The sequence below is a fragment of the Ochotona curzoniae genome, unplaced genomic scaffold (genome assembly GCF_017591425.1).
Source record: "Ochotona curzoniae isolate NIBS_2020 unplaced genomic scaffold, NIBS_Ocur_1.0 scaffold_1852, whole genome shotgun sequence".
Lineage (NCBI taxonomy): Eukaryota > Metazoa > Chordata > Mammalia > Lagomorpha > Ochotonidae > Ochotona > Ochotona curzoniae.
Window position 1 is genome coordinate 49,135,848 of NW_024467087.1, and position 144,179 is coordinate 49,280,026.

At 35.1% G+C, this 144,179-nt stretch overlaps 2 protein-coding genes and 1 non-coding gene across 4 annotated transcripts; 2 read left to right on the forward strand and 1 right to left on the reverse strand.

Annotated features, from left to right (window-relative positions):
- Positions 1-5,949: 5,949 nt before the first annotated feature.
- POF1B (POF1B actin binding protein) lies at positions 5,950-84,965 on the forward strand. The gene is made up of 16 exons (XM_040999733.1): positions 5,950-6,047; positions 6,162-6,485; positions 22,456-22,530; positions 24,617-24,697; positions 33,575-33,676; positions 38,678-38,860; positions 57,242-57,372; positions 62,083-62,110; positions 63,233-63,307; positions 68,577-68,669; positions 69,515-69,628; positions 70,420-70,572; positions 70,886-71,005; positions 73,128-73,256; positions 74,370-74,452; positions 84,774-84,965. Exons 2-16 carry the CDS (start codon positions 6,201-6,203, stop codon positions 84,910-84,912), a joined length of 1,791 nt encoding a protein of 596 aa, XP_040855667.1. The 5' UTR covers positions 5,950-6,047; positions 6,162-6,200; the 3' UTR covers positions 84,913-84,965.
- On the forward strand, positions 72,430-72,593 carry LOC121169597. Its single transcript, XR_005885893.1, has one exon. It is a non-coding gene; the product is annotated as a U1 spliceosomal RNA (small nuclear RNA).
- Positions 84,966-93,013: 8,048 nt separating the features above from the next.
- ZNF711 (zinc finger protein 711) lies at positions 93,014-116,079 on the reverse strand. Of its 2 annotated transcripts, XM_040999700.1 has the most exons (10): positions 115,929-116,079; positions 114,026-114,146; positions 112,854-113,107; positions 112,377-112,481; positions 106,761-107,303; positions 100,342-100,497; positions 99,616-99,753; positions 97,603-97,650; positions 96,140-96,283; positions 93,014-95,675 (listed from the first exon to the last, which is right to left on the reverse strand). In XM_040999700.1, the coding sequence occupies exons 4-10, from the start codon at positions 112,453-112,455 to the stop codon at positions 94,495-94,497; spliced, it is 2,289 nt and encodes a 762-aa protein (XP_040855634.1). In that variant the 5' UTR covers positions 112,456-112,481; positions 112,854-113,107; positions 114,026-114,146; positions 115,929-116,079; the 3' UTR covers positions 93,014-94,494. The 2 variants fall into 2 exon arrangements, with proteins under 2 accessions (XP_040855634.1, XP_040855635.1); XM_040999701.1 differs by lacking the exons at positions 114,026-114,146; positions 115,929-116,079 and having other exon boundaries at positions 97,603-97,647; positions 112,377-113,969.
- Between the last annotated feature and the right edge of the window lie 28,100 nt (positions 116,080-144,179).

Sequence of the window (144,179 nt, forward strand, 5' to 3'; positions counted from 1 at the left end):
CTCATAATACTGAGCCTTTCAAATGCTTACTTGCCAACCAATTGTTTTTACCTGTCTCTTGAAGTCATTTGTCCATATTTTAAAAAATACTGGGTTATCTGTTTTTGTATCATTCACATTTGACAGTATTGTTAATACATCTCTTGGTTCATGTTTGCACTTCATTAACATGTTTTGGGAAAGACCAGAAGATTTTAAATTTGATGTCTGACTAATATATGAATGCAGGAGAATGTTCAGCTTTTCAGCATTAAATATGACACATAGGTTTTTTTTTTTCTTAATAGACGTAATCTAGCCTACATGGATGTAGCCTTTTCTCAATTTTTTTTTTTATTTTGCATCTATTGAGATGACAGTATGGCTTTTTTGTCCTTTTTTTGACTCTTTAACATGGTCAATTACATTTATATGCTTTCTTCGTTAACCAAGGTTTATTTGTATATTTTTATACATTTTGTGTCTGTTTCTATACTTTTTAAAAAAAGTTTGCGAGGCAGAGTGATAAAGAAAGGGAGAAACTGAGACAGAGATCTTCCATCTGCTGACTCACTTCCCAAATAATTATAATGACTGGGACTGTACCAGGTTGAAACCAGGGACCTGGACTCCATCCTAATCTCTTACATGGGTGGCAGGGGTCTGGGTAATCAGGTAATCTCCTGCTTCTTTCTCAAACACATTCGCAGGGAGCTAATGGAAGCAGAGTACCTGGGACTAGAACCAGTGCTCTGGTATGGGTGTTGGCTTTGTAGGTGGCAGTACAACTCACTGTATCACAACTTGGTCCCTTGATTTTCAAACATTGAACCCCTATTATGCTTTGGAGATAATCTCCACTTGCCATAATGTATGATAGATTTTAATATACTGTTATATTTATTTAATATTTTGTTGAAAATTATTGTATTTATGTTCAGAAAGTTTATTGTTTTGTAGCTTTCTTGTATTGTCTTCATCTGGTTTTAGTATTAGAATACTGTTCATCTCATGAAATTCATCAGAAGGTATTTCCTTCTGTTTTCTGCAAGAGGTCATATAGAAAATCTATTTAATCTGAGGAAGGTGTGTCTGTATTTTATTATGCCAAGCCTATAGATGCCAGTGCACAATTCATAGAATAAGCTTGCTCACCCTGTAAGAACTGTTTAAGATATGTTTTATGTCCTGATCTCTGAGACTATGATTGTTGGTGTTATTTGCCTCAGAATAACCCACTCTCAACTCATGTAACCTGAAAAAAATACCCTTTATGTATTTTACTGCTGCAGATGAAAAACCGAACTACTCCACCAAAAGATGATAAAATTGATCAACAAATCTAGTGGAATTGCAGGACATTAAATCATTAAATAAAAGTAATAGCATTTATACACTGACAATGTTTGATTTTTTTATGGAGAGTCATAGCTCACTTATACTTCTTTGCTGGCTTCTTTTCTAATATTTATTTATCTATTCGATAGTATTGAGAGAGAAAAAAATATGAGGGAGAGAATGAGAGAAAGATAGAGAAAGAATCTTCATTTGCTGGTTCCCTCACCCATCAAATCACAACAGGCAGGGCTGGGCCAGACCAAAATCAGGAGACTAGAGCTTCTTCTGGACCTCTCACATAAGTGCAGGGGACCAAGCATTTACGCCATCATCTGCTGTTTTACATTAACAGGGAGATTAACAGGCACAGTAACAGAGAGATGGATCAGAAGAGGGGCAGCAGGTCTCAAACCAGTCTCAGGTGGCAGTTTCACATGCTACCACTGTACAACAGTGTCACTCTCCACCTCCACTTGCTGACTTCTAATCATCTATTTTCAGACTGCTAATAACTTTTTATCCACTGGGCAATCTAATCTCTCTACCAGTACTGCCCTTTTTTTCGTAGCTGTTCAAGCCTGTCCCAATATGTTGGTTTGGCTTTTAGATTTTTTTCAAACCTTAGTGACATCAAAATCATCAGGTAGACTTGTTGAAATAGGCTGTTGAGCAGCACCGCCAGAATTTTAATGACTGAGTTTGTACTTTTGTAATTTCGCAAGCAAGATTGATGCTGATGGTTCAGGGACCTCACTCTGAGTATCACTAGTATTCTTGTATAGTTGATCAAGGGGTCTTTCATATAGCTTCATAGATTTGATGGGTTACAAATTTGATATAACTGATTATAAATTTTACAGAAGAAAAATCTGACTATTCCACAAAAATCAATTTTTATTTTCAATAACACTTGAGAAACATTACATCAATTCATTTGGAGGATTCAAACATATTTTACAGGAAATGTTACAGGAATTATGACAATAAAAATACTTACCAAATTATATTTAATCATGAAATTCTAACTCATTTGGTCATAAAATATTTTTCCAGGCACAACACTTTGTAAAACACTATTCCTGGAGAAGGGAGAGTGGCTGAAGGTGAAGTTGATCACCAAAGGTCGATGATTTGATCAATTATGCATATGTAATGAAGCCTCTATAAAACCACAAAAGGACAGAATTTGAAGAGCTTCTGGATAGCCAAATGTTATTGATGTACAGAAGGGCGGGCATCAAGAAAGGGAAAAGAAACATCCACATTTCTTTCTCCATGCCTTTTCCAAGGCATCGCTATCATCCTGTGTTCTGTGTCCTCTGAATATCTTTTATCATAAAACCAATAAATGTAAATTGTGTCTTTCTGAGTTGAAGACAGGTCCTGGTAACTTGATGTATAGCTGATAGAAGCACAGGTAAAATAGACTGGGGCTTGCAATTGGCAGCTGATGTAGTACAGTCATATGCAATGAACCCTCCACTTGCTGTCGCTGACTCTCTCTGCGTAGATAGTATCATCATTGAATTGTATTATTGGATAGTAATGTGGCATCTATTACAAAATTACTTGCTTAATGTGTGTGTCTATTTCTACAAAAGAAAGAAGAACTCCCCACATGTGAGGTCACAGAAATGTTCTGTGTCAAGAAAGTCTAAGAGAAACTGAGTCAATTTTTCCACTGTGCACAGTCAGCTTAGTCAAAATGTAAATTATTGATTTATTACCATTAATTTACTCATTGCACATTCTTTATTCTTCTCCTTATTCTGATAATTAATGTAGAAGAGCTTCATTTTCTACTTACTGTGTTTACTTCTTTAAATTTTTAATGAATTTGCTCGTAATCAGAAACAAGAAAGATTTCCTTGATTCTGTTAGAACCGAATTGGCTTCAAAAGGGATGATAATCCTAATGAATTTTCTTCAGTATTTAATAGGAAATATCTATCACCAAGTGAAACATAGTAACAGAAAAGTAATTAGCTTCACTCAACATGTCTGGAGCTAACAATAAGAAATAAACGCTTTTTTATATTTTGTTTTTTTGTTGGAAAGGCAGAATCACAAAGAGAAGGAGATACAGATAAAAAGATCTTCCATCTGTTAGTTTATTTTCCAAGTGGCTGCAATGACTGGAGCTAAGCCAATTGAAGCCAGAAGTCGAAAGTCAGGCGTTTCCTCAGGGTCTCCCATATGGATACATGGTCCCAAGGTTTTGGGCCATCCTCCACTGTTTTCCCAGTCACAAGCAGAGAGCCAGATGTAAGGTGGCGCATCCGGGATATGAACTGGCACCCATACTAGATCTTAGCCCATGCAAGGCAAGGCTTTAACCACTGAGTCATTGTGCAAGGCCCAAGAATAAAGTCTTATTAATCCTGCAGTGTGAGAAGGATAGCGTGTTCATGAAGCTTGCAAAATATAGATTGTCAATTCCTTGGAATTTCGAGTATAAGAGTAACTTATACTCCTTTATTTATTTTTTGAAAGATTTGTTTTATTTTTATTGGAAAGTCAGATATACAGAGAGAAGGAGATACAAAGAGAAATATCTTCCCTCCACAGATTCACTCTCCAAGTAGCTGCAATGCACTCACTTGGGGAGTGATTCATCGGATGGAAGATCTTCCTCTCTGTCTCTCCTCCTCTCTGTATATCTCACTTTCCAATAAATAAATAAATCTTTAAAAAAAATGGAGATGCGGGGTATGGAATGCTCAAAAGAATTTATAGAGGAGAAACTTTCATGAGATTGATTAACCTCTCCAAAGTGAACAAGTGCAGTTAACATTTGATTCATAGTTCAATTTAATCTCATTTCTTATATACTGTCTTTGAGTTTCAAGCCATCTCCTCCTCATATTCAGTAATGAGGAACAGTGATGAATGAAGCTAAGGACTTGAATAAATATCTAAATGTCACATCTTATCAAGACAGCTTCCCCAAAGCACTGTATAAGATTTGGGGAGAAAAGAAAGATATGGCTACCATTTTATGGACCAAGGAATGTTTATTCTTCATCTCAGTTTTTTTTTTTAATTTATATACTTGATCACCTCTTGGCTTGTACAAATATAAACAGCACTGGATGTGTGCATTGTGTGTGTATGTGTGTGTATGTGTGTGTGTGTGTGTAGAAGGCCTCTGTTTAATTTAGATCAGAGCAAAGAAAACTGCCTCCGTGGCCCCTTTTAACATCAATTCTCTACTTACACGTAAAGTATATTCTAAATAATACTGGTAATGATATTAGTAAGTTATTGATCTGATGCTTTAAAAGGTTGTTTGGCAGATCATGTGCTTCTAATTAAATTTTCGTCGATTGTTTTAGGAACAGTGTTAAAATGAACATGGATTGGATTTGAAAGCTCTGCACACAGCACACAAATATAAATGTAAAAGTAAATGTACAGCAAGCTATTTTAAAGTTTTAACACAGATTTTGTGTGCCCTTTCCCCCATAAAAATGTCAAGATTCATTTTAAAATCTAGGATTTGTTGCCTAGAATATTTATTAGCTAAACCACATTCCTAATAGGTTAAAATGTAGCTTACCATTCATCTTCGCGTTTCAACTGTTATGCCCACCATTTATTATTTATTTTTGGAAACTTAGTCCGTATTTCCATGCCTCTGCCTCAGTGTCTTACTAAGAACCCTCACCAAATTGTGAAGATAAGTGATCAGTAAGTCACTGCCTTTGGTTCACTGAACACACACACAAAAAGCTGATTAGTCATCGGGATGACTTTCTCTTCCACTGAATTATAGTCATATGCCAGGGGCTGTGGTATAATGTGCATTAGGCACATGCTTTTTCTGAAGAGATTCTTAGAGAATATTCTGAAATTCGGCGGTGCTGAAGAATTTTGCAAGGCAAAATCTGATGGTAACTTCCCATTATAATTGGAATTTCAGGTAATAATAAGCACATGTGCTGCACACATTTAAATTTCATTATGCGGGTAAGACATTCCTTAGGACTTGGATCCCCCTTAAAATTAGATTTTTAAAGGCAATCAGTCTCAGTGTTTCTTGGGGCACAAAGTCAGAGTAAATTCTTTTGCAAAACGGCACAACAATAAATATAAATATCAAAAATGCAAAGCATTTGTGTAATGGTTAGGTTTTTCTGAAACATTTCTAGACACCAATTCAATCACTTAGACAAATCTACTTCAGTGTATGTTAGAAAAACACCCTAGGTCTGGAGCAAGATAAACAGGTTCCATAAATGAGAGTCGCTAGAAGGAGACCCCATAGCAACCTCAACTGCAATTATAAACTGGGTTTTACAAAGAGTGTAAATTGCTTTGTGAAAATTAATGCGTTCCTTATTTTGGTTCCAGATTGTGGACTGATAATACTTCTGTTTGTAACTAGTTTTCCTTTGTAACTAACAGGACTACTTTGATTTGGTATTTGTGACTTTCCCAAGCAAGTTTTAACATGGGCACATCTCTCTGAAACTTGCCAGTCCCATCGACTTTAAATCTCTGGCTTCTCTCTTCACAAGCTCCTTTACCCACTGCACAGCCTTGTAGCTATCTCTGTGGCAAGGCAGGGCCTCTCCTGGCACGAAAACTTGCCAGGTGAATCCGCCCCTCAGGGGCGTGTCAGTGCCATTTCCTGGAGCAATCTCACAGGGTGGCTCCACTTTTCGTTTGAGCTCAAATACTTTGCTGCATTCTCGGCAGCTGCCAGACCTGCTCCTGCTCCTGCTCGGGTAACTCATCTCTCCCTGGCACAACTTTAGGTAAAGGAGGTTGATAAATGGCTTGTATACATGTTCCTGCCTGCTTACATTTAATTTCATTGTCTGTCTCTGTTTGTTCCTCAGGGAGATCATCTGGGGAATCCCTTGCTGACCACTGAGAGTATGATGAGCTCAAGCTATTGGAGTGAGACCAGCAGCAGCAGCTGTGGGACTCAGCAACCCCTAGAGGTGCTACAGTACCAGCCGCAGCATTATCACTGCCTCCACCAGTCAAGTTTGCCTCAGCAGCCTCCAGAAAAAAATGTAGTATATGAGCGAGTGAGGACATACAGCGGGCCCATGAACAAGGTGGTGCAGGCCTTGGACCCCATCGGCTCACGGGAAGTGCTCTCCCCTCTCAAAACGGCTTCCTCCTACCAAAACTTGGTTTGGAGCGACCATTCCCAGGTACCACACCGATGGCTATGCTAAGTTAATGCGCAAGATAGATCTTGAATCTCATTTTTTTTTTTGGCTTCTTTTTCTCTGTTCTATGGGATATGTTTCACTGGCTTGCATTTGTCGAGAGCAACCTAAATTCAGTTTCTTTCATTTACTAGCACCTGTACTCATTTCTTTATAAGTTCATAAGATTTTCATGATTTAATCAGAGCACAAGCAGGTCTATGTTCCATTGGATTTGATGGAACTATCTCATCTGAAGTAGTTTTTTTCCCTCCTGTAAAACATTCTTCAATTTCAATACAGTAGGTTGCTGCTTTTTCCTTAAGAACAGGTTCTCACGGATTCATTTCATATCAGAAGCAAACAGATACCTTGTACCAAATATGGTAGTACAGGGACAAATTGCATGTATGGAGTGACGAGCAGTTGTGTTTAGCAAATAGCATGTTGCTCTGGGATAAGTGACAGGTGCAAATAGCTGTTTCATTTGCCATATATGTTTTATCTTCTGAAAATGATTGATTATTGTATATAGTCCGTGAATATTTTATGAAATATTGGGGGAAGTTATACTTTAAAAGTAGATATAGCTCTGAAGAAGGCAAAGTAGAAGCAATAGTTATTTGAAAGCTACAAAGGACAAACTTTTTGAAACATAATTTATACTGAAAGAAAATGTTAAATAATTTTTTTAGCACCCAATATCTGTGGTAACACTTTCCAATAAATGAAAAGTAACATTGCAAGAATGTATACAATGAATAGTTTTAGGGTCTGTTTTCATGCTATGTCTCTCCATTAAATTTTCATGTCAAGGAAGAAAAGAAAATTTTGTCTTTTTAAAATTTAATTTTGTATTTTTTTGTTTTGTTCAGACTAGAAACTCTCTATATTACTATATCTACATCACTTACATTGCCATTGCAATAATTTCTTGATTGTTATCATACATAACTTGTAAAATCCTAGATTCTGTTTGGTTTTCAAATACAAATAATACATGATCAAAATATCATGTCTCTTAGTTTTCTGGAAACTTTTATCCAAACTTTAATTATATTTTCAAGATTTACCTTGTAATGTAAGGAGCTCAAAATACATTTTTTGAGACACCATCCAATGTTCTTTTTATTAAACCAATTGGGAATAATATGACTTGTTTCCAAAAGCCAAAAATGTAAGTAACATATGAAGTGACATTCTAATATGCATAATGAAAATATTTGAAGGCTATTTTCAAAGATGCATATAACCCTAAAATCCAAATGCTGCACAGTCTTTCTTTTATTTCACTGCTCACATAATTTCAGGAGAAAACATGAAAAAACAATCTAAAATTTGCTATCAGAAATTTACTGATTGAGAAAAACTCTACCTGCATTAATGGCATCAGAAAAAAAGAATGTATTGGTCAAAACTACTGGCTTGTATAAGTGATAATAATAATGCAAATGTACATTCCAACATTCAGTATTGGGACGATAGTATCTAACCATGTGGGTGTCACATTTGGTTCCTAGTAGCCCCAAAGGAATGTGAAGATGTAAAACAACAATTACTGCTATCATAGGAAGGCTAAAATCATTGTATACTTCATTGTTATTCTAACACTTAACCTCTTTTTGTCAACTTATTAATAAAAAGAAGATAAAAAAGCATTTAAAACCGAAATGTATTAAATCAAAAATATTGACTATGGAACAACTTTTCAGGATCATGTTTTATTATTTGCTCCATAGTTCAACTTTCCCTTTTAGTAATTGCAAGACCAAGCTGGGTAGAGCTTCTTACAGGACTTACCCTCTTTTACCCAAAATTTGAAAAAGGGATCCTTTCAGGACCATCTCCATCCTACAGTGAAATTCTCTATAGAGGGGTTTGTATAGCCTCATAGAGACCAAAAGTATGACCACAGAAACTAGGATAAGAGATTGGAATGGAGGATCTTCTGGAATCTAAAATTATTTTTATCATAGGAAAGAAAGAAATGTAAGAACTTGGTGTAAATGAGGAATGTGAAATTCAAGCTGTGAGGGAAAAAAAAAACCTATTCCCATGGAGAAGTAAGAAGAGAAAATTTAATTATAAGATTTCAAACTGAGTTGGATATTAAAGGGTATTCACAAATCAACTGAAAGAATGTGTGTAGCAAGACAGCTAAGACAGCTTTCAGATAGCTGCCACAAAGCATTTGAACTAGAAAACATCTGTTTTATTTTTCCTTCACACTGATTATTGGTAAGATTATGGCACTGTGTATAGTAACCAAATGTGATCTGAAATGCCTGTATACTGACAAAATGGGGATGCGATGGCAGCTTTATCTTGTACAATTGCCAAGCACAAACAAGTAGCACATATTACCAGAAAAAAAAAAAACCTTTTATTCATCTGATGTTTTTATTCATCTGATGTTTTGTAAAGTATCTCCCTAATATCCCATGATTCTGATAGATTGTATGTAGCGATTATTCTGATACCAAGGTTTGCAACTGTGGTATAAGGGAAAATGGGTATTGCAATGAATTGATGGTTACCATGAATTCATTTAAACTTTTATTTTGCTTTTAGCATTTTGTTGTTCCAATGACATTCAAAAAATTCATGAGCATTTCAAATAAAAATTGCCAGTGGTTAAATACGTTCTTTGCAAGAAACCAAAATTGATGTCACTCTACTTTGCTTGCTGAATCTTAATTTTAGGTCATGTAGTAGACATTTTAGATTTAACCAAAAGCTTTTTGCAGCACTTTAGCAATTTCTATTTCTGGATTTTTAGCACATATTTTATTCTACTTCCCTCTTGTGCACTGAAAGGCTGTTTATGGATACAAACATTTTAAATTTGTACAGCTCTATGAAGTTGCTTGGTTTCTTGTGTATACTTTGTCAGATATTTTCGTTGTTTTCTTGGTAATTATTTTGTTTGAATCATTGGGTGTTTCTTATAAAAACTTAACTATAGAAACCTTACTAGTGAAGTTGTCTAAACTGATGATAGAATTAAAATCACTGGGTTTGACTATATAAGCAAGTAAAACCAAACACGGGTATAATTAAAGTTACAGATGACATTTTAAGAACTATATGCAGACTTGAAAATAAATGGAGTTCCAGAAACTGCCAGAAATAGAAGAAAACAAAACAAAATCTTACAGCTCAGGCTTTAATAAGGCTTAAACATTAACTTACTATCACTAAATGAAATACTGACGTAAAGGAACAAACTTCTGTGAATTACTCATTAGATTTCTACTTTTTCCCTTTAATTCGTTTTGATTTTCTTGAAGTTTTGCAGGTATACAGAAGTGCTCTGTTGTGAAAGGAAAGAGCATATTTGTGTGTGTGTAAAAGAGAGAGAGAGAGAGAAAGAGTGAGAGAGAGGGATGGGTTAAATAAAATATTTTTAATACTAGTCATCTGTTGAGCTGTTTATCAAGTTTCTATTTTGTAGGAATCTATTTTGCAGGTTTCCAGATAAATACTGTTTGGTTCTCTGCTCTAGGACAAACAGAACCTAGCCTGTAGGTGTCCCATATGTCTGTCTGTACTTCATTTTTTAAAGAATATTTTTGTTGTGATATTCAGCATTTTAAGAATAAACAAGATTTGTGCAAGAGGGCATCTCTTAATTTGCATCTTACAAGGGTTTTTATTCTTTTGAATTTGAAAATTTCAACCAAATCTAACACTAAATTATGGTGTCTGCTCTCAATAATTATTCAGTTGGCGCTTATCTTTGTTGACACTATTTTTTTTCCTTTTTCTTTGCTTGAAAAGATTGTGGATAGATCCCCTACTGTGCCAACATTTCTTTCCCCTCCAGAAAATCTTCCTCTTCTATAGGGAGGGGTATTTTACTATGAAAAGTTGTTGTTCAAGGGCGTAGTCACTTGGGTGAACATTCAGGGAAGTGGTTTGCCTTGAAAAAAGAATGAGGTCATAGGATAAGGGGGCCTTCATTTTCAGCTTCCGTCATCCTTTTTGTGCTTACAACCAAATGAAACTATAGAAATTGTGAATGCATGTAATTGCTGGATGAAAATGCTCACAGCAATCATATAAGGAAGGTATAATAAATTGCTGGACCTATTTTCAGTCAATGGAATGCACAAGCTGTCATTGTGTGTCTGTGTGTGTATGACTAAATATGCAGGCACACATGAATCTCTGCACGTGTTCCAGAGAGAGATGAGAGGACAATGGGAAGAGAGGATAACTTTCAACTGAACAGGTCTAAATCTCTCTCTCTCTCTTTTTTTTTTTTTTTTTGACAATTTCTGGTAAAAACAGCTGGGTGAAATTCCATGCTCTTAAACTCCATTTGAAAGGTCAAACCTTTCTAAATAAATATTTTAGGCCATTTATTTTCATACCAAGAGCTAACACAATAGAGATCCTTTTTTACTTCAATGGAATAATATGAGAACTTCAAGAAGCTTATGGGAAGACGGAATTTCAGAAGTAATTTTATCTTGGTGAAAAAACTGAGATCCATGTATAGTTTGAAGCAATCTTATGTGCCTGGATTTCGATTGTTTTGCACCAAAACAATTTTTCTTTTAATTTTGTTTCCCAACAACTTTTTAAAGTGTCTTATATGCAAATTTGGTTTCTTTATTTAAAGGGATGGGTCGTTCACATGGGGCCCTAAACAAATTTATCATTTTCATTTTATTTGAAAGAAAGGGAGAGATGGGAATCTTACATCTGTTGGTTCAATCTCCAAATGCTCACATTAGCATAGACGGCAACAGGTGGAAGCCTAGAGCCTGAAATTCAAATCAGGTTAGAATCAAAAACAAAGCCAGGACTGGAACCCAGAAACCTGGATATGGGTTCTTATGTCCCAGGTGGTGGCTTAATTGCTGTACCAATAGCTTGCACCTGTTTATAGATTTAAAACCAGAGAAAAATATACCGTTAAGGGGCTGCATGTTTTATTTCCTCTCTGTCTCATAGTTCCCTTCAAAAATGAAAATAAAAAACACTGAGCCTCTGAAATGAGGGATCAAGGCTAAGGAGGAGAGAAGTGCTCTGTTGCTAGTGCATTCTATTACTTTTTTTACATAGCAACTGAATAAATGAATCACTGGTTTTTCTCCTAAATAAAGGAAGTGTTTCTTTCATCTAAAGAAGAACTAAAGATGGATCAATACAATTTGCATGTTACTTGCTGTATAAAGTTCAGAATAACATGTCAATGCTAACCTAAGGCAAGTGTTTAACTATGTAACCAGAGCAGTTTCCATACTACTCAGGGATTTTATTCAAATAGTACTTTGTCTTAGCAAATTCTTTCAGAATAAATGTCAAATGGTTTTTCAAAAGACTCCCTTCTTAACCAAACTTTCCAACTGTTCCCAATATATTGCTTTCAATGATTCTTATAGGCATTGGTACTTGTAGGAGCATCTACAAGACTCCTCCTGTTTTCCTTAAAACATCATACTATGTATTAGTTTTTACGTGAAGTTTTACAATTCAAAATTAAACAACATGAAAGAGTTCCATGCTCATTTCAACAAATTTTCAACTGTTTAGCCAACACATTCCTATACTCATGGATGCAATTTCTTTGTTGCTTAATTCTCATTCCTATCAGTCTTTCTTGTATCTATTGCACATGTTCTTGAGCTCTTTGATCAGAGTATCGACAGGAAAATGAAAATCACTTGAAATTGATGGAAAGGGTTTAGATTTGGCAGTCTAAATAGCACTCAGAGAACACGGTGTGGTGAAAATGTTCATGCAAATGGGTCTATGCAGAATGTCTTAGAGAGAGCCACAAATAATTAATGTGCAGTGATGAGGTGCACTTTGGCAGAACAGAATAATGAAGCTACATAGTTTTGGTGCCTAGGAATGTAAGCCTCTGTTTTAATCATCTTGGGTTTTAATTCCTAGCTCAGAGACTGTTAGTTGTATGTAGTTCCAGTTCAGGGACTCTCCAATTGCCTCGTGTGTAAAGTAGGACAACAATAACACCTAATTTGTTTATGATAATATGTGGTGGAAAACACATAGTATATTGCCTCTCACATTAAATTTCAAAGGCTGCCTTACTCAAACAAATCACTTGCTTTCTCAGGACCTCAGTTTCTTCACTTTCACATAAAGGAAAATAATATCTCCCTTCAGGAAGAAGTGGTAACTTGTGAAGGTGTCCAGCAAAATGTCAGACAGAGAGTTAGCATTCAATAATTTTCCTTCCTTTATTTGTATTATTGATTTCTGAAAATTCAATCCATGACAGCCCTTTGCTGCAGAGACAAGATACTAAACTAAATTAACAGACTATACAGTGAGAGTTCCTTTGACATGGAAAGATTAGGCAAGCAACCATGCTTGAAAGATTTATTAGGACTCTACTTAGCTATGAAAGACTAAAGAAGAAATTCATAAGGCGATTTTCTAAAACGTATGGCATATGGTCAGAACATGGGAACAGAAGGAATATATTTCTAATTTTAACTGGCATAAATAACCTTTAGAAGGATGAATTTGGAAGTTCTCATGTTCTTAGCTTTTCAAGTTGAACCTCATTATTTCAAATGCTGTCCTTCAGTTGCTGTTGTCTTTTAAAAAAAAAACTATAAAGTGACACAATGCATTAAATCACACTTGAGGTTTATCCATCTACCTCCTACCTAATATTTCTTCCAGAATGCATTTCTACAAGGTTATCACTAGCCCCATGTGTGGCTACTTATATTTGGATTTAGATCAATTAAAATGAAATTTATTCAAATTTTCTGTCACATTAACTTTATTCTAAGGGGGTACAGTTAGCGATTACTATATTGAACAGTACAAATATAGAATATGTCCACTATAGTGCAGAGTTCTACCGGACAATGAGGTTCTTATACACTTAAGACCCTCATCTGTATAGACATGACTCTGGAGTCAACACCTTCAAAGAGATTTACAATGGTAAAATGTACTGCCAGTTGACATGATCCAGTATGATCAGCAAACAGGACTGGAAAGAAATGAAGTCACAGTTGCTCAGGGTTTAGGTACATAGTGGCAATTTCATTAGGAGAACTGAATCCATAAATCTTTAAGAGAACAGTTGAATGTTGGACTTATGTGTGTGTGTGCCTCTATCTATTCTTCTTCCTATGTATATTTCCCCAAATCCCACTTTCTCAGAGAGCATTTATTTGATTAGAAGGAAAAAGCATGAAACATAACCTTCCCATTCAAAATGCTTTGTCCTTTCTTATTATCACATAGTATATGGATTTCTTATCTTTTCTGGAACAGCCTCCTTATTTCCTTTACCCAATGAATTGACTTTGAATATTACTAAATAAATTCAGTATAATTATCATTCATAAAAATAAGATAACTGAGGCACAGAGATGTTATGTAAGTTACTCAAGTTCATATAAGTGACATATGGTAGAACTAGGTTTTAAATTCAGAAACCTGATTGTACATATATGTCCATAACCAATATGCTATATTATACTCATACACTTGTGGTCTAAACATAGCAGTCTTCTTACATTACAGTTTCTGAAAACTTACTGATTATATTTCAGGATCATTTTATTTCATGTGCTCCCATTATGAATTACCTAAAATCCCTTGAGACATAGGCTAGGATATAAACAAATGAAGTAAATGAACATTTCATGCTTTTAACACATTGTCACTTACAAAGAAAGCATAATTTTCATTGTTCAAAATCCTCTTTTTGCGCTTTCCTCAGAAATATTACTGTTTTCAATCAAAATATATAATGCTCCAGTGTTGGATAATAAGTTTCCTACCAGTCATTTGTTTGTTTTAAAACAAGTCATTTATTATAATAGCATACATGTATATGAATCTGCTAGAGCTCAATTCAACTCAGCTGAACTCACATATATGTCTTTCCCTTCTATGACCAACAGAGTGGGTTAAGCATATACTTCGTATGATAGTGGTAGAATCAGCAGAGAGCAAGTGAAATCAAATACTTTGTTAACCAAGTCATAAAGTCAAATACAAATTCAGTGAGAGAGAAGTATATTCTGGCTCATGACAGAGTGATTGTTGCTCAAGATGAATAGTAAAGTTTGGAGGTCACTAAGACAATCTACCACATCATTGATAAGATACGATAAATGAGATTAATATGAAATCTACAAAGAAAGCTAGCAAACATTGGAATATCAGAAATTAAGCAAGTTTTTGTTGTATTATTAGCAACTGTATTAAGCCTTAGTCAAATATGCATAGCCCCTGATTAGAAATGATCTAAACTGATTTGGTAGAGGTCATTTCTCTTCCACAATCTACCAGTTGATATGTTACAGTAAAAGTAATGCCTCAGAACTAATTCTGCTACATATATAAAGGAACTCCTTAGCCATTATGTCTCAAAAATAGTCATATAAGATTATTTTAAAAGGTTGATTAAGTTTACACTGCCATGCCATGTAATACATGCAATGCATAATCCAATCATAATCCAAAGTAGATATAACAATATTCCAAAGTCAGAACTATTGTATATAAGGGCGTTTTCCCCAGTGTTAGTAATTACACTTTGTTTTTGTAAGGGAGGTAGTGAATACTCAATTCTTACAGGTAACATTTGTTGAACATCCTCTTCATCACAGTACAATTACTTCTTGTGTACCTTATGCTAAGTAGTTAATATTTTGGTGCCAATTTAGATAGTGATAGTTGAAATTTGATCATAGTAACCTCTAGATGGATTTATTTTGTGAAAAAATGTTTAGATTCCATTCTTATAAATTCTCTATTAAACTATTTCAGAGAATAAACAATTCAGAATCTGAAATTTGACTAAGACTCCCCTGATGTTAATTATTAACCCCTTAGCTGCAAATGCTACAAAACAAACCTAACTTAAGTGCATTATCTGGACTGAAATATTTTAAAGTAGTTTATAAATAAGATAATATCCATAAAATGCAAGATTTAGGGTGAATATTCAATGTATGATCTGGAAGCATAATAAGGCAGTATTTCACACACCCTTCTTATTACTGCCCTTTCTCTCAAGAGTGGAAGTTGTAGGTCACATGGTAGATACATTCTTAATTTTTCAAGACATCATTACACTCATTTTTGTTAACGGTTTTATTAACTTACATTCTCACTAACAATATGCAAAAGTTCCCAAGTGCTGACAAAAACGTGAAGATCCACTTTTAATTCTTGATTTTCAAAAGTAAAATACCTCCATAGCTGTTGATATTTTTGACCACTATTTCTTTCCTAACACTGTCTCCTATTAAATTTCAGTTCCCTCAGTGGTTTCTAAACTAACTCATTTACATCCTGTCCTCTACCCATGTACCTAAACACTTTACTTCCTGCTCCACATTTATATAAATCTATGTAACTGCACTTCTTTGAGAGAGAATTTGTCACCAAACTCATATTTATGGCATGTTTGTTCCATTAACATGGCTTCCATCGTCACAATATTGGAAACCACTAAATTTGCTTCTCCTATACTGACTGCAACTAATATTCAAGCTCATGCCTTTGAAACATTTCTTGTCTTGACCCACTAAATCAGCTGACATCTATTTTTTGTTGTCCTTTCAAAGTGTTTAAATTCTCATTGTATTTTGCTGTTTAGTAATTAATATCCTTCTCTATCAAATTCATTTGAAACATATTGGCTCATATTTATGTTCCAGGCTTTTCTCAAGCAGGTAGTGATACAACACTCAACTAAGCTCCTTGTGCAAATTTATCAGTTACTTATTTCTTTTAAAGTGTTTTCCCATGATCCAAAATTCATCTCATTTGGATTTTACATCCCATGGCTTCTTTTCTCTAAAATCACTCCAATTTTCCTTTGTATCTGAATTTTACCTTATGATATGCTCCTTGACTTTCAACATTTTAGAAAGAGTTGTCTTCCAACTGCTGGTTCACTCCTTGAATAGTTAAAACAGCCAGATCCTGACTAGGCTATTAGTTTAAACAGTCATGTGTAATTTAAGAGAAAATGACTGGAAATATTATGAAAAATAAAAGCAACTAAAATTTATGATAGCAATGAAAAATGACATTTAATTTGCAGTTTATAATGAGGTCCAAACTTAGGTTTAAACTCCTCAGTTTGAGTGTGTTAAAGCATGTCCCTAGAATTCTATCATACTTTTACACTCAATCTCCCGCCCAATTCCTTCTCTACTTGTTTTTCTGACACATTGTTCTGCTCTCTCTTTCTTGAATAAACTGAACATTTTTTCTCCCTCCACACCAAGGCTTTGTTCATTCCATTACTTGCTCTGGCAATATCCATTCTTTTCTCATACCTCTTAAAATCCTACTCATCCCTGAAAATCTACGTGCAAATGATCAGAATTGTCTCAACCTTGAGTCTTCTTAACTTCTAATGTCATTCTCCACTCCCACTTCTGTACTTAACAAGCCTCTTTTTATAGCTAGTATCAATTTACATTAACTTTAACATGGCACAGGTGCTTACAAGTCTAAATATTATTTCAGTGGCACTAAATTCACACCACAACAATCTCTGCACTATTTGGAGTTATTCTTTTAAACAAAATTCACAGATCAATCCAAATAAATGTTTTGAGAATGAATAAAATTAAAAATTATGTGTAAGCTTCTCTCCCCCCCTTCTTTCTCATCCTCCTTCCTTGCCTACTGCCTTCCTTTCTGTTTCTCCTCAGTTTATGTGATTATTAATACCCAAAAATGCCTCAATATCGCTAACAAGGACTCTAATAAAGATACATGAATTAACTTGGATTGTTTGTGATTTCCATTTTTCTATGCCTGTTCAAAATGGTGAACAGGAAAATAAAAGAGTGGACAAGAACAACACATGCAATAAACCTTAGCAAGCTATTTAGTAATTCAATTTCTATCATAGTTCTTAGGTCTCATTAAGCATCTGACTTTAATTTGGTTATATTTGGATTATATACTTTTCCCATGGACAAATATTTATCATTATTTATCAGAACAAATGTGATCAAAAGGATAGCTATCCTGTCATCATATAATTTCTCTGGGCTCTTGTGTTAATTTCATAAATCAAGCTATCTCAAAATAACTCAGTAGTCTGTTTATACATCTAGTCCCTCCACATTCCCTATTGTTGAAATTCTGTCTAGATAAAGAGCTCTTATGTATTGAATTCCATTCATTGACCCTATAAATTGACTTAGTAAATCACGTATGTTCCAAAAATTCTCTCAATAAAAAATACTACCGCTGTCCAGAAGACATCCACACACCAAAAGATACAATTAGAACCCTAGAGGGGAAAAGTTCAGCATTTGCTGATTTCTCTTCTAGCACTGTTTTCATCTCAGTTGTACGAGTTGCTACAAAAAAATTGTTTTAAAATCTTCAGAAACCTAGTTAAACATATAAAATATGTTCTGTAGAATAGTGACTTAAATTTCCTACAGCCATCTCTTATATACACCTCTGCCTCACCGCCTCCCCCCAACCCTCACACACAAACGCCTTTAATGACAGGGCTGAAAAGTCTTAGTACAACTTTCAAAGTCCCCCTTCCTCTTGTGATCTGGACTTCATAGAACTTCCCTTCCAGTGTCCCATGTTGGGCCCGGCGTGGTGGCGCAAGTGGTTAAGGTCCAGTGTGCCATATTATAGTTGAAGTGTAAACTATTGTTTTTCTAAATATAGCCCACAATTTTTCTCAGCTATGTCTTTCACTTATGTTGCTCTAACACTTAAATTTCTTCTTTCACCAAGACTTACAAATCGAGATATGCTGAAATGAGAGCAGTTTTTCGAGATATTTTTTCTCAAATGTGAGTCTGTGTTCAAATTTCTGATTATCCTTAGTTATTTCTTAACATCTATAATTCCCGAAGTAAATTCTTTACAGCTCGTGGGTAGTCTACTTTATTCTTATTTTAATCACGTGTTTTACCCATTGCATGCTCATAATAATGGTGAGAAGACTTTATGTTCTATGCATCCTTTCTATATCTCTCAATACCATTAAAGAATGAGTAGTGGACAACATAACCTATATAATTAATGCAGTGAAAATAATATCTCATATTTATGGATAGCATCATTTTTCAAAACTCTTGCTCATTTATTACCCAGATAGAGTTCCTAGCTCCTAGCTTCATTCAGCCTGACCCAGTCATAACCCTTCTAGCCATCTGAGAAGTGATTCAGCAGATAGAAGATTTCTGTCTGCCTCTTTCTGCCTATCTCTTTCTCATTCTGACACCTTGCCTTTCAAATAAGTGAATCTTTAAACAACAATATAATCAAAAACCAGCTCCTAATATTTTCACCACATTAGCTTCCTCCTTCAAGTAAACTTTTATGCTAAAGTGTTTTCATGTTAAACAGGTTATCTTTCTTTTTTTTTTTTTATTGTTGCTTACATTATATTATGTAGTACAGTTTTATAGGCGCTGGGGATCCCCCCCACCCCTCCCATACCCCTCCCCCCATGGTGGATTCCTCCACCTTGTTGCATAACCATAGTTCAAGTTCAGTTGAGATTCATTGCTTGCAAACACCTGCCTAGCATAAAGTTCAGCGTCTTATTGTCCAGATAAGTTCAGTGGCCTCTATTTCAGCAAATATTGCCTGATTACCTTTGCTATATTTTTTCCATTATAAGATTTCATAATCAGAATGGTATAGATCAAAGTTGTTTCCATTCCTATTTTCAGTCTTTCCTTGAAATAGTCCTAGAATTCAGAGTACATCCAGATTTTCCTTATAATTAAAACTTGTTCCAGTTTCTACTTTCCCTTTTTAAAAAAAAAACTATTTTATCTTTTTATTTTATTTATTTGAAAGGACAAGAGTTAGAGAGTTAACAAGGAAACAAAGACAGTTCATTTGGTGGCTCATTTCTCCAAACGGTCCATTTCCCTCATTCCTGAATGGGCAGAGGCTATGTCAGGATGAAGCCAGGATACCTGTGTGGGTAGCAGGAAACCAGATACTTGAGACATCATTTGCTGCCTCCTTGGATTACATTATGAGCAAACTGGAAGGGAGAAGAAAATAAGACTCCAATCCAGGAACCCTGGATTGGATGCAAGGGTGCTTGGGATGCAAGGGTCCGAAGCATCATCTTAACTACTACACCAAAGACCAGCACTTATGCTCCCTTCTTTTCACAGATACACTGAGCTACACAAAACCATTTCCACTAAAGTTAATAACTGAGAAATTTGGAACATTTGCACTTCATTTGACTTATCTGTGAAACACATAGTTATTTTAGCAGACAGTTGGAAGATACATTTTGTGAATAGTGAATTCCCTAGGAAACCAGTTTCCCAGCTCTGATTTAGCGTGTGCTAAGTAAAATATGGACAATTATCTCAAATGATGTAGTGAAATTATCTCAAAAAGCAGACTGATTTTAATCCACTCTGATCTTAAAAATTGGTAATGCCATATGTACTTCATAAAAAGAAGGGGAAAAAAAAGAAAAAGAAAGAAGAGAGCTGTTACTAGTTTCTTAAACCTGAAAAATTATGGCTTCAGGAAGCATTGAGGGAAAAAGTCCTGAATTTGATACCAGACTTGAGTCCACATAATCACAAACAAAATTCATTTTTTACCAGGCCTGTAGTACCTAAAAGAAGTTGCAGACAAGGTAATGTTTATGTATTTAGTATCTCTGAGCTATATGAATAAATGACTCAATAATGTGATGAATATTTTATCAGATAAAGGAGCTTCTTTTTGAAAAAGTGAAGGGTTTGGATAATATAAGTATTAAGCAAAAATGTCAGTGCATTATTGAGTTCAGAGGCTTCTGACTATACTCTCTAAATATATCATGTACTGTGCAAACCACTGTTGAATTTGTAGCTTAAATTGTTTAAGCAGGACCGTTTTCTCACAAGAGCACTTTTGGGTGGGACTCCCATTTTCAGGCCTTCCCAAATGGCTTTTCATAATAAATAATAAAAAGACAAGTATCTAGTTTCCTATCATAAGGGTTAGTAGAAATTAACCATATAATTCGGTTCCACAGCAAATGCAATGAGGCAATATGATGTGACAGAATACAGTGAGTAAGAAGAAGAGCATGAGTCCTTAAGTGATGATACCAAGTTTAAATTACAACACCTGTGGTTTTCATCTACTTACTTGACACATCTTGGTATAGCATTACTTATTTGTATAAGAGGAGTTGTAATAGTAATTTCCTTATGGGAATATTTGGGGTGTTAAGTAAGATGATTTGTGTAACATATATTTGGCATAGGAAATTCTTAGTATACTGTTTTATGTTTTGAAACTTAGTGCAGTTAGCTAGAAAGGTTCATTATGTTTCGTTTGCTAATGCCATTATATTTTAATTGGATAAAGAATGAAGGCAAGCACTGTCATCTACCAGGTGCCAGCATTGTGTACAAACTGTATTCTCAGGATGATATTAGCATTAAACAGACCAAACATTTGTAGAAAAGCAACCTCCAGTCACTCTTACTTTGAAATATTGCTGTTGGATGTATAATTGTCATAATCATTTGGAAAATCAATTGAGCAGAACCTATTAAATGAATTGTGCACATCCTAAGCAATCCCAAATCTTTGTGGGATGTTAGAGAATCATTCACATTGCACAAGGATTTTTTTTTTTTTGGTAACACAATGAAAATCTGAAATAATTTAAGCAAACTTTATGTTATATTATTAATTAAAATAGTTAATTCAGGCATATCTAGTTTCTAAATATTATTTATACCTTAAGTATTCCTATAAAAATATAGCTAACAATAGTGATTACTTATTTGCAAGTCATATGAATGGAGGAAGATAGCTAAGAGAACATCTTCATATATGTTTTCAATTAAGAATGTATTTCTGTATTTTTGTACAGTTTTAATGTACTTCTCTCTTTGTCTTTCTAACCTTGTCTTAGTTCTGGATGCTAAATATAGTAGCACATGGTTGTGCTCATAATCATTTCCCTGAACTGAAAAACACATACCTATTTGATCTTCAATTCTTAATTCCCTATAACTGTCTGGGCAAGTCACCTTTGCTGCCAGAAAGAAAACCAGGAACATATTCAAAGGGGGCCTGGAAAAGGGGTAGTAGTGTTGCAATTCTTGTAAGGGGGTGAAGGAAAACGGAAATGCTACAAGTTGTACAGAAGCAATAAAGCAATGAGCTATGGTTCTGTTTTAAGAACACATACTGTGTTTCATACAGCTATAATTCTATAATAATCAGTGTTTCTCTTATAAATTTATGTTTCCGCTTTTTAACAGTCCTCATGTGCTAAAGCAAAAAAAAATACATTTTTATTTTTCTTGAAAAACATCCAAGAGTTTTCAATTAATTGTAACTTACACTAAGATATAAAGAGGAACTCAGCACACTAGTAAAGCTATACAATTTGCTGATTTAGGAAAAAAGCAAACCATACAAATGCAGACAATATGGTGATCATCTAATCAAGCTATTATTAAAAATAATATTTTTCAGTTTTATGATTCAGTGTTTTTACTGCAGAACCTGATCTTTGAAATTAAACCAGAAGCAGATAAGACAAGGCACAATTAAGAATTAGTTTGATGTGATCTAGTGGCAGTAGTTGAATTTTCAGAAGTATTTTCATATACTGGTATAAAAGAATATGTAAGCAAAATGCTTTTGTTTGATGAAATTTTGCAGTCTATGAAATAGCAATGATGTGCATATACGATGTTTTAAAAGGAATAAAAAGGAATAAAAACATTACAAGAAGAACATGTTGATATGAAATCTCTCAGGAATTCTTTTGTTATTAGGTTACTTGCAAAAGTGACAAAGCAATTGAATAATATACTCTTTGGAAAGACGTACATCATTTAAGAAAGCACTATATCACTTCCTTCTAGCAAGTAAACTTATTATAAAAACAAAATAAATAAAACCTCAAGAACTAAGACTTACAAATGGTATTGCTCAATAACAACTTCTGAATCCTCTGTTCTCCCAACAGGAACTCCATTCTCCAACTCTGAAAATATCTACTTGTGCCCCAAGCACACTACATATAACACAAAATAGTGAACAGGTAAAAGTAGTTATGAATTATTCAGTATGTATTTAGCTTTACATAAGCCTTACTTATTTGTGTAAGCCATCTTTAGGCTCTCGTAAAACTCTACACATTCACAAAATGTCAAGAAACTAAAACAAACAAAAAAGAGATTTCCATATATGGAAATGAGCTCAGTCTAATAAAGGAATATGAAACGAGGGTTATGAATCACACCTTTGAGTTTCATTACCTATTCAGTCTAATTGCTTTTAGTTGGTGTGAAGTTTAATTTTAGCCAAGTTTCTGCAAGTAAGTATGGTTATTTTAAGAGACCGCAAATTGAGCACAAATAAAGTACCTATATGTTGGATTGATTGAGAACTTTGTTTTGTGAGAGACTCAAAGGTTACGTTCAGAATGAATAACTTACATGGTCAGAACTAGTCATTCCCATTGATTTATGATTTGAAACAAGCTAAAATCTGGCTTTTAGACTTTTTGAACTAACAATTTTATACTTATAATTATTCTTTTAACAAATTTATATTTATTATATATCTTAATCTTATTTGAAAGAGATGGAGAAAGATGAACAGGGAAAAAGAGGTGCTAGCATTGAGGCATAACTTGCAAATACACCACCTGTGATACTGCCCGCTTTCCATATGGGTGTCAGTTTATGTCCTGGCTGCTTCATTTCTGATCCAGCTCCCTTTTACTCCAGCATGGGAAAAGCAGCAGAATATGAACCAACTGTTTGGGCCCCTGCACCTTTGTGGGAGATCTAGGTGAAGCTGCCCATCCTAGTTTGTCAGTCTCAGCCATGTTCTATGCAGCCAGTTGGGAAGTGAACCAGCTGATGAAATACCTCTCTTTTTTTTCTCCTTTTCGTTCTGTAACTTTGAGTCTCAAATAAATCTTTAAAAAATAGAGAAAAATCTTCCATGTGCTAATAATTCACCCCAAAATGCCCTCAAAGTGCCAGGCCTGCACCTTGCTGAAACCAAGAATGAAGAATTAAATCTGAGTTTCCCACATGGGTGTCAGGAACACAGATACTAAAGCCATCACTTTCTGTACCCTCACTCCAGCAAGGTTACAGACTAACAGGGTGCTAAAAATGGGGCATAGAGCCTAGACTTAAACCTAGTTACTACAAGAAGTAATATAAGAGTCACAAGGCATCAAATGCCTACTTCAGTGATTATTCTTGATACTAGACATTTTTTGCTCCAAAAGATGTTTGTAATGATAATTATGTGCTATATTTTAAAAGTTTAATTAAGTAGTTATCAAATATCAGAAAGAAAACTATAAGCAAAAACATATTAAAAAGTTAATGGCTACAAGAGAAAAGAATACAGAAACTGAAATTTAGAGACTAAGGGAAAAAAAAGTTGCTGTTTTAAGAAAACAGCTCCACCCAGATGAGGTGCTAACCTATGAACTTAGACAATGAGGAAACAACTGAATGAGAATTCTGGTCTTTAGACCTTTAATACTAGAGAGAATTAGAGCTGGGACAATCAGAATAAAATATACTTAACATTGGCTCAGATATTGCACAGAGCTCAATTAGACCCAATCACTATTCTCAAGGAGTTCACAGACCAGCATGGATCAGATACATGACACACCATAGGACAGTGGCATGAAGGATATGCTTGACTTAGACATTGAACCCCATTTCTATAGGACCAGTAACAAACTAAATGTTTAAGTACACATAAACGTATTTTTCTTTGTGTCTCATCTCTTCTAAAATATAAAATGTACTTTCCAACCAAAGTTTAATTAATAAATATTAAATGATAATTTCTTCTATTGTTGCAGTGACATTTATAGTAAAATGAATATTTTAAAACTCTTATCAAACATGTTTTAGAAATTGTGATAAAATTAGTAGAATACCAATACCAAGCAAAGAGCCGAGGAGATAGCATATGCTTTCAGATTCAGTATGTCTAAGGCTGAGATTAACTAAGTCGTAAAATTGTACATAGCTATTCATGCAAATGACTCTAAAATTTCACTCTTAAAATTGTGCCCTACTATTAATTATGACTCTAAAGTTACTAAATAACTATAATTATATGCAGCTTTTATCATTTCTTCACAGGAACTCCATTCTCCAACAATGAAAGTCACTACATATCCACAGACCACTATTAGAAGATACATAGTACAAAATCCTGAGCAGGTAATGTGTCACACACGCTTCTTTCTCAACATAGAATTCATTAGAAGCTTAAGAAGAGTGAATCAGTTATCATAGCCTTAAAATTCAATTGTTAAACATTCTTGAAGTTCTTAAGTGAATATCTAATCATCAGTATCAGACATGTCATCTTTAATTCCAGATGGACTTGCACACATACATTTTAAATCAGAGATACAACAGTGCCAAACAGCTTGGCAATTCTTGGATTAAAAAGGCTTTCTATTTCTTTAGCCCCACCCTTGGGCTACAAAGGATTCTTATGCACTTTGTACCAAAGAAAGGAGGGACAAAGTTCTTTCGCAGACTTCAAATGAAAAGTGTATCAACTTATTACATCATGGGTTGGAGTCTTTGGTCTATTTAGATTTTCCTTTGAGATAGGAGGTAGGATGAAGAAAATTAAAACTCAAAAGTTCAAAAGTGTCTCCATGATGGTGTTGCCTAATGAATGTGTGAACTCTGGTGCCCAGAAATGAGCTCTTTAGAAAATTGCACTATTATATTTCTTACTAAGTTATATAACTGTATGTTTCACAAATTAGGATATAATTCTCTGTCTCACTTTGAAGAGAAAACTAAGAAAACTTATTCTCACAATGATAAGCATTCCTTGACACACACATACACACCCATATGACTCCTTTAGCTGTAAACAGGAGATGCCATGAAATTACCACAACATTAGTTTTACAATTGGGAAAACATGATCCACATTAGAAAATACATTTTTTTTTCACTGTGCTCTGTACTTACTTTAAAGTACAAGGAACAATTCTCCCCCTGCCATAATAAAATAAATTATTGCATCAGCTGTGGAGAGCAAAGGGTTAAATTAGGACGCCATTCTTACTACTGATCTAGGTGGGTTGGGAGGATATATTAGATTTCTGACATCATCTCTCCCCTTCTTTATTCTGCATTTATTGAGTTTAAAATTATGTTCTCACATTTCCTTAGCTAGCGAATCTGCCAGCTGTGCATGTATGTTGATGTGAACCCATTTATACAGTTTCTGAGCTTGGATTATGGAGGTGGGGGTGTGGAGGTAGAGACTGCATTTGCTGGAGTTTTCATATATCCGTGTAAATATTGAAAAAGAATATGATTGCAAATAAAGCAGCTGCCTGCTGCATCTTTAGCAGAAACAAATTTTAAGGAACAAATCTGAAAAGTATGTGAGGAGAAAAGATGAAGTAGGAACAGGAGAGGAGAGTATACCTCCTTCTATCACTTGGCCAATCACTTTACATTTTTCTTTTCTTCATCTCTCTTTCTTTCTTGCACACAAAAACTTGGGAAATATGCATACTGGGATGTGTATTATAGTTCAGATCCCTGACTTTCAAAAAGTTAATCCTAGATAGCACATTATTTTCTGTAATGTGAGAACTAGTATGTTTTGACCTAGGATATATGCAGAGATTTTTTTTAAATATGAAATCATTTAGATTCCAATTCTCTTTGGCAGCAATTGTATATTATCTTAGGTGAATCATTATACTTTCATTAATGGGAAAATGAATTAATATTAATTAAATGTACATTTCATGCTAGAAACTGTACATTTTAGCCAATTCAATCCTCCAGATTATGAGGAAACAGCCCTCAGCAGTTCAGTCAAATATTCCATGAATCTTCATCAATTGTCTTCTATGTTTCAGAAATTTCCCTAAAAACTATAGGTAGAATAATGAATGAACTTAGGTCCCAAACTTCTTAAAACTCGAGTTCTTAACTGGTACAAAACCATTGTTACAAATTGACAGAGGGTGGAACTAAAACTGGACAGTGCAGAGTTGAGAACAAAACATTTGTAAACAAAGATCAAGTAATGGTGAGGTGATTTAATTATCAGACACATAACTCTTATGACCCATATAGCTGCAAAAGAAAAGAAATTAAGAACTTGTGTGTAAGTATGCAACATAGTAGAAAAACCAGAATTGCTCCTTTAAAAGCTTATTGTTATGGCTATGTTCAAATTCAAATAAGTAAATAATTCCTCAGGGAGATGATCCAACAGGAGATTCGAGAAAAATAGTAATTCCATTTTTTTTTAACTTTTTCGCTTTTTAAGAACTAAGACAGATCTCAGATCCTATGCTTTGTAAACAAAAATTATCTAGTCAGTTTGTAAAACAGCTTGAAATCCTGTGTAGATATATTCCCTGTTTTATTTATGTAAGTATATTTCTTTTTTGTTTGTGCTTTTAAATTCCTCCAGGAAAAAATTCTAGTTTAATTACAATATTTATAATAAGCTGAGCCTCCTAAATGGCAATTTTATCCTCTTTCACCTCCCTGCTTGTCTAATCTTTATTTCTCTTCCCTGTAATTAAACTGATTTCAATCCTCTTCTCTCATTATGATTTCCTTCTTTTTCTGTTCAGCCTTTTTATTTTTGCCTGCTCCTCATCTTTACTATTCTCCATTTTCAACATTTTACTCATAGGAATTACCCATTCTGACTTATAACTTGATTCAGATATGAATGAAATACTTATGTTAGTGGATAGAAAACAATTAATATTTATTAGTTTCATTAATTTTCCAGTTGTGCAGCTCTTGCAATGAGAGGTAAGCTGTACAGCCTTCATATAGAAACAAAGACGTATAAAAATGTTTCATAAACCAAAGACAGTTTCCTTCAGGAAGAGAAATAAAATAGTCAGATGTATTATAGATACCATGAGATAAGTACATTTAAAGTGTTATTGGGGTTTAGAGGTTGAAGATAACATATTTGCTTGAGAGGAAACAGGAAATGATTGATTGTGGAATTTAAGATACAGATACGATTACAGTATTATTAGCATTTCAAGGGATATCTTTGACAAGATCTGTTAACTTCTCAGATATGGAGGCTAAAAGACGAAAAGCCAAATATGATTGTATGCATTGCATCTTGAGACACTGAGAGAATCATAAACCAAATAAAAGGATTGAGAAGTGAGGGGAGAAGCAGCTGGTTTGAGAAAGGGAAAATTATGAGATCTGTTTGAAATTAGTGATATTTGAGATGCACGGAGGGAAAGATGTCCAGAAGACAGTTAAAACTGGTTGAGAGAAAGGTCACACTTGAGAAGCAGACATGGAAATTATTATTGTTAAATTTATCATTGAAGCTGTGAGAATACTCACTGCTAGGTAACTTCAAGGGGAGAGGGCAGAACATTGAGGTATAGTTGTTGCCAGAGAGGAACATGAATACCAAGTAACTGAAGCAACTGGAGAGAGTAGCCAAGCATCTCATGCAATGAAAACATTAATGAAGATTAGGTTTGAGAATAGCTTGACTTAAGCAAATGAGCATGATATTCAGGAGAGCAATTTCAATATTCGATGGAGGGGAAATCCAGAAGCAGAAAGCTAATGGATGGACATATCAAGATGAAATGGAAGAAATGAGTGAGAATTAGTCTTCTTGAAAGGATATTGGTCAAAAAAGAGAAGACATGGGACAGCAGCTAAAGGAGGAAACGGAACTTGTGGAGAATTTAGAGAATTGTAAATAAAATGAAATAACCAATAATGTGTAAGGCTAAAGATAGAATAGAGAAAGGATACAAATGGGGTAAGATTCTGGCAATGAAGAGAGGCATCTGATTTCAGAGACCGATAAACAAGTGACTTCAGGGAAAGAAGCAGCCATATATCCTTCTCCTTAACGGTGTGGAAAAAGAAAGTGAGGAAAAATTTTAGGTGTACAGGTTAAGAAAGAGATCTTCATGAATAGATTATGTTGGTTGTATCCATATTTGGGAGCATGAGTGCATGTAGTTGAGAAAATTTTTTTTAAAAAATTTGAATAATAAAATAATATTATAAGGAATCCCCTTTGAAGCTGGGTAGCTTGAACTTGCAAAGAGCAAAGGTTTTACTGAACGTATTTTCAAGCAATGTTTTGTGGCCTGGGAACAGTAAAGTAGATGTTGAAGACTATATACTTTGCTAGATGTGAGAACTACAGCCAGAGTTTCTAAAAGTAACAATTAAAGTTATAAGATCAACCATTCTGAAAACACCTACTAATTTTTAGGGTGGATCTGGTACCGATCCAGATGTACAGATTGAAAAAAAAAAAGAAGAAGATCCCAAAATAGTAAAACTGTCTAGCAGTTCATTGAGAAATCAAAAATTTTAGGATCACTTATATTTTGCTGATTTTTTGGTTTACAATTGTTAGCTCATATAAATATTTGGTTTTACTTTCTTAGAGATTTGAGTAAAAGTAACTCCTTAAATTTGGAGAATTTTTTCACTAAGTCATATCAAATAATAAGATAGTAATACATTATGGAACAAATGAATACTGTTAGTGCCTAAATTACCCTTTAAAAAAATTAAGATGTTTCAGCACTTACATTAAAATTTAGCTCACAGACAAGAATTGATGATATTTGCTGAATTTGTACCCCCATTGTTACTTACTGATTTATTTATTTGAAAGACAGAGTTACATAAAAAGAAGGAGAGATAGAAAGCTGTTACTCTCTCCAGATGGCCTCTAAGGTCAGAACTAGGCCAAGTAGAAGCAAGAACTTGGAGCTCATCTGAGTCTCCCATCTGGGTACTTTGGCTATCTATTAGAGGAAGGGGAGCAGTTGAGATTCCATTCAGTGTCATATGGGCTGTGGATGGGAGAGGTGGCAAAATAACCCGTTCATCCACAATTCCTGCCCATTTTTCCCCCTTAGAAGGTGGTAGTTATATCATTAAGTTTGAGGTGCGTATCAGCCCTTCTCACACATCTGATATTCACTAGGATGATTTCAAAATCAGTAAATTTCATTTCCTCATTAATGCAACTTTTATATATTTTAACTTGACATCCAAGACAGATTCTAAGATTCTAAATATTATGCAATTACATATTAATTTTTACATTTATTACTTTATTATTAAAAACCAATGCCGTTTGTGAACTAAATTTGTGATAAGGAAAGTGAACCTCAGAGAGAGTTAGTGACAGACAAGTTTCCACAGCACAAATAGTGTTTTTTACAAAAAAACTCATATGTAAATTTTATGAATTTATTTCTTCCCAGTGGACTTATTTACATAGATTTTAATAATCAATAGATTTATTATAATCCAAATATGATTCTTTTTTAGTTCTCACCTATTGAGTTTTCTGAAACATTCATACCTTTGACTTCCTATGCTTTCTAAGCACTTCTTTTCTCTCATCATCAGTAGTTTGTTCTTTTGATTCTTAGGTTTCCTAGTACTTGGTCTTCAGTTTTCTTTTATTCAGCAACTGTATGATGTTACTCAACTCTATTAAGTAGGTGGATCTGAAATCTGGATCAGCAACATTGAACTTTGAACCAAGTTTCAGACTTTCGCTTTTAGTTGTGTACTTGATGTCTATGTCTGAGTACTCACCTGCACAATTTTTGTAACAGCGAGTTTTTGATAGTTATTTGGGATCATTTACTACACTGTATACTTTAAGTGCTATGAGGAATTAAAGCACTCGTCAGATTTAGATTCTTATGAGGAAACCATGTAAAATTCGAAATGTTTGTATGTTTTGATTTTTAAGATTTATTTATGCATTTATATAATTGAAAGGCAGAGTGATAGGGAGAGATAGAGACAAAATGAGAAGGTGATCTCCCATTTGCCAGCTTACTCTCCAAATGGCTGCAATGACTGGAGCTGTGCAACACAAAATCCAGGAACCAGAAGCTATCCTGATCTTCTACTTGTGTAGCAGTGATCCAAGTACTTGAACTGTCATTTTTTTTTTTTTTAAGATTTATTTTTATTATTTTTTTATTGGAAAGGCGGATATACAGAGAGGAGATACAGAGAGGAAGATCTTCCATCCGATGATTCACTCCCCAAGTGAGCCGCAACGGGTCGATACTATGCCGATCCGAAGCCAGGAGCCTCTTCCGGGTCTCCCACGCGGGTGCAGGTTCCCAAAGCTTTGGGCCGTCCTCAACTGCTTTCCCAGGCCACAGGCAGGGAGCTGGAAGGGAAGTGGGGCTGCCGGGATTAGAACCGGCGCCCATATGGGATCCCGGGCGTGCAAGGCGAGGACTTAACCACTTGCGCCACCGCGCCGGGCCCATGAACTGTCATTTTTAACATTTGCTGTTTTCCAAGGATATTAGCACAAAGCTGAATTGGAAGTGGAGCAGCTGGGCTCAAACTGGTACTCTGTTATAGCATGCCAGTGACTGAATTGGCTGCTTAATTTGCTGTACTAGAGTGTCCACCCCAATTTTTGTTTTTGATACCATTGTCCATACCACAGACACCTCAGATTCAAGGTTTCAGAGTGACCTTTGACAAATACTGTCCTGGGGGCTGGTGTTTGGTCCAACAGTTAAGATACCAGTGGGTAATGTTGAAACTATTGGAGTTGAGTCATAGCTGTGTCTCATGACTCCATATTTGTGCTAATGTTGAACCTGGGAGATAACAGGTAATGGTTCAAGTAGTTGGGGCCCTGTCACCTGTATGGAAGAACTAAATTGAATTCATGATTACAGGCTTTGACCTGACCCAACTTAAGCCATTGTGTCTGGAGAGTGAACCTTTTCTCAAGTTAATAATAATAATAGTAATAATAATAACATAAATATCTCAGTTTAAACAAAAATACCATTCTTGATCATAAGGATAATGTCCTAACTTTTTTCATCGCCCGTGTACTCTTTTTGTTCTCTAATTATTCTAAAGTCAGTTTGTGTTGATCTTACACTCCTGTTTAAGAGTGATTAATGGTTTCAGATTCTGCCAAGTGTATCCATTAAATATAGCTTACTCTTTTCCAAACTTAGTGACTTATATTATTTTGTTTCCTTCACTTGTAAAAATCATTTTCTTCCATCTCCAATCCAAGGACCACATCAACCTTTGAAACATCACCTGATCAAAGTACCTCCTATGAACACTGCCACATGAAACTCAGTTTTCCTGCATTAGATCTCCATCTTACATATGTCCTTTATCTTTAGACTTATGAACACTTCTTACATTCTGTCTTGTACTATAGATATTTGTGTTCATATATTACCTAGTCTATGGATTGATGAAATGATCTAATAAAGACCCACATAGCAAATATTTTAGGATTTGCAAACCAGATAGGCCGTAGATCTTCTTTTTTTTAAAAAAAGTCCCATCTGTTTTGGTTTTGCTTTGCTTTGTTATTTGCTTGTCACAGAGAGAGAGAGATCCCACCTATGGTTGACGTTTTAAATAACACCCACTGAAAAGGCAGGACTAAGGCTGATACAGAGTCAGGAACTCAATCAAGGTCTCTTGTATAGGGGACAGAGAGACAACTACTTGGGATACCATCATCATAAGAGGTGCATTAATAGGAAACTAGAACCAGGAGTTGTAGCCGGTAATGGACCCTGTGTATTCCAATGTGGGACACAGGTGTCTTGAGCAGTCTTAATTGACAGATTAAACAACCTCTCCCATTTTTTCCCCTAGTTCTTAAAAATCTAACTACCATTCTGCATTTGAGAACAGTGAACTAAAAAAGGTTTGTGACAATTTTATGAACACTGATCAATATTAAATTCTCAATCTCATTCATGTTTATACGCCTCATAGCACTTAACAAAGTACATCATGCGTAGCAAGCACTTAAATCTTAGATGATTGCAAATAGAAACAAAGAGATCCTTTTAGTAAACAAACACAAAGTATCTTCTGAAAGAATTTTTCCAAGTATGTGCATCTTGAGATGTAATCATTCACCAATGAGTGAAATTTACTCACATATTTTACCAAAATGTCCCAAAATGTCGATTTAGCTAAACACCTTTTAGTCAAACTTCAATACAAGAAGCATATTGCTTTCAGTTCAAGGTATAGTACTTTCTCAACAACCAGCGTTTTGGTCCTGTTGTTTGGAAAACACTTATTATAGCAGACTACAAAAATGTTAGCATCTTTTTTTTTTAATTTGAAGTGATTCTATGCACAATAACTATTCATTATTTTGATATTTCCCCCTATTCCTTTCCCTTGTTTCATAAAATAGATTAGTGAAATCTTTGTATCAAAACAACAAATAAAACATCCCCAGCTCTCCCAATGTAAGCAAGACTCAATGAAAAATAAAAGAGAAGAATAATGCAGTGCATCATACATTTATTTTAGACTTCTTACCTGATTCTTATAGTCCTTTCTTGGTTTCATTCAGATCTTGGACATGTCACCAGCCTTTATTTCATTGGCTGACATCTTCTAACCACTTGAGTAATCCTACACTAATTTAGCTGACTACACAGAGATACAGTGGCTCTTGAAGCCTTTACTCTGCTTTAATATTCAAAGAATATGTTGCACTGAAAGTTTAGCCTTGATTATAATCACAAGTAAGAATTGTACACTTCAAGGACATCCAAATTGAGTACCAGGAAAAAATATTATTTAATATAGTTCTATGTACTTTATAGGTTTGTAATTACATATTCTGTTTATTTTGCAAGTGTTCAAATGTGCTTTTACTTAGGAAAAAGAAAAAAACCTGCCTGGGAAGCCACTTTAAATGAGGTTGAACTCATGCTTGTCTACCTAAGAGGAAATTTATTAAAACTTGCCTTAGGAATAATAAAAAAATTACTTTTCTACCCTACTTCAATCTCACCCAAAGATTTTTAACCTAATAAAATGTAGCATGAAAAATTTCAGATTGTTCCTTTTGATAAAATGGACTATATCACTATTTCCTTCCGTTTGTCTGAACGTCACTGAGATGCCATTCCACTCTCTTCCTCAAGACTGCCAGACTCTGTTAGAGACTGCATATTTGCTTCAGTGAAGAGACACAGAAAAAATTCCTTTAAAAGCAAAACACAATCTTTCTTGTCTCTATAGGAACCACTGTCGCCATTCCTAAGAGGGGGCCAATTCTTCCCAGGAAACAATGTAATTTATGAAAAAACAATAAGAAAAGTCGAGAAGCTAAATACAGAACAGGTAAGTAATATTTATTTTTTTAAGTTTTTATGTACATTTATAAGTGAAAGTATTTTCATGAAGTTAAAATTACTTTTCATAACCCTTTTCTCATATGAAGTGTTATTGTCTCCATTTTACTGGAAAGGAAGACAAAAATATGTAAAGTCAGATAGCAAATTGGGTCAGATAGTGATTGTGTGATGGTGTGTGGCACATCAGATTAAGCTACCACCTGCAATGCAAGCATCCCACATGAACACAAGTTTGAGTACCACCTGGTCCACTGCTGATCCAGCTCCTTAGTAATGTGCCTAGGAAAGCAGGAGAGATGGCCCAAGTTTGGAGGTGCTTGCACCCATATGAGAAACTCAGAATTCCAGGCTCCTATCTTCAGCCTGACCCAGCTGAAGTCACAAAATTGGATGACTTGAAAACAAGTGAAATTTTGTTGACAGTTTTGGATCCCAGAAGTCTGAAATCACTTTATGGCTATGGCCATGATCCCTCTGAGGATATCCAAGATGTGGTTTCCATTACACATCTCTCAGCTTCTGGTAACTTCAGGCATTCCTTGGAGTGTGGTACATTGCCCTAACCCTCTGTCTTCACCTGGTACTTCCCTCTGTGTTCTGACATCATCTTATCTCTGCACAAATCTATTTCTCTGATAAATTTTCCATTTTTATAAGGAGCCCATCTTGATGACATCATTTAAACTTGGTTACCTATAGATGACACTATTTCCAAATAAGATCACATTTTAAGTTACTTGGGGTTAGGATTTCAGCCAGTCTTTGAGAGGACAGTAAAGTTCAACCCATAATAACTGTTACTGAATTAGTTTTAAAAAGAATTCACTTTTCTCATATGTAAATGAAACTAATATATACTAGGTATGTCTTTTAAACTCCTTAGCATGGGAATGTATTTTATGATCACAATGGGTAGTTGTTAGCAGAGTCACAGAAACTATCACATCGTTTATTTGATTCCCGGTAAAATTGAAATGGAAAAAAAACAATCTCTTAGTCATGTACATCCAATAATTTTGTGTGCTTCGAAATCTGGATATATTCTGAAAGATTTGATACAGTATGTGTATAATACAAATATTCCAGAGAAGCACAGAATATTTCTGGATACTTTGAGATTGATCAAATACATTTCATCAAATATATCTGTTCTTCAAGGAACAATTTGCTTGATCTATCAAATTATATGGATTATTTATAGCCAAGCAGACTGCCAAAAAAAATTAAACCTGACACATTGTGAGGCACATCATTTCATTTTGCTTCTAGCTTGTTGTTTCAGAGAAGCTACATGACTTTTATAATTATTGGTCTCTAGAGTAAAAAAAAATGACTATCCTGTATATTTTAGTTAGCTCAAACAGCTGAAGAAAAGCTGTATGAATAGAACATTGCTGCTGCTTATTGCTTTTTAAACTTTCCATTTCAGAATAGTTTAAATTTACAAAACAAAACCTGTGAAGCAGTAAAAAGAGTTTCTATATACCCGACTCCCAGCTTCCTCTACTGTTAACATCTTACATTAGTATGTCTGTCACTAACTATAAGCCATACCTAGCTTCCTTACTGTTAAATATACTATTTACTTGCTTATGTCCAATTTTTCTTTTTAATGACTTGAAACTATGTGGGAGTTTTGAAGTTTCCATAGAAGCTGTTCAAGGAACTGTGCAGTTAGAACAAACTTGAACTGCTTTCTATTACTTGAGTCTCCTCAGTAAAGGCGATTATGAGGATAAACTGGATAAAGCCAAAGTGTGGATGGGCATATTTACAATTGCATATATGAGTAAGATAATACTAGCTCTTAGAAAAAGTCTCTTTTTAGTGAAAGGATAGTAAAGTAGTACCAATTGCATGATAACTGTCCAGCTCATTAGATTTTCACTGTGTATAATTCTTTTTTTCTCTATCAAAACCAAAGAGTACGCTAAATCAATAGTGTTTGTTCTTTCATACTGTAAAATTTTAAAGCATGTGTGTGCTTCAAAATATAGTTAATATGTAAGTATATTCCTGTAGAGCAGTATCTTTAGTTGGAAATTGGTTAATACAAAGATATCAGTGAATGGTTCAAACACTAAAAGGGCTTAAGGAAACTGTGAGGTATCACAAAGGTGCAAGTGGCAATGTCCTAGTCAAGAGTCAACTGATACTTTGGAAACAAATACAATTAAGAAATGGGCTTGCGAGGGTAGTATTATAGTATAGAGTGTGAATCCACTATCTGTGATTCTGGCATCCCATTAGGCTGTCAGTTCTAGTCCCAGCTACCGCGTTTCCATTCCTGCTCCCTGCTAATGGTCTGAAAAAAAAAAAAAAAAAAACCAGCAGAAGACAGCCAAACTGTTTGAGCCCCTCACGTGGGAGACCTAAGACAAACACCCACCTCCTAGTTTTGGCCTGGCCCAACTGTGTCTGTCACAATCTTTTGGGGAGTGAAACAATGGAAATCAGAGAAGAAAAACACAGGCAGGCAGCTTTTTTTCCCCCTTGATTATCTTCTGTCAATATGCCCTTTCTGAATATTTTCTTGTTTATTTAAAAAATATTAATTTTCTTAATACAGTTTCATTGGCTCAGGGATTTTTTGAATTTTTTTTTTTTCAGAAACAAACTTCGGTTTCCTTTTTTTTTTTTTTTTTCCTTTTCTTTATTTTTCCCCCAGGAAGGATGCTATTTCAGTAGTGTATAAATTTCCCACTGAGCAATGGTCTGCTCAGGTTGTCAGTGTGATTTTATGCTATTCCAGTAAATGGAGGTATTTTGTAACATAAAAGAACACATTCATTCTCACCATGTGCAAGAAAGTTGTAAGTCACATACAGTTAGTTTCCTAAACATAAAGATCTTAGTGTACTTGTAACTCTTGAAGTATGAGAAAAGCCTTAATTAAATTTTTCTATGACCTTTACTAACCTTCCAAGATAGCATCTATTTAAAAATGTGCTTTCTTAGATATTTTTCTTCCTTTCAAAATATTTTTTTATATACATGAAATTATAATTTGTGTACTTGGTGAAAATTCACAGAGCATGAAACAAATATAAACAGATAATGCTATAAAATATTAAATGCTATACAATGAAAAATAAGTTTCCTTATCTGGACTGTCTTTTCATCTCTGAGATGATCATTCCTACAGAATCTCTTGTTCTATGTATATCAAAGCAGTTGTATATATTTGAAAATGCATACTCATACATACATTTAAAAGTTACGCTTTAAGAGCCCGGCCTAGCAGCTAAAGTCCTCACCGTGAACGCGCCCGGGATCCCAAATGGGCGCCGGTTCTAGTCCCGGCAGCTCCACTTCCCATCCAGCTCCCTGCTTGTGGCCTGGGAAAGCAGTGGAAGACAGCCCAAAGCTTTGGGACCCTGCACCCGTGTGGGAGACCTGGAAGAGGTTCCTGGTTCCCAGCTTCAGATCAGCACAGTACCAGCCATTGCACTCACTTGGGGAGTGAATCATTGGACAGAAGATCTTCCTCTCTGTCTCTCCTCCTCTCTGTATATCTGACTTTGTAATAAAAAATAAATAAATCTTTAAAAAAAAAGTTACGCCTTAGGCAATATAACTTTCAGTCGTGCATACTTTGGCTTTTCTCACTTAAAATAGATTCAAAATTATTTCATAAAAATTTTTTTTAAATGAATTACCAGTTTTCCACCAATTACGTGCTTTCCACCAATTACGTGCCAATTAAATGAATTACCAGTTTTCCACCAATTACGTGCTTTCCAGTTTTCTACAGTCAAAAGTAAATGCAGCATTTAATTTCTACTATCAGAGTTAATGACAGGTTCATGAATATGAATTTATAATCCAAAATACATTATTTTCATTTGAAAATAGTTTTCCAGGTGTCCCTTATCAAAGCGGAATAATAACAAGATAATATAGCATATTCAAGTACACCTGAGATCCCTAAATCTGAAATAACTGTATGCAATTTCTAGTGCGTACTGTTTTCTCACCAGAAGGGGAAAAAAAAAAAACCTGATAAATGAATGAGAAAAGAACAAAGCTTTAGCTTAAAATTGACAAACCCCAATTATCTTGATGTCAGTACAAGTCATCCCCGCAACCTGAATGATCTCTAAGCTACATGTGTTCCAGTTCCAATTTTGCCATTAACTAGCTATGTTATTGTAAGTACTTCATCTTAATTTTCTGGACCTCAGGAAGATAATATACATCATACACACCTGCAAAATTAGTGGTTATATAATGGCACGTCTAAAGATGACAATGTTGAGGTAGTAATAATAATAAATGTTTATTTCTCATCTATAATTCTAGTACAAATGCTTGACAATTTAGGCATTAATTCATTTATTCATCACAGCAACCCAATGAGAATATCTGTATTTTACAAAAGAGTAAACTGAGCTTCTCTTACGGTTACATAAAAGGCTCCTCAAGATTACAGAGTAAGTGGCAGGATCAAAGTTGTAGTCTGGATTTTCTGGTTTTCACAAACCAGTGATTAGTTTCTAACATTTTACTTTTAAATTCAAGCTCAGTTTTCATAGGCATAAAAATTTCCCCCTACTGTTAAGTCTAATATGCTCCTGACATTTCAAAATGGCTAAATTATATTATTCTCTATTTTTATATCTACTTGTGTTCACTATCATAGTGTTATTTTATAATTAGATATTAAAGCACACGTTTAATCCTTAAAGAAATATTAATTAATATTAGTATGCACTTTCGTTTTAGCATTATGAAGAACTGAAATATTAATTTAAATCAGAACTTGCAATTCCATTGTCAATCTAGGTTAACATTTTGAGTGTCATAGCCCCCTGATCAAATAAAACGACAATTTCATGCGAATTTCCCCAATGGAATAAAGTCACAAAAGCTGTTAAGTTCTAAGATTTGAATTACTGTGTTAAACAACAGGTTAAATTTTATTGTTTTCTTTAGTAGAAATTTATATTCTCAGTGACTGTTTTTGATACGTGTGTGTGTGTTTTAGGAGTATTATCCTCAAGTTCAATGCCATCATCACATTGTACAACAGCCCCAGATCATCCATTCTCCACACTGCCAACAGTCACATTCTAGTCAACAAATACAGACTATCACAGGAAGTGATTCAATTTCTACAAATATTGGAAATGAATTGGCCCATGGTGGATCAAGCCAGATACATGAGCAGGTAAGATCAATCAGAGATGCTTATCAAAGTCAAATTTATTTTTTAAGACCTTTCTCGCACTACTATACTCACATGAGCTGATCATGAAAATCTTGCATTGTTATAGTATTTAAAAACAAACTTTCTGTCTTCTCTAAGAAAGCAAAAGCAATACTTAATCTTTATTGTATGTTACCATCTATTTAATGAATACCTAGCTGACATTCAATTCTAAAATGGGCCTCAGAACTCATATAACATCAATTACTTTTTTTTTTCACATTGTTGGTTGATTGGTTACATCACAATATCTTATTGCATGTGATACAGGCTGTTTCAGGTCATAATAATATTACAATTTACAGATACTATTTTTTGGATTGACATCATTTCATCTTAAATTAAGGCAGACACGTGGTATCTAACATTTTGGGATTGGCTCATTTCCCTTAGCATTATGGTTTCCACTTGGGTCCATTTGGCCACAAAGAAATGCATTTTGTTTTGTTTTGCTTTTTTTGATAGCTGAGTAGTATTCCATGGAGTAGATGAATCATAGCTTTCTTATCCAGTCTTCTGTTGATGGGCATTTTGGTTGCTTCCAAGTTTTTGCAATTACTGATTGTGCTGCTGTGAACATAGGGGTGCATGTTAGTTTCTTGTGTAACAGGCGTTTTGGATATATTCCTAGGGGTGCTATTGCTGGATCATATGGTGTGCAGATTTTGAGTTGTTTGAGTGTTCTCCATACTGATTTCCATAGAAGCTGTACCAACCTTCAGCCCCACCAGCAATGGAGTAGGGTTCCCTTTTCCCCGCATCCTTGCCAGCAAGTGCTGTTAGTGTTTCTTTGTATTTGGGCCAATCTTACTGGCGTTAGGTGGTACCTCATTGATGTCTTAATTTGGATTTCCCTTATTGCAGGAGAGGTATGACATTAAGGCCTGGTGCTATAGCCTGGTGGCTAAAGTTCTCACCTTGCACGTGCCAGGATCCCATATGGGTGCCGGCTGTAATCCTGGAGGCCCCGCTTTCCATCCAGCTCCTTGCTTGTGGCCTGGAAAGCCAATCGAGGGCAGCCCAAGACATTGGGACCCTGCACCCACATGGGAGACTCAAAGGAATCTCCTGGCTTTGGATCACCTCAGCTCCAGCCATTGTGCCCACTTGGGGAGTGAATCAGTGGAAGGAGAATTTTCCTCTCCATCTATTCTGCTCGCAATATATTAGACTTTCCAGTAAAAATAAATAAATCTTTTAAAAAGATTATGACTTTAAATGGACAACTAATTGAGGATAATATTACCTAAGATATTGTAGTGATCACAAGCATGAAATTACTTCCTTTATGTCTTCTTTCAAAATTTATTATACTAAGTGAAATCAGAATGTGCATCTATTTTATTATATATTACAACAAAATAGAAACTAAAACATAGTTACTAAGGAGAAATCTCCTGGGATACAATCCTCAGTGACTAATTTTTGTTATGAAATCTTCAGAATCTTGTAAACATCTGCTATGCAAGTGTTACAGGAAAAAAAGGTTTTCTTGTATCTTGGTACAAAGCAACAATAATAAACAGGAACACTGAGGAATCAGTCACCATTAGTATTTTTTCATGTCAAATCGACCTCTCTCATAGGAAACTTTTACTCAGACAAATGAATAATAAATAAAGTAGGCTCCTAACCATGTAAGAATTTGATGGCGCTACATGGAATGTCAGATGGTCTTATTTTTAAGAACTGTAATTTTGAAGTATTATTATGTGTATATTACATGAAAAAAAAGATTTAAAAATCTGTTTCCCCAATCTAAAATTTGCCTAAGATGTTATTTCTCTGAATGTGTGTAAATGATAGCTCCTAGATAAGGTCTCAAGCATTCTAAAGTGTATTGATTTTCTTATGTATTGGGTTAGTAATGACCATAAAAGAGACATTTTATTAGGTTGTCATTTTAAAATTGTGATTTTTATAGCACAAAATTGTTCAGATATCAATAGTTTCATGTATTTCAAACAATCCTTAACTTTATTTTCTAATTAGGGCAAAGTAGCAAACCTGTGAAACATAGTACCAAACAAAATATGAAGGGGGATGAACAACATGCTTTGGGAAAATAAGAGACAAGAAATTAACTTCAGCTGGGAGATCAAGTGAGGCTTTCCTGAGGAAGTGGAAATTGATCTGGGATTTGAAAACTAGGGGATTTCCATATGTGGTCTTCTGGTGTAGCCTGGAGATAGTATTCTCGATAGAGAAAATCACACAAACAAGCATTCTGGTCCCAGAAAAGTATATTTGGACTTCAAGGCTAGTTGGTGGTTTAATATGTATGGCATAAAAAGCATGTGATAAAGAGCACTAGAGTGCAATGTTAACATGAATTGTTAAGACCATTGTTAAGGCATATAGGATTAATTGTGTTCTTACAATGATCCTATTAGGAAAGTATTAATGTATCCCCTGTTCAAATAAGGAAACAGAACCATCAGGGAGGTTAAGCTTTCTCTCTCTCTCTGCTATTTCTCCTCAATCTTAAATAAAGAAATAAATAAAATATAAAGTTAACAAAGTAGAATATTTAAGGCAATTTTATTTTTACTAAAAAGTTTAACAGAAACTTAACAATTGTACATATTTACAGGATGTTATGTGATGCTTTCAAACATGTATACATTACATAATGTCCAATCAGGGTAAATACATATTTATATTTATATTTATATTTATATTTATATTTATATTTATATTTATATTTATAAATATTTAATATTTATAGTGAAAACCTTTTAAAAATTTTATTGTGTAGGTTAGAGAGAAAGAATTATACCACACATTAACATTATCTATGTTAACTCTATTGTACAACAGTACTCCTGAACTTCTTAGATTATTCTATGACTTAGTACTCGTTAATCAAACTTTCCCAATCACGCCTCCTTCCCTCTCTCTCTTCTGGTAACCACCTTTACTCTTTCAACTTCTACAGGATTTTTTTTAATCCATACGTGAATGAGATCATGTGTCACTTGTCAGTTTGAACTTGTTTATTTCACATAACATAATGACTCATGTTTTTGTAAAAGACAAGAAACAATATGTAATTTTTGTGCTGAAGTAATATTTTGTGCTGAAGTGCATATGTTACTTTTATTTATCTGTTCATTAGTGAATGAACACTTGGGCTGTTTTCATGTCTTGGCTGCTATGAGCAGTGATTCCATATACATATGGAAGGGCGTATGACTCTTTTACAGTGATTTACTTTCCTTGGACATGTATCTAGTAGTGGGATAACGAGATCATATGGCAATTACATCCTTGAGGGTTTTTGTTTTTGTTTTTAAGAAAACATCCATACTTTTCCCCATAAGACCATATTAATTTGCATCTCAGCAGTCCTTCTCAAGATTTATCTTTTGTCTTCTTGACAGTAGCCAATCTAACTGTAGTGACATAGTGCTTTGTTGTGTCTTAGATTTCACATGTTGCTGACAATTAGTAATATTAAGCACTTTTCATGTATCTGTTGGCCATTAGTGTTTCTCCTTTTGAGAGCTGTTTTTTTAGACATTGTAAATATTTAAATTGGAATATTTGGGGTTTCAGGCTATCGAGTTGCTTAAATGATATGTTCTAGTTGTTAGTCCCTTGTCAAATATATGTCTTGCAATTATTTCCTTCCATACCATAGGCTGTCTGTTCACTCTATCTATTGCTTCCTTTCCTGTGCATAGCTGTTTTGTTTGACGAAATCTCATTTGTCTTTTTTTTTTTTCGCTTTTATTTCCTGTACTTTTAAGGACTAACCCAAAAAAATTCTTTGCTTATTCTAATTTCCTCAAGCATTTTTCTATACTTTCTGTTAGTGGTTGGTAATTTGCAAGTTTTACGTTTAATATATTTTATTTGAAAGAAGAGTCAGAGAGAGAGAGAGAGAGAATGAGAGAGAGAGAAAGAGAGAGAGAGAGAGAAAGTGAGGTAGGAGTAGGGGAATCTTACAAAACCTGATTCACCCCTCAAAGGAGACTGGAACTTCTGATCTCCCTTGTGGAAGGCAGGGTCCAAGTACTTGGAAAGTCTTCTACTGCTCTCCCAAGTGCATTAACAAGCAGGTGAATCAAGTGGAGCAATTGGGAGTGTGACTCAAGCCATATGGAAGCTTAACTTGCACACTGGCTTTACAAATGGAAGCTTAACATGTGTGCCACAAGACCAGCCCCACATTTAGGACTTTAATCCTTTTTCAATTTTATTTTTGTACATAGTAAAATATAGCATATTACTTTTATTCTTCTATGTGTGAATATCCAATTTTCCAGTAATTATTTAATTGAAAAGACAGTCCATTTTCTAATGCATGCTCTTGCCACATTTGTCAAATATCAATTGGCTGCAGATGTATGGGTTTATGTCTAGAGTTTCTATTCTGTTCCCTTTTAATTTTTGCTATGTCAAAAATATGCTGTTTTAATTACTGCAGCAGTAGTTCCTTTGTTGCTGGGGTCTTTTCTTTTTCCAAACAAATTTTGTATTCATTTTTAGTTCTGAGGAAAATGTCATTGATATTTTTTTAGAGGTTGCATTGAATCTGTAAATTATCTTGGGTAATACAAATCTTTTAACAATGTCAATTCTTCCAATACATGAGCAAAAGACATCTCTCCATATCTTTATGTTCTTTTTAATATCTTTGATCAATAAAATGCGTAGTTTTAATTGTAGCACCCTTTTACTTCTTTGGTTAAACTCATTAAATAGTTTATTTTTTGTAGGTATTGAAAATAGAACTGTTCTCTTGATTTAATTTTCAAATAATTCACAATTGGTATAAACAATGCCTCTGATTTTTGCATGTTGAGTATTTATCCTTACAATTCCGCTGAATTTCTTTATTAATTCAAGTATCTTTTTGATAGATCCTGTAGGGTTTTCAAAAAAAAGATTTTGTTACTTGCAAATGGTGACAATTTCGCTTCCCTTTATTTCATTCTCTTTCCTAGCTGTTCTGGCTAGATCCTCTAGCAATATTTAAAAAAAAAAAAAAGTGATGAAATTGGGCATCCTTGTCTTGTTCCTGATCTTAGCAGGAAAGTCTTCAGCTTTCCCCAGTCTCCACGATGTTACCTCTTCATTTGTTGTATTTGATCTATATTTTGCTGAGATATAGTCCCCCGCACATCTAATTTTACCAGCTTGTTTTCTTTATTATGAGGGCTACTGCCCATTTTGTGTCTATTGAGATAATATCTTTTGTTTGTCTTTCATTGTGCCAATGTGGAATACATACTGATGTACATATGCTGAGACTCTGAAATGACTCCCATTTGGTAAATAATTTCTATAAGTGTAACGTTGTTTTCATTTTTCTGACAGCTTGTTAAGAATTTTTGCATCGATGTTCATCATGGATATTGGCCTGTAGCATTCTTTGCTTTCCTGGTGTCTTTTTATGTTTTGTATGTTAGCCACATGGAATGAATTTAGAGGGATTCTCTCCTCTTCATTTTCTTAAACAGTTTAAGAAGAATTGATGTTAATTCTTCTTTAGATGTTTGATAGAATTCATCAGTAAAGCCATCTGGTCAGGCTTTTCTTTGATAGGAAATGTATAATTACTGATTCAATCTTGCTGTTCGCCATAGCTTTAAGTATTCTATTTCCTTATGATTCAATCTTGGTAAGATGTAGTTGTCCAGTAACTTGTACTTTTTCTAGGTTTTCAAATTTGGTGCCATGTCATTGTTCATAAAAATCTCTCACCATCCTTTGTATGGCCAGTTATAATGCTTCAGTTTCTTTTGAAATTAAAAGTTCATGCATATTTAAAGTTTGTATCTAGAATTAAATTGTAATGTAGAGGTAACATAGCAAAATACAAAAGAGATAGTATTCTGATTCAATCAGCTGAGTTTGTAAGACTTGATTCTAGTGAACCAGTTGATTTGCATAAAGTGAAATTCAGTTTCTTCATCTACATTAGAAATTACATGTTAAGATGTTATAAATTCCACAAGAGAATTAAATGAATTAAAATGTGCAAAACGTCCAGCTTGATGCTAAGCACATAGATGTTAAAATGGATGTTTGATTCTTGACCCTTCTTACTGCTCAACTCAGAGCTGAAAATTTTAAAGCATCAATATAAAAATTGGTCCCATTAAAATATTATTTTTAGATAAAACTAAAACACCTTTAAACTCTGTTCTGCAAAGAAAGATATTAAAATATTTTTCAAAATTGAGTGTCCAAAAATCTGTCCTCAAAATATTTTTGCAAAATTGAGTTATGTTTGTTTCCTTGTGGTCCTCTTTAGCAATATCATTTTATTTTCAAATTCAAAATGTGATGAGTCACATATCCTCGCCTGAAGAAATGTTAAAAAAAAAAAACATGCTGTGTTAATTCCACACATGTTAGTAACAAGAGAAATAACAGCTAGATTTGTCTTACAAAGTTGTCTTGGGCCCAGGGTGGTAGCCTAGTGGCTGGAGTCCTTGCATCCCACTAGCTGGGATTCCATCTGGGTGCTGCTTCTAATCCTGGCAGCCCCGCTTCCCATCCAGCTCCCTCCTTTTGGCCTGGGAAAGCAGTTGAGGCCAGCCCAGGTCCTTGGACACTGCACTCGTGTGGGAGACCCAAGAGGCTCCTGGCTCCTGGCTCCTGGCTTTGGATTGGCTCAGCTCCAGCCATTGTGGTAGCTTAAAAGGTGAATCAGCGGATGGATGGTCTTCTTCTGTCTCTCCTCATCTCTGGTTGTCTCACTTTCTAATAAAAAAATAAAATAGATCATGTTTTTAAAAAGTTGTCTTACAGGTGCTTTTTTTAAAAGACAAACTCAAGTGATGATGTGTGTTATGTGTTCGACTCTGTTCCACTTGACTTAAGACTTCCTTGGTCTTTGAAAAAACATTCCCTCCCGTTTGGATAATGCTATCACCAGTGGAAAATTCTCAAATTTGCAACATGATTTCTTTCTTCAATCATTTGAAAATTCACTTTTTGTAGATATTAAGGTGGCGCAGAATTTACTATCAGTTGCTTTTTCTGGCCAGTCAAGAAGCATACTAGATGATTATTTAACAAAAAAATCATTCACTAATGATGGAATTATGGTGCTGGTTGATTAAATAAACTCAACAGTTCTATTCCTTCATTAATGAACATGTTGTTCAAATCTTTTCCCATAATTGTTGTTTTTTGAATTTATACTATTGAAAATGAGTGCTTCTGTGCAAAACAGTCCTTTTCAAATATTAAATCAGTGTTTGTGTGTAGCTCATCTTTTCTCAATACCACCTTCTGTGCTTTTTTGCTACTTCGAGCAGCCTCCTACCGTGTTCAGCTTTTTCTAAAACAAGTATTTTTACATTTTTATTTCTTTATTTTCATGGAAAGTAGAGACAAAGAGAGATGGAGGTTTTTTTTCCCATCCGCTGGTTTTTGCCATCTAAAGGCCTGCCCAAACCCAGACTGCGCCAGACCAAAGCCAGGAGCAGAGAATACAACCCTGCTCACACATGATGGCAAGGACCCATGCACTTCAGCTCTCACCTGCTGCCCACCCCCTCACCCCTCAACACACACTTTGTGCATTAGGAGCAAAAACTGGAGCAGAAAGCCGAATGAGAAATGAAGGGTTCAAGACTTGATGCAGAGATACGGTGTCCCAAGTGGCAACTTAATTGTGCCAACATCCATCCCTATGGTAAATTTTGAACCTTTTAAATTTTTATTTATTTATTTGTCAGGCAGAGTTACAGAGAAAGAGGGAGATAGAATGAAAGAGACTTTCCGTTCACTGGCTCTTTCCCTAGATGGCCACAACAGCCACAGCCGAGCCGGCACTAGGCCAGGAGGCAGGAACTTCGCCTAGGTCTCTCACATGCGTGCAGGGGCCCAAGTACTTGGGCCATCTTGCACTACTTTCCCATGTACATTACCAAAGAGCTGGATCAGAATTGGAGCAGCTAGGACTCAAATCAGTACAAATTTGGGATGTATACACATTGCAGGCTGTGACTTAGCCCATCTTAATATGATGCAATGCTCCCCCACATCCTTCCTTTTGAACTCTTGGTTTTCAGCAAGCTCACATTTTTTTTAAATTGTTACATGCTTTCTCTTTTTACAAATAAGCTTTTATTTCTTTATTGCTATAGTAACATATGATACCAAGATTTCAAGATCAAATATTATTAAACAGCATACACCAAAAGCAGGTCCCTGTCTCAATATTTTTACTACCCACAATTGATGTTCAAAGGCACAATTTTCAATCCTTTATTTTAGATTTGGATTTACCTCCATATCACTAAATACTGTGTATAAACCAGGAGCCAAGAGACAGGAGCCTCTTCTGTGTCTGCCACGCAGGTGCAGGGTCCCAAGGCTTTGGGTTGTCCTCTAATGCTTTCCCAGGCCACAAATGAGGAGCTAGATGGGAAGTGGAACAGCCGGGACACAAACCAATGTTCATATAGGATTCCATTATGTGCAAGGTGAGAATTTAGCCACTAGGCTACCACACCGGGCCCTATACATATAATTTTATTAATCTTTCACCTACCTGTTTCAATCTCTTCCTTCATTCCAAATATGAATAAATGTACATTGTATCTTTTTGCTAAATTAGTATATTTGATTGATGTATTAAATGTATTGCTGAACCAACATGTTTATTAGTTGTTTGCTTATACAACTGTTACTTTTCTGGGATTGATAATTCCATGTTTCTCTTCATTCATTCTATTATCTTGGTATCTATTGCTAATCATTTTCTTAATACAGTTTTATACACAGTGAAAAGTTTGGATTTTGTTGATCAACCATCTCTCATCAACCTTCTACTCTCCTTAAAAATCTGTAATCCATTTATACTACCCCTCTTGGCCTATATTACCATTATATACTGACTTTCTGGTCACTTTCTCCATCCTTCAACATTCTCATCAGCCAGTTTAGAATCCCCCTTTTAATTCTCATTAACCATTACTTGGATTCATCTCTAAGAACTTCACTACCAGAGGCTAGCATAGTGGTTCAATTAATTAATCCTCTGCATCAAAATGCCAGCATCCCATAAGGGTGCTGGTTTATGTTTGGCTGCTCCACTTTTGATCCAACTTCCTGCTTGAAGCTTGGGAAAGCAGTAGGGGATGGTTCAAATCCTTGGGACCCTGTACTCATGTAGGGAAAACCTCCTGGCTTCAGGTTTTAGTTCTGCTTGGTTGTGGCCATTGCAGTCATTTGGGAAGTGAACCAATGGAGAGAGGATCTTTGTCTCTCCTTCATTCTTTGAATCTGCCTTGCTAATGAAAATAATTGAATCTTTTAAAGATAAAAAAGAACTTCAGTGCTATTATCAGTGATTCTTTTCCACATTCATTATCCTCAATTTCTTCATGTATGTGTCTTCAATCCACATAAAATTTTGCCACTTTTAAAATTTATATTATTATTATTTGAAACAGTTTAGCCTGAAATTCTGGATGTCTTGTCTTTCTCTTAGCACTTTGTCATTTCAAATCCTACTCTGTTATTTCTAACGTTTCCCTCACCAGAATTTTTCCTTGAATGTTAAGCTACCCTGGTTTCCATTATCATTCAGCTCATCAATGCCTTTGCTAGAAGCCCTTACATATTTTGCTGACTTGTATTATTGTCCTTACTTTGCTGATTCCTTACTTTGGATAGGCTGACATCTGCATCCTCTGCCCATAGATTTTGATTTCTTTGTCAAAATATATCCTGACTTTTCTGAGAAATGTCCCCAACAGGTCAACCAACTTAGTCTAGTACATTTTGTCTCTAGCTACACAGTTTTTTTTAAATTAAATTCAATTGACTTGTTGGCCCCATCTTCAATGTCCAAATCTTACCTATCCCAATCTATTCATGCCCCAAGTCCTACTGCTACTCTATCCGACTCTGTAAGGGGTCTTATATTCTACTTAAATTAGGTGATGTGTTTCAAACTTTAGCCTATAGCAGAACGAATTATATGACCTATATAGGGTTTGATGGGACCCAAAATTTATATTCCAAGTTCCCTGTTTATCTTAATGCCGGTGATACAGGGATCACAATTTGGATTAACAATATAAACAGCTGTTGTGCTTCATTTCACTGTCACCATTTTCTATACCTTCAGTACTAATCTCATGATTTTGTTCTTCAAGAATCAGGACTTTAAACCATGACTTCTAGGTGAGACTTCTCAAGCCTACATTTCTACTGACTCATACTTTCTTGTTTTTGTTCCCTTTACTTGAAAAATTCCAATGGAGGAGGAAGGCATGCTGACTTCCTCCATTTCCTTACCATCTATACATTGCTTTACATATGGCAAACTAGAAGCAAGGTTCTCTATGTCCCTGAAACTGCCTTATTGACCTCCAACTTTTCAAATTTCATTTCATTTTCCAAGTCCTCACTTTATTCAGGTTTTACTTCATTTGGTACTCACTGCTTCTCCATTCCATTCTTAACATCCTTTCTTCCCATTATACATTACGTTGTCTTTACGTCCTCTTCTCAGTAACTTCTCTTTCATCAAGAAGCATTCCCCAAACACCAGCCTTAACAACCTTCTCATTCCTCCACTCTCTCTTCTGTTGCAATATGGTATAAAATCTTGACTTCTACTACTACCTGTGCATGGATAATTCCTAAACTTTCCTTACTCAATTCTAATTTGTCTATTTGAATCTCCGGCTTCTCACAGTCACCAGTAACTGATATACCAACTTTTCACTCTATGTCTCTCAAGTATATTTATGATAGCTTCAGTATTCTGATCAGCGGTCATCATTGTTTTTACTTTACCCTTTAATTTGCCATTCCTTTCCAATCAGTTGTCAAAATTTTATGGTTTTGTTTTCTGCATTTTTCTTCTCATACAGCTGAAAATATTTTCGTTAATGGGATTTTCTTAGTATTTGATCTATGCCCTTCTTTATAGCCTTTGTCAATCAGTGTATTCAGTTTTTAATTTTTATTATTATTATTATTATTTCCATGATAAATTTTTGTAAGTATAGGGATTCCCTGTCTTTCCCTTCTCACTTTCCTCTCCAACCATTTCCCCCACATTATTACAGTAACATAGTTCTTTAGGAACAGTTCCAATTTTAACATTCTGCTATTTAAATTCATCATGACATCGTAAGCATAGGCAAATGTAAAAAATCTAGTATCATGTTGGCAAGATATATTTAACTGTTTCATTGAGATTTCTTCTTTTATTCAATGGTGAAGATGCATACTGCAACTATCTTCACTTCCCAGTATGTTAGTCTCCATTATACAGTTCATCCATGAGAATGTATGCATATATCTGTTCACCTATATATTTATTTAGTATTTTGCATAAAGGTTGCCTTATATCAGAGAGAACACATGATATTTGTCTTTTGGGGGTTGGCTTATTTCACTGAGCAATTCTTAACATTAAATCTTAGAATAGCCTAAATATTCTAGAATACCGTGAAGTCACAGAAGGAAAAGACAGTGTATCGTGCTCTTATTTCTAGTAATATCTAAAACAGTATCATAGGAAAGTGCAAAGTCAGTTCTGAATAAATGTGTACTGAGTTACAAATAACTCATGCCACTGATACGTTGCATAAATGCTATATTTGCTTTATGAGTGTAGATTTTAGTCTTAGGTTTAAGAGAAAAATATGAAATAGAGGGCAAAATACATTAAAGTGCTAGTACTTATTGCAGCAGTTACTTCCAGATGACTAGATTATATCGAACAAATTATATGCCAAAATGAAGAATAGAGAAATCAAGAAGAGAACACAAAAGATAACACCAAAGATGTTAATAAGGAATTATATAGTCTTCAAAAAAGAGTATTAGCATAAATGAATCTTTATTATACATAGACAAATACATACATTTGAGGAAAGTTATGAAAAACTATACATGGATTTCAAATTCTTTACACCACATAAACTTACGTCTTAGTGGCATTTTCCATACATTTTTTGAAGCATCATATGTTTATATACATTGAGTGGCAGATAAGAATAAATAAAATGAAATGAATAAATAAAATGAAATGGCATAGAAAAACAAATAAACATCAGGGATGGCATAAGTAGTATGAAACAATAACACCAGAAAGGAAAAAGATAGTACACATGAATGCATGCCATGCAGTTCTGTGTCCTTAGTGAAACCGAGTCAATAACTTGGCCGCAAGCGTACTATAAGCCATCAGAAGAAGGAAAGTACAATTCAATGGAAAATTTCCATTGTTCATGAGAGAAATCTTTGCAAATTCTTGATACACACTTTACATTCTAGGAAAATGTTTTAATTTTTTTAGTCAGAAAGATATTGAGCTACTAAAAATCTTATTTTATACTTTTCATTACAGAGTGACAGTATCAGCCATCTACACTACCCTTTATTCTTCAAAAAGGGAATAATCACTGTATTTAGTTCACAATATCAAAATGTACATGTGCACACTACCACTCACACCCCCCAAAATGGTCTTGTTCAGGTTTTGCTAAGGTCAATTTGTGAATATACCTCTTCCAACTAATGCTTTTCCACATACCCTACTTAATGTGAGATCCAATTCCAGTCTTTATTACAAATTTCCTCATGACTTATCCCACAACATTAAGCTGCTCACAGGGATTTCCCTTTTGATTAACAAGATCAACTAGTGCAGAATTGACATTACTGTCATTTTTATGACGATAAAAATAGTTAACCTATTAACTCAGTTTATTTTTATTTACTACTTATTCAGACACTAGATATAGATATAGATATAGATATAGATATAGATATAGATATAGATATAGATATAGATAGATATAAATATAGATATAGATATACACACACACACTATTAGGCAACAGAAAATCTTCCAGAAAATAATTATCTTCTGTTCTTTCTATCCTTATTGCAATTGCGAAGTGTCCATATGCCTTAATTTAAATAAAACTACTGTTTGCGTGATGGTTTAACAGTTTACAAAGTACCTTAGTCCCCTATTTAATTTTATATTTTACTTCTTGCAATTTTATATATTAATCCTAAATTACCTACATTTTACAGTGTGGAAACTGAAATTAACAGGCTCTAAGCAATTTACTTAGCCTACAACTGGAAGTATGTACCAAATTCCATTCATTCTTCATTATAACATTTTGCTGTTAAGTTTATTAACATAGAACATTAAATTATTTCTTTATTCTGAGTAAAGAACTGTTATGAGTAAACAAGTAGTCTCTTTAGAATAAATTTTTATTACAGTAAATTCAATTCAGTGAAGATATTATTAAAAATTTAATATGTACAACATACTGCAAAATATCCCATTCCTTTATTAAAATACCTATAAAGATTAAAATAACATTGAGGATTTCCAGGACCTACATTATTTGCATTTTTTCTGGCTATAATTGCTGCTTGCGGTACAAAGTTGAAAGGAACTATTTTTTATCCCATTACACAAATGATGTTTTACCTAAATGCATTTAGCTTTCAACTGGACAAATATCCACTGGATTAACTATGGTTTGAAGCTGGCTGACAGACATTAACTGCCCCAGACCAACAAAAATTAAAGCGGTAACCTTATCTATCCACAGATGTCATCATATCCTTATGAGCTTTGTGGGTTTACATGTATAATCAACATGTTGTAATGAGACTTTCAACTGTCATGAAACACTTCAAAAGTTACTACCTAGGTGGATATAAGCACAGCAAATCTTGTAACTTAATGTGTTCATGAGCTTTTAGAGTGCTAGGCACTTACATATAATCGCTTTTATATAGCATGGCATTTTAAGCACTTTATAATCTGCTAAGCAATTCTTCTAAATAGGTGAAATAATGAACACACTTAAGCCAATTACCTAGTGGGAATAAATTTTATTAAGCCAAGACCTTGTTCTACGGGATTGTGATTTGTTCCTTGAAACAAACTATTTCTTGGCTTAAAAAACATTTGCACAAATATGTGCTAGCAAGTCTGAAGGGAGCCAAACAAGTATTAATAACAATAGATCAGCTCTAATAATCATTGTTACATATCTACTATCTGTCAAACTCTAATCACTATACCACCACAGTTTTAAAAGATGGTTTATTAAAGCTATCACCTTTGAGAATGAAACTTCATACATAATGCATGGCTAGCAAGACAATTCCACCTATTATGTACTGTCATTACATATACCATAAATATGAAACAAAGCCTCAGATTGGAACAAATACAACTTCCAAAGCATTGGTGAGTTGCATGATTTCCTTTTTAAATGTAATATTGTTTCTATATATTTAAATATGATCCAATTACACACATTTCAGTGATGTGTATTAAATAATTTCAAATAATTTTTGAACAAACAAATCTTTTCTAAAATGTGGCAACAGCTATTCCTCGACATAATTTGTGTTTTTGTTCTGTTTACATGTAAACAGTTAATGTCATTATCAAAGATTGACATTGGAGACATGTTTTATTCATCAGGCAGATGTGTAGATACAGGGTGCAACTATAAATCCACTATCCTATCAGTTTTGCTACAGAAAGCAAGCACCCATCTTGTGGGGTTACCATTATTCTGGACTGAATCATTCATATTTTCTTAATTTTCATGGCAATAAGGACATAGATTTGAGTTAACTCAAAAAGCTGCACTAAAATATGCTCACAAATAATTCCATAAAAATTGAAAAGCTTACATAATTATAGTTTAGCGATGAAAAATATTGCTGATTAATCTCATCACAGTGTGTGATTATGAATTTTCACCTCATTCTTGAGTGATATTCCTGTGAAACACTTGACAAAAGATGAAAATATGAATTCTCAGAGTTTATCCCTTCACAAGTTTTTAAATTCAGTTGGGTTTGGGTTTTTACTATTACTCAATTGCTGTTGTAAATTGTCAACTATAAAAATCTAAAGAATCTTTTCATACTCATTAGAGTAGGATTTCTTCCTACATTTTTCCTTTGACACTTTCTTTATTTTACCAAAAGAACCCTGTTTCAAATTTTAATCCTCATATTTTTTCTCTAGCTCAATTATTTTGTATTTTGCATAATATCATTCTATGATAACAAAATGTCTGAGTTTCTCAAGTTCTAGCCCCAAATACCTCCAAAATAATATAATTAGGGATAATGCAAATTTAGAAGAGACAAAAACAAATAATAAAAAATCATTTTGGAATAATGGTTATAAGAGCATTGATTCATCTAATATTTACTACATAGTAACATAAGTACTGATCATTTCCCTTCTGTAGCTTCTAAAACCTGTTTGTAGCATTGAATATATGCACAATGTTAATATAGATAATTTCTTGTCCAGGTCTCTGTGATTCATTATTTAGGTGCTTAAAAAAAACTCCTAGAAATTACTTAAGCAATAGTTTTGTTGATGCTACTAAAGATTCACATGTATAAAGAGTTGTGCACCTAAAATGGCAAACAATGACAAAAACACAATTATAATAACCTCAAAGGAGAGTGTTTTTTAAAATGTTAAAACAAAAAGTAAATATTTTAAGACAACTTGCAACTATGAAATTGCTCTGGCAAATAAATCGAACTAGAAGGAATAGAAACCTGATTTTCACAACATTGTGAGGAGATTATAATCAGCTAAGAGAAAATTATGCAAGTACTAAGCATATCAGTTGGCTGGAAATTCTAACAAGGAAACTCAACACTAAGATGTAATTGACTACAGACCTATCTTCTGTTTGGGAAAGTCATCACCTTTGAAAGAATTCACAGAGATGAGGAAGGAAGGGGGAAAAGCCACAACAATAGAAACAACCTAAGGCTCAATGGAGTGAAGTGACACAAAGCATATATTTCCCTCTTGCCCACTTGGATTCTTAAAATCCAATTTGAAAAAGTGCATTTAGGCTCCTCCCAGTTCGATGGATAAATACATAGTTCATAAGGGGGAAATGTATTCTTGTGACAAAAATCATATCAATATTAAATATTTATGATTATTCTGAAAAATAACTTGCTTAATTTTGATCTTCATTTCTGGAAAGGGGTCTATAATTGAGATCAATGCCCAAGAACGTAGGTAGAAATGAAATGTCAGTCTCAAGCTCTATGAAGAGTTACTACAGTTAGACTGGCCTCTTCCTCCTAACTTTGGGGATGGATACAAAGGATCACTCTTAATATCCTTGAGGAAGTGTTGCCTCCACTCCTTCTTTGACTTTCTTTGCCATTATTCACTGGTTACTATTAGAGATAAATCTGCAAGAAAATTCCTTTGAGAATCAGCTGGCATTTGGGGCAAACTCTAATCAAGTAGGTAACTTTCAATTTAACAAGCGGTTACAATGCAACATTGGATTCAATCAGCATTGTGCTGGTAATATTGGATAAAATATGACTCATTCTTTAATTCTTGATTATTTCTCTTGTTGTCGGGAGAAGGTGAGAGAGAACAAGCCACGTATCTGCAAAATAATATGAAAACAATTCTATGTAATTGTGCATAGAGATAATTTAATTATCTATTAATTGACTATTGATTAACATAAATATATCCTACACGGAGGTAACAAATGCTGAAGTGGTTTTCAAAAGATGGATAGGCTTTAGATGCACAAGAAAGAGAATCTCTATTTTAGTCAGCAGGCAGCACGAGTAAAGACTTTGACGCAGAAACAGCATGAAATCTGCCCAGACAGTGCAGGCTACAGTTATAGCAGACAATCCTTTGGGAAACAGAAAGTATGCCTGTGTTCTTGTAAACATTTAGAGATTTTATATTGAGCATATAGATATATCGATATAGATTTGTAGATCTATTTCATATAGTATCAATATTTACATACTCATATGTACAGTATTTGTTAATTTTGCACATATAATTGCAAGTTTACCTTGCAGGTTCTTGGGGAGGAAATACGACCTGAAGAAATGGGGGGACAGTACTCTCTTTTGGCAACTGACAAAGTTTATTTCCAGGGTCTCGGTTTTTATATATTTTATGAAACAATGGTTCAGACATAACTCAGAATTAGATCGTGTCTAATAATGCAGAGACAACAAAGAAGCTAACAAGGCTATCTAGTCAAAAGGTTACTGTAACAGGGACTAGATGATACTGTCTGTCCTTGATTGACTAGACAGAGCACAGATGTCAGCCTGTCTTCAAGGACAGCATGAAAGCACATCCAAGGACTCACTGGGGGCAAGAGTACGCTGTGGGTGAGAGGCCTTCTGCCTTCTCTTTCCTGGAGCCTCTTCCCAACAGGGTCCCACAGACCTCCGCTGTCCCAGCTTTCTCATGGGCTGTGTTCCGACAATAATAATCTTGACATATTTACCCATCTATTCTTAGTTGATAGAAGAAGTCTTTATTGCAGGAGATAATCATTTACCTCCTCTGCACAGTAATTCCAAAGCATACAAGGACAAGATAACTGAAATTAGTGTGAATTGGTCCAAATTTAAGTATATGTATGTACAAATTTAAATTATATACATAAATATACATATATATACTTTAATTAGGAAAAAAATGCTGACGTTACATTGCATTTTGTATCTTGCTTTGTTTAACTGACCAGTATTTTGTATATTTTGTTTCATTTGACCAATATAAAAATGAGAGCTTATATTTATTTACTTTCTGCTTGCCTTACTGCCATGAGTCTCAGCCTACATTTTTTTAAGGTATATATTCAGAGGACAGGTGGGAAGTGTCCATGATCAATTTTAAAGTTAATTTTATCATTCAATACACTTAAGAATAAGTGTATTCCTAAACTTGGTCCTCAGCTATTCTATTTCATGTCAGATTGACTACATGTTCAGCACAAATAAGAAATGAATGAAGTCCAAATGGAAATACATAAAAATACATTGGATTTAATAGGCTTACTTAATCCCACTTTAAAATATACTGTTATATCAAATTCTTTCACTTAGAATCTGCAATCCTAAAGAAAATATTTCTTCTATAATCACTATGACTAAACTAATAAATATGTTTCTTTCCCCGCAGGAGATAGATGAGTAAGTAATGTGGTGAGAGTGGGAATCAAATATTCAGACTTATTCATTTTTATTAATTTACTTCAGTAGCAGCATTTTAAAAATCTGATATGTGATTCAAGTTTTGGATTCATTAGTTTACTTACACGCAGGCAAACTAAAATTAAAAATGTTATTGCAGTGTTGATTTTCTCTTCAACTTCGCTCGTATTAAAAAATATATATCACAAATGCAAAGGAAAGTCACGAACTTGAGTCATGTGATAATTTTAATATGTTGTTTTTTTTATTTTACAATTCACATCAAAATAGCTGTGACTTTAGGGAAAATATAATATTGCTTGTAATTCTGGTTAATGTTTGTTTCAGGTAATAATTCAGGATGATGGCCCAGAGAAATTGGATCCCAAATATTTTGGAGAGCTTCTTGCTGATCTAAGTCGTAAGAATACAGATCTGTATCACTGCTTGTTAGAACATTTGCAGAGAATTGGAGGAAGGTACTGTAAACATTATTTACCTTAATATAACCATCAAACATTTCACAACATTCCAGTCTTCTTTTTTGACTAACTTAATTTTTAGAGGAAGTTCACAGCCAAAAAACAAGTACTTTTAATGCAGTAATGAAAATTACATGAGCAAATCTGAGCAAATGTTCTCTTTAGAGGATTAATACAGTTTATGAAATCCATCTAGATTCACACAAGTCTTTTGAGGATCAGTAGACAATTCTGTGTGCCTTGTTCTCTAACTTATTTTGATTTTGTACAAGAAACCTGCTGGATACAGAGCTCAAAAAATGTATGGCAAGAGGAGAAAGTTATGGCAGAGCAGTTGAGCCACCACTTGGGATGCCAGCACCCCATATTGCAGTGCCTGAGTTCAAATCCTGCCTCTGCTTCCAATTCATCTCCCTATCAGTGCACACTGTGGAAGGCATCAGGTGGCGACTCAAGTACTTGGGTTCTGCCACCCACATGGGAAACTTAGATGGACGTCCTGCCTCTTAGATTTGGCTGACATAGCCTGGGCTGTTGCGGCCATTTGGGAGAGTATGGCAACAAAAGGAAATTCTCTCACTTTCTCTTCCCATCACTCTTTCTTTAAAAAAAAAAATTATTTTTATTTCAAAGTCAGATATATATGTATAGAAAGAGGAGGAGAGACAGAGAGGAAAATCTTTCATCGGATGATTCACTCGTAACGGCCAGAGTTGAGCCAATTCGAAGCCAGGAGCCAGGAGCTCTTCCGGGTCTCCCGTGTGGGTACAGGGTCCCAAAGCCCTGGGCCATCCTCGACTGCTTTCCCAGGCCACAAACAGGAAGCTGGATGGGAAGCTGGGCCACCAGGATTAGAATAGGCGCCCATATAGAATCCTGGCGCATGCAAGGCGAGGACTTGAGCCACTAGGCTAGTGCACCAGGCCCAAATCCCAGAACTTGCAAGGCATTGCCTTTCAAATAAATAAATATATATAACTGAAAATACTTCATGGCGTGAGGTATAATACATAGTCTCACTGTCAACACATCACTGCTTACACTGATATATACTCAAAATACGAAGGCCAGAATTTAATGTACACTTCTTATGTCATGTATCTAAGGACTTTGTGTGCGTGTGTATGTGTGTATATATACATATATATGCAATAGTAATATTATGTATAATATATAAAATATGTTAATATATGCTAGGTGATGCAATATGGCATATAAGTATATGTGCTAAAATCTGTACACATCAATAATGAACCAATATTTCATGTATAAGTGAGACAATATTATGCTATAAAATGGAATATATAATTTATATCCCAATGTTTCCTTCTAATAATACAGTCATGGTACAATGAGGGCATTTATCAGGCAAAATCTATGAAAGTTTTCACAAAAATTGAAAAATCTTGAGGAAACAGCCATGTTGAGAGATGTTTTGGTGTTCCACATTTTTCACAAACTACACTGCTTTACTTCTTAGTTTTTAATATGCAAGTTTATATAAATGCATATAAATATTGTGGCACCGTATGCATACATACTATTTATACACATTTTCACTCAAAAATATGTAGCACACACCTTTCCATGGCAATAATATATTTAGTGCCTGCAATAAATTCACTTTAACGTATTCTTTAACCCATTTCTCTCCATTTATTGGTTTTCTCTCTCCTGATTTTTCTTACTTTCATACTCATGGCTGCATTCTCTTCCAATCACTATCAATTGCTTCGCCTACTTATCTGTTACTTCCAATTCACAAAATCTCAACTTTGTATCAACTAGCTCTGTCTCTTTCTTACTGCCATATCCTCCATCTGACATCCAGTAGCCATTATCCCTACAACTGGGAGGGTTGCACAAGGATCTAGAATTTGTACAGTGGGTTTTTGTGCCAGTTTTTGTTACACATTGGAAGTGTAACATTAGACAACTTGCTTAACTTCTCTGTGGCTCATTGGCTTCCTCTGTAAAGTAGGGATTGTAATAATATTAACCCCTGTGTTTGTTATAAGTAAAATTTAAGTTAAGACATACACTTATAAACAGCATCAGGATCATGGGAGCTGCAGAATCAAAACATCATGAGATTCTGTAACTTGCAATGTCAGGATACACTTAAATAGCAGAATGATAAACTTGTAACTGTTGTTGAGGGACTAAACTGTTGTTACAATATAGGAGAAAAAACAGTGGGGGTAGGGGGGAGGTGGAAGGAGAAATGCCTGAGCTTAAGGAATTGTATCATGAAAAAATAATTTATTTTAAAAAACATGGGTTAGGCTCAGCAATGGGCAAAATTTCCCAAGTTTAGAACCATTAACCACAGGTTGCCAAAGTCAAAAGCCTGGGTCAAGAACTCTAACCATTTAATCTTTCTTTGATGAGAAATCAAGTAGGCAAATCAGCTATTTTTTCCATAGGAATTAATGATAGATAAACTCTTTAAATATTGTAGAAAAACTTTCAATTATTTTAATAATTCAATCTTAAAAGCGTAGAATTAGATAGCTTTTTACTATTACATTTGTATGAAGTGCAGGATAAGATAATATTCAATATTTGCGTTGCCCAACAGGAGTCCAGCTTTTACATGGTTTTGGCAAAATAGCTATTCGGTGAAGTTTGATAGAAAAAAACCTAAAATATATTCTAAGTTTCTAATTTTGTATTAATTAGAATGAAAGAAATTGAGCAAGGTGAGTTAATTTGTTTCATAAAGATATTTCAGGTAAAAGTATAATCCAAAACTTAGAAATAGCTTCCTCTCACTAAGAGAATTTAATATAAGAAAGCACTAAAGAGCCTTGACTTGACTCCTAGAACAGTTACAATCACCAAAAGAAGAATGGGAAACTTCTGTCTCTGTTTTAGTAGTCACATCAGAGTGATGAAGTTCTCAAAATTTTGCTGCTCAAAAGTTTGTTAAAAGGTTTCTTATTTCTCTCCCTCCTTTTTTTTTTTTAAATCTCATTCTGTTCCTTCCTTTCTGAAAGGAATATAGGGCATGTGAGGAATGCCGTTCTGTTTCTTGTTATGCCCTAAGCAATTCTCGTCATTATCCCAAGTCCTGAATGATTGTGTAATCCACACTCACTTTTCTGATATATTCTCTCATCTCCCTCTTTCCCCTCTCCTTCCCTTTTCTCCCCGTTTCCCTCTCCCTTTTCGTCATCATTTGCAACTTCATCTGCATCATTTTTCTTCTCTTTCCAAAATGCAATTCAAAAAATACGCGGACTGCACAGTTAGAACCAAAGAACATTAGCTCATGAAAGCATGTTGGTTACTTTTTAAAATTAAAACATTAAGTGATATTGATTGGTCCTCATTCTGTTTGTTGTTGCTGCTGTTGGTGTCATCATTGTCATTACCTTATTTATAGAAAAATGTGACCAGAGAAACTTGGTTAGTACTGGAAGTGGGAGAAACAGTGACAAACTTTTAAACACAGAGGGTCTACTAATACTATCAAAATTTGTGATTCATGCTTTTAACTTTGTTTTTAAAACATAAAATACCGAAGTTATTCTCTTCTTTTGCTGGATTTATATTTTGAGCAATATAGGAAATACCAAATACGTATATGCAGACAAATGCACATATATAGTCATGCCTGGTGAAATGAATCCTTTAGATCTTTTCCACATCAGTTTTTACATCTTTACAAATGTATACAAGAAGTTTTCCAAGAAATGAGTGACCCACTTATCTCTGTAAGCAATGTATTACTCATAAGCAATTACTCAAAAGGTAAAGATAGGCACTAACATGCTGACACTGTCTTATTTTAACACATTCTATCTTGCTGTCAGAACATGTGTACTTGTGTGGTTTGAGAAGTGTGTTCAGCATATGTGTTTTTGAGCCAAATACTTCCCCACCCCCGTGTGAAGAGGGTTTAAGTAGGCTAAAACAGATGGGCATATTGCCCCCAATAACACTAGAACCATATCCACTAAAATTTTTACTATTTCTAGAGGAGAGTCAGATCTGATGTACCACTAAGAACTCGGCAGCTCTGCTTATCTAACAGGGCTCCACAAAGGGTTTTTCAATCTAAATGGCCAAACCCTCTTTTTATGCTGAGAATTTTATTATCCCACTGGAATTTTGGTTATTTTGCTTAGTGGCTTGCCCCTATGTAAAGTTTACATGTACTTCAAGGTTTGTCACTGCCATATGTTTTCTGACATAGACTGAATACCTTACTTGCTCCTGTCTTGTTAAGTATTTATTTTGATAAAGGGTATGAAGAAATTGAAAACACTATAGTAGAAGCTGGATTCAGCACTGAAAGGGAGCAATACAGCAAGGCATAAATAGAGATAGAATTGTATAGAGAAACTGCCATTTGTATTTATTTACCAAGGTAACATCTATTGCCTAGCAGGAAGGGCTTCTATATTAGCCACAAGTTTTCTGGTGCTAATGCATAGCACTAACCAATTTTGCATATTTTATTGTTTTGTTTTTATTCAGATGTGGTTCATTTCAAATAGATTAACCAATTCCAGGCAAATTAGTATAGTCAAATTGATCAAAACTTCTATTTTAGTTGCAAATCATCAATGGTGATTACAAATTGAATCATGCTACAACAACACACAAAACTTAATCTAAAATTAATAGAACATGAGCATTTATAAATGACCAAGGAAGATGTTTCCTAAGATTGTCTATCTTGTCTTTTCATTCTTGCAGCAAACAAGAGGTTGAGTCTACAGATGAGGTAAGTGCAAAAATTAGTTGAAATTCAAAATAGACAACACAATACATATTGATATTTATAGTAATCATGTTATCTTACTTTGTTACTTTTATACAAGAAACACAGGTTATTAAAATAAATAATGGCTATGTACCTTTAAAATTATCTATCATCTATACCTTTGTAATAGCTATAAAGTGACTATGTTTCACAAGAAAGTTTTATCAGCTGTTATTTTATGGTTTAATTTGTTTTTGCTCTCTAGAACGTTTAAAATTTGACTAATACATAATACATATTAGAAAAATGGAAATCTACATGATTAACTAATAGTTTCAATATACTTCAATTCCTTTTATTCGTCATGTCAAGTAGCCAGAAACCTGAAATAAAAGTAATTCTATTATGTGTGCACGTTTTGTTAATAACTGTTTTAATGGAATATGTAATCAAATAGAGAAAGGACTTATTTCAATGCATTAAAAAAAGCACAATTACCTCTTTTGTGTTAATTTTTATCTTTATTTTCAGTGTTGGTATACTGCATTAATTATAGCTCAGTAAGTCCTAAATTGCCTTTAAGAAGCACTTCAATTGAGCTTCTCACTTAAAATTAGTCAAAGCTTTTCAGTGTTGCTGTAGCAACATTATCATTTGGCAAAGTCGCCATGGCTCTCTGTAAATCTTCAGTAAACCATGTAACTCCTTTAATTTTATTTCCTAACATTTTCATTATTTAAAAAGCAGTCTCTAAAGTGTTGTATCTGTCATCAAAGAAAATCCCATTGTTGAAAGATACACTGAATGAAGTCTTTGAGAGAATATAATAGGCCATTTTAAAAAACTGAAAAAAATAAAAACATCTAACATGAAAAAATAAGAACATCTAATGGTTAACAGTAGAGTTTCAACAAAGTACTCAGGATTCAGGGTTCTTTCCATGATGTAAATAATCTCATTGGTATTTGAAAATTAAAAACTAAAAAAACATAGACCTGGAGTTTATAAAAACCATTCTCCATAAAGTGAATTTATCTTTTAAAATCCGTAAAAATATCTTATGTTCACAAAACTATGTGGACTGCAGACCCTAAAGACTAACTTATTAGTGTTTTCAATGATTAAATTTCTCTTTCTTTACAGTCAGAAGACATTGAATCATTGATTCCTAAAGGATTGTCAGAGTTTACAAAACAACAGATTCGTTACATTCTGCAGGTAAGATGGGATCAGGAATGGGCTGTGAGATTGACATTAACACAACTGCTCCCTACGATGGCATCTTTAATGAAGAAAAGGGGTCCTCTCCCAAACAAAAACATCCTGCTTGGCTTGCATTCATTATACTTTAATTACACAAGAGCTGCATTAGAATTTAGTCAGGTCATGAGAAACTATTGAATGATTACCGTTCAAGACAGCATTTTAAAAACATTGACCTCCGGCATCTGGCACTAGGACACAGCCAGTTAAGCCACTATCTACAGTGCCATCATCCCATATGGGCACCATTTCAAGTCCTACTGCTCCACCTAGGATCACCATCTGCTTGCTGATGCATTTAGGAACGCAGCTGAAGATGACCCAAGTCATTGAGACCCCACACCCACATAGGAGACCAGAAGTTGTTCCTGGTTCCTGAAACCAGCCTCTGAGGCCAGTTAAGGAGTGAATTAGTGAATATAAGACCTGTCTCTGTCTCTCTCTCTCTCTTCTCTCTGTATTACTTTAAAATAAATAAATCAATCTTTTAAAACACTGACCTTCACTGTAGAATCACCTTATCCACGCTTCGATGCTTTAGTACAGCTTGACTCTGCCTCATAGTTGCTGCAGTAATCTTCTCCATTCTACTATCTACTCCACCCAAACACATCACCAGGGTGAAAAAGATAAGACAATATAATACTTTTCCTCAGTAGAAGCTAGAGACAATCACAGCAAAGTATCCTATGATGAGGAGAGACAATATGTCAACACAGATGCTAAGGATGACAACTACTATATGCACTGGGGCTTGTGTTGGTGTGCAGCAGGTTAACATACTGGGAACACGTCGAGTCAGCTCCATCTTCTCGGCTTCTGATCCAGCTCCTTGTTTATACTCCTGGAAAGGCAACCAAAAATGACTCAAGTACTTGGGTCCTGCGATCCACGTGGGAGACCTAGATGAAAATCTAGACTCATGGCTTTCCATGAGATTACCGCACTTTGAGGCAATTTATTTCTCTCTCTCTCTCTCTCTCTCTCTCTCTCTCTCTTTCTCTGTTTATCAAATAAATAAAAATATGTCTGCTTTTAAAAGGAAGCTTACATATATTTTCAAGAAAGGATTATAAAGACAATCTAGCTTTGTCTGGTGAGGTCAGTTTCTAAGTGTGATATTTGGTCTCAGACCTGTGTTGATTATATTGATTGCAGTGTCACATTGGTGAAACATAAGTGGGATGTTACTTTTAGAGGCACACAGTCTGTATTATAAAGAGATGGAGGTGTGGAAGATCACACACTCTTCAGAACCTGAATCTGTGATACATCCTTTATAACATTCCTGGTAATGAGACATCCATGTAAAGTTCATTTTAACTTTATTCTTTTGAAAAAAAAGTTTGTGAGGATTTTGATATTTAAGTTCATGAGAGACATCAATGCACTCTTTTCTTTTTTAAAATTCTCTTTGGTATTTTACCAGAATCACTCTGCCCACAAAAAAAGTAATGTGGCAAGTGCTTATTTCTTTTCTATTTCTCTGAAAAAGATTATAGATTAACTGTTAATTCTTCCTGAGGGACATTACTAGGATTCTCCAGCTCTGTAATTTTGTGCATAAGAATTTGAGAATGAGGTGTCTCCTTGACATATTGAAGTTTTATCATTGTGTGATATTTCCTTGTCCTTGATAATTTTCTTTGTTCTGAATTGGATTTCATTTAATGTCAGCATAGCCATCCCATTTTCTTTTTTAAAATGTGTGTTATATCTCCCTAAACTTTTACTCTCCTTAAATGGGTATGTATACATATATTTATATGAATACAAGCAATATTCATTAAATTTGAAATTAGTAACTTTTCTTTTTTGAATTTTAAAAATTTATTCATTTGAAAGACAGGATTACAGAAAGAGAGGTAGGCACAGAAGAAAAGAAGCCAATAGAGAGAGAGTACGAGAGAAAGAAAGAGGATCTTCCCTCTGCTAGTTCACTTCCCAAATGGCTGCAATGGACAGGACTGCATCAGAACAAAACCAGGAATGAGAAACTCTGAGTCTCATACATGGCTCGCAGGAGCCCAAGCATTCAGGCCATATTCTACTGTTTTTTCTCAGATGCATTAACAGGGAGCTGGATCAGAAGTGGAACAGCCAGGACTTGAAATAGCACTGCAGTGCTATGCCAGCATTTCAGGGATAAGCTTAACCCACTATGCCACGATAGCAGCCCCTGAAAAAGTTTCTTCCATAAAACACATAATTGGAGCACCTTAAAAAATTTTTTTCATGGGCCCAGCGGCGTGGTCTAGCGGCTAAACTCCTCTCCTTGAACGCACCTGGATCCCATATGGGCGCCGGTTCTAATCCCGGCAGCTCCACTTCCCATCCAGCTCCCTGCTTGTGGCCTGGGAAAGCAGTCCAGGACGGCCCAAAGCTTTGGGACCCTGCACCCGCATGGGAGACCTGGAGGAAGTTCCTGGATCCTGGCTTCGGACCGGCATAGAATTGGCCATTGCACTCACTTGGGGAGTGAATCATCGGATGGAAGATCTTCCTCTCTGTCTCTCCTCCTGTCTGTATATCTGACTTTGTAATAAATAAATAAATCTTTAAAAAATTTTTTTCATTCATGGGCTGAATGCAGCAGCCAAAGTCCTTACCTTGCATGTGCCAGTATCCCATATGAGCACTGGCTCATATTCCGGCTGCTCCACTTCCCGTATAGCTCCTTGCTTATAGGGGAAAGCAGTAGAGGAGAGCCCAGAGCCTTGCAACCCTGCATCCATGTAGGAGACCTGGAAGAAGCTCCTGGTTTCTGGCTTCAGGCTTCAGATCAGCTTAGCTCCAGCAGACTGGCAGTGAATCAGTGAAAAAATTTTCTCTATATAACTCCTTTTCACTGGATATCTGCCTTTAGGATAAAAAATAAATCTTTAATATATATATATATTCATTAATTTATTCCTATAAAAGAGAGAGCGAACGAGAGAAAGAGAGATCCTCCATCCACTGGTTCAGTCCCCAAATGACTACAAGGAAGAGTATAGAGCTAGTGCAAATGTAATCCAGAAACCAGTAGCTCCATAGAGTCTCCTGCATAGGTGACAAGGACTCAAGTATTGAGCCCCTATCTGCTGCTTCACAGAAACAGTAGCAGAGAGCTGGATTAGAAACTGAGTAGCTAGAACTCGTATATGGAATGGGGGCTTTCCAAGCAGCAGCTTAACTCACTGTTCCACAATGCCCACTTGGACTGCCTCTTCCTTTATCTGCTATATGAATATCAAGGTTTTAATTGGTTTATTTGGTGAAACTTCAATTACTGCTATTTAGAACTTGAACTGATTTTCTTTTTCCTATTTTTTATTTTCTTCTTCCTATTTCCCTGTGGATTACTTGAACATGTTTTAAAATTTCATTTTCATTTGTCACTGCTGTTTTGAGTGCACCGCTCAGTGTGGTTCTTTCAATGATTGCAGTAGCTATTACATCATATAACCTTCACATATCCTACTCTACTGACATCAACATTGCACCAGTCTCAAAGAAATATTAAAACTTGTTTTACCTCTCTTTGTCCTACAAATTTATAATTGCTTTACATTTTCCTTAGGTACCTATATTGAGAAATGAACTAGTTAATAGTATTTCATTTTACCAAATGTAATTTAGAAAACTCAAGAGAAAAAATACATTGTGTCTTTGCTTAGCATCTTCTCCCTTCTAGTATTCTCAATTCTTTGATCATTTTTTCTCTTTAGAGAACATCCTTTTGCTCTTCTTCTGTTAGTGAAAAAATATTTCTACCTTTTTTTAAGCTTTTTTTTAAAAGCTTCCCCCATCATTTCTAAAGGGTGATTTGCTTAGCTTTTGAACATAAATGTTGATGTTTTTCTAATTTAAGAGGACTACTCAGCCATTGTTTCTTTGCATTTTATTTTTTAGTTCTACTCTCTTTCTCCTTCCCTTATGGGACAATGACATAAATGTTAGATAATTTTTTACTGCATAGGTCCCTAAGCTCTGTTCTTTTTTTTCCAATCAACTTTCTCTCTAATACTCAACGTGTACTTTCTATTGTCTTCCTTTAAGTTCATTGATTATTCCTTGTGTCCTCTCCATTACACTTTGTAGCCTATCCATTGGTGGTTTGTCTGCGATGGTAAGCAGTGTTGTATTCTTTTCACCGAATAAAGGTTCCAGCTCCTGACTTGGAACGGTCTAGCGGTAGCCATTACAGTCACTTGTGGAGTAACCCACTGTCTGAAAGATTCTGTTTCGCTTTTCAACAAAACAAATCTTTTAAGTTGACTATTTCCTCACTCTTAATCTTTTTTGAGAAAAAATAAAGTTAAAAATGTTTTAAGGTGATGCTTTATCACAAAAAATAATAAAATCAATGTGAATACATAGCTATGTTCTCTTCAAGTATATTGCTTAAGCATATTATTTTAAAAACATATTGCTATTCTAATATTGACATTTTAAAACTATTTTTAAATTTCTTAATATAAAGAGAGTAAAAATAAATACATTTCAAAGATACAGCTTCAAGAAGACAACCAATCTTCCCTTACTTGCTTGCTTCCCCTCAATATGCTTTCCTATCTCTTCCCTGCCCTCCCAGCTCCATCATTTTTTTCCAAAGGCAGTTTTAATCTAATCCATAATTACAGGCTTAATTTTGCACTAATCATACCATTTGACAAGTAAAAAGTAGGAAGACCACAGTTGCATTGGCGTATACACATGGGCTGAAAATGACAAATATATCCCAAAGTGTCCATTTTCATTCCTATTCACTTTTGTACAGCATATCAAATGCTGGATATCACACACACACACACACACACACACACACACACCTTACATTTGTCCTTCTGACTTTTCTGGACTGATTCCATATCTTAGCTACTGTGAACTGAGTTGCAATAAACACGGAGGTACAAATAATTCTCTCATGTACTGATTTAATTTAATTTGGATGCATTTCCAGAACTGGGATGGCTGGGTCATCTGGTAGAGACCTATTTTCATATCTCTCAGGAATCTCCATATTATCTTCCATTATGCATGTACTAGTATACATTCCTACCAACAATTGACTAGGGTGTCTCTGCCCCAGCCCCACCACCCCATGTCTTTGCCAGCATTTATTGACAAAACCAAAATCATTCATCAGTTTGCTGTTAGGAACAGAAAAATTAGATTACTTTTATTTACATTGTCTATTCTCAAATGTTAATATAGACTACCAATCATTTTCTTCCTCCAGATGAGGAGTATGTCTGATAAGTCACTCCGGCTAGTCCTGTCTACCTTCAGCAACATACGAGAGGAACTTGGACATCTTCAAAATGACTTGACAGTAAAATTTATTTTGGTTTTTTACTTCCAAATATTTTCTGATTCCTAGCTACATAGCAGAAACCAGGACATTCCATGTACAATTTTAACAACTTAACACAGCAAATCAGTATATGCTCACCCAGACATGGCTAAATTATTTTCCTAAAATAGTTCATCAAGCTTGAAGGAGGAAAAGAGCTGTCCAGTGTGTAAATTTTAAAAATGTTGGATGTGCACTTACTTAGTTTACCAGAAACTAATTCAATGCTTAAAGATGAAGAGTAGCCTGCAAAATTAGAATAAGGTGATTCTCTGAATAGGAAATTTCCCCTTTTCTTTAATAAGAAAGCATACTCTAAATTTATCTTGAAAGAAAATAACTTGAACACTCCTCCAAGAACTTATCCTTTTCTATTTTGTATTTTAATCGGTCTTTTTGGTACCATTAGCTAGTTATATTCAGAACACTTTCCATACAATGGATTATTTCTTGAGTACTTTGGAGTGGTTTTGGTTTCTGGGTTTTGATGACTATATTTAAACTCTAATGTGAAAATTCACAACCTGGTGTAATTAACAAACAGTCTTTATTGATTGAAAAAACTTGAAAGTATTCAGAAGATTCTGCTTCATTACATGTAAGTTGTTCTATCCATTAAAATGTTTCTTTTCAATGCAGGTTTTAAAAGTTTCAATCCTTTTATATCCTGTATTTTGCTTAACTTCTGAGAATCCTGCTTTATTAAGCAACTATAAAGTTAAAAAAAAAAGCAAGTATTTGATCTAACTTTACGAGTTTTATAACATGTGACTGTTGACAAGCTTCTGTAATTTGGAGCCATAATATCTATATTTTGTTTCTAGTCACTGGAAAATGACAAGATGCGACTTGAAAAAGACTTGGCATTCAAAGAAACTCAAATGAAAGAGTATGAAGAACTCTTGGCATCAGTGAGAGCAAATAATCGCCAGCAACAAGTAAATTGGTGCTTTTGATGATAAACTAGAGTGATAGCTTTTCATATGCACTACTGTAGGCACATTAGATTTATGAAATTTGATCCAGACAGAATTAATATATGATAGAGCTAGATAGAACTATTTGTTCTTATGGAATTGAGTGACTTTGAATCTCTGATGACTGAAAGCAACCTAGAAAGAACAGATAACCTTACATATTTTAAATACGAAATATGTATGGTACTGTGTTTCATAGGATGCACAATATATCTGTTTGGGGACAAGAATAGTGTAAATATTCAAGCTCTATGTTTACTTTCTCATTTAAATTACTAACATGCCCAAAAAGAAAAGCTGTTGTAAACCTAGATTTATGCAATGAAGAAGAGAGTGAATTCTAGAAAATTTCTTCAGGTTTTTGAGCAGAGATGGTTCTTGGAATTTTGTAATGGATTTCTAAGACTCACCCCTTCCCAATTGTCGCTGTCATAACTATCACACTCTAGTTATAACATGTATGATCACACATCTGGTTATTTTGATGCCTACTGCAAGACAGGACACATAATTGTAAAATAGTAGCAACAAAGTGCTGAATTTGGACATTGAAAAATCATCTAGAATTGGCTTTTTCCAACTCAATATAGTCAAGTGAAATTAATGTTTTATGTGGATTTTTAATATGCCGTTTAAGGACAGCAATATAAGAAAATTAAGCACAGTAAAGTATTTAGTGGATTTGACGTAATATGTTAGTTACAAGAAAATTTTCCCATGGAAAGTATTATGTATTTGTGTCTTTTTTACAGCAAGGGCTTCAAGACTCAAACTCAAAATGTCAGGCATTGGAAGAAACCAATCTCTCTCTCCGACATACACTGTCAGACATGGAATACAGACTAAAAGAACTGGAATATTGTAAACGTAACTTAGAACAAGAGAATAAAAACCTTAGAATACAGGTATTAAAATTTTTATTTTAAACTTAAAGCATTACTTTAATCATATCAATGTAATTTTAGCATTGGTAATAATAGAAATAGATATATACACTCATATCCTATTCACCTTGAGAAAATGCATAGATGGCTTTCTGATGACTTGCATTCCATTAGGTCTACCCTCACTGACATTTGACACTTATAATGTATTTTCTCAAAATGATTACCATATCAATGTCTTATTTATGCAAATACTTTTCATCTAATAATAAATCGTACATATGTGGTACCTTTGTAGCATTTCAATTACAAAAAATTATTCTGTCTTTTACAGGTTTCTGAGACTTGCACAGGCCCTGTGCTGCAGGCTAAAATGGATGAGATTGGCAGCCATTACATGGAGATGGTAAAAAACTTGAGACTGGAAAAAGATAGAGAGATCTGCAAACTAAGGGTATGTTGATCCCACATTGAATTAATACATGGGGTTGCACAAATTTTCTAAAGCATAAGGATAATTTTGAGCTTTAAGTCACAAGGATAAATCATCTGAAGGTAGACTTTCAGGAATATGAAATAAAATCTTTACTTCCAAAAGTTCCCACACCTAATGTGGGCCTTGAACCCACAACCCTGACTGAGCTAGCTAAGTGAGGATTGCATTTCTTGCTTCAAAATACATTTCATTGTGAATATTTAGCTTTATCTTCTACAAGAAAGTAAAAAGAAATTTCCATGTTAATGTCTTTATAAAGCTTTTTGAGGATGAAGGAGGAGGTCCCTTTATGATATTACCTAAAGCATGCTTATGTAGGCTGTTGGATTCATAAAAATCCTCAAATAAACTTGAGGGATAATAGGCATCAAGGACTTCATCAAGAATAAGAATGAAAAGCTTATTGAATTTTATGTGCCTGTAATGGCCGTTAAAATTAGGACATTCAAAAGAATAAACTTTTCTTGTAACCCTAGGTTGAATCGATGTAGTTTAAACCTTAATTTATTGATTTCTAAATTGTAGTCAAACATATTTAAATATTTAATAGGCCAAATGGTGGTAGATTTCTCTCTCTCAGTATCACTGTAATCTTTGTTGAAAACAGAAATGAAATAAAACACAATTTGTGAAAAAGCCTACCAATGCGTCAATAGATATGGTGCCCTGGTTTGCTTTCCTTTTCATTATTAGTAATAACCTAACATCCATTTATGTACAAATATGTGGTCAAGAGGAATATGGGTAATATCTGTTGTCAGAAAACTTGGCAGTCACAGCTGTTATTGTATGATTGCATGTCATCTAATCTCTCTGGAATGCATTTACACGTTTTGTAGGTGAGTGTTGTAATGCTTATCTCTCAGGGACGCTGTGAGAACTGACATCACTCTTACTGGAGGAGTAATTTGTGAGCTGAAAATGACCAGATAATATTAGTTATTAGTACTGAGGATCCCTCAGTATTTGAAGACGTCTAAAGTACATGTTTCTTACCTTTATTTTAACTCTTGTGGTTCAAGACTGTTGATTGATGCTTAGTACTAAATAGTAAAGACCATTTTTTAAACATGAGAAATTACTGGAGCAAACAATTGACAGTGGCAGTATCCCATATATCAGAATGCCTCTATTTCAGTCCTGGCTGTGTTCCCAATTCCAGCCTTCTGCTAATGTGCACCCTGGGAGGAAAAAGATGACAGTTCAGAGAGTTGGATTCCTGCCATTCATGCTGAGACCTTGAATGAATTTCTGCCCAGCTGCAGGGGACATTTGGGGAGTGAACCAGTGGATCAAACATTTCTATCTGTCTCTCTCAATTTCTGAGTTTCTCTAGACCTTTGAAAATAAGTAAATAGATCAGTTAAAAAGCTAGCTATTCCATACTTACTTGGCAAGGGAAATGCCATGATCAAGCAGGTGGTTTTCCCAGGGTGAGGCTCATCCATCGAACTTGGGATGTGCTTACCCCTGCGATTTCCCCGAATGTGGGAAACTTGACTGCATAATTTGTGCTAGTGGGGAACTGCATCCATGCTCTCCCCTGGCTTTTGTTTAAAAAAAAAAGTTAGCTATTCCTATGTCTGGCATTGTACCATAGCAGGTAAGGTCACCACCTCCAATGCCAACATCCCACATGAGCCCAGTTTATACCCCAACTGCTCTATTTCTGATTCAGCTCCCTGATAATGGCCTGGAAAAAGCCAACAATGTTGGACTAAGTGTGCATCTGGACCCATGTGGGAGACCTGGATGTGACTCCTAGCTCGTGGCTCCTGACTTTGGCCTGGCCTTGCATTGGCCATTGCAACCATCTGGGAAATGAACCAGTAGATTGAAAATCTCTCTGTCTCTCCCTGTCTCTCTATAGTGGTGACTTTAGAATAAATGAATCTTTCCTTGTACAAAGTTAGAAATTCCTCATTAGCATTTCTGTTCATATTTTATTCTCATAAAATTCTATGGAAGTTAACAAATATCACACATTCCTTTTCATAGTTATGTACTTGTATCAGTAAACCTCAGTTTTAGCAGTTATAAATAAAAGTCCTAATAAAATTGTTTCTTTTTAAATTGTTAGTCTCAATTAAACCAGTATCAAAAGGATGTTTCAAGAAGAGAAGGAAGTTGTAGTGACTTCCAGTTCAAGCTTCATGAACTGACAAGCTTGCTTGAAGAAAAAGATTCTCTGATAAAGCGGCAGTCAGAGGTAAGAAAGCAGTGAAAGTGGTATTATGGTCTTGCATGCCAAGCCTCTGTCTGTAACTACAGCATTTCATATGGGTGCTGGTTTGAGTCCTTGCTATTCCGCTTCCAATCCAGCTCCCTGCTAATGTGGCTGGGAAAGCAGTGAAAGATGCCGTAAGTGCTTGGTTCTCTGTGGCAAGAAAGAAGCATGTGTTTCCTGGCTTCAACCAGACCCATCTCCGGGTCTTGCAGCCATCTGGGTACTGAACCAGCAGTTGGAAATATTCTTTTTGTGTATGACCCTCTTCCTCACTGTGTAAATCTGCCTTTCAAAACAGTTAAAATGTCTTTAAAAATGAGTGAAGAGGGAAAATGCAAATCAATTTTCAGGAAAAATATTTTCTCGGCTTATTAAGACACGTGTTTTCAGAACTCATTTTGTAATACAAAACAGAATGTTAGGACATTGGAGAAGGTAAAGATTCATATTTTAGGAGAAATAAACCCAGTGGAACCCTTTTGTGGGTTTAAATAAAATAAATGCTATGTTTAAATTGATGTTGTATCTCATCTAGCAATGCGGCTCCAAATATGACCATGAGCTTTTTGCTAGATTGTAAGTTGCTTCATCAGATCACTGTTTCACTGTTTCTGGTTATGTGTAACATGTGGCACAAGATCTGGCATACAATAGATCTTGAAGGAACTACCAAAATTGGTGGATTACAGAAGAAATGATATTTATAGTAATATTCAATTATAAACCTGATAGGAATCTATACCTTCTTCCATACTGATATTTTATTACATTTCTGCCACTTCTATACCTTTCAAAATTTTAGGATAAAATTTTTCAATCTTTGTCATGTGAGCTCTGCACATTCAATCTCAAATTATCCTCCAAATACAGATTTCCTACATCAGTTGGTGAGTTCTTGCATAGATATAAAATAGAGCTTCTTAGATGCTGTGAAACAGTACTGAATAATATTTAGCAACCGTGATTCAGACTTCCTTACCTCAAGGCTAATACAGATAGAAATGTGGGAAATAATTATTCTCGGGAAACTTCTAAATGATCAAACATTTTTGTGTGTTTCTACTTTACTTCAAAATATTGTCTTTTGTTTTCAAGGAGCTCTCAAAATTGAGACAAGAAATATATTCATCTCATAACCAACCCTCCAGTGCTGCAAGGACTACTATTACTACCAAAAAGTAATGTATTTTAAAATGAAATTTGAATATGACATAGTTGCATACATATGTTATTAAATGTTTAACTTATATTTATATAAGTATGGCCCTGGAGAGAGTTTGATGTTTTCTGATGGCCAATCATTTTAGTGAAGAAGGATTATTTGCAAAAAAAGACAATGCTAATTCAAAGACATTCTATAGTATGTTGTTTTAACATTTATGATGTATTGAATACTGTGAAAGTGAAACATGTGTAAGCATATGTTTGAATAAGCGTGTAAGTTAAAACTCTTCCATGATAGGTAGTGGACACTCAGCCTAAACCTGGTACTATTAAATTTACTTCATTGGAATTGCTTGATGTCTGCATGTATTTGTATGCTCAAAATACTTATCTTCATACATTTTTCTATATCTGATCTCAGCTGTTTCTTGTATATACTTCATTCTTGAACTGTGTCTCCCTTCATAGTAGTAGTTTAATTACAGCTTATATTCTAGCCAATTTATATAAAAATAGAAAATAACGATAAATAGTCTGAGCAAAAGCATACTTTGGATAGTTGATACAGATGAAAGAATACAATACATAGTCATTTGTGACTGGACTTTTTCATTGTTCAGGTTTTGAAGTTGTATCCTTGCTTTGTGTCAGTGGCTTAATATTTTGCCATTTTGTGAATATAAAACATTTTAACTATTCATCAGTTAATGAACATTATGGTTGGGTTTTCAGTCTTTGTTACATAATTATATAGCTATGAATATCTATTTACAAGTTTGTGCTGGATGTGTCCTCATTATTTTTTAGTTTACTCCTAGGAGTGGAATTGCTAAATCACATGAAACTGTTGAACTTTTTGAGGAAATACCATGCTGGTTTCTTTCTTTAATATATCATATATATTTATATTTTAACTTCCATTATTTATATGAAGTGAATAAATTTTGCATAATTCACAATACAGAGCAGAGTAATACTTCCCAACTTACCCTCCTGTTTGCATTGCCCACCCACCCTCCTCCCATCCTTATTTCTTTAAAAGATTTTTACAATGGCATACTTTCAATTCACTTCGCAGTCATAGGCTTAGCACTCCATTACTTAAGGAATTCAACAACTAACAAGTAACAATAAACCCTACTGTTTCTCAAGAGTATAGATAAAAACTATAAACAATAATCAAACCTCAAAATGTCAGTCTCACTCACACAGATTATACACATTTTTTCATTCCGCGTATTTATCACAAATCAAGGCAAACATATGGTATTTGTGATTTTGAAACTAGCCTATTTCACTAAACCAAGTGGTTTCCAGTTGCATCCAATCTTTAGTAGAAGATAGAATTGAACCCAGTCTGCAATATGGTCCAGACCAAATGCTTGCCCCTGAGATTCAGGATTTCTTTGGTTCTTCAAAAAATAGATTCTGTTTCTTTATTGATATTTTTATTTGAGAAGGCATCATGCTTTCCTTTAGTTCCATAATCATGATCTTATTCAGCTCTTCGAACATATTTAAAGCAGCCAAGGTAAGGGTTGTGCAATCATATAAAATTTGTGTCGCTCAGTAGAGAGTTGAAATTGAGTTCCTTCTCCCATTACAAGCAACTTACTTGTTTATTTGCATCTCCCATAATATTTTATAGAAAACTTGTCACTTAGTACAATGTGAAAATTTAATTCTCCCTGACCAGATTTTCATTGTTATTGTTACTTGCTGTTGATACTTGTTCACTTAGTGAATTTTGTACTATTTTATTCCATAAAGTCTGTATTCTTTCCATGCTTGGCCACTGAGATCTCTGCTTACCTGCTGATTAGCCAACAACTGAAAAAAAAAAAAGTTTTTTTTAAATTTCCTGGAAGTAATAAAATCCAAGTCTTCACAGAGAGGCTCTATGTGTTCAAACATGCCCAATGTTCTGGTAGGCAGTTTATAGCAAAGTTTTAGCCTTCAATTCCTGGTGAAAGTTTTAAGATTAACTAATCATGATGCTTGGTTTTTCTGATCTTTTGTTATCCATATGTAGTTTTGGGTACAGAACCCTATACATGTTTGTAGCCTTTATATTCCAAAGGATGTATTACAGCCTTTCACAAATCTCTCTATGGACATCTCATTCCTGAGCTTTTATTTAAAAACTCTTTCTCCTAAACATTTTGCTTTCTTGCATTATTAAAGTCACCCTGGCATCTGCATTGTTAAATCACATCTACACACTGTTTTACGGAAAAAATTCCAGGGAACACGTTTCAACACACTAGCATGGAACAGTGGAAGGGGATTAGCAGAGAAAGTAGCTTAAAAATCATGGATTGTGTCATGAAATCTATTCTGTCAGTCTTTTCCCTTTATAGTCATATGTCCCTCATGAACGAAAAACTTCACCCCAAGCTTGTAAAAATCTCTAATGTGTTCTTCTAATGTGTTTTAAGGCTTTGTTAAATTATCATTTAGTTATCTGTGTTAACTGAAGTTATGATTTCTTGGTAATTTTGTGTCTAATATTTTACTTCTATTTGTGAATAGGCAATTAACCCTTTAATGAAGGTCTATATTTCATTCCACTAATTTGATACTCTAACATTCTCAATAACTATCATTTGATTACACAAGTATATGCTTTTGCATCTCCTGTTCTAAGCAATGAGGTTTATGCCTGGTATGTGTTTACATTGTATACGCATTTCAATTACTTTAAGGCCTATTTTGCATATGGATCTCCCTTTAAAGCAAATGTTGTTCATTCATTGCTGTAAACAATTTGAAAGAATCATCTTTCCCCTTCAAAATCTATAGGACCCTTACAGGGTCTCTTAATACTTCCTTGTGGGATTTGAGTTGTAAAGGAGCATAGTTAGGCATAGTAATTCTTCTCACTAGCCAGCATGGATCTTCTTCACCTTATTTATTTAAGGTTCCTTTTAAATCACTCAGTAGAGGTTGGCATTGTTTTAGAGCTGGTCTGTTTTGGGTTGTGGGTACATTTTACAATATGGGGAGTTCTTAAAATGTACAAGAAATCAATTGGTATTACTAACAGAACATACAGAGCTCTGTTACAAGGATTACTAAACTGAACCTAAGCTTTCTTATTACAAAGAATCCTTCACAGAAGAATTGTCTTTGTGGCATATTTGTGCACTGTATATTCAATTCTTAGGGGAAATTTCTGTTTTTTAAATTATCTATATGAAAAGAGAGATAAAGAGAATCTTCTATCAGCTAGTTCACTCCAGATGCCCTGAACCAGCAAGGATTGGCTCAGGATAAAGCCAGGAGCCCAAAACTTGGTCCAGGTCATCCATGTTGACTACAGTGACCTAAATACTTGAAGCATCATCACCTGCTGTCATAGAGGGTGCAAGTTTGCAGGTAGCAGAATCAGAAGCAGGGCTAGGACTCCATTTCTGAGAGTTATAGAATACAGATGTCCTGTGATATCTTAACAGGTGGCTCTACATATCTACTCTGGAAAAATTTTTAAAGTGAAATTTCTGAATCAAAAACTTTGCTCATTAAACCTTTTGAAACAGTTGTCCTCCAGAAAGGTTGGACCAGCTTTGCACATTAAGAACAGTGTCTGAAGTTATTCATTCCGCTACACTCATGTGAACACTTGATCACATTTTTCAATCTTTGCCAATCAAGCAAACAAAATATGTTGCTATGTAATTTGCATATATTTAAAATTATATTTAAAGGTGAGATTGCAAATCTATTTAAAATTTTGGTTCTTAGATTGGTTTCTTCCTTTCTGTACTTTCTATTTTTCTACAGTGCTAACATCTATTATGATAAAATTGAGAGTTTATGCAACTATTGTAGAATGTATTTGATAAATCAATAAATGTAAACTGATAAAGTTTCTTTAGAATGTGACTATGTCAAAGGATGCTTGTGTGAAGCCTCATATTTCTATGAATATATTCTCAGAAAGTTGTATATTGTTAGCACTTTTCATGATGCACTCTAGAAAAGCAATAAATTTTGGTTGAGGAAAAAATTAATGATTAAAATACAAAAACAAAAAATCATGGACTCTCAATGTTCTTAGCAAAGCTTAGTAGAGTGTTTTCATTGTTTCCCTATCTGCCATTTGTTGTCTTTCCCTTGGAATGGTTTCTAGAGGTTTTAAATTACTTATTTAAAAAACACATTTCCTAAGTTTCATTTAAATGTTTCACTCTTACCAAAAAAAAGATTTCATTGTTTTGTGGAGGGGATTTTCAAACTCTTTATTACTCATTCTAGAAGTCCCACACCTGATCATAAGAGGCGCTTCTAAATTTGAAAACGGTTTTATTTATATAAAGAGAACCAATGATATAAATTTCATATATAGAGTTTTTTTTTAAAGATTTATGTATTGGAAAGGCAGATGTACAGAGAGGAGGAGAGACAGAGAGGAAGAGTTTCCAGCCTATGATTCACTTCTCAAGTGGCCATAACAGCCGGTCCTGCGCCGATCCCAAGCCAGGAGCCAGGAACTTCTTTCTGGGTCTCCCATGCGGGTGCAGGGTCCCAAGGCTTTGGGCCGTCCTCGACTGCTTTCCCAGGCCACAAGCAGGGAGCTGGAAGGGAAGTGGGGCTGCTGGGATTAGAACCGGCGCCCATATGGGAACCCCGGGGGCGTTCAAGGTGAGGACTTAAGCCGCTAGGCCACTGTGCCGGGCCCCATATATGGAGTTTTACGTGAATAATGATAATTCCCACCTGCTCTTCCCCATTTTCACTCTTCCTTCTCCTGCCTTTCTTATCTTTTTCATTTTTTAAAGGCTTATTTATTTCTATTGCTCAGTCAGATATACAGATAGGAGGAAAGACAGAGAGGAAGATCTTTCGTCCATTGATGCACTCCCCAAGTGATCGCAATGGCCAGAGCTGAGCTAATCTGCAGCCAGGAGCCAGGAGCCTCTTCTGGGTCTCCCAAGCGGGTACAGGATCCCAAGGCTTTTGGCTATCCTCGATTGCTTCCCCAGGCCACAAACAGGGAGCTGAACAGGAAGTGGGGCTGCCGGGATTAGAACCAACACCCATATTGGATCCCAGTGCAAGGCGAGGATTTTAGCTGCTAGGCTAATGTGCTGGGCCCACATTTCTTATTTTTTTCTTGATTTTACAATACACTTTCAATTTACTTAATAATCACAATTTTAGCCCTCCAGTAAATAAAAGAATTCCACAACTAGTAAGTAGAAAAGTCACTGTTACTTAACGTAGAGGGCTTTAAACAATAATCAAATCTCAAGATGTCAATTTTGATCATAAAGTTTTATAGGTTGAGTCTGTTAAAATGGATGAATCATATTGATTTTGAAAATTAAGCTAATCTTTCATTACTGAATTAAACTTTACTAGATTATAATGTTGTATACATTTTATATATTTCTGGGTTCAATTTACTAAAATTTTGTTAATAATTTGGTACTTAATTATGGTTATTGGGATGCACATTTCTTTTTTCATAATGCATCTAACTGGTTTGCCATCAGATGAATGGTAACTTCATAGAATGAGTTAAGATGTATTCTCTGTTATTTTATTTTCTGAAACAGTTTAGGTGATGATTTTATGCTTGGATTTAATGTTACTATCTATTTTATTTATTTTCTATTTATTCCTTATTTTATTTTTCTCTGTTCCTGTCTCCTTTTGGGTTGTTTTTTCATGTTTATACTTTACATTATTGATATATTATTATAATAGTTCTTTATGATTGTTTTAGGTTACAGTATTATTCTAACAACCCAGTCTAACTTCAACTAATAGAATATCCTCATCACAAGTGACATAACCTTATGATCATAAACACCCAGTTCCATTTCCTAGTATTTTTTCTCTTTTGTCACATACATATACTTTAACACATACTGCGAGTATGTTTTATTCTGGTTTTCAGCAATTTTTTAAAGAAACACCAACAGTTAAGGAAAACAATATTTTAAATACGCCCCCCCCCAATATCTTTACTGGAATTACTGACACTTTTGCTCAGATCCAAATTTCTATCTGGTATCATTTTCCCTCTTTAACATTTTGTATCATACTGATCTTATAGTGAAGACTTCTCATTTTTAAATCTGTAAACAGCATTTATCTTGTTCTCCATAAGTAGTCTTGTCTTTTCATCAGGGGATAAATTCCAAGACCCTCAGTGAATGCCTAAAACTGCTCAAAGGAAGGAACCCTTTACATACTATGTATTCTCCTTTTTGTTCTTAGTATAGATCCTGGAAATCTCAGCATACATATTTTTTGGCTTCCCTGATTAGTTTGAAACTTTTACTCTTTCATTTAAAGAAAGCTCTTAGCATCTTATCTTTGGCATATTTGAATCTTCAACACCACTACACATGTACTTTCTCCTTTTCTTTCTTTTTAAATTATTAGTGTTATTTTTGATGATTTTTACATAGTTGATTAAGGTGGTTAGTGTTAAGGGCTATAGGAAGGTGGGTGAGATCACCATTTCCACATTCTCTTTTTTTTCCTTCCTGTATCTGGGGGAAAGGAGAAGATAAGGAGAAGCCACACCTAGCCTCCCAAACACATCTGTACCCTGGGATGGAGGACAGCCACCAGACACCAACCCAGGGTTCCCAATGTGGGGCCTGCTCTGAGGGTCCTGCTCAAGAGGTTTTGATAATTCACCAGTCCTGAATAATGGCCTATCTTGCCACTCCAATATGATGAAATATTTCAAGAATCAACTGGTTGACATAGTCCACCTTAAAGTCTCCATTTGTCCAGTTATTCACTGCCAACATTTGACTAGGGGTAGTTGATTGATTTGTTTTGTCATCTATTCTCTGTTGTAGTACCAGGTGTCCCTCTGCAGACTACAATGTACTGCCATGCTCAGTCTACTCATGCCTGCCCCAGTCCTGGTCCTCATGCTCACCAGCGGGAGTGGCAACTCAAGGCAGAGGTACCCATTGTTTCCCTGCTGGGCCCACTCCCACTCCCGAATTTTGTACTCTCCAGGTGGTTCTGCAGTTTAACTTGACAGAATCTGCCATCCCCTCCCACCCCCCCGGCCCCACTGTCGTGCCAGCATCTGCTAGCTGATTTTGTGGCAAAGTCCATCCAACCCACACTCACTCTGATTTATGCATGCACCAATAGGAACAGTCAACCCAGCCTGGCTTGCCACTCATCCAGCCCACATGAAGCCAACAGGACAACAGTCTGTCCTACTCATATACTTTCAGCTCACTATTACCTAAGTGACTTAAACATGAAGCAATCTGATAACTGTACAAAGGAATGACAACTCCTGCACAAGATGAAATAGGACTGAGAAAGATTTTACCATTCTCAGAACACAGTTGAAAATACATGAACTATCTCTGAAATTCTGTATGTAGGTGAGCATGGTGACCTAAAACTGTGTTTAAGAGGACACTGCTTTGTTTTTGATTTATAAAAAAGAGTATGCTGATTTTTTTAAGGTACTTATATATGTCACTATGGGAGTGGGTGCTTGTCCTAGTGGTTACAACATTATTTAGGATGTCAACATCAGAGTGCCTTGGTTCAACACTTATCTCTAGCTCCTGACTCCAGCTTACTGTTAATGTAAAACCTTGGAAGACAGTGTATATGATTCAAGTTTTTGTGCTCCTTACATCTATGTGGGTCAGGGGCAACCAAGACTGACTTTACAATTCCTGGCCCTCAAGCTATGATTCCAGCTGCAGGAATTTAGGAGAGCAAACTGGCCAATGAGAACAGTTTCTTTGTCTCTCTGCCTCTCTCTCTCTCTCTCTCTCTCCATCATTCTCTCTATATATAGACAATGTCACTCCCCAGTCTTCTGACTTTGTTTCTGACAGAATGTCTGTTGTAATCTTATCATTTTCCCTCATTGATTCATGTTCTTTTTTTCCCCCTTTGTCTGCTTCCCTCTTTTGTCTGATTCCCTCTTTTTCAGGGAGAGAAACAGAGAGAAGGACAAGACAGGAGAGGAGATGCAGGGAGAGGGGAAAAGCAAAATGGAAGAGAAGAGAAGGTTCTCTACTCTGATCTACTGCCCTATTCCCCAAATGCCTTCAATGACCATGGCTAAGGCCAACACCGAAAACCCAGAAATAAGTTTTGCATGAGGTTAAACAGGGAGATGATGTCATGAATGGAGCTAGATATTGAACTCAGACATTGCAATATGGGGTACAGGCATCTTAATTAGAATCTTAACCACTATGTTAAAGGCTCTGGCTGTTTCAGGTCCTTAAACATTGGCTTTCACCCATTTGATAGTGGTAAGACTCCTTAAGTTCCATGGGCTTGTTGGGTTTGTGTTCTTAAACTCTTTTGTCAAATTTGGAAGGAATAATTTGGTAATTATTCAGATTTTTTTGTCTAATACCAATTTTGCAGAACTTCAATATGAAATGACACTTGGTGCTTTCCAGATTACCATTCTATATATATATTTTTTTCAGTATTTTCCCTTTGTCATTTACTTTAAGAAATGTCCCTTGATGTCTTTAAATGTACTATTCCTTGAACTGAAAGTATGGCAATGTAAAAATTTTAAAAGGAAGGAAGGAAGGAAGGAAGGGAGGGAGGGAGGAAGGAAAGAAGGAAGGAAGGAAGGAAGGGAGGGAGGGAGGAAGGAAGGAAGGAAGGAAGAAGGGAGGGAGGGAGGGAGGGAGGAAGGAAAGAAGGAAGGAAGGAAGGGAGGGAGGGAGGGAGGAAGGACGGAAGGAAGGAGGGAAGGAGGGAAGGAAGGAAGGAAAGAAGGGAGGAAGAGAGGGAGAGAGGGAGGAAGGGGAAACAAGCAGGAGGGGGAGGGTAGGGTGAGAATATCACTATGCAATATCTTTATTGTTACATTCTTGAAATCTGTTTATGTTATATGAATAAAAGATTTTAAATAAGGAACCTTAAAAATAACATATTTTTACATGGATAAAATGAAATGTACTAATATTCTGTAGTGCCTTAAGCTCATCCAACATACATTTCATCATTGGAAGTCCCAAATTCCAGTAGGGACCTCTTTTTTTTAAGACTTATTTGCTTGTTTCTAAGTCAGAGTTATAGAGAGAGGGAGAGAGAGAGAAGCAGAGAAGTCTTCCACCTTCAAGTTTATTCTCTATAGGATCACAGTGGCCAGAGCTGGGCCAAGCTGAAGCCTGAAGTCCAGCAGCTTCACCTGGGTTTCCCACACGGATGGCAGAAACCCAAACACTTGGACTACCTTCCACTCTATTTTTAAGGCCATTAGCAGAGAGCTGGATCATGAGTAGAGCACCAGGATATAAACTTGTCTGGAATGCCAACAATGCCTGTCCAAAGGATCTTCTTTATGTCTTCCGTTTTCCTCCTCCTTGTGCTAGTGTTTGCCTTCCCTCCAACTTTTTGAGTATGCAGCATACATTTTATATTTCTCTTACAAATGTACCTTTGCCTATTCATTTTTAATAGTGTGATTTTAAAAAATCTATTCCCACTGATTTATCCTTCTCTTCACTGTTAGTCATATGCTTCTGCTTCATTGTATGACTACCATTTTTTTTTTTTTACTAGATGTCATATATGGTGAGTTTACAATGTTTAATACTATATTGGGGGAATTATCCAAAATGGGAATTTGCTCTGAGATGAAGTTAACCTATTGGGAACCAGTGTAATAAATGCAAGACTTGCTTTAAACTGCAGTCTACCAATGTGTCATCCAAGGCTAATTTAATTCTACTACTACTAACGGATACTCTTCTGTGTTTTCTTTTTGTGTCCGTTATATTAGGAGGTCTTAACATTCTGACAGGCTAGCTGAACACAAATATTGATATCCCTGCGTGACATCCAAAGATTGCCAGGTTGCTTCTCCCTGGTGGCTCTTTCACTGCACATGGCAGCTAGTTTACATGTGTAGCTGACTACTGTGCATTCACAATCATGAGGCAGCCTCCACATGTCTCCTCACTTCTATCTGTGTAGTTCTCTGATATCTAATTCTGGGCCCCATAAATTCAAATGACACTAGTCTGTGTTATCCTAATTTTTACCTCTTCTTGCTAAGAGATGCTGGGATTTACTTGACTTCTCTCTTCTTTTAATATGACTAAAAGAAAAATATCTCTCTAGGCAGTGACCTAACTACTTGCAGGCTCTTAGGATTTGCTTTGCTTCTCTGGGAATACTGGTCCTGGCTCCTGATGATCACTGGTAGTGAAACTTTGTTTACTGAGAAGCGATTTCCTTATTAGAGACACAAGTTTTTCAGAGTCAAATAAGTTTTAATAAGGCGCACCAAACAGTGACTAAAAATTAGTACAAATAATTTTCTTATGCACCCTGTAACTCTTCTCTTGTCTATAGGTACAGAACACAATATCCAATCCTAGGTCTCCTGTATGACGACTATGAATATATACCACCAGGTAGTGACACACAGACGATTGTGATTGAGAAAACGGAAGACAAGTGGACTTCAGTAAGTTTTATTAGATATATCTAGCTCCATTTTAACTATATCTTAATTGCTTATTAAAAATTGAGCTAAAATATCAAAATTGACTAATTTATTCCCTTAGGATTTTTATGTTGCTCTTACTGATATCTGTATAGATCTATATCGATATATATAGATACACACACATATTTGTATGTACATATAGCAACATTCTATGTTGCTATTACTGCTATATATACATATATATTACTGATACATGTAATGTTACTGAAATTAAGAAAATTTGCAAAGACCCATGAATAGGCTAATGTAACTGATTAGACTACAATGAATTAGATACAATTATATTTACCTTAAACGCTAGGAATATTAACATTAGCAAAATTATAGTATTCTTTCTTTTCATATTTCAGGAATTATTAAATACCTGAATTGAATTAAATTGAATTGAATTCCTGAATAATTTTCGAATTATTGATGTGATCCCATTCATTGTAAGATATTTTTCTTGAAGCAATTAACAAACATCACAGATAATTATGAATGGGAGCCAAAAAAATGGGGAGACACCTGTTTTAATAGACTTTGCCTTGTATTTTCGAATGTGGTGCTTATTCCTAAAGAAAATTATTATTTTAGGATTCAGAAACAACAGAAGTGTTGCATATAACATCCACCAGTTTTGAGTCCTATAGTTTATAAATAGGTTGCTGGATAGTCCTTTAAAAACATATACTATATACTGTATTTTGCAATATTCTCCAAGATGACTAAGTAATCCAGTTCACTTCTAAGGGGGCAAGTCATTAAAGCTTTCTTGTTTTTCAAGCATTTTATTGAAATATAGCATACATACCAACCAATGCATATAAATGTACAGATAAATGAAGATTTGTCCTCTGATCATTCATAACCAACACCCAAATTAATAATGTTACTAGTACCCTAGAGAATTAAAAGCCACTCTCCTTAGAACATTACATACCGACCTACTAATTTCCAAAGTGGTAATCATCAAAGGGTAAACAAATATAAGGGGACTTTGAAAAGCCCTTAGAATAAAAGAAATTAAAACAAATTATGGTATTCCAAAATATTGATATCCATGCCATTTTTTCACAACATGTTCACATGAAATTTCTGTGGTACCCTCATAGTCATAGATTTAAAATTTTCAAATACTGAAATAATTTTTCTTTGAATTCCATTTCCCATGAATTCTTTGAAGTTCTTCCATATTCCTTAGCACAGGAATTTATTTTAAGGAAAATTTCCCCTTAAATGGCAATTAACTACACTTGCAGATAGTTTTGGTTTTCCTAAGCAATGAGGAGTGTGGATATCATTTGGCATCTGGTGGATGAAGGCCAAGAATAATGCTAAACATGATAGAATGTGAGGGACAGTGCCCTATAATAAATTTTCCAGTCCAAAGATGTTGACAGATGCAGTGTGGAGAAGCCCTGCTAACACAGCAGAATACTATTGTGTTTGTCCCCCTCCCCACCACTACCACCATTTAATCATAAACTCCTAACTAGTGCAAGGGATTCTAATAGTTATTCCTTGTCAGTGTTCGTGAGACTATGAGATCCCTCAGATAAAATGCACAGAAAAAAAGATTGAGATGCCTAGCTCTCAACCCAAACAGAATCTGATTATAAACAACTTTGTTTTGTTGCATTAAAATTCTCCAATTACAGAGTGGCTTACAACAACACAAAAAAACAATACTTGGTTGGTTTCTAAAGCCATGAAATGGCTCTCTTTGCAGAGGAGGTGGATATTGATTGCCAGAGAGTAATTCTGGAACATAAGAATGTTCTGCTTTTGTGATCTAGATGATGGTTATGTTTATGTGCTCAGTTTGACAAAATTGGTTCACTTGAAGGTTCATACCAGGTTCACTTTGTGTATATGTTTATTTTACATGAATCTCTTTAAATGAATATGTTGAGCATGATGAGTAGATAAATAGAAAAATACTGAGAAATAAAGAACAGTTGCTTTCTCATGCCAGCAATATTGAAAAGCATGCATAATTTTACACACATAGTCCACAAATTTTTGAAAGACTTCTTGTAACAAGAAAGTATTCTGTAGAACTTCCTGAACAAATCTCAAGAGTTCAGGTATTAACTTCAAGAGTTAGGTTAATAGAAGTTACTATTAAGTGACAAAATATTTTTGGTTTGAACAAGCTCAAAAAGCTGAGTAAACAAAAAAATCTGAAGGTTCTAGCTCTGAAGTTTTTAACTACAATCAATCTCAGTACTAAAAGTATTAGAAAGAATCAGTATTTGGCAACCCACGAACTGATTCCATAATTTTAGCCTTTAAATATGCAGTTAAATATATTGTTCTCTTATGTCATTATTTAGTTAAGAACCACTTATTGTCAGTTATTAACTGGTAAATGCATTTGATGATGCTTCAATAAACAAATAAGCCGCAAGAGGCAGGCTGCATAGGATTTTCAATTTGAAAGAGAATTTGATGTTAAAATTAAGTTTTATAAACAACTGCTGCTACTAACCATATGTGCCCAGAATTAGCAACATTGTGAGGGACCAGTTGAAAAACTGATGTACAGAATAGTAGTCATTAGTATTTTCCCCTTTCCAAATGTGCAGTAGAAAACATGAAAGTGACTATGGAGACTGGTGCCAAGTTCAAAATGTAAGATCAGAGATGATATATCAGTATTTATTAACAGATATTGAGGCATAAATTTATCCTCCAAATATGACACTAAGGAAGAACTCTACACAATCCTCCATATCTTCTTAAAATCGCCTGAAACATTCACCTTGACTAGTGTCTATAATATTTCATCACATATACATATAAAATAGTACCACAAATTATAATTCATCTCCTTTTGTTTTACACATATTCATTTAAACAATTTCCTATAGCTGTATGCATACATAGCAGTATTTGAGACTAAATATTATTTGTGAAATAACTTTTTTTCTTTTTATTTTCTAGCCATGAAGGATTCATTTTAAAGTATTACAACTCAGATGAGATTTTAATGTCTGCATTAATACTTCAGTTGTTGCTTTTCCACAAGTGAAGTCTAATCAAAACTTTTAATCATGTTAACTATGCAATGAATCTAATGGAATGAATTAGCTCTGCAGATGATAATTTCTCCATTTGTTCAGACCAAATTTTCCTATAACTTCTCTTTCTTCAAAATAGCAACATGAAAACTAAAAGATGGATCTGTTTAAACTGATTGAGTACACTGTAAAACATACCCTGCTGGGGGTCTTTTGTTTTGTTTTTGTTTTTTAGTTAGGATACTTCTGAAATGTTGAACTCGTTTATTGGAGTAAACATTTTATGAATAATCCCAAAAGATTATTTTCTCTGATATTAGATGTGCATTTCAGATATAGGATTAAATATTACTTTTAACAAGGGATGCATGATACTTTAAGAGAAATCCAATATAACTAGTGTTTCGTATACACACAGTCTCTATTTACCTTTCTCACACTAAGACTTATGACTATAAGAAATATTTCCTTCCATGCTATTTCTACCTCTTGGGAGGCATAATCAAATCAATGGTGATAGTCAATTTCCTTAGCAAGGACTTGGGGTAGACACTATCTTTGGTAATACCAAAATATATTACATTGCATATTACACTATGATGACTTTTAGTATCATTGCTTGAGCAATCAGTTCTTTCAAAGACTATCCTCCTAAACTGAACCCCATCTACGTCCTTAAAAATACAATCATTATATAGTAGTAGTACTATGTAAAAGAAGGCAAGCTTTTTTCATTATGTATAATGTAACACTGAAATGTTGCATATAGTATAGATTAAAACTTAGCAAAAACAAATACTTCAACATTATATTTAATTTACTTAGAAGCTGGTTAATGGGGTTTTAATGACTACAAAGTGAATACAAGTACTTTCAAAACACATTGCAAGAATATAATTTCCTGATTTTATCCCATTTGACTAACACTATTAGTTTACAAGCTTAAAATACCGCATTTGAAGAAGTAAAGATTAGGTCAACAGATATATTTGTGTTACATATGAATGAAATTTTGCAGTGAAATCTTGGCAAACGCCTGATAAAATTCTGTAATGCCTTACAATTATAATCTAATAACTACTCAGTATAGTAGAAATCATTAATCTAAGAAAGAATGATGCACTATACTAAATTAAGCCACATCTGAGAAAATGTTCTTGAAAGTCTTAACAGAGGTACTCATATGCCTGAATGTGATGCTAAAAGCTTTACAGTATCAATATTTTAGCTAAAATGTCAAGCTCTGTACCATGAATTGATGCAATTCTGTTCTTCATTGTTTTGCTGTATGAAATGTCAACACTCTGAATTAACTACATGCTTCTTACATTTTTTTGCCTTTACTGTAGCAATAATAATTTCTGTCATATGAATTACTATGTCATAAATGTAGTTGGGACAAGTTATCCACTCATTACAAACTAGGTGAAGTTTGTATTAGTTTTACTGCAAACTGCTACTACTACTGTTTGAAAATTAGAATGGACGTGATTTTTCCAAAATAAAAAGCAAAAGCAAAAATATGTCACAAAACTCAGGGTCTTTAATTGGTGGAGGCGGTAAGCACTTTATGGCTTCACTCTGCATCAACAGCGAATAGGGATCACAAAAACATTTAAATGATGAGCACTGAAATATATTAACTAGGTATGTATTTCTTTTCCAATTTGTGCTAAGTTAAACAGAAATGGTAGTGACGCCTTTCCTCTTGCAAGTTTTACACAAATGAAAACTGGAGATTTCACATTAGAAATGCCTGTTTATCTAATTTGTATTTCAGTATGCTCTTGCTTTAGATTTGTCAAATAAAGTTGACTGCACAATGACATGCAATATAATTTCTTTATTTGAATAAAATATGAAGTGTGTGTGTAGTCTTTGTTTAATCAATAGGAAATGTGGGGAGAAATCTAGCTTCTCTATTTTTCTCAGGAAGTTAGTATTACTCTAATCTTTATTTTGCATGTGACACTAGTTTGATTTAGTAAACAAAAACTCCCCAATGTGAACTACTAGATAGTGCCTTAGCGAAGCTGCAACTGTTGATACAAGTTTCTTCTTTGAGAATTTCTTTGCTTACAAACTCTAAATCTGCATATATGAAATATGTGAAATTTGTTCATCTTATAAAAATTAAAAATATTAAAACTTGCTTTCTAACTTCCATAAATCACTGGTTTAAAACATGATTCCATAAAGCAATCTTCACATCCTTGCAATGCTACTTCAATTGTATTAGTTTTCATCAAGATGGATAGTACAAAAGGAATGAAACACAACTTTAAAAAATTGTATCTCACTAACCAATTTATATCACCTTAATAAAAAACCATCCTCATATTTCCATTATTGCAATCTACAAAGATAACACATTTTTTTTGAAAATGAATAATATGCTTTGAAATTTTTTCCTTACACGGCACATGTGCCTTACCAAAGGACACTACTAAATCTATTGGATCACCACAGTATTTTTACCTTGAACATACAAAATATTTCATGTCCATTATGGGATAAATTCTTGAAAAATTAAAGAATGTAATAAACAATTACATATAACCTAGAAAAGGAACATTAGAATTGATTATTTCATGGTTATTTGATACTCAGACAATTCTGGTAATATTTGTCTCTTACAAATAATGACATGTCAAGGTCATGGTCTCTATATTTGCTTTCCCATTCCACATTAAAATAACTCATTACTGAAATTTATGTTTCATTCATCTTTTATGTTGAGGGACACTCTTTGTAATATGATTATTTCATTCTATATGTAGATGATACTCCTAGTCCATATGTTTCAAGATTCAAAGAGCAAACCCCAGTCCTGAAGTGGGAAAATACATAGGCTTTTTGATGTAGTTCTCTAAAGGAGTTCTGATGCTATGATGAATGGGTGGTGTTGGAATCAGTTGGCTGGTGACTGAGACTCACATTATAGATTAAAGGTCAATACTCATACTGTCAACAGGCCCAATTTAAAAGTGGGGTAGGGTTCCCTTTGTAGTATTTACTCATCTAATGAACAGAGGACAGGTAAAAGTGGAATGGGTAGTTGGAATACTTTTAGCTTGGAGTATCTGTTACTACAGCTTTGATCCTACAAACTAATAAAAATTCTTCTGCAGTACTGGTCACTGCTGATAATAGCATCCATTTTTCTTTATCAATGATCCCCAAGATGCTAAGAGACTCTTCTTGATCAGCTTCAAGTTTACAAGCTAATTATATTTTAAAAGTGGATGGTAGCACTGGGAGAAGTTGGGAAATTATCAAGATTCTCCAATCCAACAATATTACCGGGTTCTAATCTAGTCCTGCAGTTTTGCTAAAAACCTTCTTAATTCTCAAAAACTTACTCGATAAGATTTCAAGCCTATCCAGGTTTTTTGTTTTGTTTTTGATTCTCACGAGAATCAAATCTCTGTCTTCAATGCAGCCGAGTTATTTGCTAAATTTTATTCAAAAATTTTAAAAAAACATGTGTAAGATTTGCTTCAAACTGAACCAACAGGGGAAAGAAGCAACAAATTAAGCAATCAAAAATAAGTGGATAAATGGAGTAAGGAGAATATAACGTAAGAATTGTCATTAAATGAGGATTATTAATTGTGGATGATTGGCTGTGTAGGAGTCCGTAATATTCTTATAACTTTGTATATAGACATGTATACACACACAGAGAGAGGCAGATATCTACGCATCTGCAAGTACAGTTCGAGGTTCAAACTGGTAGTTGTCCTGTATGAGATATGAAGAGTTGAATTTAGGTGCGTTACATGAGTAACAATCCCAATTGCCTTCCATTACAGTATTGCCCATTCAGAAGTGATAACTGGGTAAGCATATCTATAAACAATGACTCTGTTTTGAAAAAATTCTTTTCTAGTAACTTTTCCTTTTTTGTGTGTGAGGATACTTTAATCGAGAGACCTACATTTTTAGAGGAATCTGGGTATACAGGAAATCTTGTGCAATAAAATCTGTATTTTAAGGCAATCTTCTAATATATCTACTTTTCTTGAGTTCCACTTTAACCATGAACAAATGAAATAATGTCTCGGCATGGCTCCATGGCTGCCTCCCAAAGCTCCTCAACCATTGTTGAGTGATCTTCAAATGTAAATCATGTTATTCCTGTCCTTAAAACCTTCCAATGGCTTCTCACTTTCAGATGTTCCTGCCCCATCCTTTCCCCTCAGTTAACATGATCTAGCCTAAATCTATTCCACCTCAAGTTATTTGCATCGGCAGGTTTGTATACCTTATGACAGATCATCATTTGGCTGGTTTCTTCTTGCCACTCACATCTGAGACCAAATATCATGTCTTCACAAAGAATTGTTCCATCTACTCACTGGTAATTATCTAAGCAAAAGCACCAAAGTGTGACAAAACTTTGTGAGGTGCTTTTATCTAATGATTTAGTACTCATAGGGTCGCAATACCTAGGAGACTGCTAAAAATGTAGAATTGTAGGTCTAATGCTCACCTACCAAATCACAATATGAATGAATTTTTTAACAAGTTCCCTAAGAGAACACTTGGTACGTCTTAGAAGCACTATTCTCACATGTGAGGCTAATGGATTTCTTCCATTTCTTTGAAGGATTCATAAAGAATATTTAATCATCAAATTGACCATGTCTTACCTAATAGTGTGATATACCTACAGATAATGAATTTTATTAAGTGCTAATACTCATTTGCAGAAATCTTCAGCAAATATTTGAATAATTGCTTTTGAGTTTTTGGAACACAGATGAACTCAATATTGAAGACAGTGTCATTTGGTAGGTTGATATTTCTTTCATTTTAATTTTCTCTGCAATACTGTATCTTAGACTGGGCACATTTATTTGTAGTATTTCATTATAGTTTTAGCAAATAATATACACTCTTGGGGAGTAAGAATGCCAATGTCATACCTATTTTTTTTAATTTCCCAGATTTTGTTGTTGATAAGGCAGAAAATTCAGTACCAAACTGCCAAGGGAAAAAATTAAATGAAAGTCTTTTAATAAGGAATGGATGTTGCAACACAACTTTAAATAAACTCAGAAAACCTAGAAGTGCAATAAATGCTTTTTTATTGTATGCTCATTTCAATGAGTAACATTTAGAAATAATAATCCCACGTAACAGTGACGATCTTATTTTACAGCGTTTACATCATTTACAGCCACGTAACACACAACTTTAGCTGATTTCCCAAATTTAATATTCTGAAGTTAAGAAAGATAAAAAATTGATTCTTCAGAAACTGATTCTTATCTGGTGCAAAAAACAGAAAGGTGAACATTATATAAAACACAAAGCCACAATATAGCATGAAGTAAAAATACATTTTAAGTATGTTCAACAGCTGAATGTAAACATGAAGCAACTAAAACTTAAAAGTACACATCATATGCATAACATTTATGAACAGGATTTTCATTAAATTTCCCTAAACCAGCTTTAAATATTAAGCGCCATTTTGATTTGCAGCATGCTAACACAAAGCGTTGTTAAAGGGATGCATATTTTAAATTTATACACTGTAAACTGAATATCCATCTCCAAACTCTATTGGCAGCATACTGTTCTGTTAAATACTGCATAAATACTGCCTCATTGAAAATGCTTGTTAATAACATGGTATATCGATTTTAAAAATCAAATTTTCAATAATGGCATAAAATTGCACCTTTAAACATTAGAGCAAGTAAGACTAGAACAATCATACCTGCTAAGACTGTCCTACAAAAAAATCTCTAAACATTATAATGTTTAAGAAAACTGTGTTCTCTCATTTTAATCTTTAGATTAATAAGAAATATAGTGCTAATTTTGTTTGCAACACTAACGTTGCAGCCATTTTAGAAAGCCACATTTGACTCAAATAGACTTTTGTAATACACGTTGCACTGAACAATCAACTTGAACTTCACCTTAAATCAGTACAGAATGTGATATTTTAAACACCGTATCCTCTGATAAAATATTAGCAGCTCTGAAATTCTTTTTGAAATAATAATGAATTCCTCTAACGTGTTTCCAGTAGAATTTCTTCTAATGAATACACAAAAAACTTTGCCATTTCTGGAATTCAATTTCCAGGTACAATAGAAAAGGCTTAATGATTAAGTGACTGATGGATGACTGATTTTTATTTCCCTACCCCATTTCTAAAATTGCATAGAAGTGAGGCTTGCTTGCTATAGCAAAGAATTGCTGAACTTCTCAATTAAGTACTCTTTTCAGAACCATTTGTCTCTAATAGGATCAACCAAATACACTACTTATCTTTGCTGTTCCCCTCTAATTATGCATATAACACTATGAATAGACACATAAAGTTTTTCAGCAACCATTCTACGGTGCTTCTTAAATTCTGTAAGTAAAATCCAAAGGGCTGTAACATCCCCTATCAATTCAAATATCTGAAGCTCTTTAGTACAAATAATGTAATGTTATGGTTTAATATCAAGAGTTGAAGTCAGATGAGAGAGTGAGATATTCCTCCCAAGTAGCATATCATAGTTTCTAAATAACTTTTTTCCTTACATTTATTTTACTGTATAAGAATGTCTTTGTGGTGCCTCATAATATGCTGATTTTTCTCTGATGGTCTTCGGAATCCCTTCTTGCAGAATTCACACCTGTGCGGATAGTCTTTTGTGTGTATTGATATCACATGTCGTTTAAAGCCAGATGCATCTGTAGTGCTATATTCACAATACTCACATTGGTAAATCTTCCTTCCAGTATGGGTCTTCATATGCTTTTTTAACTCATTTTGTTGTCTGAACCCTCTCTTGCACCTTTTACACTTCAATGACTGATCCTTAGTATGAACTGAAAGGATATGACCACTAAGAATAAATGGATCTGATGTTTTAAAGTCACAGTGCCTACACTGATGAATCTTCCTACCCTTATGGATATCACTATGCTTTTTCAGCTCAGAAGGACGATGGAAACCTTTATCACAGACCTCACATTTATGAGGAAAATCCTTGGTATGAACAGATATGATGTGCCGCTTAAGGTCACTTGAGTTGGTGCTCTTATGGTCACAATGAGGACACTGGTGAGTCTTATGTCCTTGAAATAAATCTAAATGGCGCTGAAGCTCTCGCTCATCACCAAATGCTTGGGGACAATGCTCACATTTATATGGTAAATTGCTACCATGCTTAGATTTAATGTGAGTTTTCAGATTTGACTGATCTGCACACCTGAAGACACAATACTGACACTGATATGGCTTCTCACCAGTATGGGTTCTCATATGTTTCTTGAGTTCAGAAGGATGTCGAAAACCCTTCCCACACTCAACACAAACATGAGGAAAATTCTTGCTGTGAACAGCCAGCAAATGTCTGTTCAACAGTCCTTGTTCTGCAGTTTCATAGTCACAGTATTTGCACTTGTGCAACTTCGGCTCTTTGTCTCTTAAAATAAGTTTATTTGAACTCAGTGGACTGGCCTCTCTGTATCTTCGTGTGTATTCTGTGAACTCATGGGTTTTGTCAACTTTGTTTATAAGCTTATGGCTTTCTAAGTGGTTATGGAAACTCACTTTCTTGTTAGTTGTAAAGTCACAATCTGTACACTGATATTTTTTTCTCATCAAATGATCGGGATGATTCTTCATGTGTCTTTTTAAGAATCCCCTGGATTTAAACTTTTTTGTGCAAATGTGGCAAGGGTATACTGTCAAGGGCTGTCCATCAGGACCTATTATAACAGCTAGATAAAAAAAAAAAAGAAAAATAAATTTGTGACAGTCAGAATGAAAAAACTGTAATAAAAGCATCAAAATTAGCTGACATTCACTATGTGAACAATATGATACTACATAGTATATCAAAAGAAATTTATGATAAAGTAGTTTACCAGTAAGTGATGAGTAGCACTATATTATATACTACTCAATTGCCAAAATGTTTACAACACATGCATTTTGAAAACCAGAAATAGTAACCCTTTATTGTTAGACCAACCTAAAAATTCACATTAAAATCATGTTTTTAATGAGGAGCAAACAAGCATAACTTTAGAAGGTAACTACCACATACCATAAAAATAATAATTATCTGTATCATACATACTAGGTACATGAAGTCTATGACAACTGATTGTTTTCCCCTGGTTAAAACACAGTATTTCTACATCAGCACTCAGTATGACATTAAAGATTTATAGTAATTTACCTGTTTGCCACTGTCTGGTTTCTCCCCTTTTCCTTTTCTTGACTTTTTGTTTAAGTACTTTATTTGTATTAATGCTCTCACAAATTTGGAGGTACTGAGCTGCTGTACTATTTCTGTTTTCCAATGTTGGCTCCAAAGTATTTCCTGCAAAAATATTGATAACACAATTATTGCACTACACACACACACAGAGAAAGATAGATTGATTTTGTCAGGTTAACCACTACAGAATATAAAGTAAATTTCATAATGTATGTGCATCTTTTCATTCTTTTGTATCTCCCACCTTCAGATGTATACAGGCAAATAATATGAACAGCATGTCACATGAAATTAATTTTCAAATATATATATTTGATCATCCTAAAGGAATAAAGCAGTTAGAGAAAAATAAAAGAAATAGAATTTTACGATTCTATACAAAATCTTGGCATCAAAAAATCTGAAGTATAAAAAGAGCTGATGAAATTAATGAGTTTTAACAGAAAAAGTACATATATCATCAAATACATAACTATGTGTAATGCATTAAAAACAGACTAGATCCATTCTATACATGTTTTAGAACAGTGTAATTAATATAGAATAATGTAGAATATTAACTAAATATTAAGATTGAATTAAAGGTTTAAATAAATGTGGCAATTTCCTGCAATTTCAGTGAGATCAGTATATACATTATAAAGTAGTTAGCAAAATTTTAAGTGTCAAAAACCTGTTATGGTGTTTTACAGCTTAAAATGTAAATTTATAAAAGTGGCAGTTTAGCTTCTATTTGTGACATATGCCTCTCAATTTCTCTTAACACTACATTTACATTAAGTGCTAAATACTTTCCAAATGTACACACAAAACACTAAGACACATTATCCTAAGAAAAGCCTCCTTGCTTAAGAAAACAAAATAATCAGCCACTGAATCACACCATATGGTGTATTAAAACTGAAAACAAATCAAACTGACATACAAGTTTATGTAATTTATATATACATCTACTGGATCCAAAGAAATTAAGAAAACAGTTCTACCCCAAGAAAGATTTCCACAAGTGGCCTATATAATGTGTAATTTTTATTTGTTGTCCAAATAATTTCTACTCTAGATTTTTTTATAGCAAACTTCCTTATGACCCATAGAAAAAGCTGCTTAATAATTTGAGGGTACTCTAAAGTAAACTGCAGCCACAGATTCACACACTTCATATTAATGTAAAAACTACTCAATTTCTATATAGGTAAATTTATTTGTAACTAGATTAGTTACGATGAAGCATGTAAGAGTCCAATATTCTATCTATAGATCCAGATAGTCTTTACTGACCAAGAAGCATACAAAGCCAGATGTTTAACTGGAATCTCAAATACAAGGGTATTACTCCAAACAATTTTGAGGAAAACTGAATTGAAAGAAAGATTTAGTGCAAAAACACGCTGAGTCCCATGGATATAGCAATGTTCTCTCACCTGAAGCTTGACATTCTTCATATCTTCGGGAAACTCTTCTTTCATCTCCTAAAAACAAACGACTAATTAGAAGCTTGCATGCCGAGTATAGTGATTACAAGCATCTTATCTTAATCTACAAAATCTTGCTTTGCCCACCATTCCTTGGATTTGAAAAAATGCATTCCACTGCCACAGATCAGATATTTTTATGTGCTGAAAAATAAGGGCTACCATCAGCATTCTTGCAGTTGCTAACTCCTAGAAGACTTTGACTTACCTGAACCATCTTTTACCATTACACAAGAATGAAACAGAAAATTTGAGAAATGTATCTTTTGTTACACATTCTAAAAAAGCACATCTGAATTTATGTTTTTCAAACCCTCAAAACTTGTTAAAAATGTGATGTTAATAAGTAAGTTTTTCTAAAGGGAGAAAGATGGATTTTCAAAGATGTTAGAAAAGTAAAATGTTTATGGTACTCACTTATAATTGTAGGATTTTAAACAGCTCTTACTTAAACATTGCATTAAGAAAGGTTCTTTTTAAAGAGCACAAGATATGTGTGAAGGATCTTACAGTCCATCAGGCATTACAAATTCCTATACCTTGCCTGTCAGTTTTTGTAAATCCAAAAACACTTCACATAGACCATGTCATAAAAAAAACAGCCAAAATACTAGCAATTGAACAAATTAAATTTAAAAGACTATGTTTATATAGTTGGTGCTCAAGATTATGTGGACCTCAATATTTGATTTCTAATGATTTCATGCTGATGAATGAAATGAAAGCATTGGCTCTCATTTAAAGAAAATCTGTATTGTAGTACAAAATATCTAAACCTAGAATCATTTAATATATTTTATGCGATGAAATCTATTTATATTTAACATGTCAAGAGCTTGAATTTATTATCTTACTTTGATTCACCTAACTGGGATCATGTATTCACTGTAAAAGGAATGCAGGAAAAAGTACCCTCTTCTCCCAGTACCTTCTCCTCAACAACCAGAAAGTGACAACAGTCTAAGTTTTCCACATTCCAATGAAATTTTGGCATCAACTAAGTTAAGGCTCAGTCTCCCACCTCTTCCTGTGTCTGCTTACAAGTGAGTTAATAGAACAATAAAAAATTTATAAAAACTAAAGAAATACTCATTGAACTCTTCCTCTCCATCCAAATCATCTCCACTCATTTTGTTATTCTCGGCTGTAACAGAAAAATCATATTTGAGGGCAGAGTTCAACTCCCCATGGCTTCTAAGGAAACAAACTTGACAAGCAGGTATAAGAGCGCAATGCAGGTAAAGCTTAGTACTGTTAGGGTGTCCAGTAAAAACTGGAGGCTCTTGCCTCACTAGGGCAAAACAAAGTTGTGATTGAAGAAAGGTAAAAGTAACAGTACGGAAGGAATAAAGAAACATGCAACATAACCTTGAAGCAGCAAAGACCATCCGCAGCGTAATTGAAAGCCATGACAATTCAGCTTGGAAGAATACTTGAAGACAACTTCTCCCAAGAACAACCATTTATACCCTTTCCACTGCTAAATTCAGGGTAAGGACAACTGTGCTCCTTCTCATTGGCAAAATCATGGTTTGTACAGACAGATGAGTTCATTTTGCCCTTTCTACTTTCAGTACTGGAATTACCAGTGGCAAATTATATTCCCGGAGCTTTCTTCCCTTCCACTACACAGGCATAATGCCATCTATCCTGAGATAAGTTCTGAGAATATACACATTATATCCAAGATATAAATAAAGCAGCAACTTAATGATTCTCTATATTATCTTTGAGCTCTACTGAAATTAAGAAAGGTATGCTGCTTATCTCTGTATTACTAGCATAGTATCTACATTTTAAATTTGCTGATTTCACTAATACATTAATAGTCAAAATAACCCTTTAAGTTTTCTACAATAAAGGGTCAAGCATATTTTATGGAACATTGCTCCTATATAATGAGGTACTTTTCGTGACAGCTATTGATAAGTCACTATAGAGTCTTTTTTTTTTTTTTCTTACTGATATCATCTTCTTCTTGGGAAGAATCTTTAACTGCCATGTAAACCATCTTCTCCCGCTGCATGCGGCTCTGGTCAAGCACACCAGTTACAGAATGTCCACTGGTGTATTCGCTTTCTGTGACAATTTCTGTTCCACCTTAAAAATCAAAACACAAAAATCCCCACATTAACAAGAATATATAAGCAATCTTTTCCTTTAGAAAAACTTTTGATTCCAAAATAATTTTCAAAATGCCAAGACTATTGTCATAAAAATGCAGTGAACTTTCAATTATCACTGACAAACAACTGCCAACATTTATACCACGCTTTGATGCCAAGCACTGTGAGTCTTTCACACATATTTATTTATTTAGGCCTACAAATAAGTAGTTACTTTCATTATGATAACATTTTATCAATGAGAAAACAGAAGCAAATGGAAGTAACTCATCAAAGATCATCTAGTTATGTGGTAGAAGCAGTAACTATAAATCTGTGCACTTCAGCATAATTTCTTACTCAAACCAAATCCCCTGTATCATTTGTTTTGTATCTTCAATTTTGTACTCATAAATGAATCAACAAATGACCTCTTTTACATTACTGTTTTAAATTCATTCACAATTTTTAAATATACTACCCCCAAGAAAGCTGTGCTTTCAGGATAATTTTCAAACAGTTCCCTGAAAAAGTAAGAAACTCAGTCCCTATTACAGCAATAAATTAAAATTAGTCTTTATACCTATTTCAACATCATCTTCAGCCTCTGCTTTAAATATATACACTTTTATTACTTCTGAACCAAATCCATCTTCTTTAACATCTTCTTGTGAACCATCACTGGCAATTTTTAATGGAGTGTTCCCCATATGCTCTAGTTTCTCTCCAACATCATCCACTATAAAATACAAAGTGGGAACTATTTAAGTCAAAAAGGATCATTGACATTTAATGGGTGTTAAGTACAGAAGAAATAAGAAAATGTTAACCACCCACTAACTATTCATTGAATGAACTGCTATGCAGTCAAATGCTGCTTAATGAAAAGTAGTATACAACATCAAATACTACATGATCATAATTAAAAAAAAATTCACAGATTCAAATAGGAATACTTAACAACCAAATGAGCTTAATTAAAATGGCTTGGGAAAAATTACAGAATCTTCTATCATCTTGAGCCCTTTTAGTTAAATCCTAACCGCAAAATTAATGACAGAAAAATCAAAAAATAAAATACACATTGCTCACAAATAATATGCTCACAAAAACAGCAGTACCCAGGTTAAAAAGCAGTGATTCCTAAACCAATAATATAATGAGATCAAACAATTTAAAAAATTAGGAAAAAGGATAATAAAATAGTATTATTGAAATCTTACTTATAAATCATTATAAAAATATAATCTCAGTAAACAATATTTCTATTGAATAAATCAAAAACAAAATTCAAACCAAATTTTTTTATACTTCCCTATTTTTCAGTGCAAGCTTTACTTCAACATCATACATAAAGAAAATACATAAATGAGTGCTTCTACTTTTTTTAATTCACACTCTGATATTTCAGTAAGTAGGAAAAAATTTTATCTTAAAGGCAAAGCAAAAAAAAAATTGAGGCTATTACTTGCATTTTAAGTATACTTACAAAATGTGATTCTTCACACATTATGTAAGAATAGTATTTAGTTTCACATGGATACCACCCATGAACTATGTAATGAATATTAATAAATACTGCCTTATAGTCAAAAATAACATCCAAACAATATACTCCACCTAAAGGTTAGGCATTTTCATTTCATTGCTATTCCTATAAAAACTGAAATCTAAATTAAAAATGTCCTCCCAAATATCATGTGTGGACTTATATAGATGCACACATATAAATCATAGTACCATCTACAAAACATGAAATCATCAAGCAGCTTAACAATTCTATAAAGACAAAGTAGATTTTTTTCCTATTTAACTTTCAAATTTGAAACAACTTCAAAAAATAATCTTTTGGCATTTCAAAATTATGGAAAACAATGCATTTCAGAATTTTTTTCCACAGTGAAAAGCTATTTTAACTTGTGATCAAATTATTTTATATGATTTAAGAATCTGAACATCTATTGTTTATGAAAGACAGCACACAAATGATCAAAATGAAATAAATATTTTCATTCTACCTTAATTCCTCATTTTGTTACTATATTGTTCGTAATTTTTTGACAATAGGACAACAGGACCCGCAAAAACCTTAAAAATATATCCAAAACATAATATTTATAGTAAACATTATAATTGTAGTAAATTTACAGTAAACACTGCCTTACTGTATACAAATTATTTAATGTGACCACAGTTCCCTCTGGGACAAGCTAAACTAGAGCCATAATTCACAAAATTAACACTCTTGAAGTGAAACACATATTTTTTCACACTAGATTGTGTCACAATTTTAGCTTTGAGTATTGAAATTACTGTTGCCATTCCCTCTGATTCTGTTATTACTATTATTATTGTTATTATTATACTGGTTCCAGTTCTACCTTGCTTGGGGTACATATTTTCTTCCAACAGCTTAATTATTTTCCATTTAGATTCATCAAAATAAATTAAAAAGTACTGAGTAACTAACCATTCTATATCGTTCTGTTTAAGCTCTATTTTAAGTTTATAGAAGGGGAAAAACTTATTAAAGATATTTGTAGGAGGACATTGTGATCCTAGAAGGTCAGGGAGCACATGATTACAGCTGATTGGACAGTATTTGTATGATAAGTAACTGAATGGGTGCCTTTTGTGTGACTGATTGGATATCCTTTGCATGAGAACCACTGAATGACTACCTTTTGCATACCTGATGGGATATTATTTCTGTAAGAACAGTTGAGTGGGGCCCGGCACAGTGGCCTAGTGGCTAAAGTCCTCACTTTGAACACGCCAGGATCCCTTATGGGCGCCGGTTCTAATCCCGGCAGCTCCACTTCCCATCCAGCTCCCTGTTGTGGCCTGGGAAAGCAGTTGAGGACAGCCCAACGCTTTGGGACCCTACACCCTGTGGGAGACCCGGAAGAGGTTCCTGGTTCCTGGCTTCAGACCCGCTGTTGTGCTCACTTGGGGAGTGAATCATCAGATGGAAGATCTTCCTCTCTGTCTCTCCTCCTCTCTGTATATCTGACTTTCCAATAAATAAATAAATCTTAAAAAAAAAAAAGAACAGTTGAGTGGAAAGCATGTGTATGAGAACACTTGGTGGAATATACAAGACAAAAGGAGTTCCAAACAAAAGCATAGAAACAGTTGATGGGTTTGTTGATGAGCTAAACACCTCCACCCTAATCCTATATGACCCTCAGTGTATAAAGTCTGTTGCCCCTAATAAATTTTGGCTATTGATCATCAGTCAGTAGTTCATGCATGTTATTATAAGCTCCATGCACCAAGTCCACCGCTGCAGGACAGCAACAGATATTGAAGTGTAGTTTTAAGAGGTAAACCATCATCTGTCCATGATTTATTCTGTTCTTACAGATTTATGTTTATTTATTAAATAAAGAATTAAAGAATAAGCAATCAACTCATTTCAGAAATGAATCTTCAAAATTTTAATGGATATAATATTCAAAATTGATAAAATTTAAGGTTAATGCTTTTGCTTTTTTTTTTAAAGGAATTTAATAATTAAGCCGCACACTCTTCTTTCTCAACCCAGCAATAAGAAGATAATAAATTACCAGCCACAGAATTCTCTTGGCACTAAATATAACAGAGTAAGGTGTTTGGATTGCCAACATAGAAAGTTTTGTTAATATTCAATAAACTTTTATAGCCCAATGGCACAATTAGACTAAATTCTCTTATTAGCAAAGTATATAATGTGGCTTTCTTTTTTAAAGCTAAATTGACTTTACAACCTTTAAAATATTTACTTATTAGAGAGACAGAGACAGAGGTACTGGCTTCCACTGGTTCAACTCCCCAAATGACCACATTAGGCAAGGTTGGACAGAGCAGAAGCTGGGAGCTGGAACTGAATCCAAGACTCAAAGCAGGTGGCACAAGTCTGACTAAGTGAGCCACCACCATTGCCTTCTCAGGTCTGTACCAGCAGGATGCTAGAGTCAAGAGCCAGAGCCAGCAACCAAGCTGAAGTGTTCTGAACAAGACACAGGGTCAACTAAATCCACAACTCTTTAACCAAATTAGACTAAATGCCTGCTCATACGTTATTCCTTTCATATTATCCACATACAAATTACATATAGCATGCTGATTTACCATAGGGATGGAATCAGGCAATGTGCAAAGGATCTTAATTTCAGAAGGCAGGAGAAAAATAAGCATATCTCAAAGGTGTTCTATAATCAGATAAAAGAAAAGCAATAAAAGCATATGCCCCACCAAAAAATGTAGAAGAATATTCATAGCAGCATTATTGACAACAGCCAAAATGTGTAAATGACCCATATGTCCATCAGATGATGAGTGGGTAAACGAAATGTGGTATATCTACATGGTGGACTATTACTCAGTAATAAACAATAAGTATTGTTATGTACTCCAACATAAATTCTGCTTCAAAATGTAAGTGAAAAATGAGCTATAAAAGGCCACAAATGTATATAATACCATTTACATGGAATGTCCAGGATAGTAGGGATAGCTTCAGTGACAGAAATTGGCTTAGAAGTTGTCTAAAGGTGGCTAGAGTTGGGGGTTAACTGCTAAAGAATAGAAGGCTCAGGCCCAACACGATGGTTCAACTAGCTAATCCTCCCTTTACAAGTGCCAGCATCCCATATGGGTGCCGCTTCATTTCCAGGCTGCTCCAATTAACATAAAACTCTCTGCTTGTGGTCTAGGAAAGTAGCAGAGGAATAGCCAAAGTCTTTGGGACCCTGCACCTGCATGGGAGACCTGGAACTTCCAGTCAGCTCAGCTCCAGCTGTTGTGGCCATTTGGAACCAGTGGATGGATGATTTTTCTGTCTCTTCTTCACTCTGTAGATCAACCTTTCCAATAAAAATAAGAATAAATCTCCTTTTTTAATGTAGGGCTTTACTTTGTGGACTCATGAAAAAATAATAAAACTGCATTTTATTGTAGAACTCCATGAATATCCAAAAAAACACATATCCACATTCTTTTCATAAAGGAAAAAAATCACTAGGCAAATGTGCTTAATGGGTATTAGGCATTTTTTTAAAGAGCACATTTAGCATTTGTCTACACAGACACAATCACCTACATTAATTTCCATGTTATTCAGCATAAGTGGGATATCCTAAACTACTAAGATAAGGAATTTGTGAGATCTGGCCTAAAGTTAGATGAACATCTAATACTGAGAGAAGACAAACTTTCTACCCTCTGAAACTCAGCTAATGAGGTTTCCTTAAAAGAATATTTATTTAGGGATTCAGGAACAAGACAAAAGTCTATTTTAATTTGTCAACTCTGTTTCTTGACATTTTTAAAATCTCTACTTGGGAAAAACAATGAACACTTAGGTATTTCATAGTATTGTCTAACTCTTAAAAGCATCAATGGACCAGCTAAAACCAAAAGGTAACAGAAATTAAGAAACAATATGAAGAAAAAAAACAGAATACTTGGAAATAGTAAAAGTTTTAATTCAAGCATAACAATCATAAAATTGTTCACGAAGTTGATGGTAGAAAATGCATAGCACAGAAAATAATTATTTTTTGTGTATCTGTATATATTTTGATTAAAAAATAAGATTTTAAAGGAATTTATAAAAATGGTTTCCTCCCTAATGATTAAGGAAGTAAACAATCTCGAGCCTAAATTTACCACAAAACAACCTCACATTTATTCTAATAAAATTAGAATAAAATAATATTCTTTTAACATAGTCTAATTACACTGAGGGCAAAGGCCTCCCATTTGACCAATGTAGTAATTAGAAAGATAAATATTCTGCCTTAAAATGCTCCAGAAACGTCTTTAAAAAAATTTTGCACAATCAAATCAGAAAACAATATAAAATGTGATTATTTATGATATATAAAGTGTAAAATATGGATCACTTTAACACTAGTTTAATAACTATCCTTTCCGTATAGTGACTATCATGATTTGCCACACCATTTCATACAATAAGCATATTTTAAATGAGAAGACATAAAAATAGCTGTTTCAGAAACACATCTATTTAAGAATAATGGTATTTGCAGTCTTTTAATGACTTAAACCATTCTCTAAAAATCTATATGAATATTCACTTTCAAAAATAACTGTAGAAGGAAAAAACTAACACAATGCATTTTACATTTTTACAAATTATCTCATTTGCTTAACTGTAAATTCACTCGCACACATATTTCACTAATTTACATAAATATAAACATATACAAATCCTCCATCATATAATATACTTCAGAAATGTATTTATATTTCAAAAAGAAAATAAGAATTCTCCCAAGAAAAAGAAGTCATCTTTAATTTTTACTACTTATACTGTGATCCTTTACAATTTCAAAAATAAATCTGTTTCCTTAAGCTCCATCAATAACTTTAATGATTTTTATTACCATTGTTTTTAAGGCAAACCCATCACTTAAATGAAAACAAAATTTTTATCACCAGCTTAAGGATCCTGCAAAGTAACCTGAAACCAAGATTACAGTTTTGCTCGCAATAAATGTACACAGTTTCAGACAAATAGACTGTATAAACACAAGAACTGTAGAATGTGATCTATGTTTGTAACTTCCTTTTTGATTAATTTCAAAACATACATGAAAGTTAACATACTACCCTTCAGTTTCTAATTAAAACTGAACTGACAACTCCAGTGCCAGCCATATTAAAGAAATCAATGGTGGTATATATAAAAAAAAAAAAACCTTCCATTTTGAAATAAACATATATATGTCATAAAACTTTTACAACAGTTAAAGCTGTTTTGAATCTGATAAACCTATATTTCTATGCTAAAAGATTAACAAACTGTACTATTTAAATCTATTTAGAGTATGGATTTGCATAGGGAAAATTAAAAAGCTGAATAAAAAAGATCAACAGCTTTGAAAAAATCTTTTTTCAAAAAGATTGCCCTCATGGCAGTCATTTTTTCTCATCCCAGAAAACTAGCAAATTATATAATTTCCCGAATAACTCCAGGCTTTATGTTTTACTTACAAGATATCATTAAGTAATCCTCAGAAGTGCTTTTGACATCATCATCATCATCATCTTCAGTTTTTATAGTGACTGTAGAACCAGGAACACCACCAGCAGCTTGGATCACAGTTTCTGTATCTGAATTAGTAACAAGAACCTCTTCTGATACCATTGTGGGAGAGTCAACTCCTGAAACACAATCTTGGACCACATGTTCTAAATGTCCATCAGGACCTGTAACAAGGTCAGCCACAAAAACTTGCTCAGGTACCCTAACTGTTTCAGTAATCAGCTCAGAAGTCAAGATATGATCACCATCCTCTTCCTCTAAATCTTCTTCAATGGCAACATCTGCTTCTAGTACAGCTTCAGGAACAATCACACCTTCTGTTACCACATCAGTCTCTGTGATGATATCAGGCCCATGGACAACTTCAGCTGCAAGGCCATGATCAAGAGTTATCCCATCATCTGTGACAACATCAGAAACTAACACAGCTTCAGGAACCGAAACAACAATATGATCTCCATCGATATGTGCAGTACCAGCCATTCCAGCCACTACAATACAAACAATTAACCAAAAAGGTAAAGTTATTTTATTCAGCAGAAGTATATATATCAAACGCTTTAACATGTTCTTTAAATATTGAACAGTCCTAACCAATCCTCCACTTGTGCTCTTTTCCAAAGTTCTTGGAAATATTTTAGGATGTTTACATTTGTACATAAATTTTAGAATCATTTTGAAAATTCCTACCAAAAAGAATGATACTGTTTGATTTTAAGGACATTCTGGAAAATAACCAGGCAACTTAGGAAAATAAATACTGACTTACCATATCAAACAACTGTACTCTAGAACACTTTTCCCCATAAAAAAATCAAATATATGCTTATACAAAACTGAATATATTTACAATTCATAGTAGGTGTAACTCAAGTAGTATTAAAAAAAAAAAAAAACTAAGCAATTCAAATGCCCCTCAGCAGATAAACAGTTGGTTAAAGTAACCCTGCTTGCACACTCTTACTATGAAGTACTGCTTAGTAATAGAAAGGAACAAGCTATTGATATATTAAATAGCCTGAATATTACCCTGAGTGAAAGCATCACTCACCAAATGTTATCATCATTTATCACATGTAAATGTGACACAACTTTCTGAAAATCACAGAAATATGATAACTCAGAAATATAGAAATGGATAACAGATTAGTGCTTGCCAACAGTGAGCCAAGTATGCAAAACAGAAAGTTGCAATGTAACAGCTCCGTGATCTTTACTGTGGTGACAGTTATATGAATCTATACATGCAATTAAACTGCACAGGTTTACACACACACACACACAAATGGATGTATGTAATAAATGGTGAGAACTATACAAGGCTTTCAGTCTAAGTAACAAAAATACCCCAAATATTAATCATCTGATTTTGACATTACATTAGTCATATAAGATGGCAAAACTAGAAAAAGATAAGTAAAAGATACATGGGACCCTCTGTCAATTTCTTCCCATTTCCTGTAAAATTATTATAATTTTAAATATTAAGACAAAATAAAAATTAAAGGACAACATAAATTATTAATATGCTAAATTAAACGACTTAAGAAAACATTATGACATATGTATTATATATGTGAAAATCTATGAAGTTACTTATCTTATACAATAAATAAAGTAAATCTTTTAAACAAGGAATTAATTCATCAAAAAATAGAAAGAGATGTCACACCCTTTATATGAACATTAAGTTCTACCAGCCTCAGTTTATACAATAAACAAGAGTTTCTGAACCTGGTTATGTAAATTCTCGACATTAAATAATCCGGTACAAGTCCTTCTCCATCCCACGATCACTTTGTATAAAGTAGCACCTGAAAAAAATGCCACCTGACTATCCAAAAGTTCACTACTTTTAACCAATTCATTATAAAAGTTAATTAACAAATTAGGATGCAGATCAGTAGATACCATTCAACAGTCTTTAAATCCTTCCAGCCATTCTCAAATTCCCAACTAAACCATCAAATTACCCCAAAAGAAAACAGCCAAAATCCTGAAAATCTGATAGACAAAAGACGTAAAACAAGTTCTGTTCATTTAATTATCATTCCATTGGCCATTGCAGAAATGAGGACAGAGTGGAGGTTCAAATTTAGCTTTTAACCAGACTGCAAATGAGCTTGTTAAGCTCAGAGTACCAGAGTTCTACTTATACATTTCATTAGCAAAATCTTTTAAGAATTTAGAGATTTAAAATGTGGGAAACTACATTTACTTTGGAGCACTGCTGGAGGTTACTTTGGTTCCTAAAAGTAGACTGCAGCAAAGAATTAACTTGGTTGAGTAGATTCTAAGAAGATGGAGTAAGTGCTTTTAAGTTCATCTTGGCCTCTAGTAGGAAATTACGGATAAAAACAAGCCATATGCAAAGAAAATAAACCCAAATGTACTTGTTTACATGGAACCAAGTTATCTTAAAGATCCCAGTCCAAGAAATGAATTAATTTGACACTACCAGATTATTCAGTATGATATGTAAGATGTCTCATTTTATTTTTGCTCTTTCCTCTCATCATTTTGTTAGATTCTATCACATTTCTAAGCAAAGTCATTAATTTAGGTATGTAATAACTATACATATTAAGCAATATGAATGCATCAAGCAACCTACTAATATCTCATTTAACCTTCATAAAAACTATAAATTATCTCACTTAACCTTCATAATAACTATGCAACTTTTATCTCCATTTTAAACATAAAGGAAGTTTGTACAGATAGTTTAAACATGCTTGTCCAAGGTCTAATCTCGCTGGCTTTTTTCTACTTGTGCAGAAGGGAAGTTTACAATGGACTATTTTTAAAAAGATTCATAAAATTTACCAAGGGAAAAACTAATTTAAAGTTAAAAAGTGTAAAAAAAAATCCCAACCATTTAAACTTTAAAGCATTTGGTAACACTAAACTGCATTAAAACTTTAGCTTCTCAGTTTATCAAATTATAAATGTTTAAATCATCTAAAAGTGCAAAATCAGATAACCAGATCAACAAGAAAGTCATTTCAAATATTTATAAGCTAATCAAAGATTAATTCTGCTAAAATCACTTCATTTAAATGTGAATTCTTGAAACTTCACCATTGATAACACACATTTTTTTCTAGATCTGTTTCGGACAGCTATCAGGTTGTTTTGGTATTTAATTCTCAAAGCCCCACTGACTTTTGCAGCATGAAGATATTAAACAACTATAAAATTCAATGGCATAGGCTCCAAGTGCAACTACTATGTTAACATACCAGCAAAGTTATTACATAAAACAAAAAGTTCTAAATTTTTAAAAAGCAAACATCCTCAAAAAGAACTGCTTTAATAAAATCTAAATTAATGGTGCAGATTCTCTATATAGCAATCATTCCATACTCAAAATCAAGAGCCTTATAAACTTATAGGGTTGCTGTAACACATAGGGTGTTATGTAGCTAGTTCTATTTGTGAGTGCTAAACTCCATTTTACAAACTCATATCATTAATTTATGAGTTTGCAAATATCCAAATTTCGATGGCAACAGATGCAAAGAATATGCCTAATTTCTAATGAAAATCTAAAATTTTCAAAGTTTAACAGCAGGATTAAATTAGCCCAGGGATGTTTATAAAAGAAACGTAAGATATCAGGACTAACACTTCTGAAACTTTTCCCCAGTAAAGTTCCCTTTAGCTATTGATTATTCAACACCTTTCCACTTCATGAAATATCGTATAAAAATAAAACACCTATGCACAGTTCTCGGAACTTACATCAGCAAGTAGGGAGAAAATTTCTATCTTCCAAAATTAGTTTTTTTTTATTTAATTGGAAATTCATAAAAATTATCTTAGCAAAACATAAAAACCATTTAGTAGCAATTGATTTATATGTCTGAAGCTAAAGACAGAGCGTGAACTGCAAGTTAAAAATATATCCTTTCAAAAATCAATTGCTAAAAACACTACTAGATATTTCAATTATGAAGAGGTGAACAATGGTAGTTTAAAAAGTTCCTGTAAAACTAAATTTCAAAGTTTCTTTTGGAGGAAAATAGGTTTGAAATTCATGCATAAAGTAACAAAAAAAAAAACAGTTTTATACTTTTTCAGTAGAGATGTATTTATTTACAGCATTAAATTCATTTTAGAAAGGCCATAAAGGATCATAACAAGATGATTAGACTCAAAAGTCCTGAAATTTTCCCATTTTATTTCTCAAAAAGGGAAAATGAATTTTTTTCTCTCTAGCTTTTAACAATTTACGTAGCTGTAATCATGTGTAAACATGTGTGAAAATATATTGTCCCCAATTTAAATGAATAGGATCCCAAGAAGTGCGCTTTCTCCTGTGATTTCAGATACACGTTAACACACTGCTGTACGCTTCCAAGAACTTTCACAGTCAATTGTAAGACACAAAGATTTAAGTCAAACACAAAACTGTTCTAATAAATTAAAGATATTTTAGTATTCCAAATGGCCATCAACTGATGAATGGCTAAACACTTATGGTTTACCTACACAACAAAATATCATTTGGCAGTATACAACAATCAAGTACACATACGTGGAAACATGCCAAAAGGCCATATCATGTATAATGCCCTTTATAAAAAATGTTCAGAACAAGTAAACCCATAGACAGATTAGTGGTTGTGTAAGGCTCTGGGGGTAATAATAACATAGAGAATAAAAAAAGTGAATTCCATGATTTTTCCAAGTTCATACAGCTATTTGTTAACAGCGCTGCCAAGACAAAAATGCAGTTCTGAATCTCAATAGTGTGGGCTTTACAAGAGGCGACCAAACGATATATTCAACCATATTCTACAAGAATACTAGCATTTCTTAATTGAGCAAAGCCTCATTACTTGTAGCTCTTTGTTATACATTTCAACTTTGACAACTCTATTAGCATCTTGCTTTCTGTTTTTTAAGTCTACTTGTCTTCTTTGCTTTCACTTAACTCTTATCTTTAATTCTTCCGATCCTATCCACACCTCTACATTTCAGATACCACTATCTCCTGGGTAATTCAGAGACCCTGCCAAATTTAGCTTTGTTATCTGTCAAAAGACATCTCCTCTTGTCTTTAAAAGAAAAAAGGAAGAAAAATATATACTGTTTGTAACAACTTTCTCAGGAAATAAAGCAGAACATAATTAGTCATCAATTGCATGATTTCCTATTTATCACTGCATAAAAAGCATCTAATTGCTTTGAATTAATAGAAGCACTTTCTTTTCTAGCTTTATTAACAGTAGAACTTGAAATGTACTTTAGAAAACCATTTTAACATTCCCTACATTTTAGGATATACCTCATCAGAATATAATTATGTAGTGATTTATCCTAGTTGCTTTCTATTTACACTACCATTTTATCACCATTATTTCAAGTTTCCTTACTTCACCCTTCTCCAAAATGTTAAGAATTTGAAGTAGACCACTAACACAGAGAAACATTGTAAGAAATAAACACTACAAATGCATTTTACAGGTAAAAGAATGATTTTTCATTGTATTTCTCCCCTTCATTAATTTGTTTGACTTTCAGTAATTCTGTGCTTTTAGAAAAAGAAAATGCTTTACCAAAATCCTGCATAATCATGGTATGGGCCATTCTGGAGTCTGATGTGTGCAATCCGAGACTTCCACCACCGGAATCCATACTTAGCAAAGTTCATTCACAAACACCTGCAAAACAAACGATGTTTAAGATAGTTTAAATATTTTAGGCCAAAGTCAGTTGTTTTGAGCAAAAAAAAAAAAATGCAATTTAAAATATGCCTTTCAACCAGGTATGCAAAGGTCATGACGCAAGTAAAAAAAAAAATTGAACAAAAGTCTTGATAGATATTTATGTGACAATCAAAAAGTAAAAGAAGTGCCAGATAGAAGTAAACCAAATAATGGAGAATAAGGCACAGTAAGGGTGATGAGCTGTAGGAAAGTGAAGCAAGCAAAAGAACAAAACTGCAGTGTTAAGGTTCCAGTTAAAATAGAGGTTATAAAAGAAGAAAAATAACAAAATGACAACAAATAATAGTTGGGATATTTATACATTACTAGAGAACTCAGATGTCTAGTATTAGTGCATTTCATCCAGTGGCTCTCATCCATTTCTTCCAGACCCAGATCAGCCCTGCAGCGGAGCTCTGCAGATAAACTTGCATTCACCTCTGGCTCCCGGGGTTCTACTTATAATGTAAAATGTTCTATCCCAGTTTCCCTGGAGTTCTTTGAACCAGTAAGGACTTCTGGCCTCACTACTACATTCTCTTGTCTCACAGTTTTGAGGACTCATGAAACATGACTGCTTCCTAAATATGGTAAAGATAAGATCAATCACATACAAACATTTAGAAAATTGGTTTTTTTTTAAACTTACTGTTTACTTGTAATTGCGCAATTAACAGTGATTAATAAAATCATGTTAGCCTCACAGTAGCTTTGAAAACAAGAGTTCAGTCTGCATTATTTCAAAGGATGTATCCTCCACATAAGATCATTAGATAATAAGCAATATCAAATCTGATGCTAACACTCGATGTATTTCTTATAGTTGTATATGTGGCTTCCTCCTTCAAACATAAAATTCTTAGTAAAACAATCTAAAACCAGCCAATTTTTTAAGGCATTTATCTCATTTTTCCCTTTCTAAGCTTTAACATACGGGGCCATACTGCACAAAAGATGAGGTTACATCCTTCACAAAAGTTTTACAAAGCTGCCACGTAAAACAAAACATCTCTTTAAGTACACGGGAGTCCATTAGGTGTTGTTCTTTTTTTTTTTTTTTTTTCTGCGCCTTAAAGTTCTGCAAGTATACAGAAGGCAGAAGTCTCTCACGGAAACCATATCGACATCTGAGTTATGTACATAAATATGTTACGGTAGTTGGTGACATATCTAATTTTCTACACAAAATCATCTATACATTACCAGAATTACATTTTTAAGAAATCCTTAGCTGTATTTTCTGCATTTGCAAATACCACCTTGTTTAATGCCTTGCTGTTCTGCAGAATGAGATCAATAGGCCAAGGGGCTCACAATAAAATACTTGTGTTTTTGCAGATACAATTAAAATGTTTTAAACTCTTATTTTTAATATTTAAAACAGTTACATTTAGACTTTTCTTTCTTAATCGCAAAACCAAGAGAAAAATTAGAAGCATTGTAATGCAATTTATTTTGTTCTAATTATTAAATAAGACATTGAGTAATTTGTTAATCACCTTTTTATGACTGTCTTGAAGAAACTGTAGATTTCCTTAGATATTTCAAAGTAAAATCAGCAATTTCTTTCTATTTCTCTTCTGACCTATGTTATTTTCTTTGGAAAAACGTTCTCTTTACCTATTATGAAGACACATTCATGATTAGATTTTTCAAACATTATCAACTAAATCTTACAGTTTAAAAATGCTTTCATTTATACTTGAACTTGCAGGGCAATACTGTGAAGGGTTCATATGTTCAAATTTGCATTCATGTAGAAAGCAACCAAACCAAACGGATTACAATAGAAAGGACTACCTACTATCATGCAAGTAGCATCGTGACACTTTGAATTCGACCACTTGATCAAAACAATCTCTAACGCACATTTTTAAAATTAGCAGCACCTTATCTTGGAAAGTGAAAGAGAACCAAGGACGAGCTTTATCCTTGCCAAATCCGTACAGAAAAATCTGCTCTAGCACTCAATGAAGTGTAAAAATCACAACACACAGTGCAATTGTTATAGAAGTACCACACTTTACCAATACCAAACAAACAAACCGGAGCATCTCTTTCGCATCGAGGGAGTTTCAATAAGATCAATAATAAATGAGGTCTGAGAACAGCAGCGTGTTAAGTCTTCAATAACCAATAAATAGGGAGGTCTCTCAGTCACAGCCTTACTGAATGGAGGTAACCCAACAAGTACGCTTCAAGTAAACATCTCGCCATCGACGGAGAGGGGAGCAGAAATCGCACACTAACACACAAAAGCCCCTTTTACTCTCATCTGGCTCTCCCAAACACGGCTTACTCGGGACCCCAGTGAAGGATAGCAGAGAAACGCTAAGGCGACAGAGCCAGGGAAGGAGAAAGTAGCATTCCGGAGATAGGAGACAAAGGAGCCCTGGCAAGGAGCAGTATTGCAGCTTTGGACGCAGCCCTCTTCCCGCATAAGTCTCCCTTTCCCACGGCCATGCCAAGTTTCAATCATGTCGAGCAGAACAGACACACGTGCCCTCTCCGACGCGACCCATCTGACTGGATCTTAAATCGAACAAGAGAAGCCTCGCACTGGAAAGGAAGCGCCTGACGAGCCCAGAACACTCTTTCCCCTCCTCCCTCCTCACACTTGGTGCAGCGGTCGCCACCGCTGCTACCCACGCTCGCTGCCCAGCCCCTCCGCCTCCTCCCGCTCCCGCTGACCCGCTGCATGGAGACGGCTGGGAACCAAAATGGTGGTGTTTCAGAGGAGGCGACAGTTGCCGCACACGGCCACCCCCCCCCACCACCACCACCTCCCGAGTCGCCCAGACTCTCACGAATGCATATCCCCGAAAATGCCCGATCCGTGTCACTTGCTTGCAACGCCGCCATCCCTCGCGTATTCCAAAGGTTGCCATTAGCGGCGAGCCGGCTAGCGAGTGAGTGAGCGAACGAGCGAGCGAGCGAGCGATCCGGCGAGCGAGCAAGCGGGGGCGGGGGCGGGGGTGGAGACCAGGCAGATGGGGGGGTGCAAGCGAAAGAAGACTGGGGTCGGGGGCTGCCAAGAAAAAATGCCAGGGGGACGCCGCATTCTTCACTTCACCGTTTTGTTTTCCGCCATTTTCCCGTCACCCTAAACCACCGACGGCCTCAACGACGGCTGTAGCTCCGCCGTGCTCTAGGTCTAGCGGAAGAAGACGCCGACTTGGGGGGCACACTTACTTTTCCCCCAATCCCTCCACCCCGTGGCCATGCCTAAAGAGGAAAAATTGTCCGGCTGAAGGGGAAGGAAAGCCTAGAGACTAGACGCCACTTCCATTGTTCCCTTCGCCCTGCACTACATACGGGGTGTGAGCCTCTCCACCCCTTCACAGGAGACGCGGAGCGCGGCGGACCCAAGTCCCTCTAGTTTCTGCTCAGGAGCCTTCCTACCTGCCTCCGCCGCCTCCGCCGCCTCCGCCGCCGCCGCTGCCGCCGCCGCCGCCAGTTGGACTGTGACCGCGCTGTGGATTGCAGCGGGGGGCGGCAGCTGTGGAACCGTGAGGTCCTCACATTCGGGTTTCCGAGGTTCCGCAGCCCGAGCCAATCACAAGCTACTCTGCGTCTGGGAGGCGCGCCGCCCCGTTCTCCTTTATAGCGCCGCTGACATGCTGAGGTTGCATTACGTCACGCTCCCCTTGCTGCAGGGTAGGGGGCCGAACGCGGCGGCGACGGCGACGCGGGGGGAGACTGGAAGGGGGGAGGGAAGCAGGACGCGCGCACGCGCGCGCGCGCGCGCGCCAGCTTGTGCAATCCCGCGCTGTGTTTGCGCTTGGAGACCCCTAGCACTTACGGCGGGGGCTGCAGCGCCGGCTGTGTCCGAGTGCGCACGCCCAGATCTTGGCGCGCCCCGGAGGAGTTTCCGTGGGAAGATTTTCTGTTTTCCACGTTGCCCACGGGATGGGAAGGAGGGGCGGGCGGAGGGAGGGTGACTAGGGGAGGACACGCTGGAGGAGGAGGGCAATCAGTGACTGAGGAACCATCGGTGAATCTCTTAATACCGAACGTTAAAAAAAAAAAAAAAAATCCGGCACCGGCATTGCCCTCGAAGACTTCGCAAATTACCTCGAACCCGTTGAAGGCTGTGCATGTTTTGCAAAGTTCCTCCCCTCGTCCCTTAAGTATTTTGTAGTGCTAGAGAATTCTGTGAAGAAAGTAAAAGAACTGAGAAAGGTTCAGGAAGGAAAAGTGCCTTAGTGAAGCGAAAAACAAATATCTCTTGAGTCTATCACTTTCACCTCTGTCTGCAAAAAGTGGAAGAACAGTGGAAAAGACAGTGAAAAAGAGGGGTGAGAGGTGGAGAAAAGATTGGTGAGATTGTGACCAAAGGGAGGGTACGTCCCAGACTGCATTTGCAAAATGTACGTTCTGAACGTTTAGTTTCAGTTGTATAAACGTTTGCAATCAGGGCAGTGTCTAAACCGAAAAGAGAAAAAATTCTTTCTAAAAGAAGGTAACTTGGAACAGACTTTTTGTTTTAACATTTATTTCTTATTGGAAAGGCAAATTTACAAAGAAAAGGAAAGAGGACCCAGAGCGGTAGCCTAGTAGCTAAAGTCCTCGCCTCCAGAATCCCATATGCGCACTGGTTCTAATCCCAGCAGCCCCACTTCCCATCCAGCTCTCTATTTGTGCCCTGGGAAAGCAGTCGAGGACAAGGGCAGCCCAAAGCCTTGGAACCTTGCACCCGTGTGGGAGACCCAGAAGAGGCTCCTGGCTCCTGGCTTCAGATTGGCTCAGCTCGGACCATTGTGGCTGCTTGGGGAGTGAAGCATCATCGGACGAAAGATCTTCCTCTTCCTATCTGTCTCCCCTCTTCTCTGTTTATCTAACTTTCCAATAAAAATAAATATATTTTTAGACAGAAAGAGAAGGAAAGAAAGATGTTTCTTCAGCTGATCCACTTCCCAAAAGGCTACGAGCAATCGGAAGCTGGGAGCCAGGAACTTCTTCCAGTTCTCCTACAGGGGCTCCAGGTAACCAAGGCTTTGGGCCATCCTCCATGTTTTCCCAGGCCATAAGCAAGGAGCTGGAAGGGAAGTAGAACAGCCAGGACACAAAAATGCACCCATTTGGGATTCCAGCACTAGAAGCGGCAGTTTTAGCCTGATGACACACCGCACCCGCCCATATATTCTTTAAATGCCTCAGATTGTGCAGCTATGTGGAATAACGATTTGGGAGCATCTTGTTTACGTCCCTAGGGCAAGTCCTGATTCCAGTAGAGCTTGGGAGGTAGCAAATATCTGCTCAAGTTCTTGGGTTCTGCCCGTGAGGGAGGCCCCAGATTTTGTTCTGTGTTCCAGGCTTCTGCCAGGCCTAGCCCTGGCTGTCAGAAGCATTTGGGAGTGTACCAATCAATGGACAATTTTCTCTCACACATACTGTGTCTTTTTGTGTATCCTTGTGCCTTTCAAATGAATATAAATAACGCACTTTTACAAATAAGATAATCATATTAAGTTCCTTAAAAATGAAAAATTATAAAATGTAAAAGATGACTCGTTACCTTTTTCTAAATAACTTAAATATCTACAAATAAAATGTTATTATTCTAGATACTTTCTTCAGATCTCCATAATCATAAGTAATAGGACATGAAAGTCCTGCCTGTATACAAAGCAGATATCAGAATACTTTCTCTGTAAAGGAGCAGGTAGCAAAGACTTTATTTTTGCATTCAGATTGTAAGTAGAATTTTTTTTCAGAGTTACAGGGTCTGCATCACAACCATTCAACCCTATAGCCCCAAACTAGCCATAGACAAAATGTACCCAAATGAGCATGACTGTGTCCCCACAGACTTTTATTTATGGACACTGCTGTTTGAATCTTATTTCAATTTACATTGTCATGAAAAATTACTCTTTAAGTTTTTTCAACAACCTGAAATTGTAAAAACCATTCTTTGTCACAAGCAATAGTTCTATGAGCTGCTCATGCCTGGAGGTGTGGTTTATTTACACTCTTCTCCCTTGATCAATAAAGTTATTTTAAAAGGTTTATTCATTGTTTATTTATTTGAAAAGCAAAAGTATGGTGTATTGGCAGAGAAACATGTCCCTTTGATGTATTGGTTCATACCCCAAATGCACACACTAACCAGGACTGGGCCAGGCCGCAGCCTCGAATCACAGGCTCCATTCGAGTCTCCCATGTTGGTAGTAGGAAATCAAACACTTGATATATCATCTGCTGCTTCCCAGGCATGTTAGAAGGAAGCTGGACCAGAAGTGGAGCTGCTGGAGCTTAGAAAACCAGCACTCCCTGTCATGATGCCACAATGCCCACCACAAAGACCATGATTTTTTAACAAAATTTTTAAGATCTGGAGAGCTTTTTTTTTTTTTTTTAGGTTTACTTATTCATATGAGAGGCAGTTGCAAGGGAAGAGGAGCAGAGAAAGAGTGACAAAGGCAGAGATGGAGGTCTTCCATCCACCAGCTTGCTTTAAATGGCCGTAATGGCCAACAATAGGGCAAGTGGAAACCAGGAGTCAGGAACTTCATGTGGGTCTCCCAGGTGGGTGGCATCTAATGCTTTCCCAAGGCGATTAGCAGGGAGATGGATCAGAAGTGCAACAGCCACAACTGCAACCAGTGCCCAAATGGGATGTTGGTATCGCAGGTGGTGGCTTTATCTTCTAAAGCATGATGCCAGCTTCCATAAAGATCATCTTTGCTCCTACTGCTTTATTCAAAATTCTAGCCAATGGAAATGTATTCCAAATTCTATCTTCTGAATGTTGTTGGAATTCACCGTTTTTATTTTTCTTTTATAACTTCACCTTGTTTGGGTTCACATTCCTCCTTAACCTGGGTTTCTAGAGCAATCTGCTAACTAGTTCCTCTGTGCCTATTTACTCACAAATCCTGCAAATCAAAAGTCTTCAAAGCAGGAAATTATCTAAAATTGAGTCTCCTTCACGCTCACTTCAGTTGAGGCCCTCATCAAATGCTACTGTTATAATACACTTCTGATTTTCTGCTACAAATCATTCTAGTCCAGTTGATATCATTTACACCAGAGAGTATACACCACTAGAGTACCATTCTTACCAAAACAAAAAGAAAATTAACTCACTTAACTGATGTTGCTACCTGTTCCCTCTAGTAGTCAAGGATGACAACTGATCAAGAACAGTTGGAGAGTTGTGGTAATCCCACTGGAGTAACAATATGGAAAACCATCCAACATATGTGTATTGGATTCAGTCATATGTGTATTGGTTTCAGTCAATATTTATTAGAAGGAGGAAACTGAGTACTCTGTGGAAGTCTGTTAAGGAATTTTAGGAAGTCTGTTTATGCTGTGCTGTTGTTAAACTAGTGAGGGTTGTTTTTGTATTTCTGCTTTAGTGTTTTTTTGAATTTCATATTAGCCCCAAGAACAATAATGTGATTTGGTTGCTGTAAGCTAGTACTTGCTTTGTTTTGTGGTGAGGGTTCACTTCACTCCCTGTACTTTCCAAGGGATTCTTGGCCAACTGATAGTGTTTTACTCTGCTACATTTTGAAACCAAATATTGCTGTCTCGTTCTTTTCATTTGATTTTGGAATCACAATTTATTATCAGCTATATTCTCTTTAATAAAAAGCTCATCTACAAAAACTCTTTTACCTTCTTTCTTTCACTCCAACCTAAAAATTTCCCAGGTGATAATCCAAAATAAATGAAATTTTAGCATATGTGAGAAGATCTTATAATCGAATAGTCAGACATTATAAACACTCATGTTTGTATTTGTATTTATAAGCATATTGACACCAGATAGTATGACTTTCAGTGTTTTCAACTGATTTGAAATGGAGGTGTTCATTTGTAAATGATATACTTCTACCAAATGTACTGTACATAAGGCAATTTCTGGTAGTTTGAATAGAGTGGTAGGGAAGTGAGGCATCCAATACTATACAATAAGGGCATGCCACACTCAATATGCCATAACAGTCATATTCATGTTATGAGCTGCAGTTCAGTTTCACCAAGCACAGAACATAGCATTAACTTAATAATGCTACTTTACCAGTTTTGTGATTATTATTTGGTCTTAAAATTACATAAGCATCATAAGCTTAAAGCAATTATACATTGATGATTGTTGTCCATGTTTAATTGACATTATAATAAAATAAATGTAAATTAACACAGTGTTCGGTTTTTGCTTTAACATTGTCTGTAACAAAAATACATAATTGGTATACAAAAAGTCTATAATTGCTATCCTATATAAAACATTGCCAGAATCTCATGAAAGGAATTGCTAATTTCCAGGCTTCGGACAGAAAATAAATGAGATTATGTTTTTTTAATGGTGCAAGAGACCAAGAAAATCATCCATAACTAATATTATGTCAACAGTATATATAAAAGAGCATAAGTATTGAAAAACCACCATTTTATAACCCCTAATAAAATAACAAATTCAAACATTGATCATCAGTGGATAATTGGAAGGAAAAACTGTGGAAAATTTACAAATAAGTTCAGATTGTCATCACTTAAACTCTCTTACTGTTTTATCGCTAGTTTCATTGCCAACATTTGATATTATTGTTACATTTTAGTTAGGCTGATTAACATAAGCATTGTTATATCATGTTAGGATTTTAATTTCTATTTATCTCATGGTTTACGATGCTACCCAACTTTCTGTATGCTTATTTGCCATAATCACTTTGGTGATGTATCTCTTCAAGTCCATTGCCCAACTTTTAATACTGTTATTTCCTAATTGTTGGAATAAATAATTAGGTCCTGAGAGTTCCAGAAGATACATTTTGTAGATACAAGTCCTTTATGGGACACGTGATTTGCAAATATGTTCTAACCATTGTCACTCTAGGTTTTTCGTTCTCTTTACAGATCTTTGGCAGAGCAAAAGTTTTTGAATGTATTGAATTCCCATTTGTCATTGTTTGCTCAAATAAATATTGCACTGGTGTCAATTTTAATAACATCTTGCCGAATTTTAGCTCATGAAGATGTATTTTTCTAAATGTTGATGTTTAAGTTTTTACATTACACTCGTGTATTTCGAGTCCATCTTCATATAATATGTGAAACTTTGGCTGAGGTTCACTTTTATGCATACACAAAGGTTCCAATTGCCTTCTGTTAAAAAGACCAACTTGGGGGCCCGGCACAGTGGCTTAGTGGCTAAAGTTTTTGCCTTCAATGTGCTGGGATCCCATATGGACTCTGGTTCTAATCCTGGCAGCTCCACTTCCCATCCAGCTCCCTGCTTGTGGCCTGAGAAAGCAGCCAAGGATGGCCCAAAGCTTTGGGACCCTGCACCCATATGGGAGACCTGGAGGAAGTTCCTGGCTCCTGGTTTTGGCTTGGCGCAGCACCGCCTTTGTGTTCACTTGGGGAGTGAATCATAAGACGGAAGATCTTCCTCTCTGTCTCTCCTCCTCTCTGTGTATCTGACTTTGTAATAAAAATAAACAAATCTTTAAAAAAAAAAAAAAAGAGGAAGGTCTTCTGTCCGATGATTCACTCCCCAAGTGAGCGCAACGGCCGGTGCTGTGCTGATCCGAAGCAGGGTACCAGGAACTTCTTTCCAGGTCTCCCACACGGGTGCAGGGTCCCAAAGCTTTGGGCCGTCCTCAACTGCTTTCCCAGGCCACTAGCAGGGAGCTGGATGGGAAGTGGAGCTGCCAGGATTAGAACCGACACACATATGGGATCCCGGTGCATTCAAGGTGAGGACTTTAGCCACTAGGCCATGCCGCTGGGCCCAAAATAAATAAATCTTTAAAAAAAATAAAAAAGACAAGCTTTTCTCCAAACGTTGCTTTTGTAAACTGCTTTTTAAAAAAATCAAATGACCATATTCATACAGATGTGTGTTTGTCCTATATATTAGAATTTTTTTTCTTATCCATCCCTTCTCCAATACTGTTGTGGGTGATTAATGTAGTGTTACACTAAACCCTAAAATTGAGAAATATGATTGTCTCAATTTTTCATTGTTTGATTTAGTCTTCTGTTATTTTCCTGGGATGTTCTCCCCATTTGCATTTGATTTTGGTGGGTGCTATTCCTTTTCTCTGTCTAGAGAACATCTTTAAGTATCATTTGTAGGGAAGGTCTGGAAGAGGTCTATTCTTTTAGCTTTGCTTTGCTGTGGAAAAATTTTATTTCATTTTCAAAGACAAAGGAAAGCTTTGCTGGGTGCATTATTCTGGGGCTGACAATTATTTCCTTTTAGAATCTGCAATATTTTGCTCCATTCTTTTCTGGCCTGTAGAATTTCCTGTGAGAGTCAGTTATGAATCTGATTAGGATTCTTCTATATGTTCATTGATTTTTATGTGCATATTTAAGGATATTTTCCTTATGTGTGCTTGAAGAGAGTTTAATTATAAAGTGTCGTGGTGAAGATCGCTTTTGGTCAATCTTAATGGGGGTTCTGTGTCCCTCCTGTATGTTGTTTCCCAATTCTTTTTCCATACTAAGGAAGTTTTCATTTATTATTTCATTGAATATGTCTTTAAACCCATCTTCTCCTCCTTCGGGAACTCATAACTTTTATATTTGGCCTTTTAATAGTATCTATTAATTCTTGATTACTTCTTTTTTTGGCTTGACCCAGCTCTGTTTCCAACTTTTTTGATTATTTCCACACTATGGCAAGAAATATCTTCCAATTCTGAGATTTTTTCTTCTCTGTCACTCATTCTATTATTGAGCCTTTCCACTGATTTTTTAATTTGCTTCGTTGTATTCTTAATTTCTAATATATCAGCTTCCATTTGATTCATTACTGTTTCCTGTGTAACGTATTCCTTAAATTCTGTGAACTCCTGTATATGCTTTTCATGGTTGAAGAAGCTTTATAACAAGTTTTAAAAATTCTTTATTCCCCATTTCCTTGATGTATTCCTCAGTTATGTCTGAGGTTGGCAAATGCTTTTGCTCCTTTGCAGAGAAGCCATCAGTAATATTCACTATACCTCTGTCTCTCCTTTTGCTTCTGGTTATTGAACTTCTGGTTTTAGCAGATTTTTCTGTTTAGGGCAGGTTTCTAAGCTGTGTTATCCACAGGTCTTCAGGTGAAATTTATTTATTGCATTTGGTGCCTGGTTCTTATTTTATAGACACTTTGTGTCACTCCCTCCAGTGAGTTTAGTCCCCAACTCTTGTGCTCGGTTTCCTCCATGGTCTCCAAGCTCCAGCTCCTGGATCACCACTCTCCACCCTCTGTGATCCCATGCTGTGGCTGCACTATTGCTTGCACAGTCTTTCTCTCACTTCCAGTTTGGGAAGCACCCAGGATTAGAGAGATGCCAACTGTCCTAAATCACTAAGTGCTGGTCTTGCCAGAACCTGCTGGCTGTTAGTTCTGAGGGTCACCCAGGCCCTTTTTGGGTGGGACCTATTTTGGGTGTAACCCATAGGATGCTAAGGTGGTACTGTTTCCTCGGTGGGACCAATACAACGTACTGAGCTGGAAGGGAGTTCGCTCCCGGTTTTGTGCGTGTACAGCTCGCTTTGTCCTTCCAGTCCCACATCCTCAGTACAAGTGAACAGTGCCACAATACTGGCTCCTTTGTCTATTTTAAAAATGTGACTACTTGATATTTATTTATTTGTTTGTTTGTTTGAAAAGCAGACAACTGACAGAGGATTCCTAGCATAACATTCCATACATACTTAAAACCAAGCAAAGGGTGGAGTTCCATCTTTTAAAAACTAAACAGGCATTTTGGACAACACATTCTTGGCAATGGAACCTGGACAACATTTATCAAACATGGTAGGGAAAGTTCTTATTCAGCATTATAAAAAGGACAGCCAGATATCATCTGTTAGAGATGAAATAAGATGGAAAATTTGAACAAACTATTTAAACTAGTATTATGACAGTGGTTGTAGATTTGTCATATATGGCATTCATTGTGTCAAGGCAAATTCTTACTATACCTAATTTGAAGATTTTCGCTATAAAGGATTTTGAATTTTGTCATGTGCTTTTTCTGCATCTGTCGAGATCATCATGTGTTTCTTTTTTTTTTTTTTACCTTTTTCTACTAATTTGCTATATTGCTATATTGCAGTAATATCTGTATGTTGAACCATCCTTATATCTTGAAGGTAAATCTTCCTTGGTTATAGCTTTTGATCCTATTGAATTTGGTTTGTGAGTATGTTTGAGAGTTTTTATATATCTGCTCACTATGGATATTAGCTTTTAGTTTATTTTCTTGCAATCCAGCTTTGGATAAGTAGCATTAGTCTCATAAAACAAGTTTAGAAATGTTTCCTCTCCAGTTTTTCGAAAATTTAAGAAGTAGTGTAAGTTCCTTAAATAGTCTTTAGAATGCACCAGTGAAGCCACCTGGTCCATTACTTTACTTATTTGGAATCACTGAGTCAGTCTTTTTCATCATTGTTATATAGTATATTCAGAATTCCAGTTTATTCATGACTCATACTTGGAAGTTGTATGTTTCTAAGAACTTTCCATTTCTCTTATATTACTTGTTGATATATAACTATTCATGACAATGATTTCCAATACTTTTTCTTCTTTGTTTTTTGGATTGTGTCTGTGGTATCATTTGTAATGTCTCTTCTTTCATTTTTTTTATTTAATCTAGTTGAGTCTTCGATTTTACTCTGAGATTACCTAAAGGCTTGTCAGCCTTGTTTATCCTTATAAATCAGCTTTTATGCTCTCTGTTGCATATTTCTGCTCTGACTTAAATTACTTTCTTCCTGCTAAGCACACCCAGAAAGGCAACAAGGATGTATCAAAACATTGGATCCTTGCAACTCACATGGAAGACCTGGATGGCATACTGGCTCCTGCCTTTAGCCTGGCCCACCCCAGATGTTTTGGACATTTGAGGAATGAATCAATAGATAGGAGAATCTCTCCCATGTTGAAACAAACGTAAACAATTTAAAATATTTTTTGAAAAAATGCCATCTAACTTGTGACATTTCTTGTGGAATATTCTCTGTGCTTTTGAGAAGAAAGTGTACCATACTACCGTTTGGACGATTGTGAAATGTTATGTATATGTCTGTCAGATTCATTTGGACTGTAATGTTATTTATGTCTGCTGATTCTATATTGATTTTCTGTCTGGATAGCCTATTCACAATTGAAAATGGCGAGATACTCTTGTACTATTGTGTATTTCTCCCTTCAATTCTGTCCTCAGAAATATCATGGAAAAGTGTGTTACAAAAAAATTCATGTAAAGTTTTCAAAAACTTGCTGCATCAAAATAAACTCATCATTAAATTATTCTCCATTAATTTTTGAAGTATCCTGGTATACTTATGTGCTTTATTATAGGATATTTATATATTTATAATTATTACAAATTCTGATGATCAATCCCTTTTCATTTTATATTAATTTTCTTTTCTTGTGACAGCTTAATTTAAAGTTTATTTGTTCTGATGCAAAGATAATTACCCTTGCAATTTTGGGGGTATAATTTGCATGGAATGTTCTTTTCCCATCCTTTTAGGTTCAAACTATGTGTGTTCTTAAATTTGAAGTAATCCTTTTGCACACAACTTGCTTTTTTTCTTTTCTGTGTTCTCTCTCTCTCCTTCTGTGTGTGTGTGTGTGTGAGTGAGTGTGTGTGTGTTTTAGCCTTTCAATCACACAGTGTCTTTTTATTGGAGCAGTTTAATCCATTTATATTGAAGGCAATTATCGATAGGAAAGGATTTAGTGTTATCATTTTTTTTCATTACTTTCTTCATTTATCCCACTTTTTCTCCCTTGCTGTCATCCTTTCTGATTCATTAATTTTTTTTTGGAGTGATGTGATTTTATTCTTTTCTCTACCGTGAGGTTTATATAAAATAGATTGTAGTTATAGCAATTAGCTGACAACTTCAGTTGCACACAATACTCTATATATTTTTATCTCCCATCACACATTTTACTATTGACATCGCAACTCACATTCTTTTTATATTTTGAGTCCATTATTGTAGTTTGTTATTTTAAAATTTTTGTCTGATTTTAATGCTAGGATTTACAGACCACCATAACAGTATTATTCACCTTTATCAGTGAATTTTATACTCTCATTTGACTTGCAGTTTGACAGCCTTTAATTACAACTTGAAACATTTCAGTTAGATTTTTCCTGGTAAATTGGAAGTGAGGTAGAGATAAAAAAAAATAAATGCTTATGCCAAAGTTTTCACGGTCTGAACAGAAATCTCAAGTAAAGAAATAATACTATAAGATCCACATTTAGTGAGTTCAATTGTGGGTTCATTCAGTTTATTAGCTACTTAAATGGAATATGGATTTCGGTGGAGAAGTCCAGGGATCGAAATATGAAATTCAAAGGTTATCAAGAAACAACATGGAAGCAGAATAGAAGGACTGCCCTTTAGATAAATAGTCTAAAGATCTGAAAAATAAATCAGCAAAGGACACTGAAAGAAGAAAACCTGAAGAGTATAGCCTTTGAGAAGCTAAATAAGGTGTTTTGAGAAGGGAGTGACGAACTGTGTCAAATAGCATTGAAAACGTCAAGCAAGATGGTTCTGCAACCTGACACTGGGTTGGGCAATGACAAAGCTCTTGGTGATACTGACGCTCTGGAGTGGTAGAAATAAAAATCCAGTTGTAGTAGACTGTAGAAAGAATGATATGAAAATAAATACTGAAAATAGGATGTCAAAGTCGTCAACTAGTGTAGTTTTGGAATTTCTCCCTTTAGATTTATTAATAATATTTGTTTCATGTATTTGGGTATTCCAATATTTAATGCACGCATTCCTATATTTGTGATTAGTGTTTGTTTACTCTTGAAATGACTCCTTTATCTTTATGTAATGATCATCCTTGTCTAGTCACAGCTTTTGATTTAAAGTATATTTCCTCTGATGTTAGCATGCCCCTCCTGCTTTTTCATAACTTACATTTGCTTGGGATTTTTTACTGTATCCCTTCAGTTTCTACCTATGTGATATGGAATAAGACAGGTGGCTAGATTTGGACCAGGAGCTGGATGCTACAACTCCTCCACCTCATGTAATCCTATCTGCCCACATGTCAATCAATTAACTCCTTCCGCAGGATGTACTTCCCCTGACCTAGGGATGAAACCATATAACCAGTACTCTTTCTAAGCTTATAAGAAGCCACTCAGCAGGGAAGCTCACTTTCTTCTTCCTGTGGACACAGAGGAGTCAGGTTAATAAAATACCCCTATCATTTTCTCACCTTTCCCTTCCCAGCCCACTCTATTCTTGAGCATTGCACATATGTGCCTGTGACTGTTTCATCTTTTAAGTAAGCTTCATCACTTTTTAAGGTTTTATCTGTGGCCTGTACTCAGAATGTTTTCTTAACTAGGAGTCAAGAACCTGGAAAAGCGATTTTAGATCCAACCTAGCCCACAACATATGCATACTCTCAGAGATGAAGTGAGTTTGTTGCAGCATCAAGTTATGTCTTGGTTTTTTAATCCATTCAGTCACTATGTGTCTTTATTTTAAGTTTATTTTATCTATATTTATTTAGAAGACAGTAGTGGGAATCTGGGTCAGAAGCCAAGCCAAGATTCAAAACAGGCATTTCATTATGGAGTATGGGTATTACAAGTGGTGACTTAATCCACTGTGCCAAAATACTCATCCCATACTCTAGGACTTTTAATTGTAGAATTTAATTGATTCATATTTAAAGTGATTATTAATATGTAAAGTCTAACTATTGTTAATTTGATATATGTATTCTGGTTGTATTGTGCTTCTCATGATCTTTCAATCTTCCTCTGTGGTTAAATGATTGTCTTTAATTATTTTAAACAGATTTATTTATTTTAAAGGAAGAGATAAAGAGAAGAGTAGAAAAAAAGAAATATCTTCCACACCTTTGTTCACTCCCAAGAAGGCTGCATTGTACCAGGCTGGGCCAAGAGCTTCATCTGGAATCTCCCATGTAAGTGCAGGGGCACAAGCACATGGTCTATTTTCTACTGCTTTCCCCCGGCACATTAAAAGGCAACTGGATTGGAATTGTAGCAGTCACATCTTGAACCAGTGTCCCTAATGATTGTCTTTAGTAGTATGTTTTGATCCCCAAAAAATCATTTGGTTATAGAGAGCTATTTTTAAATAACATCTTAATATTGATCATAAGGAGAAGGTTAAGAAACAAAAAATAAAAACACCAGTTAAAAGTTCTACATTTAGACTAGATTCCTTTCCATAATTTGAATTTTTGTGTCCCATTTTGTATATAGTGCTATGTTGCTTATCTTTTAACAAGCTAATATTTTAAATTATTTTGTCTTTTAGTCTGTATATAAAGTATAAATTGTTGGTGCACCATGTTTATAATGTTAAAGAATTTTGAGTTTATCTTTATAGTTACTATTAAAATTGAATTTCTATCTTCCGATAATTTCTTCTTACTTATTCAGATTGCTCTTTCTTCTTTTTAACAGAGCTTTTTATATCTTAATATGAATAAATAAATGTATTTACTAGCCACAATATTGTATTTCCATACATTTATACAATTTGCTCTGATTAAAACAGGATAATCACTATTTACCCATCTACAACATCACTTAATGAAATTAATGGAGATATTTAAATTTTTCCCCATTTGATATGATGCTGGCTATGGATTTGTTACTTATTGCCTTTGTTGTGTTGTGGTATATTCTGTCTGTGTTCAATTTGCTTAAGATCATATGATGTAACATTTCATCAAATACTTCTTCTTATGATTTTTATTCATCTTGTTAATGTGGCATATTATATGTATTAATTTGTGTACATTGAATCATTCATTTACATTAGGAATAAATCCCATTTAGGCTGTGTGAATGATCTGTCTGATGTGTCGCTGGATTCGATTAGCTAGTATTTTACTGAGGATTTTTGCATCTTGTTCATCAAGGATATTGGTTGGGGGTTCCCTCTCTATGTTGTATCTTCTGATTTGGGAATTAAGGTGATGCTGGCTTCTTAGGAGGACTTTTGGAGATTCCACCCAATTTGAATAGTTTTGAATAATTAATAACAATTAGAATTTTCTCTTTTAACAGGTTTGGTAGAATTCAGCATAAATCCACCCAGGCATTATTTTTGTTCTGTTTAGAGAGTCTTCATTACTGATTCAGTCTCGATCTTAGTTACCGGTATGTTTTGATTTTCTAGTTCCTCATGACTCAATTTTAGTAATATTATATGTGTACAAAAATCTATCTGTTTTTCTAGATTTTTCCAGTTTGGGGCATATAGCTGCTTGTAGTAATCCCTGATGATTATTTTTATTTCCCTTGTTCATTACCCTTTTCATCTCTAAGTTTATTGGTTTGGGTCTTCTCCCTCTTTTTTTGTTTAATTGGTATTCAAATAATCATTGCCTACATTATAATGTTTTAAACTGTTTGTCTTAAGTTTTCTTCTAAGAATTGCATAGCTTCATCTCTTATATTTACATTTTTTATCCACTTCAATGTCATTTTTATACATGGTGTGATGTAGCTATCCAATTTCATTCTTATGTGTGTGTCAAGTTTTTTCAATACAGTTGAAGACTAGCCTTTCTCCAATGCATGTTCTAGATAACTTGGTCAAAAAATCAATTGTTTGCGTTTGCATAGATTAATTTCTGGATCTCTATTCCATCCCATTGATCTATGTACCAGTTTTTATGACAGTACCATGCTATTTTAACCACCATGGCTTTGCAGTATGCTTGGAGGTTGTATATTGTAATGCTTCCAGCTTGAGGAACTCTCTTCAATATTTCCTGTAGAATGGCTGTGGTAATGACAAACTCTGAGCTTTTGTTTGTCAGCTTTATTTTATATGGACTTACCTCTACTCCTTTTTGTAAAGATTCATTTATTTTTCATTGAAAAGACAGACTTTTCTACAAAGAAAGGAATAGTGATTTGTTTGTGTGTGTGTGTGTGCTTGAATTTTTTTTTAACATGAGATAGAAAGATCTTTCATCTGCTGCTTCACTTCCCAAGTGGCTGCAATGGCAGGAGCTGAGCTGATCAGAAGCCAGAAGCCAGGAGCCTGGAACTTCTTCCAGATCTCCCCCACAGTTGCAGAGTCTCAAAGCTTTGGACCATTTTCAACTGCTTTCCCAGGTCACAAGCGGTGAGTTGGATGGGAAGTAGAGCAGTTGGGATATGAACTAGCACCCATATGATACGCAGGCACATGCAAGGTGAGGACTTTAACCCCTAGGCTACTGCACTGGGCCCACTTACCTCTACTTCTAAAGGATGCATGGAAAATAGATTTGTTTGTTACAGTTTGTTGCTTTTTTTTTTTTCTTTCAGTACTGTAGTAATCTCATTTTACTCCATTCTGACTGGTAAGATTTTTGTCAGTATGTGGCAAGTCACATGAATTGGGACATGCTGATTTTTTTCCCTGTAACTCTGAAAATTCTCTTTATCTTTAGCCTTGGAGGGCTTAATTATAATATGTCCTGGGGTAAACTTGGTTGCGTTGAATATCACTGATGGCATTTGATCTTCCATACCTGGATATTTGTATCTTCTTCTAGGATTAGGAGGTTTCTATCTTTTTTTTTTTTAACAAACCTTCAACCTTCAGCCCCTTTTACTTTGTGAAGTCACTCATTGAACTAAAAAATCTGTATTTTTCTTTTTTTTTTAAGATTTATTTTATTTGTATTGGAACAGAGAGGAGAGACAGAGAGGAAGATCTTCTGTCCCATGATTCACTCCCCAAGTGAGCACAACGGGCCAATACTATGCCGATCCTAAGCCAGGAGCCTCTTCCGGGTCTCCCACACGGGTGCAGGGTCCCAAAGCTTTGGGCCATCCTCGACTGCTTTCCCAGGCCACAGGCAGGGAGCTGGATGGGAAGCGGGCCGCTGGGATTAGAACCGGCGCCCATATGGGGTCCTGGGCGTGCAAGGCGAGGACCTTAACCACTTGTGCCTCCGCGCCGGGCCCTGTACTTTTCTTGATATCAGCAAGTTCTTGGAAGATTTTAATTTCTTTATCTTTTTTTTCTTCTCCACCTTTGTGTTTTCAAATAGCCTATATATGAGCTCACAGATTTTTCTTTTGATCAATTCTTTGCTACTAATTTGTTACTAATTTGTTCCAGCTCACAAATTTGTTTTTTTTTAATTGTTTTAAGCTGTAAGTTTCTCTTTAAAAAATATTTAATTATTTCTCTGTCTATTCTTAAAGTTTGTTCAGTTTCCATGAAATAGCTATTTAAACCCTATCAGAGAGTACAAATATGTTAATTACTTTATGGTAAGTTCCTGGCACCTAATTTTGTATTAAGTACGGGCATAATTCCCTGAATTTTTTTTTTATTTTTATTGGGTTTTTTTTTTTTTTGGATAAGGTTTAGTGGGCACTGGGGTCTCCTCATCCAGGTTCCCTTCCCTCCCCTCTGTTCTAACTTCCAGTCTTACAATCCATGTTTTTCATGAATTTTCACAAATCCATCATGCTGCCAATTGAAGTCCCCCAACAATGTAGGAGACTGTCACTCATTTTATTGTGAGTCTATTCTTGTAGTGTATGCATGAGGACTTATTTCATTTCTGTTTCCACCTATGAACATATTCATTTCCAATACATTTCCATGATGTATCCCCTTGAGTACAGTCTACCAAGGGGAGAAGAAGAAGAAGACAAAAAGAAGGAAAAGGGGGAAAAGGACATTGAAATTTCGTTTTTTTAATGCTTTATTTGCTTGAAAGGCAGAGTTACAGAATGAAGGGGTTTGGAGACAAAGTAAATATTCCATACATTGGTTAAGTTCCCAAATGGCCACTATGGCCATGGCTGGACAAGACCAAAGTCTAGAAGCAAGAGCCTCATTTGAGTCTCCCATACAGGTGGCAGAAAAAGAAGTACTTACTTGGGGCATCTTCTGGTGCTTCTCAGGTGCATTAGCAGTGAACTGGATCAAAAACAAAGTAGCCAGAACTTGACTTAATACTCTGACAAGGGATATCAGGCACTATAAACAGGGGCTCAACCTACTACACCACAAAGCCCACATCTCCATAAAAGTTGTTTATGCTTATTTGATTATGGTATGATCTCTGCACTAAAAAATTAAGTGTCTTTTTCCCAGGCTCCATCAACCGGCCTAGTTTATCCTGTCCTTTCAAAAACTCTAAGGAATCTGCCTGTTTTCTCTAAACTTAAGTCTTTCAGCATTTAAATGTCTTCTTGACATTCAATTTATGTCCATTGTTGGTGTGGTATTGTTCTTTCATCACTAGATAGTACCCAATCCAAGATTTTTCTCAAATTTACAGCTGTGTGTTGTTCAGAATTATCTATTAAGTCTCAGAAAGGAAGTATTCTATCTGTACAAGCCTGTGTCTGAAAGTAGTATAGCATAGATGCCTCTCAAATGGCTTTTTTTTTTTATCTCTTGTGATGGGGTGTGTGTGTGTGTGTGTGTTTAAGATTTATTTTACTTTTTAAAAGGCAAAGTTACAGAGGCAAGGTGGGGACAGACAGACAGACAGACAGATGGTGACAGAGTAAGATATCTTCCATGTGTTGGTTCTCTCACTAAATGGCTGGCCAGAAGACAGGAACTTCATCTAGGACATTGACATGGTTGCTGGGGCCAATAGCTTGAGCTATCCTCTGCTGCTTTTCCAGGTGTATTAGCAGGGAGTTGAATCAGTAGTGGAACAGCCAAGACATGAACTCAAATGGGATCCCAGCATTGCAAATGGCAACTTAACCCGTTATGCCACAACACCAGCCTGAAGTTGGTTTAATGCGCAGATAGTTGATTCAATATATATCTCTATGAGGAGTTAATTCCTGTAGCATCTTAGCTGCCATCTGGTTCCACCTTTTCTTTTGTTTTTAAATATGAGAAATTTAGCATAGTTATCTTCTGATAAGGATAGATTTAGTAGTAAGGAAAAAGCAATAATGCAGGGAAGAAAAAGAATTATTAGAATGTTATTGGGCCCGGCAGGGTAGTCTAGTGGCTAAAGTCATCATTTTGCAATCCCCGGGATCCCATATGAGTGGTGATTCATGTCCCAGCAGCCCTGTGTCCCATCCAGCTCCCTGCTTGTATCCTGGGAAAGCAGTCGAGGATGGTCCAAAGCCTTGGGACTCTGCATCCTGTGGGAATCCAGAAGAAGCTCCTGGCTCCTGGCTTTGGATCAGCTCAGCTCTGGCCATTACAGTCACTTGATGAGTGAATCATTGGATGGAAGATCTTCCTCTCTCTCTCTCTCCTCCTCTCTGTATATCTGAGTTTATAAATAAATAAATAAAAACTTTAAAAAAATGAGGTTATTGAATAGCATAAATATGTGTGTGTTAGTGCAACAATGAAGGAAGTTTGCTTTACTTAGTTTCACAGATAATGGCAATAATAGAGGCAGAATATGTGTAGGTTGTTGTACTTATATCAGTAGAAATGTCTCTTATTGATTGCTGAAAATCTTGTTTAAAGTGCCTGTCATAGAAAAGTTCAAATATATACAAAAGTAGAGAAAATAAGATAATTATTCCTATGTATAATTATTCTTATTAATCCTGTCACCTAAATTTAGGACCTATCTTGTTTTTCTGTAGCCACAGCTAAACTCTCTCCATTGCCCCAATAATTTTGAAATAGATCTTATGTATTAGATCATTACAACCATAAATATTTTTTTATAAAATGCTTCTGAAAGATGGAGAATCTAAAACTGCAGCCACCTTATCATAACTAAAAGATTAGCAGTAAATCCTTAACCATTTTGTTTTTAAGATTTATGCATTTATTTGAAAGAGTAACAGAGGGAGGGAGAAAGAAAGGAAGGGAGGAGGACAAGTGTCAAGAAGAGAGAGAAGGAACAAATTCCCATCCACTGATTCACCTCCTAAATGGCCACAATGACCAGGGATTGGGTCAGACCCAACTCAGGAGACAAGAGCGACATCTTGGTCTCCTATGTCTGGGGCCCAACCACTTCGACCATCTTCCCATGTTTTTTCCAGGCCATTAGCACAGAACTGTATCTGACATGGAATAGCCCAGATACGAACCACTGCACATATGAGTGCTGGTGTCACAGGTGGAAGCTTCACCTGCTACAAAACAAAGCCAGTATTCCCTTAATTAATTTTAATATCCAATCCATGTTCAAAATTTGTTTGAATTCAGGTTATTTTTCAGAATGTTATTTTGATTCAAGATCCAAATAGCTTACACTCATTGCAATTGGTTGCAGTGTTTAAGTCCCCCTTTCTCGAGGAAAATAAGAATGTTGAACATGGGAAAGAAAGAGGTTTGCATCCTGCAAGAAGCACAGACAACTCTGAGGCCAAATGGAAATTAAAGAACCAGAGCAAAGATTTCTCCTACTTTCTGGAAAAAAAACAGGTGCACGAAATTCCTTTTGATTTTAATCCTTTTGGACTAGTTCTCCAAATAGAGTACTTTAGGAAAAGCAATTACTTCCTGAATATACCTTTTGTGCTTCAGCCCTACTTGAATTACTTATACTTCCCTCTATCCAGCATGTTCTGTCTGATCCCTTTATGCATTAACCATTCTTCCTGGATTATTCTCTGTCAGCTACCCAGCTATCTGGAGTGTTTTGTCTCATTCTTCAAGATTTAGCTGAAGTATTTCTTTCCTGCAGTCTTTCTCCCATCTCAAGCCCAAGACAAGCTTAGGCACTTCTTCTTGTATTATAACTTAATATTCCATAAATATACTAACATGACATTGGTTTTTTTTTTTGGTGTTGAAGTTCTTTCTGGGATAGTGCATTTATATTACAGTTTTAAGACATGATATAAAAATATTCAATGTACATTTGACCCATTTCTCCAAATGTAGTACAATATCATATCAAGGTTACTATCATTAACACAATTCACTCATATAAATTTCCTCACTTTGATTTGTAGTCATGTAAAACTATTTGTGTGGGACTTGCACAGTAGTGTAGTAGCTAAAGTCCTTGCCTTGCATGCTCCCGGATCCCATATGGGCGCTGGTTCATATCCCAGTGGCCCCACTTCCCATCTAGCTCCTTGCTTGTGACCCAGGAAAGCATTTGAGGATAACCCAAAGCCTTGGGACCCTGCACCTGCACAGGATACCCAGAAGAGGCTCTTGGCTCCTGGCTTCTGGCTTCAGATCAGCTCAGCTCCAGCCATTGTAGCCACTTGGGGAGTGAATCAGCGGACGAAAATTCTTTCTGTCTCTCCTTCTCTCTGTATATTTGACTTTCCGATTAAAATAAAATGAATCTGTAAAAAATGTATTTGTGTGTTCATGAATATTTTTCTATGCCTATATTAATGTATCTTTTTAACACAGCCTAAATGCAGAAAAATTTGATCATTACAAGAATCCATCTTGTGGCCATTTTATAACTCTCAGGAACAGAATTACTGGCTATGATGGAAGGACCAGGGCTAATCTAATGGTTTGAATATGTATGTCCCCAAAAGATGCATATATTGGAAATGTGATTTCCAGTATAGTAATGTTGGAAGTGATGAAACCTTTAATCAGTTGAGCTTAGTGGGAGATAACTAGGTCATTGAGGCATCACACTTGAAAGAGATTGATGAAGATCTCAAGGGACCCCAGTTAATTCCCATGAGATCGGGTTGTTGTAAAGAGAATGACCCTGTTCTTTAAAAGTTTCTTGACTACTCTCCCTCTTCAATGCTTCTATAACAATACTATTTACCATCTCATGATGTAACCAGAAGGTCCTCAACAGAAACCAAATAAGTGAGGTCACTCTATATTATACTTTCAACTTCCAATGCTATGAGTGAAATATTTGGTTTCCTTGTGGAAGACTTGGATTGACTGTTGAATTTCTGACCTGTGCTTTTGACATCAGCCCATCATCAGCTGTTGAATGCATTTCAGGAGTGACCCAATAGATGAAAAGTCTCTCACTCTCCCTGCCTGTTTCTCTCTTCCCCTCCTACCCTCCTTCCCTCTCAAATGATGATTTCTAAAATAAGGACAAAATATTAACAAGTAATGAAGAAGATACGGAGAAGAAAGGAACATATGCACCTCATGGGAATGTAAATTGGTGTATGCAAATCAATGTTTTTTAAAAAACTAAAAACAGAACTTTTATTTGACCCAGCAATCTTAGTTGTAGGTATACATCAAAAGGAAATGGAATTACTCTGTTAAAGAAACATCTTCACTTTTATGTCTGTTATAGCACTATTCAAAATAACCAAGAAATGGAAACAAATTTTTGTTCACTGGTGAAAAGATTTTTTTTTACCAGTATGATATCTATTCAAAATGAAATAGTACCCAGCCACAAAAAAAAGGATGAACTATTGAAATTCACAACAGCATGGCTAGAACTGGAGGTCTCAAGCACAGGAAAAGAAGTATCATATGACCTCATTCTTTTGTAGCGTATTAAAAATAACAGTGGGGCCCAGCGCGGTGGCGCAGTGGTTAAGGTCCTCGCCTTGCACGCCCAGGATCCCATATGGGCGCCAGTTCTATCCCCGGCGGCCCCACTTCCCTTCCAGCTCCCTGCCCGTGGCCTGGGAAAGCAGTCGAGGACGGCCCAAAGCTTTGGGACCCTGAACCCACGTGGGAGACCCGGAAGAGGCTCCTGGCTTCGGATTGGCATAGTATCGGCCGTTGCGCTCACTTGGGGAGTGAATCATGGGACAGAAGATCTTCCTCTCTGTCTCTCCTCTCTGTATATCCACCTTTCCAATAAAAAAAATAATAAAAATAAATCTTTAAAAATTAAATAAATAAATAAAAATAACAGTGATCACATAGAAGTGAAAAGCATAATACTGGTTACCAGTGGCTGATGAGGTAATAGGAAAGAATAAAATTGATCAATGATTATTAAGTCAAAGTTAGATGGGGTAATGAATTGTAAGATTATATTTCACTGTAGGGTTTCTACAGATAATATTAATGTATTGTAGAAATATACTCTCCCAGAAAATTGGTTATGATTTTCTACCATAAAGAAATATTGGTTTTGGAGAGATAAATATATTGTTCTTTGTGAATGTTATACTACTTATGCATATATAAAATTCCCACATGGTGTCCCATAAATATTTACAATATCTACATATGCATTTGAAAATGTTTCATCAATTTTTCAAATTATGGAAATGCATTTTATTAAAAATGTACATGGATCTCACAAAATTTTGCACCATGATAAAGTTATCTTTTAATTCCACTTTACATAAGCAATTTGAAGACTCTCATAAGTAGAAAGCACTGAGTAATTAATGTATTTTCTCAGTTAAATTTTCTCATCTGTTAAATAATGACAGATCATAAAATGGTTAGCATAGTTGCTGGACATGGTAAGCACTTATAAGCTTTTAGCTATTGGTGTTATTACAGCAGGAAAATCTGCAAAGGGAGGCAAGAAAAAAATTACCATTTACATATATTCTCTTCTCTTCTCTTCTCTTCTCTTCTCTTCTCTTCTCTTCTCTTCTCTTCCCTTCTCTTCTCTCTTTCTCTCAGCATTATTACTTCCATAAAGGGTACTTTATTTTTCTTCTGCAATCTGAAAGCAGTAGGCAGTACATTCCCATTTTTGATTTGTGCCTTCATTTGTACTCGACTTTCAGAGAAATAAAAGTACACAATGCTTGCTTCATTTATGTAGTTAAGAATATATTCTTTCCTTCTTGGTCTGAACACACAAGTTTTCAAAAAGTGTAGACAGGGAAAATATCATAATGTTAATGTACAATGACAAATCTGATTCTGTAATTTGAAGTAAGACTCTGAGCATTGAAATCCTAGCCCACTACAAGTACCGAGGGAATTCCTCAATGTCAGTAATAAGTTCACCAGTGAGTAGTAGTGTTGGTACAAGAAGCCCTGAGCAAAAAATAATTTAATATTACTTTTTAAAAATGGGACCAATTTTAACTATATGACTCAAAAGAATGTAATATAAATGCATTGTAGCTAATTTTAAAGGCATCTACCTAATCAAATACTAAGCTGTTAAAATATGAAACTGTCTTCAAAAAAAAATAAATATATTCACCAATTCTTGGTAGAAAAGTTAGCATCTATTATCGACTCAGAGCTTTCCTAAAGGGAAGAAAAAATGTGAATCGTAGACTTCTAACACATAGGTGTTGCCTTTTAGAGGAAAATAATTAGACATTTGTCTGAAGGGAAAGCCTTACAATGCTATCAGGACTTCAGAGTTTCATGGATTTATCAAAAGTATGAAACACGGCATTTTCTAAATGTTGGTAATCCCAGAGTTTTCAGATCCTTTCCTGACGACTTACTCCAAAATCTACTACAGCTTTGTTTTAACATATGGAATTATGAAATATAATATATCTCAACAGAAACTTACTGCTGAAAAGAAGAAATTAGATTTGTCAATTTTGCATGATTCGCGTAATTCAAAACATAGTTTCGAGGTAGAAATTTTCATTTTCAATTCATCCTTAATCTCTGACAAAGATAATTGTGCTGATCGTCCTTATCTAAAACTATCTTTTCCCTACTCCCCTAGTCCATGACATTATTTTATTCCTTCCTATTTACATCTCTGTACTGCAGCCTGCATGTATTTGGAAACCATTCAAAGTGGCGTTTACAAAAAAACATGCAGAAAGCTCCTGCATAAATCAATGTTTGACTTACTATCAAGTTTCTTTTCTGCTGCTGATGCCCTGAGTCTGTCACACAGATCTCACAATCAGATATAATATTGCGTGGCCCTGACTCTTCCTAGTGTAGCACGTTTGTTCCCCAGTTGGCCAGATAGGGTTTCTCATCTCTGCTCATTATCTTCCTAGATCTAACCGACTTTATGGATCTTTACCCCAAATCCTTTGTACACTTCAGCCTTACTCTCATACTTGGCTATAGCAGATAATGTTTGTGGTTTTTGGTTACCTATATTAACTGGATGGTGCTTTAAGTGCTTTGCATGTCCTATATAATCCTGACAACTCCATGAAATACATAGGTATTACAATTCGGCTCATCCTTCCATATTTGCATGATACAGCACAATGGATGGAAGAGAACTGAGAACCATCTAGACTAACTCCTTCATTTTGTAGAGGAAGAAACCAAAAAAATGACCCTTCCTTCCTCACTTATCCTATAAGATCTGCCTTAGCTTATCTCTCTGAAACTCTCTTTTATACTTTACTCCAGATACTGTCTTCGTCCAGTCTAGTGACATTTCCAGGCACTCACCTACTCCTTTCAGGCCTCTACAAGCATTAGTAACACAAACTTTGTAGGCAAGGGCATAGTATAATTTCTAAGGCTTAAAAAAAATGTTTTTACGATGACAGAATGTCAAGTGACAAGAAGACACAAGCTTTGAACGTAATGAACCTAAACTTGACATAGCTGAAATACACAACTGCTGAAAATATCCACTAAGATAAAGAAAAGTTTACCAGTAGAAGAAAAGGAAAATTCCTCTGAAACTGTCAAAAATCCCATGAGGGATGAGTACACCTTCAGAAAACAACAGGAGCAATTTTGTATCATGCAATTATAAAATTGTAACTACTTCAAGTACATTACCAACAAAAGAGCTATTTGTGTAAACCTGCAATCCTTTTAGATTTATCTTCTTAGCACAGTGTTATCTTTGCCTGTTTTTGACTCTGTCCATTAGTTACAAGTAGCATAGTACCTAGGCTCAAGGCCTTGGGTCCCTGAACTCACATAGGAGACCCAGAAGAAGCTCCTAGCTCCTGGCTTCAAATAGGCTCAGCTCCAGCCATTGCAGCCATTTGAGGAGTGAATGGAAACTTCTCCTTCTGTCTCTCCTTCTCTCTGTAACTCTGCCTTTCAGATAAAAATAAAATAAATCTTCAAAGAATAAAACTGGCTTTGTCACTTGAGATAGATATAGGAGTCAATAAACAAGATTGGAAAAAATATATATGAATGAGGAGTTTCAGAATATTCATGAAAAGTTCACATCTTTTAAATTCTGTTTTCCATGAATTTTTGGCAGACCTGTGTATATATGTTGGGAGGGGGAGGAGGTGTGCATGTGTGTGGGTGGGTGTGTGTGCACACGCATGTGCAGATAAGTATGTGTCAATAGGGTAAATTTTTAGAAAATCATCTAAGCCAGGTACAATCAAATGTAGACAGTGAATACAAATGAAGCACGTCCCTTGGAGAATAAAGAGCATCTACACAAGAAACCTTTGTTCACTTTGTCCTTCTTTCTGTATGAGTCAGATAATAGCTATGATTTATTGGCAACTTAGTATTTGCTGGTTGCTGTTTTATGTAGCTTATCTCATCTTGTCCTCTCAACAGCACTATGAAGTACTGTTTTCCTCATTGTACAGAGAATGAGCCTGGGACTAAAGGCTGAGCCACCTGCCCAATTTCCCACAGTTAGTAACTGAAGAAGTTGGTATTTTAATGCAACAGACCAACTACAGAGTTGTCTAGATGGTAGCCTGTTGTTGCCTATCCTTGGTCTTTGCCTACTGTAACACTAGCACTTACAGTTTGAAGCCTCTGACAGTTTGAAAACTCTTCAGCTTTTGCAGACAAAACTAACCACTCAGACTCTATTCTTAGGCCAACCTCAGTATTAAGAGACCAATATTCTGAACACCCAATGTGGTTTTTGTCTCTATGTCTTGTACCAATCTGATTGCAAGGGACTATTTCAGGTTCCTCTGCAACTACACACAGAATACCTAGCAGATGTGAAATAAGTGCCTTTTAAAGAAATGAAAAATGAAAGGAAAGAAGAAAGAATAGAGGAATAAATTAATGATGGAAGGAAAAAACTCAGCTATTGGGATCATTATATTGTACCACTCAACTTCAAGAAGCCATTTAGGAATTTTTAGTTTATTTTAAAGAATTAATGTACAATTAAATTACATGTTTAAAATTAATTTTATTTAATTTTTAAAATTTTATTTTATGCCTTAGTGCAATTTCTTAGTTTTTTCCAGCAAGTATAAAGTATTCGATATTCCATGTAAGAAATTTGCAACCAATTTTCTATGCATTTAACTGGATACTTTATAAAGATACTTGTCACAAATAAAGAAGCAAGTTTTACGCTGAATTTTTGGAAATAACAAGAATCTGCCATCCCTGCTGAGATAATGAAATTGAATCTTGAAAATGAAAGTTTCGCTCTGTGGTCATGGTGTGGGGAAGTTCAATGAATAAAGAGATAAAAATAGGTGACATAAATGCAGGAAGAAAGTATTTAGAGTACAGATAAATCATACTCATATTTTTTTTCTCAAAGTATTCCAAGTATGCTTTTAAAAATAATCAGATAACCACATGTATGCATATGCATATATTTTTTGTTTAGGGAATTTAATAGTTGGATTTCATCTGTGCACGTCCCAGTCTAAAAGGGGTTTCAGACTCTCTTGAACTTGGGTATCCACTGTATTGTCTGTCTCCTTGATTGAAGCTTGCCTTCGGAAATCCTGGTGTGGCATAACTCTGAAAAGTTAAAAATATCAAATGTGAACAAATGACATTTAATAAAAATTTTCTATTCTCATTTATATATGTGTATGTACCACAGAATTAGACACATACATTTATTATCAGTTTATTTAGAAATCTGTTGAAGCACTGTTACAAATTTGTAATGATTTAAAACACACAAGAAATGTTTTCTTTTAGTAAGTGAATTCTCAAGTGCTTTGAACTAATCATTAAACACTGTATTTACAATACATTTCCTCTAGACTGGTTTACATATTGTGCAATCCAGAGTCTCCTTAAGTAAGAAGCAAACATTGCAGGTGGAAATACATGTAAGAAAAGCAAATATCCCTTCTTCTTTTCCGATACAATAGTACCAAAGTTCACACTCTAGTATTGCACAGTGATGAATGTTACTACAGTGTGGCAAAATCAAATTTGTTGTTTTTATGAAATATTCCAATTTTATGATTACATAAATTTTAAATTATATCATTAATTGTTTTCAATTAACTTGCCCTAGTAACATAGTGTAGGGCTTTAAGGCTTTTATAGAGCTGTTTTATGATCGAGGTACCTGTTAAATAAAACCTTATGAGAACTAAAAAGTCTTCACTATCAAATGTACTTTTATGTTACCATAACCCTAAGGTAACATACTCATGAGCATTTTAAAATATCACTTTGAAACATATCTGAGAACGTATGACTACTGTAGATAAGAAATCTCTTACTTGAAAACACACTGGCAACTTCCATTTGCATGAGAACAATTCAAAAATGTGTAAAATATACATGAGATGGCTTCAAAAAGTTTATAGAAAGTAGACTTAAAAGATAACCTTATTTTGTTGCAGAATGTTTTAAGTCCATGTGTATTTTTTCATAATACACATTTCCATGAACTTTTAAAAAAAAGCTCCATGTATTAGTTGCCTCACTCTGTGACAAGACCTGTGCTTGATACTGAGCATACAAAAATATGAACATTGTCAATATTGTGGATTAATTTTAAATCAAATGGGAGATACAAAGCAGTAGGTGAGTAATTATAATATGACACCTTAGTACAAGAATGAAGGCAATACAATTGCTTCTGAGAAGGCAGAGGAGAGGACAATATCTCTGAGGACAGATTTGGGAAAGACTTCCTGAGATATTTGATATTCTAAGAAAATATTTTAGGATGATTAGGAATGTTTCAGGCATGACGCTGTAAATGCTTAGGAACCATATCTTTATGAAACAGTAAGTTTTATATGGCTGGAATATAGGGCACATTCCTAGAGTAACGAGAGAAAGGTGGGGAGCTAGAGAGGCAGTAGAGGCAATAATCTGATCAACTTTTAAGCCTCATTGCACTGAGGATCTAGGGAGGTCTTTTAAGCTGAATCAGTGTAAGATTAGATTTGGTTTAGAATGATCAGTTTGGCAGCAGTTTGATGGCTAAGCCTGAAATAGAGAGTTAAGTGCCACAAGAGTTAGTAACAATTTTAGAAGGCATGTATTGAAGACCTGAACTAAGTCAGCGGCAGAGGGAAGGGTTTTTTCCCAGGACTTTGAAAGCCTGGGATGTGACACACTAAGTTTTAAAATAAGAACTTTTATAGCATCAGATACTCTATCTTTCACATTAATAATATAATTTTACAAACAGAGCAGATTCAGTGTAGCTAATAGATAATGTTTCTTAAGAATATGATGATATTCCCTACCTCTCTCTCTTCCCTCCCATTCTCTCTTTCTCCCATTCTTCGTTTTTTTTCCCCCCTCCCTTCCCTCCTTCCTTGCTCCATTCTAAGCAAACTAGTATAATTTAGTCATTTGAGATTTGGAGCAAATATTCTAGATGATACTGTACATGTTTAGATTTAGCTAGAGTAGTGAAATAGAGAAAACGGTTTCCAAGGGTTCATAGTGTTCAAACTAAGATCATAGGACAATGACACTGTTGAGTGAGATAACAAAATATGGGAGGGGGCATAAGATAGCTTAAGAGAACAATGAATTATAGCTTTAAGAGGCTTGCTAGAAACCAAATGTACATATATATTCCACAGGTTATTATAATCACTATATATTAGGGAGACTTTTATGAGTCAAACTTAGATTTAAAATTCACCAGCAAGATGCACACTTGGAAAATAACAATATTTAAACAGTGGGCAGAGCTGGAAA

Coding starts and splice junctions, on each gene's coding strand:
- POF1B (XM_040999733.1), top strand. CDS start 6,201: ATGATGAGCTCAAGCTATTGGAGTGAGACCAGCAGCAGCAGCTGTGGG. Junction 38,861..57,241: donor CAAGCCAGATACATGAGCAG/GTAAGATCAATC, acceptor TGTTTGTTTCAG/GTAATAATTCAGGATGATGG. Junction 62,111..63,232: donor AGGTTGAGTCTACAGATGAG/GTAAGTGCAAAA, acceptor CTTTCTTTACAG/TCAGAAGACATTGAATCATT.
- ZNF711 (XM_040999700.1), bottom strand. CDS start 112,455: ATGGATTCCGGTGGTGGAAGTCTCGGATTGCACACATCAGACTCCAGA. Junction 99,754..100,341: donor TGAAGATGATGTTGAAATAG/GTATAAAGACTA, acceptor TTGATTTTTAAG/GTGGAACAGAAATTGTCACA. Junction 97,651..99,615: donor CCAAGAAGAAGATGATATCA/GTAAGAAAAAAA, acceptor GTTTGTTTTTAG/GAGATGAAAGAAGAGTTTCC.